The sequence below is a fragment of the Lutra lutra genome, chromosome 1 (genome assembly GCF_902655055.1).
Source record: "Lutra lutra chromosome 1, mLutLut1.2, whole genome shotgun sequence".
Classification (NCBI taxonomy): Eukaryota; Metazoa; Chordata; class Mammalia; order Carnivora; family Mustelidae; genus Lutra; species Lutra lutra.
This window is the reverse complement of record NC_062278.1, coordinates 175,859,194-176,003,372: the sequence shown is the minus strand read 5'-3', so window position 1 is coordinate 176,003,372 and position 144,179 is coordinate 175,859,194. Positions and strand designations below refer to the sequence as shown.

At 41.5% G+C, this 144,179-nt stretch overlaps 2 protein-coding genes across 4 annotated transcripts; both read left to right on the top strand.

Annotated features, from left to right (window-relative positions):
• The first annotated feature begins 45,653 nt into the window (after positions 1–45,653).
• ARL8B (ADP ribosylation factor like GTPase 8B) lies at positions 45,654–97,381 on the top strand. Its single transcript, XM_047746196.1, is given in 8 exon segments — positions 45,654–45,808; positions 45,810–45,968; positions 84,185–84,265; positions 85,559–85,632; positions 86,167–86,260; positions 89,413–89,480; positions 89,891–89,961; positions 95,274–97,381. Coding segments are annotated over 8 exon segments (732 nt in total). The 5' UTR covers positions 45,654–45,673; the 3' UTR covers positions 95,324–97,381.
• Positions 97,382–105,473: 8,092 nt separating this feature from the next.
• On the top strand, positions 105,474–131,813 carry EDEM1 (ER degradation enhancing alpha-mannosidase like protein 1). 3 transcript variants are annotated; one of them, XM_047746173.1, is made up of 12 exons: positions 105,480–106,144; positions 112,295–112,367; positions 115,274–115,377; positions 116,660–116,831; positions 117,822–118,005; positions 119,817–120,012; positions 121,641–121,761; positions 122,224–122,394; positions 124,222–124,295; positions 125,147–125,243; positions 127,298–127,501; positions 130,228–131,813. In XM_047746173.1, the coding sequence occupies exons 1-12, from the start codon at positions 105,615–105,617 to the stop codon at positions 130,315–130,317; spliced, it is 2,016 nt and encodes a 671-aa protein (XP_047602129.1). In that variant the 5' UTR covers positions 105,480–105,614; the 3' UTR covers positions 130,318–131,813. The 3 variants fall into 3 exon arrangements, with proteins under 3 accessions (XP_047602146.1, XP_047602129.1, XP_047602136.1); XM_047746180.1 differs by having other exon boundaries at positions 105,482–106,144; positions 119,817–119,991; XM_047746190.1 differs by lacking the exons at positions 124,222–124,295; positions 130,228–131,813 and having other exon boundaries at positions 105,474–106,144; positions 127,298–127,500.
• The last annotated feature ends 12,366 nt before the right edge of the window (positions 131,814–144,179 follow it).

The window sequence follows — 144,179 nt, the reverse complement described above, 5'->3', positions numbered from 1 at the left end:
GAAGAGGCCAGTTTTTGTTTTTTGGTTTGTTTTTTTTTTTTTTTTTTAACTGAAATCTCATCTCCTGTCATGAGGTTCCAAGGCCATATATCACACCAGTCTCCTTGAAGCTCTAGTTCCACATGGGGCCTGACGTGTGAGACTGAGACCGATCCTGGGCAGCCTGCTGCTGCTGCAGGTTCCTTCCTGAAAAGTGTGCAGCAAAGCCTGGTTTGTGATGACGTCCCAGGAAAGAGGGAAAGGTGCATCATTCTGTCCCAGCACAGGAGGATGCCGGACATCAGTCACAGCTGGCTGGTGCAGAGAGGAGAGATGTCTACTTCCCAGGACCTTGGCCAGAGGGAGATTTGGACCTGGGATGCTTCTCTGCTCAACTTTCTCAGGCGAGCACATCAGGCAAGGGGAGGAAGTGTGTGTGTGTGTGCGCGCGCGCGCGCGCGCGCGCGCACGCTCCCCTGGGATCGAGGAAGGTGTCTGGTTTCAGGTTTCATGTGCAAATGGATTCCTCTTAGCACTAATTTTCCTGATGGTCTTCAGGGTGCAGTAGGTGGACCCCTTGTCCCTGGCATCCTGGCTGTGTAAGAGCTCTGGTCACCTTTTCTCCTGGGGCTCTGGACTAGGAAATTGGAGGGAGTCAGTGGTGAAACCATCTGAGTAGGCCCCCATTTCTCCCTTGCTGAGATAGACTGGTGACTGTGATAACTGCTCTGGAAATAGAAATCAGGAGACGGTGCTCGTGCTGAAGGGGAGGTGGCGGTGGTGCTTGCTATTCAGATAGGGGCCAAGTGGGACGTCACTAGGAAGGTGATGCTTAAGTCAAGTTTTTTTTTTTTTCAGTGTTCCAAGATTCATTGTTTATACACCACACCCAGTGCTCCATGCAATATGTGTCGTCCTTAATATCCACCACCAGGCTCACCTAACCCACCACCCCCCCTCCCCTCCAAAACCCTCCGTTTGTTTCTCAGAGTCTACGGTCTCTCATGGTTTGTCTCCCCCTCCAATTTCCCCCAACTCAATTTTCCTCCCCATCTCCCAATGTCCCCCATGTTATTCCTTATGCTCTACAAGTAAGTGAAATCATATGATAATTGACTCTCTCTGCTTGACATATTTCACTCAGCATGATCTTCTCCAGTCCTATCCATGTTGATAAAAAAGTTGGGTATTCATCCTTTCTGATGGAAGCATAATAATCCATTGCATATATGGACCATATCTTCTTTATCCATTCGTCTGTTGAAGGGCACCTTGGCTCTTTCCAAAGTTTGGCGATTGTGGCCATTGCTGCTATGAACATTGGGGTACGGATGGCCCTTCTTTTCACTCCATCTGTTTCTTTGGGGTAAATACTCAGTAGTGCAATTGCAGGGCCATAGAGTGGCTCTGTTTTTAATTTCTTAAGGAATCTCCACGCTGTTTTCCAAAGTGGCTGCACCAACTTGCATTCCCACCAACAGTGTAAGAGGGTTCCCCTTTCTCCACATCCTCTCCAACACTATTTTGTTTACTGGCTTATTAATTTTGGCCATTCTTGCTGGTGTAAGGTGGTATCTCAGTGTGGTTTTGATTTGAATCTTCCTGATGGCTAATGATGATGAACATTTTTTCATGTGTCTGTTAGCCATTTGTATGTCTTCTTTGGAGAAGTGTCTGTTCATGTCTTCTGCCCATTTTTGACGTTATTATCTGTTTTTTGGGGTGTTGAGTTTGAGGAGTCTTTATAGATCTTGGATATCAGCCCTTGGTCTGTAGTGTCATTTACAAATATCTTCTCCCATTCCATGGGTTGCCTGTTTGTTTTGTTGACTGTTTCCTTTGCTGTGCAGAAACTTTTGATCTTGATGAAGTCCCAAAAGTTCATTTTTGCTTTTGTTTCCTTTGCTTTTGGAGACATGTCTTGAAAGAAGTTGCTGTGGCCCAGCAAAGGAATCAGTTAACAAAACCAAAAGACAACTGACAGAATGGGAGAAGATATTTGCAAACGACATATCAGATAAAGGGTTAGTGTCCAAAATCTATAAAGAACTTAGCAAACTCAACACCCAAAGAATAAATAATCCAATCAAGAAATGGGCAGAAGACATGAACAGACATTTCTGCAAAGAAGACATCCAGATGGCCAACAGACGCATGAAAAAGTACTCCATATCACTCGGCATCAGGGAAATACAAATCAAAACCACAATGAGATACCACCTCACACCAGTCAGAATGGCTAAAATTAACAAGTCAGGAAATGACAGATGCTGGCGAGGATGCGGAGAAAGGGGAACCCTCCTACACTGTTGGTGGGAATGCAAGATGGTGCAACCACTCTGGAAAACAGCATGGAGGTTCCTCAAAATGTTGAAAATAGAACTACCCTATGACCCAGCAATTGCACTGCTGGGTATTTACCCTAAAGATACAAACGTAGTGATCCAAAGGGGCACGTGCACCCGAATGTTTATAGCAGCAATGTCTACAATAGCCAAACTATGGAAAGAACCTAGATGTCCATCAACAGACGAATGGATAAAGAAGATGTGGTATATATACACAATGGAATACTATGCAGCTATCAAAAGAAATGAAATCTTGCCATTTGCAACGACATGGATGGAACTAGAGAGTATCATGCTTAGCGAAATAAGTCAATCGGAGAAAGACAACTATCATATGATCTCCCTGATATGAGGGAGAGGAGATGCAACATGGGGGATTAAGGGGGTAAGAGAAGAGTAAATGAAACAAGATGGGATTGGGAGGGAGACAAACCATAAGTGACTCTCAATATCACAAAACAAACTGAGGGTTGCTGGGGGGAGGGGGGTTGGGGGGGTGGGGTTATGGACATTGGGGAGGGTATGTGCTATCGTGAGTGCTGTGAAGTGTGTAAACCTGGTGATTCACAGACCTGTACCACTGGGGATAAAAATATATTATATGTTTATAAAAAAGAAAGAAAGAAAGAGAGAAAGAAAGAAAGAAGAGAGAAAGAAAGAAAGAAAGAAAGAAAGAAAGAAAGAAAGAAAGAAAGAAAGAAAGAAGTTGCTGTGGCCAATGTCAAAGAGGTTACTGCCTATGTTCTTCTCTAGGATTTTGATAGATTCTTTTATCCATTTCGAGGTCTTTTATCCATTTCCAGTTTATCTTTGTATATGGTGTAAGAGAATGGTCAAGTTTCATTCTTCTATACATAGCTGTCCAACTTTCCCAGCACCATTTATTGAAGACACTGTCTTTTTTCCACTGTATATTTTTTCCTGCTTTGTCAAAGATTGATTGACCATAGAGTTGAGGACCATTTCTGGGCTCTCTACTCTGTTTCACTGGTCTATGTGTCTGTTTTTGTGCCAGTACCATGCTGTCTTGTTGATCACAGCTTTATAGTAAAGCTTGATATCAGGCAACGTGATGCCCCTGGTTTTGTTTTTCTTCTTCAACATTTCCTTAGCAATTCGGGGTCTTTTCTGGTCCCATATAAAGTTTAGGATTGTTTGTTCCAGCACTTGAGAGGAGGGGCAAGATGGTGGAGAAGTAGGAGACCCTGTTTCAACCGGTCCCCTAAAGTGAGCCAAATACTTACCAGAACACTTTGAACACCATGAAAACAGCCTGAGATGTAGGATTATACATTTCTGGATCTCTATGGGGGCAGAAGACACCAGTGGAGAGGTAAACCATATTGAGAGCACTTGGACTGATATCGGAGGATAAACAGAAGGGGGAAGGAGCTACCAGAAGTGACCCATTAGAAAGTAATACCTCAATACAAAAGTCCCCTGTGATTGGGGACCAGCATTAACTTGGAGTCTGGCTAAAAGCACTCAAAAAGAACAAAAGATCTTAAGAGGCAACTGTTGGAATTGGGTGGTCACAGGCATGGGCCTAAGGCCATGTTCCCAGGACAGTCATCGCCAGAGACCATCCATTCCAGAGAGAATCTGGTGGGGCCCCCATTCCATAGTCCCTGAGCCCGTGGCTTTCCACTGCTTACACCACTGTTTGGCTAGGCACACTCCCACCCGTGCCTGAGAGAGCCTGGTGGGGGGTACCGGCTGGTGGTCTTTAGGACCACAGCCTTCTGTTACTGGCTATGCGGTCCGAGCACTCCCAACCTGTGCTTGAGAGAACCAGGCACAATCTCTGGTCGCGATCCCTCAGTGGGCCGCCTTCTGTGACCTGTGTGACTGCAGGGTCTGAGCGCACCCCACGTGGGCCTGGACTCCAGACAGCCATTTCGGCAAAGGTAGCCACAGGAAATGGGCTCCCCAGACCAATATCACTTGCAGTTTTAGTGGCATGGGGTGCAGAGACAAGCAGGGGCCTCGGGTGACCACTGGGATGGTGGCTGGGGGTGTCCACTGCCTGTGAGAGGTTGTGCTGTTCAGCGGAGTTTGCAGAGAGGGAGTCAGTGTGTTCCAGACCACCCAGAGGGGAACAGTCTGAGGCTTCTCTCTGAAGTGGAGATCTAGGTGCAGACAGATTCTTTCTTTGCTCTGACCTTCTGAAAACCCACAAAGCTGCCAAAGAACAAAAATCTCCAGAGAACAAAAGCCTGAAAAACCAGTTTTCACAGAGCCTAGCCCCTTGATAGTCTGCAGGGTGACTCAACCCAAGCAAGATCGACAGGAGAGCAATTCAGCAGCCTCCTCCCCCAGAAGACAAGCCAAAAGAATGAGAAGACTACCACCACAGGGTCCCCATAAAACTGTAAAACCCCAACATCAGGGGAAAACAATATATTAAGCTCCCAGTATTGCCCTAAAACCTGTATATTTCATAGATACAACTTTTTTTTAACTCATTCTCATGATTCTTGTATTTTTAATTTTTTTAACCTACTCACTGTTGAGTCAAGTTTTAAAGAAGGTGAGTGATATCACATCAAGAGCCTTCTAAATGAAAGGAAAGCATATGCAAAGACCCTGGGGCAAGAGCATACCAGGTATGTCCAAGAACAGAAAGAAGGCCCTGTGGCTACAGGAGACAGCTTAGGACATGACCTCAGGGAGGTGACAGTAGGGTGATAGAAAGCCATTGCAGGGCCGTGACCACATGGGACCCTGATTCACTGGGCCATCCTGGCTACAGTGTTGAGAACAGATGACACTGGGTTGAGGATGGGCAAGGGAGGTCAATGATGAAGCCTTTCCAGGAACTCAGGCAAGAGATGGGCTCCAGTGTGGACCAGACAGGTGGCCTTCGAAGGAGGGGTTAATCCTATCCTAGGTACCTATTGAAGATGGAGCTCACAGGATTTGCCAGTGGGCTCAATATTGGGAATGGGAGAAAGGAGGAACTGAGGTAACTCCCAGCTATTGTTGATTGTCCCAAGCAAGGTGAAAGAGGAGGTTTCTGGGGGTAGGAGGTAGACCATGTTCCATCTACTGAGGAAGCTGCCTTTCACAGTGGATTTGCTGATGTTTGTATCCGGGAGAACTTTTAACTTCTACCCCCTCAGCAACTTTCAAGTACAAGTCTCCTTCACTTTTCTCAAAGTTCATGGTAAGACACTTGGCTTTTTGGAAAGACCTACATTATTACTGAGCTCCAATAGCAGGAAGAAACCTGAAGAGGATTTCCCTCTTATGAGAACAGTCAAAAAGTGGGCATCGCATTCAGCATCTGTTTTGTTGGGAACCACTACAGAGGCAGTGTGCACCCCAACCAGCTCCTTCCTGGGCACTGCTCTCCGTATTCAGCCACCAGCCCTTTGAATTGTGTCTGTGAGTATCTGCTGTGCTTTAACTCCATTTATTTTGGGCATCTGCTAGGATGTTGTGTCCTGGGGCCTAAAAAGATCCAAAGAGAAGGACCTTTTGGTGTCTGAACATGCTTACTAATTTTTCTGTAGAAATGAATGGTAATTCCTTTTTCAGTTTACACCATTTCTGTTGTGAAAGGTTTCCTAGGAACACTGTACTTTCAAATAGTAGGGGAGCTTCTACCCCATCCTGCAGGGTTATGTTTAGTCTCCATGCTGCACAGAACATTCCATGACTTGCAGATTTTATCACTCCAACATGGCATCTTTGACCACCTTCACTCCTTTTGCCCCCTTCCCTGATCTGGTAACCACCAATCTGTTCTCAGTATGTATGCGTTCAGTCCTTTTTTTGATTCCATGTGGAATGTCCATGAGAACCTCTGGTGTTTGTCTTTCTGTGTCTGAGTTACTTAGTATAATGCTCTCAAGATCAATGTTTCCATGTCTGGATATTGTGAATAATGCTGCAGTGAACATGGGAGTGCATCTCTCCTTTTAAGGGAGTGTTTTTGTGTTCTCCAAAGAAATATTCAGTAGAGCAATTACTGGATCATGTGGTAGTTGTTTTAATTTATTCTGGAACCTCCATAGCATTTGTCACAGTAGCTGCACCAATTTCCATTCCCACCAACACCACACAGGGTTCCCTTGTGTACACACGCTTGACCACACCTGGTGTCTCTCTCTGGGATGATTGTTGTTCCAACAGTTGTGAGGTGATAGCTAATTGTGGTTTTGACCTATGTTTCCCCGATGACAATTAGTGATGTCGAACAACTTTTTCCTCTGCCTGTTGGCCATGTGTATGCCATCTTTGGAAAGTATCTATTCACATATTCTCCCCAGTTTTTATTCAGTTTTTGTTTGGATTTGAAGGAGTGCTTTGTCCATTTTGGATATTAGCCTCTTCTCACACATATGATTTGCAGATATTTTTTATAATTGCGTAGGTTGCCTTTAAGTGTTTGATCGTTTCTTTTGCCATGCAGAAATTTCAGTTTGATGTCATGCCACTTGTTTATTTTCACTTTGGTGCCTTTGCTTTTGGTGTCTGATGTAAAAAATCTTCACCAAAACCACTGTTGAGAATCTTCCTACCTGTGTTTTCTTTTCAGAGGTTTATGGATGCAGGTCTTGTATTCAAGTCATTCATCCATTTATAATTTTTGCATGTGGTGTAAGAAAGCAATCCAGTCACATTCTTCTGCATTTAGTGTCCAGTTTTCCCAGTACCATTCACTGAAGAGACATTCCTTTTCCCATTGTATATTTCTTGCTGTGGGGTCATAAGTTAAGACCATATGGGGCACCTAGATGGCTCAGTGTGTTAAGTCTCTGCCTTCAGCTCAGGTCATGATCTCAGGGTCCTGGGATCAAGCCCCGCATCGGGCTCTCTGATCAGCAGGGAGTCTGCTTCCCCCTCTCTCTCTGCCTGCCTCTCTGCCTCCTTGTGATCTCTGTCTGCCAAATAAATAAATAAATAAAATCTTAAAAAAAAAAAAAAGACCATATATGTGGGTTCTTTCCTTCTTTCCTTCCTTTCTTCTGGTCTTGCAGTTTATTTGTTGGGAAAATATTTTTCCTGTCAGAATATATGCAGTGTGGACTTTATTGATGATGTGTTAGGACATTTCTTGACATCTGTGTTTTTGTGTTTTCATAAATGAGTAAATGGATCTATAGCTTTCAACAGGTTGAACATTTGGGCAGATCTACCTAAGTAGTATTATAGTCTTCCATCAGATACCAGATTGTGTCTGATTGTCTTCTTTTGTGATGTTCTCAGTTGTGATGATGGATATCTATATTTCCTTTTCTGTGGTAGGTTTATTAAAGTGAATTTAATTTTTCTTAGAAATGTATATTCTAAATCAGCCTTATTTTATAATACATATTTACATAAAACAACATGTTTAAAGAAATGCATTTATTGGAAGCAACTGTTGGAACAGGACGAAAATATTATTAATTCCCATTCGGAGTTAAGTTTAAATATACCTTTAATATACTAATGAATAAACTCTGCCAAAAGTCCTACAATTATCAGTTTCTGAGCTTTCTGTCATGTTCCATTGACCTGTGTGTTTGTTTTTATACCAGTACCATACTGTTTTGATGACAACAGCTTTGTAATCTAGCTTGAAATTAGAGTATGGTGACCAGGTTGCTCAATTGCTTGCTTGCTCCCTTGCCTTCTTATCAGAGAGATTATTTATTAATTTATTGATTTATTGATTTATTCATTTTTACTTAGTTTACAGTTGTATTCTTAATGTTTTTCTTTCACTTCTTTGTTTTATTATGATCATATAAAATGTTATTTGTTTCAAGGGTACAGGTCTGTGTTCCATCAGTCATACACAACACACAGTGCTCACTACAACACTTACCCTCCCCAATGCCCATCTTCCAGTCACCTCATCCACCCACCCACCCCCTCCAGCAACTCTCAGTTTGATTTCTAGATTAAATGTGTCTTATGGTTTGTCTCACTCCCTGGTTTCATCTTGCTTCCTTTGTTCCTCTCTTCCCTTATGATCCTCTATCCTGTTTTTAAAATTCTGCATATCAGTGAGATTATATGATAACTGTCCTTCTCTGATTAACTTATTTCACTTAGCATAACACCCTCTAGGTCCACCCATGTCATTGCAAATGGCAAGATTTTATTTTCTGATGGCTGCGTATTATATATATATTATATATATATAATATATATATTCTCCTTTATCCATTCATGTGTCCTTGGAAGTCTGGGCTCTTTCTGTACTTTGGCTATTGTGGACATTGCTGGTATAGGCATTGGGGTGCAGGTGCCCTTTCAGATCATTACATTTATATCTTTGGGGTAAATGCCCAGTAGTGTAATTCCTGGGTTGTAGGTTAGCTCTATTTTCAACTTTTTGAGGAACCTCCATACAGTTTTCCAGGGTGGCTTCAACAGCTTGTACTCCTACCAACAGTGTAGGAGGATTCCCCTTTCTCTGCATCCTCGCCAACATCTGTCATTTCCTGACTTGTTAATTTTAGCCATTCTGACTGGTGTGAGGTGGTATCACACTGTGGTTTTGATTTGTAATTCTCTGATGCCAAGTGACATGGAGCACTTTTTCATGTGTTTGTTGGCCATCTGTTGGATGTCTTCTTTGCAGAAATGTCTGTTCATGTCCTCTGCCCATTTCTTGATTGGATTATTTGTTCTTTGGGTGTTGAGTTAGAGAAGTTCTTTTTAGATATTGGATACTAGCCCTTAATCTGATATGTCTTTTGAGAATATCTTCTCCCATTCTGTCAGTTGTCTTTTGGTTTTGTTGACCATCTCCTTTGCTGTGCAAAAGCTTTTGATCTTGATGAAGTCCCAATAGTTCATTTTTGCCCTTGCTTCCCTTGCCTTTGATGATGTTTCTAGGAAGAAGTTGCTGTGGCTGAGCTTGAAGAGATTGCTGCCTGTGTTCTCCTCAAGGATTTTGATGGATTCCTGTCTCCCCTTGAGGTCTTACATCCATTTGGAGTCTATTTTTGTGTGTGGTGTAAGGAAATGGTCCAGTTTCACTCTTCTGCATGTGGCTGTCCAATTTACCCAACCCCATTTGTTGAAGAGACTGTCTTTCTTCCATTGGACATTGTTTCCTGCTTTGTCAAAGATTAGCCGACCACAAAGTTGAGGGTCCATTTCTGGGCTTTATATCTGTTCCATTGATCTATGTGTCTGTTTTTGTGCCAGTACCACACTGTCTTGATGATCGTAGCTTTGTAATAGAGCTTGAAGTTTGCAATTGGGTTGCCATCAGCTTTGGTTTTCTTTCTCAACATCCCTTTGGCCACACAGGGTCTCTTCTCATTCATACAAATTTTAGGATTATATATTCCAGTTCTGTGAAAAATGTGGCTGGTATTTTGGTAGGGATTGCGTTGAATCTGTGGATTGTTCTAGGTAGCGTAGACATTTTCACAATATTTGTTCTTCCAACCCATGAGCATGGAACATTTTTCCATTTCTTGGTGTCTTCCTCCATTTCTTTCATGACTATTCTATAGTTTTCTGAGTACAGATCCTTTGCCTCTTTGGTTAGATGGATTCCTGAGGCTCTTATGGTTTGGGTGCAATTATTATTGGGATGGACTCCTTAATTTCTCTTTCTTCTGTCACATTGTTGCTGTAGACAAATGCAAGTGATTTTTGTGCTTTGATTTTATATCCTGCCACTTTACAGAATTCCTGGATGAGTTCTAGCAATTTTGGGGTGGAGTCTTTTGAGTTTTCCACATAACGTATCTTATTATCTGCAAAGAGTGAGAATTTGTTGATTCAGAAGCCTTTTATAACTTTTTGTTGTCTGATTGCTGAGACTAGGACTTCTAGTGGTATGTTGGACAGCAGTGGTGATAGTGGACATCCTGCCATGTTGCTGACCTTAGGAGAATGATATTCATTGTAGGATTTTCTTGGATGGCTTTTATGATATTGAGACATGTTCCCTCTATTCCTCCACAGTGAAGAGTTTTGATCAAGAAAGGATGTTGTAATTTGTTAAATGCTTTTTCTGCACCTATTGAGAGGATCTTATGGTTCTTGTTCTATCTTCTATTAAGGTAGTGTATTACATTGATTGATTTGTGGTTGTTGAACCACACTTGTAGCCCAGGAATAAATTTGATTTGGTTGTGGTGAATCATCCCTTTAATGTACTGTTGGATCCTTTTAGCTAGAATGTTGGTGAGAATATTTGCATCCTTATTCATCAGGGATATTGGTCTGTAACTCTTCAATTGGGTGCGGTCTTTGTCTGGTTTTGGGATCAAGGTAATGTTGGCCTCATCAAAAGGGTTTGGAAATTTTGCTTCCAGTTCTAATTTTTGGAAAAGTTTCAGAAGAATAGGTATTAAATCTTCTTTAAATGTTTGGTAGAATTCCCCTGGGAAACCATCTGGCTCTGGGCTCTTGTTTCCTGGGGGATTTTTGATGACTGCTTCCATTTCCTTGATGATTATGGGGATCTTCAGGTTTCCTTTTCTTCCTGGTTCAGTTTTGGTCATTTCTGTGTTTCTTGGACTGCATCCATTTCTTTGAGACTGCCTGATTTGTTGACATAGAGTTTCCATGTTATGTTCTTATAATTGTTTGTATTTCTTTGCTGTTGGGTGTGATCTCTCTTTCATTCATGATTTTATTGATTTGGGTCCTTTCTCTTTTCTTCTGGAGAAGTCCGGCCAGGTGTGTATCAATCTTATTAATTCTTTCAAAGAACAAGCTCCTAGTTTCATTGATCTGCTCTACTGTTATTTTGGTTTCTACTTCATTGATTTCTGCTCTGATCTTTATTATTTCTCTTCTCCTTCTGGGTTTAGGTTTTCTATGCTGCTCTTTCTCCAGCTCCTTTAGGTGTAGGGCTAGGTTGTGTATTTGAGACGTTTCTTGCTTCTTGAGAAAGGCTTATAGTGCTATATACTTCCTTCTTAGGACCACCTTTGCTGCATCCCAAAGATATTGAACAGTTGTGTTTTCATTCTCATTTGTTTCCATGAATTTTTAAAATTCTTCAATTGACTGGTTAATTCTTTAGTAGGATGCTCCATAGCCTCCATGTATTTGAGTTCTTTCCAACTTTCCTCTTGTGATTGAGTTCCATTTTCCAAAGCATTGTGGTCTGAAAACATGCAGGGAGTGATCCCCATCTATTGGTACTGGTTGAGATCTGATTTGTGACCCAGTATGTGATCTAATCTGGAGAATGTTCCATGTTCACTAGAGAAGAATGTGTGTTCTGTTGCTTTTGGATGGAATGTTCTCCATATATCTGTGACATCCATCTGGTCCAGTATGTCATTCAAAGCTTTTATTCCTTGTTGATCCTTTGCTTAGATGATCTGTCCATTGCAGTGAAGGGTGTGTTAAAGTCCCTACTGTTATTGTATTATTGTCCATGTGTTTAGTTTTTTTTTTTTTTTTTTTTTTTTTTTTTAGTTTGTTATTCATTGGCTTCTACAACTGGCTGCTCCCATGGTAGGGTCATAAATATTTACAATTGTTAGATCTTCTTGTTGGATAGACCCTTTAAGTATGATAGAGTGTCCTTCCTCATCTCTTATTACAGTCTTGGTTTAGAATCTAATTTGTCTGGGGACGCCTGGATGGCTCAGTGGGTTAAGCCGCTGCCTTCGGCTCAGGTCATGATCCCAGGGTCCTGGGATTGAGTCCCGCATCAGGCTCCTTGCTCAGTGGGGAGCCTGCTTCTCTCTCTCTGCCTCTACCTGCCACTCTGCCTGCTTGTGTTTTCCCGCTCTCTCTCTCTCTCTCTCTCTCTCTGACAAATAAATAAATAAATAAAATCTTTAAAAAAAATCTAATATGTTGGATAGAAGGATTGCCATCCCAGCTTCCTTTGGATGTCCATTAGCATGATCAATTATTTTCCACCCCCTCACTTTCAATCTGGAGGTATCTCTGGGTCTAAAACATGTCTCTTGCAGATAGCATATCCAATGGGTCTTACTTTTTGATCCAGTCTGATATCTTGTGTCTTTTTTTGGGTCATTTAGCCCATTTACATTCAGGACAACTGTGGAAAGGTATGAATTTAATGCCATTGTATTTGCCTGTAAGGTGACAATTACTGTATATGGTCTCTGTTCCTTTCTGGTCTATGTTCCTTTGGGCTCTCTCTTTGCTTAGAGGACCCCTTTCAATATTTCCTGGAGGGCTGATTTGGTGACCACAAGTTGTTTGAGCTTCTGTTTATCCTGGAAACTTTTGATCACTCCTTCTATTTTCAAGGACAGCCTAACTGCATAAAGTATTCTTGGTTGTATATTTTTCTTATTGAAGACCCTGAATAGATCATACCAGTCCTTTCTGGCCTGCCAGATCTCCGTGGCTAAGTCTCCTGCCAATCTAATATTTCTACTCTTGTAGGTTACCAACCTTGTGTCCCAACCTGCTTTGAGGATTTTCTCTTTGTCTCTGAGTTTTTTAAGTTTTCCTATTAGATATTGGGGTGTTGGCCCATTTTTATTGATTTTGAGGGGCATTCTCTGTGTATCCTGGATTTTTATGGCTGTTTCCATACCCAAAAAAGGGAAATTCTCTGCTATTATTTGCTCCAATATACCTTCTGCCCTTCTCTCTCTTTCTTCTTCTTCTGGGATCCTAATTATTCTACTATTGTTTCACTTTCTGGTATCACTTCTCTCTCAAATTAGACCCTCATGTTCCACTATTTGTTTATCTATCTTTCTCTCAGCTTCTTTACTCTCCATCATTGGGTCTTCTAGGTCACTAATTCTCTCTTCTGCCTCATCTGTCTTAGCAGTTAGAGCCTCTGGTGTTTTTTTTTTTTAATATTTTATTTATTTATTTGACAGAAAGAGAGAGAGAGTGTGTACAAGCAGAGGGAGCACCAGAGGGAGAAGCAGGCTCTCCGCTGAGCAGGGAGCCCAATTTGGGCTCAATCCCAGGACTCTGGGATCATGACTGGAGCTGAAGGAAGATGGTTAACTGACTGAGCCACCCAGGCACACCTAGAGACTCCATTTTGGATTGTTCCTCATTAATAGCCATTTTGATTTCAACTTGGTTAGGGTTTAGTTCTTTTATTTCTCTAGAAAGGGATTCTCTAGTGTTTTCAATGCTTTTTTCAAGCCCAGGTAGTGTCTTTATAGTTGTTATCCTGAACTTTCATTCTAACATCTTATAAATGTCCATATTGATTAGGTCCCTGGTAGGAAGTACTGCCTCTTGTTCTCTTTTTTGAGGTGAGTTTTTCCATCTTGTCATTCTGTCCAGAGAAGAATAGATAAGAGAACAAAAATACTCAAAGGGCAACAACAACCCCAGAGAAATACACAGTAAACAGGTGAGACCCAAAACCAAGGGGGCGGTGGTGGAGATGAGTATATGATCAGGCAGGTGATTGGAACAAAGCCATACACTAGATTTGGGGAGTATTTTGGTGTGTTAGAAGAAATAGCATCACAAAATTTTAAAGAAAGAAAGAAAGAAGAAAAAATATATGTATATATACATAAATATACATACACATATATGTATATATACAAAAATATATATGTATACATATATACAAAATATGTCTATTATACGAAAAATTATATGTATATATATACAAAAGTATATGTATATATATAAAAAATAAGGTTAAATACAATGAAGGGATAGAATATGACAGTAAAAATGAAAATTAAATGGGATTTGAAGAAAGGCATTGAGAAGTTGATTGAAAAAGGAAAGAAGAAAAAATTTTTTAAAAAGAAAATTTAAAAATTAAAGTTGAATCATCAAAGAATCATTGGAGGAAAAGCCATGAATTCTATGTGCTGTATTCCCTTAGTGCTGGCGTTTTGCAGTTCTCATTGATCGGTACACTTGGTCTTGTCTGGATATTCTTGCTGATCTTCTGGGGGAGGGCCTATTGCGTTGACTCTGAAATGTCTTTGCCCAAGTCAGAATTGCACCGCCCTTACCAGGGACCAGGCTAAGTACTCTGTTCAGGTTTGCTCTCTATACCTTTTGTTTCCCGAAGGCTTTCTGCACAGCTTTAGAGGAGGAGCATGAACATGGCAGCCTCCCAATCTCTGGCCCTGGAGCTGAGAGCTCAGGGCCCCACTCCTCAGTTCACTCTCAGAGAAAAGTGGTCAATCATTCGTGTCTCCCTGGTCTCTGTTCACACTCTATGCTCACCAGGCCTGAGCATTTCTACCTGTGGCACAAAACCCGGTTGGAGGGACACCTGGGTGGCTCAGTGGGTTAAGCCGCTGCCTTCGGCTCAGGTCATGATCTCAGGGTCCTGGGATCGAGTCCCACGTCCGGCTCTCTGCTCAGCAGGGAGCCTGCTTCCCTTCCTCTCTCTCTGCCTGCCTCTCTGCCTACTTGTGATCTCTATCAAATAAATAAATAAAATCTTTAAAAAAAAAAAAAAAACCCGGTTGGAGTCTCCAAACCCAGCAGACTTCTGCAGTGTGCTCCTGCACAGGTCCTCCTGGGGGAGGAAGGGGCTCTCCCCGGTTCTGCTGCTTCTCGGTTCCCTTCTCAAAGAGCAGTGGCCAGACTGTGCCATGGATCACACTTTATGGCAACTTCCAGCTTAGAGCCCACTCCTGGGCTCACTCTTTGCAGCCAGCTTCCCCACTCTGATACCTGGGAGCTCTGCTGCCCTCAAGCACCCTTGGTCTTCCTGGGACCCCAAGGATCCTGAGACCACACTGTCCCATCAAATGTTCCACCCCCTGCTTAGCTGCCAGAGTGATGTCCCTCACCAGAGCAGACTTCTAAAAGTTCTGATTTGGTGCTCCACTGCCACTAGCACTTGCCAGTAGCCGGCTGACAGAGGTTCCCTCCCCACACAGTCTATCTTCCCATGTATTACCTGGGATTCACTTCTTTGCACCTCCTACCTTGCAGAAAGTGGTCACTTTTCTGTTTGTAGAGATGCAGCTATTCTTTTCTTTGATCTCTGCTTGAGTTTGCAGGTGTTCAGAATGGTTTCATAGGTATCTAGCTGAATTCCTCAGACCAGACAAAATTAAGTTCTCCTACTCTGCCACCATCTTGGAATCTCTCTTTCTTCTTTTTTCTCCAGATTGCTTTGGGTATTTGGGGTCTTCCGCGATTCCATATGGCTTTTAGGATTGTTTTCTATTTCTTTGAATAATGTCATTGGGATTTGGATAGGGATTTCATCACACCTGTAGATTTGCTTTGGTTACAGTGGACATGTTAACAGTATTAACTCTTCCAGATAATGAGCATGGAGTATGCTTCCATTTATTTGTGTTTTTCCAAATCTTTGGCCCATACAGTCACCCCCTCCCCAACACAAACATGTTTTTCCTTTCTTTTACACCATGTGTTCATGCTACCAGGTATTTATCATTCTTGGTTACTTTTATTCCTAGATTTTTTTTCCTGATGCAATTGTCAATGGCATTGCTTTCTTAAATTTTCTTTGTGAAACTTGGTAATCAGTACATAGAAATACAACAAGTTGGACTGCTTGGGTGGCAGTCCAGTCAGTTAAGTGTCTGCCTTCAGGTCAGGTCATGATCCCAGGGTACGGGGATGGAGCCCAGCATTGGGCTCCTCGCTCAGCCTGGAGTCTGCATTTCTCCAACCCTCTGCCTCTCCCCCTGCTTGTGCTCTCTCTCTCTCTCTCTGTCAAATAAATAAATAAAATCTTCAAAAAACAGAAATGCAACAGTTCTCTGTTTATTGACTTTGTATCCTGCAGCTTTACTGAGATTTGTTTATTCTAACTGTTATTTGGTAGACTCTTATGGGATTTCTATACATAGTATCATGTCATCTGCAAAGAGGGACCATTTTCTTTTCCTATTCAGATATCATATCTTTTTGTTTGTTTGTTTGTTTTGTTTTGTTTTGTTTTTGTCTAAATGGCTTGACTGGGGCTTTCAATACTATGAGGAATGAAAGTGCTAAGAGTGGGCATCTTTGTCTTTTTCTTGATCATAGCAGAAATTTTTTCAGCATTTCACCCTTGAGTATGTCAGCTGAGGGCTTTTCATATAGGGTATTTGTTTGGTTGAGGTGTGTACCCCCAATACCCAGATGGTTTAAAGTCTTTATCATAAATGCATACTGAATCTTGTCAAGTGTTCTTTCTGCATCTATTGTAACAATCCTAGGATTTTTATCTTTTATTTTTTAAGGTGATGTATCCCATTGGTTGATGTGCAGATGTGAACTCATCCTTGCATCCCTGGAATAAATCCCACTGGATCCTGTTGTGTGAGTCTCCTGATATATTGTTGAATTAATTTTGCTGATAATTTGTTGAGGATTTTTGTATCTCTGTCCATGAGGTATATTGGGCTTTTCTTTTCTCGTAGCATCCTTGTCTTGTTTTGGTAGCAGGGTAATGCTGCCTTCATAAAATGAGTTCGGATGTATGCTTGTCTCTCCTTTCTTTTTTTTTTTTTTTAAAGATTTTTTTTTTAAATTTATTTGTCAGAGAGAGAGGGAGAGAGAGCGAGCACAGGCGGACAGAATGGCAGGCAGAGGCAGAGGGAGAAGCAGGCTCCCCGCCAAGCAAGGAGCCCGATGTGGGACTCGATCCCAGGACGCTGGGATCATGACCTGAGCCAAAGGCAGCTGCTTAACCAACTGAGCCACCCAGGCGTCCCTGTCTCTCCTTTCTTAAAAACAGTTTGAGAAGGGTTGGTATTAATTCTTCTTCTACCATCTTGTTGAACTCCTCAATGAAACTGTCTGGTCTTGGGCATTTGTTTGTTGGGAGGATTTGCTTATGGAATCAGTCTTTTCACTAATAATCAGTCTGTCCAGATTTTTTTTCACAGTTCAGTAATTCTAGGTTGTTGTTAGGAACTTACCCATTTCTTCTAGGTTGTCCAAGGTGTTGGCGTCTATTTGCTCTTACAACCCTTTCTATTTTTGTGGTATTCATTGTAATAGCTCATCTTTCTTTCTTTTTTTAAAGTTTTTCACATTTTTTTAATTTAAATTCAGTTAGCCAAGGTACAGTTTTGATGTAATGGTCAATGATTCATTAGTTTCATATAACATTCAGTGCTCATCACCACATGTCCCCTCCTTAATACCCATCACGCAGTTACCTCACTCTGCAACCTAACTCTCTCCAGTTTGTTTTCTATGAGTAAGAGTCTCTCATGGTTTTTCTCCCCCTCTGATTTCTTCCCATTCAGTTTTCCCTCCCTTCCTCTGTGGTACTCCACACTCTTCCTTGTGTTCCACTTATGAGTGAAACCATATGATTATTGCCATTCTCTGCTTGACTTATTTCATTTAGCATAACCCTCTCCAGTTCCACCCCTATAGATGCAAATGGTGGGCATTCATCACTTCTGAGTAATATTCTATGGTACATATGTACTACATCTTCTTTATCAATTCCACTGTTGAAGGACATCTCAACTTCTTCCACAGTTTGGCTCTCGTGGACATTGCTGCTATGAACACTGGGGAGCATTTGCCCCTTCTTTTCACTGCATCTGTATCTTTGGAGTAATATCCAAGAGTGCAATTTCTGGGTCATAGGGCAGCTCTATATTTAACTCTTTGAGGAACCTCCATGCTCTTTTCCATAATGACTGCAACAGCTTGCATTCCCACCAACAGTGTTAGAGAGTTCCCCTTTCTCCACATCCTCACCAACACTTGTTTTTTCCTATCTTGTTAATTTTAGCCATTCTAACTGCTGGAAGGTGGTATTTCATTGTGGTTTTGAATTCCCTGATGACAAATGATGTGGAGCATTTTTTTCATGGTCTGTTGGCCACTTGGATGTCTTCTTTGGAGAAGTGTCTCTTCCTGTCTTCTGCCCATTTCTTGAGTGGATTCTTTGTTTTTTGCGTGTTGAGTTTGAGAAGTTCTTTGTAGATCTTGGATACCAGACCTTTATCTGTAATGCCATTTGCAAATATCTTCTACCATTCTGTAGGTTGCCTTTTAGTTTTGTTAATTGTTTTCTTTGCTATGCAGAAGCTTTTTATCTTGATGAAGTTCCAATAGTTCACTTTTGCTTTTGTTTCCCTGGCCTTTAGAGACATGTCTTGCAAGAAGTTTCAGTGTCCAAGGTTGAAGAGGTTGCTGCCTGTGTTATCATCTAGGAACTTGCTGTGAGACAGGAATCAATTATCTTTCTTTCCCAATGTACTTGAGTCCTCTCTCTTTCTTGGTGAGTCTAGCTAAAGGTTCATCAGTTTTGTTTATCTTTCCAAAAAGGACAGATTGTATTTTCATTGATCTTTTGTCTTTTTTGTCTCCATTGGATTTATTTCCGCACTCCTTTTTGTTATTTCCTTATTTCTACTGTTATTGGGCTTTCTTTCCCACTTCTTTCCTATGTAAAATTAGGTTGGTTATTGGAGAACATATGTATGGTATGTATGCATGATATCTCAGGATATTTGGAATAAGTTCTCACAAGATTTGTTTAGTAATCTGGTATGAAGTCCCCAAGTTCTCACAAGACTTAGACTTATGTCTCAGGAGATTTTAACTAAGATCCCACAAGATTTGGAGTAAGATCTCAAGAGTTTTGGACAGAGATCTCTTGAGATTTGCACTGAGTTCTCACAGGATTGGGAATAATTTCTCATGAGATATGCGTAGAAATCTTGTGAGAAGAGCCTGACTTCTCACCCGATTTGGACTGAGATCTCAGAAGATTTAGATTGAGATCTCATGGGATTTGCCTGAAATCTCATGAGATTTGGAGTGAGTTCTCACAGGACTGGACTGACATCTCACAAGATTTGGAATTAGTTCTCAGAGGTTTTGGTAGAAATCTCATGAAAAGTGTCTGAGTAATCATGATATTTGGTCTGAGATCTCATGAGATTTGCACCAAGATCTCTTGATATTTGGACTGAGATCTCACAGGTTTTGACTGAGTTCTCATGAGGACAGAGATCTCATGAGATTTGGGAAGAAATCTTGTTAGATGTGAGATCTCAGGAGTTTTTGGACTGAGATATCATGAGATTTAGACAGAGATCTCATGGGATTTGACTTAGATCTCATGATATTTGGAATGATTTCTCATGAAATTTGTGTAGAAATCTTGTGGGATGTGCTCACATTTTCATGATATTTGGTCTGAGATCTCACAAGATTTTCACCAAAATCTCTGGAGATCTGGACTGAGATCTCATGGCATTTGACTGAAATCCATGAGATTTGGACATAGATCGTGAGATTTCCCTGAGATGTCACAATATTTGAAATGAGTTCTCATGATATTTGGAAATCCTACAAGTAGTTAATATTTATTTCAAATAGTAAACTCTCATCCTGTTTCATCAGCTGGAGGTGGAATCTGTTGCCTTCACACCAGGAGTTATGAAGAACTCAATGGGGCCTCTCTATCACCTATATATCCACCACTCTTTCTTCCCCTTAGGTATTATTTTTAATTCTTACAGTGGTGATATTTATGACCTAAAATAATATAATTTAATCTCAGTTTATTATCTTGATACTCCCTAGTGAACAAAATGGAAATTAGCCCATTAACATTTTCGTCCAATTCTTACCTCCACCATGCTCTCCAATTCTCATCTTTTTTATTTTTTTTTTTAACTGACAAGATTATGTCTTTTATTATTCCTCTAAAATTATAAACTGAAGAAAATTATTACAGTCTTACCATAAGTAATTACCATTTATCACAGAATGAATTAGTCTGATCAGACCCATAGAGAAGGAAATGTAATCCTGTGCCCTTCAACTTCAGCTACTTGGCAGGTGTCCTGAGCACCAGTGCTCAGGGCTATTTCCCTTCCTTGCTTTTTGGGTTTCTCTTTTTCTGAGACCTACTTAACCACCACTGCTTCTTTTTATCTTACCCTACCTTCTTTCCCAAATTTCTTTCTCACTGTGTTTGCATGTCTCACTTTCATTTATTTTGTTCTGTATTTTGGTTTATTTTATTGCATTGTAACCATCAAGGTGTCCTATAAACACGTGAGTACTTTAATCTCTCCAGCAGGTCACTTGGATAGAAACTATAGATGATTCACATTCCTATTTTGCTGGCTGAACTTCACCCCTTGATTTCCCATGAGAGATTATACACTGGAATGTAAGTATGTTAGAATGTTCTCATTATAGGAATAATCTAAAATTCACAATTGCTGACTTAAAGATACTAAAACATGCTATTTACAACTTTGGTAGCTAGTGGTGGTAAGGAATTACTTGCAATAGAATCCACCCTGCCACCCTGTGCTGTTGACTAAGAACTCCAGCTCTCAGACCCTTGCTTACGGTCCTTTCATCTCTGTCTCAACTGACAACACCAAAGATTCCTGAGAATCATCTTCAAGTGACAAACTCAGCTCTCCCATCTCTCTCCTTTTTTACATCCAGTCTTTAAAAGTAATGAATTTTTATCTCCTGATTTTTTTTCTTTTAACAGTTCTTTATGGAGGTATAGTGTACATACAGGAAAATGCACAAATCTTAAGTGTATATAGCTTGTTAACTTTTTACATATGTACAAAGCACCAAGATCAAGACATATAACATGCTCAGGGTGCCTGAGTGGCTGAGTTGGTTAAGTGTCTGACTCTCCATCTCCCCTCAGGTCTTGATCTCAGGGTTGTGAGTTCAAGCCCCCGTGTTGGGCTCCACCCTGGGCATGGACTCAACTTTATACACACACACACACACACACACACACACACACATGCATAACATTCTTATTGTTTTAGAGAACACCCTTGTGCTCCTTTCTAGTCAATTATGCTCCCTTCCCTTCCTGGTACCACTGTTTGTTTGTTTGTTTTTAAGATTTTATTTATTTATTCATTTATTTATTTATTTATTTATTTATTTGTCAGAGAGAGAGAGAGAGATAGTGAGAGTGCGCACGCACAGGCAGGCAGAGGGGCAGCAGAGGCAGAGGGAGAAGCAGGCTCCTGGCCGAGCAAGGAGCCTGATGCGGGACTTGATCCCAAGATGCTGGGATCATGACCTGAGCCAAAGGCAGCTGCTCAACCAACTGAACCACCCAGGCATCCCCTGGTATCACTGTTTTGACTTCGTTCACCACAGTTTATTTTTGCCTTCTCCATTTATTTATTTTTTTTTAAGATTTTATTTATTTATTTGAGAAAGAGAGAGAATAAGAGAGAGCAAGCATGAGAGGAGGAAGGTCAGAGGGAGAAGCAGACCCCCTGCTCAGCAGGGAGCCTGATGTGGGACTCCATCCTAGGACTCCAGGATCATGACCTGAGCTGAAGGCAGTCGCTCAACCAGTTGAGCCACCCAGGTGCCCTGCTTTCTCCATTTAAATGGAGCCAGAACTATGTACTGTATTGTCCGGCTTCTTTTGCTCAACATGTTTTAAAGACTTACTCATGTTGTTGTGAGTGTCCGTACTTCATTCTTTTCTAAAATTGAACTGTATTTCCTAAGTATATCAAAAATTTTTTTCTGTTCTTCTGTTGAGTTATTTATTTTTTAAATTTTTTCCTGGATTTTGACTATTAGGAATAAAGCTACTATAAACACTTGTGTACAAATCTTTTGGTGTACCTATGCTTTTATTTCTTTCTGTGTATGTACCTCGGAGTGCTGTTTGTTAGGTTATAGAGTAAGTGAGTGTTGGAGTTTAGAAAAAGGTGCCATAGAGTTTTTCTCTTGTGGTGTACCATTTTGTACCCTCATTAGCAGTGTATGAGATTTCCAACTGATCAATATCTTCACCAGCTCTGAGAGTTTGGTCTTTTTCATTGTAACCATTGTGGTATGTGTACAGTAGTATCTTATTGCAGATGAATACTTCTTTTATAATTTTACTTTTAAGTTGGGAGCACAAACATCTTCGCATATATGGATATATCTTCATGTTGTCTGATTCATGCGGGCTGTGTATAGAAATCTACGGTTGAAAACCTGTTCATTTATAGTTAGAAAACATTACTGACTTCTAGAATTCACATTTGCTGTACAGAAGTTTAATGCCAGTGTGGTTCTTTGTTTTGTAGGTCACCTATTTAACCTTACTGGTACAAAGAATATGGATGTTTCTTGAACAATTTTTTCTTTTTATTTTATCCTCCAACTTCTGAAAGTTCAACAGTATAAAGCCTGTGTTTATTCATCCAATTTAGCACTTAGGGATCTTCTGGACTCCCAAAGGGTCACACCTTTCTTCACATTGAAGATATGTTGAGGACATTTTCTTCTATGTCGGGAGATGATTTCCACCACCCTGCTGTCTCTGCTTTCTCTTTCTGATTCTTTTACTACACACAAGTTGGGACCCAGGGGACTTACCTTGTATGTTACCTTTTTTTGTTTGTTTGTTTGTTTGTTTGTTTCACAGCCTCCTTCATTATCAACATCACTTACCAGACTGTAACTTCCTTTTTTAGAGTGAAAGAGTATGGGGGGTGGGGCAGAGGGCCAGTGAGAAAGAAGATAATGTCTAGCAGGCTTCACACCCAGTATGGAGCCCAACCCAGGGCTCTACCTCTCAACCCTGAGATCACGACCTGAGCTGAAATTAAGAGTCAGATGCTCAGCCAACCAAGCCACCCAGTTGCCTCATGGATATAAGCTTTTAACTCCTTTGGGTACTTTAAGAAAGTATTTTTTACCTCTTTGTTTTTGCTCTACATCACAGGGGATTTATTCCAGCTTATATTTTAGACTAGTGTCTCAGCCTTCACCTCATCTGTTCTAGTATTCACTCAGTCCATTCAATATTTAACTTTGGCTATGTTGGTCAGATTCTTTTTTTTCGTTTTTGGTCCATTTCTTTTATTCTGCTTATTTCTTTTCCATATCAACTTAAATTATGGATATAAAATAGTCTCAAATATTTTTGATGACACTAATTAGTTCTTATTTAAAAATTGGATCTGTGTTCCTTGGACACTTTTTTCCCCTCAGGTCAATTGTATATCCATCTTGATCCTTCTCTTCACTGTTTTTTTTGTTTGTTTGTTTGTTTGTTTTCCTTAATTCCCAGTCCATCTGATCTAAATACAATTTGTGGCAGTTTGTGTTATTCAGAGATGGCCACATAAATATATCCCATCTCGTACTCTTCTCATCACATGATGCTGACACTATTCCATCAAGAGGTGAGATTTAGGGGTGCCTGAGTGGCATAGTCAATTAAGTGTCTACCTTCAGTTCAGGTCATGATCCCAGAGCCCTGGGATTGAGCCCAGCATTGGGCTTCCTGCTCAGTGGGGAGCCTGCTTCTCCCTCTCCCTCTGCCTCTCCCAGCCTGCCACCCCATTTGTATTCTCTCTCGCTCTCTGTCAAATAAATATATAAATAAAATCTTAAAAACAACAACAACAACAACAACAGGTGGGATCTATGTTCCCTCCACTTGAGTTGAGACGGGCCTGTCTACAACGGAAGTGATGCCACATGGCTTCCAAAGCTAAATCATAAAGGCAATACATTTTGTCTGGCTCTCTCTTAGGATATGCCCCCTTTGGAGCCCTAAGCTGTTGTGTAATAAGCCTTGCTGTCCTGAAGCCACCACACTGGAGAGACCATCTAGAGATGGAGATGCCCAGTAAAACCTTGGGGGTCCAGTCCCCACACTGAAACTTGTGTCTACTCCTCTCGGCTCTAGTGCCGAGAGGAGTATACACAAGCTGTCCCTGCTGAATTCTGACTAAATAAATAGTCAAATTTTAAGTTTTTGGTAGTTTGTAACAAGGAGTAGATAACCAGAACACTGTTCTTAATCCCTGTCATGGCCTTCAAACCATCTTTTTCTGCAGACTCCCACTCTCAAGCGTCTCTCCTTCTCCTTGGGAAGGATTGCTCTTTATTCAAGTACTTTCCTTCCACTCTTCTCTCCATTCATCAATTTCCATTTCCCTTCTATCTTTTAGACTTGCCCCCAAATTTTAGTTCTGTTCCTGGCTCCCTTATTTTGTTTTCTTTCATGGTTATAGTTTCAGTGGTATAAAATAAATATCTTTTGTCTTCTCAATAGAGCTTGGAAGACCAAATCCTATGCTCACTTGACTAGAAATCTTGAAAAAGTAACACACACACACAAACACACATTTTCAAAATGGAATAAAAAAAATTTTTTTTAATTTATCTACCTGTGTGGAAGAAGGGGTAATGAAATAATTTAATGAAGAGAATTTTTTGGTCAATCTCAAGTGATGAATTTTGAAGTTCTGGAGTGAGAATTGAGGGAACTGAACAATCAACATGATGGAATGCAATGTTCAGGTTTGAAAAACCTTCTTTATTTTGTTAAGAACACTTAACATGAGGGATGCCTGGGTGGCTCAGTTGGTTAAGCATCTGCCTTCAGATCAGGTCATGACCCCAGGGTCCTGGGATTGAGCCCTGTGTCAGGCTCCTTGATCAGAGGGGAGCCTTCTTCTCCCTCTCCTTCTGCCTGCTGGTCCCCCTGCTTGTTCTCTCTTTCTCTCTCTCTCTGACAAATAAATATATTAAATCTTAAAAAAAAAAGAACACTTAACATAAGATCTATTCTTTTAACAAATATTAAGTCAACAATGCATTATTGTTGATTATTGATAGAATGTTGTACTATAGATTTTTAGAGTTTATTCATCTTACTTAACTGAGACTTTATGACTATTTTTAAAAAGATTTTATTTATTTATTTGTCAGAGAGATAGAGAGAGTACAGGCAGGCAGAGTGGCAGGCAGAGGCAGAGGGAGAAGCAGGCTCCCTGAGGAGCAAGGAGCCCGATGTGACACTCGATCCCAGGACACTGGTATCATGACCTGAGCTGAAGGCAGCCGCTTAACTGACTGAGCCACCCAGGCATCCCAGACAGTATGACTATTTTTTTTTTTAAAGATTTTATTTATTTATTTATTTGACAGACAGAGATCACAAGTAGGCAGAGAGGCAGGCAGAGAGAGAGGAGGAAGCAGGCTCCCTGCGGAGCAGAGAGCCCGATGTGGGGCTCGATCTCAGGACCCTGGGATCATGACCTGAGCCTAGGCAGAGGCTTTAACCCACTGAGCCACCCAGGTGCCCCGACAGTATGACTATTGATAAATAACTCCCCATTTACCTGTCCCTCATCCCCTGGGAATCACTATTCCAGTCTCTGATTTTCTGAATTTGATTGTTCTAGATACCTCAAACGAGTGGGATCATGTGGTACTTGTCTGTGACTGGTTATTTCACTTAGTATAATGTCCTCCAGTTCATCCATGCTGTCACATATGGCAGAATTTCCTTCTCTTTAATGGTGAAATAGGGGACACCTGGCTGGCTCAGTTGGGAGAGCATGTGACTCTTTATCTTAGGGTCATGAGTTCAAGCCTCCATGTTGGGTGTAGAGATTACATACATACATAAAAATAAAGGTTGAATAACATTATTGCATATATATGCCATATGTCCCCAGTCAATGGGAGAATACATGGAGAAGTCAAGAGGCCTCCATGAACTTTCAAGAGACTGTCTCGTTTGTAGCTCTTTCTGAGGAAAATATCCCCATGAGAGGCTTTCTTCCAAGAGCTATGATGTTATTTGAAAAAATGTTCATCATCACTAGCCATCAGGGAGATTCAAATTAAAACCACATTGAGATATCACCTTACACCAGTTACACCTTACACCAGTTACACTAATTGCCAAAATTAGCAAGACAAGAAACAACATGTGTTGGAGGGGATGTGGAGAAAGGGGAACCTTCTTACACTGTTGGTGGGAATGCAAGTTGGTGCAGCCACTTTGGAGAACAGTGTGAAGATTCCTCAAGAAATTAAAAATAGGGGCACCTGGGTGGCTCAGTGGGTTAAGCCGCTGCCTTCGGCTCAGGTCATGATCTCAGGGTCCTGGGATCCAGTCCCGCATCGGGCTCTCTGCTCAGCAGGGAGCCTGCTTCCCTCTCTCTCTGCCTGCCTCTCTGTCTGCTTGTGATCTCTGTCTGTCAAATAAATAAATAAATAAAATCTTAAAAAAAAAAGAAATTAAAAATAGAGCTTCCCTGTGACCCTGCAATTGCACTACTGGGTATTTACCCCAAAGACACAGATGTAGTGAAAAGAAGGGCCATCTGTACCCCAATGTTTATAGCAGCAATGGCCACGGTCGCCAAACTGTGGAAAGAACCAAGATGCCCTTCAACGGACGAATGGATAAGGAAGATGTGGTCCATATACACTATGGAGTATTATGCCTCCATCAGAAAGGGTGAATACCCAACTTTTGTAGCAACATGGACAGGACTGGAAGAGTTTATGCTGAGTGAAATAAGTCAAGCAGAGAGAGTCAATTATCATATGGTTTCACTTATTTGTGGAGCATAACAAATAGCATGGAGGACAAGGGGAGTTAGAAAGGAGAAGGGAGTTGGGGGAAATTGGAAGGGGAGGTGAACCATAAGAGACTATGGACTCTGAAAAACAATCTGAGGGGTTTGAAGCAGCGGGGGGTGGGAGGTTGGGGGAACCAGGTGGTGGGTATTAGAGAGGGCACGGAGTGCATGGAGCACTGGGTGTGGTGCAAAAATAATGAATACTGTTATGCTGAAAATAAAAAAAAAAATTTAAAAAAAGAAAAATCAACTCACATCTCAGCCCATGTCTCATTGGATCAGAGATTGTGCCAAAACTGTCTGAAAATATGCAACTCAACCCTCCGAGGCTGTATGGGGCATGAAACCATTCAGAAGAAGCATTCCACTTTGTGTGGTGGAGGGTTGACCAATTATGACCTCTTTCATAAGAAATATATATACTAAATGAACAAACATAAGGATGGGTACTTGACTCAAGCTATCTCCTGAGCCTCTGGTCTCTATGGACATCCAACAAAGCAGCATGAGGTAGAGAGATTGTATGGCTGGGGAAATGTACCATGCTACTTCTAGTTCCATTGTACCCTTGCACTAACTTCCAATTTCAAAGTAAGTCTCTGGGCATATTTAGCACAGATGACTTAAAAGGAAACAGACTAATAGGATGAAACATAAGAACCAAAGATGGAGTTTGTCATTTCTCTGTTTAGCATTAGGGTTTTGGAAAGGGCAACACATCTATCCTTGCTTTGCAAAAAACAAAGTGATTTATAAATGGACCTAAAGTCCTTGCTAATGACCAACTGGTATTTGTTTCTGTCTGCTATCTGTATCAGATCTACCACTCAATACCTAATTAACTAGAAACTCTGGGGATGCGGGAGAGAAATCCCTGGAAATCTACATTTTAAGTTTCCTCAGGTGCCCCTGTGTGCACTGAAGTTTCAGAACCCCTGTAATACAGGTAGCTTTCTTTGAATGGTGTGTGTGTGTGTGTGTGTGTGTGTGTGTGTGTGTGTGTGGCATATGCACAACCTGTGTGTCAAGGGTATTTGTGGTGGGGCCAATGATATCGCCTAGAAAGGAGAGTAAAATCAGCAAATCCTTGCTGAGCCCACAGAGAAGCAGCCCTTTTGAGAAGGGATTACCTTTTGAGGAGAATGTTTGTAAGAATTGTGTTCAAATATTACAGAGTGTAGTGAAGGGCTCCTTGGGTAACGTAGGCATCAAAGGAAAAGAACAGGCATGATCTACCTTTCTTCAAAGGACCCACTGTCTAGGCCATGAAACTGGGCAAGGAAGAACCCAGTCCCACAGTAAGCAGCCGCACTTAACAGACAAGCTGTAGCAGATTATTGAACTATATGCAAAGGTACGGTTATATGAGAAGTCAACACATTGAAATAATTTTGTAATGGTTGTTGAGGAGCCATTGCCTCAATCCCCCACCCCTTGATTGTTCCCTCTATCTTACTGCTCTCAACAGCTCCCTCCAGTGTCCATGATCTAGTGATCAAAAGCCAAGGCCAGGGGGCACCAGGGTGGCTCAGTGGGTTGGCCCTCTGCCTTGGATTCAGGTCATGATCCCGGGGTGGAGCCCCACATCGGGCTCTCTGCTCTGTGGGGAGCCTGTTTCCCCCTCTCTCTCTGCCTGCCTCTCTGCAACTTGTGATCTCTCTCTCTCTCTCTCTGTCAAATAAATAAATACATCTTAAAAATAAAAAAGCGAATGCCAGGCATGGTGGGGTTCTGGCACCCTGCGTTGGCACTACAGCTGGCTTGTCTTCTGATTGGTTGGTGCCCATGTTCTATGGATGGTTTGATATTTTAGGTCACATCTGTAGTGGGTGACTTGTTTCTGACAATAAATATTAAATGGTAGTTCGGAATAGTAGCAGCCTGGGTAAACTCTGGACTGAGAATTCAGGATGCTTCTTATTGGAATTCCAGCAGACCCCTTTCTTAAATTTTGAGGTCCCTTCTGGAATCCTGACATGCCAAGGTAGAGAGAACACCCCAAGAGACAGATACCAGACTCCCTTTTAATCTTGACATACAAGGCCATGAGCTGGTCCTAATTCAATTTCAAAAATAAAGACATAAAATCGCTACTAACCCAGGGATCATGAGGCAATTCATGTTGGTTAAATAAGCATAAGAAATTACTTTTTTTATTTAATTACTGTGTAGGCCGCAGATGGATTGTTGTGTTAATGGAAACAGATCATCAAGAACTGCGATTTTCCTAGCCATTTGAAATTCAGACCACGAGAATGGATATTCCAAGAAGGTTTTCTTTTCTTTTTTTTTTTTTTTTCCGTTTTGTTCACTGATGGATGTCTCATTGCCCAGAACAGTGCCTAGAACACAGCAGATGCTCAAAAAATGTTTGTTGCATGAAACCACAATTTCAAAGGGTTCTTGATTCATCATTTTATCTCAGCAGAGGCAAGAAGAAATTAGCAGGAGATAACAAATATATTTCCTACATGGAAGCCACAGCATCCAGAATACCTACCCCTTGCAACAGTGGGAATCTCCATTGGAACTTAAAAATCAGTGATTGCGATTTGCAACCCCTGATCAAGGCCAGCTGCAATTTCCTATTTCATGAAGAAACAGTATACTACAGATTGGACAAAAACATAAGCATGTCCACATTACTCTAGATGGCATTTGAGCTCTGTTAGAGAGGCTCCAATTAAAGGTTCACTTGGTGATGGGCTCTGGGCAGAGTTCACCTAAACCCAAGAACTCATCTCAAGTGACCAGAGGGATTTATAGATGAAAGGAGACACTTTGGTCTTGATCTCCTGTTGTCAGAGTTTTTTCTCAGAATTTTGCTTGTTTTGCATTTTTTATTTGCTTCTCTGAGCCTAATTAGTTCCTCAAACATTCATTACCAGATGCTTATTTTTTCCGTCTTTTCTTTCTGAGTCCACAACAACAAAACCCTCAAAGCAAAACACTCAGAGGGAACTAGCAGGTCATTTAAATTAAGTAGATTTTAGTTGCATTAGGAAGATCACATTAAATTAAAACAAACAAAAAACACCTCCTTTAATGATGTCTGCCCGAACATTAACTAGTAATATGAATCATTGTATTTATAGCCGTAATTTCTTGTGCCAGCCAGGTGTTATACATACATAGGTTAACTTTTGGGTTGGTAATAACAGGGAAACTGAGATTTAGAGAGACTGTCTTGCTTAGTGGAAGGACGCAGTCATAAATCCTGATATAAAAGTGTCTATGAGGGTGCCTGGGTGGCTCAGTTTGTTAAGCATCTGCCTTCAGCTCAGGTCATGATCCCAAGGGCCTGGGATTGAGTCCCACATCAGGCTCCAGCTCAGTGGCTAAACTGCTTCTCCTTCTCCCTCCGTCTGCCAGTTCCCCTGCTTGTGCTCTCTCTCTCTCTCTCTGACAAATAAATAAATAGAATCTTTTAAAAAAGGGGGGAGTCTATATGTTCAGTGCAAAAAGGCAAGGTTCAAAAAAGTATGTTATACTTAATCTCATTAATAGAAAATATATATAATAAGCCCATATATATGCACTTACATAATAGATATTTGTAAACACATGCTAAAAATATGCAGAAAGCTGCACAATCTTGAGTAAGTTACCTATCTTCTCTAACCCTTTGTTCCTACATTTGTAAAGCAGGTGTACTAAGAGTATCTCTGACATAAAAAGGATGTGAAGATTAAATCCAACTGTCTATATGAAGCATTTGGCTTGTGTCTGACACAGAAATGAGTCCTTGATCCATTTTTGCTATTATTATTACTATTGATACTCTACCATTCCTAAAGAAAACTACTATTATTACTACTACAGATACTACTACTACTACCGTTACTAAAGAAAACTAACCAAACTGTCAGGAGCAATTACCTCTAGGAAGTGAAGCTGGAGGGTGAGGAAGGGGATGGTGAGTGTATTTTCTACTTCACATCACATACATCTGAGCTGTTGGAAGTATTTTACACCAATCAGCTAATACAAATTATGTAAATTATTTTCTAGAAAATACCTCTGGTGCCAAAATTTGTTTTCCCAAGTGCCTTTATCTCCCCCTACAAAATAACAACGGGGGCGCCTGGGTGGCTCAGTGGGTTAAGCCTCTGCCTTCAGCTCAGGTCATGATCTCAGGGTCTTGGGATGGAGCCCCGCTTCGGGCTCTCTGCTCAGCAGGGAGCCTGCTTCTCCCTCTCTCTGCCTGCCTCTCTGCCTACTTGTGATCTCTGTCTGTCAAATAAATAAATAAAATCTTTAAAACAAACAAAAACAAAACAAAATAACAATGAACTCTTAAAAACAACAGCAACAACAAAAAACTTAAACATCTCTTTAAATGCTTCTGTTTGGGGGGCCTGGGTGGCTCAGTCAGTTAAGCGGCTGCCTTTGGATCGGGTCGTGCTCCCAGGGTCCTAGGATAGAGTCCCCCATCCGGCTCTCTACTCAGCGGAAAGCCTGCTTCTCACTCTCCCTCTGCCTGCTTGTGCTATCTCTCTTTTAAATAAATAATCTTTTAAAATAAATAAATAAATGCTTCTGTTCCATAGCATATTTTTGGCCCCAGAGCAGTATGCAGAGCCAGATGTTATTAATAGAGTTTTCTTTGGATGCCCTGATTCAGTCCTCCCCCAGAACATCGGCAGAGCAGACCACCTGCCCAGGCCTGGTCAACGCCTGGGGTATTTTAGACCGACGTGTCCGTCCTGAAGGCTTGCAGGCCGCCTTTGAACTTGGTTTGGCAGCGGATGAAAACCTTCCCCAGCCTCCCAGACGATCCCACTGCGCGTCAGAACGCGGCTCCAGCCTCTCGCAGCGGAGGAGCCCCTGCAGTGCGCCCTGCAGCCGCCAGCTGGAGCTAAACGGCTGCGGCGCCGGCGCGCAGACCGTGGGAAGCCTCGCGGCGGGGGCACCTCCCTTCGGCCCGCTGGCTGCCGGCGCACGCCCTTCGGCCCCGGGGGCTGCCAGCGCACGCCAGCCCGCGGAAATGGGAGGGGTCCTTTCCGAAGCTGGGCAGAAGTGCACGTGTATCTCCGTGTTCTACCCCTGTCTCTTTATTCCATTATCAAAGGTTGATTTAGGAGTTCAATCAAACCAAATGGAAACACTGTCAAGGGAGAGACGGATCACGCTGTTGAGAGGACCGGAAACCGGCTGTTACTTCCCTCATTGGGAAACACTTGCAGACCTCCCTAACCAGATGTCAGACCCGGAGCTGGACGCTCGGGTGCCAGGTTGAGCAAGATAATCCCGGCCTCAGTCTGGTCCATAATAATTGGGTGCAAGATGGTTACGATGAAACCATTTTGTTCTACTTTTGGCTGAAGTGCCAAAATAATAATGTCATGTCTCAACGTGAAGCGTGAGGTCACCTTGCAGTACTTGCACAAGGAATGGCTTTGAGATGCCGAGCCCGTCGCCCCAGAGGGCGTGGGAAAGGGGCCCAGATAGGGAAATTAAAGGAAAGGACAGTGTTTGGAGACAGCTGTTGGTGAGTTGAGCCCTTCCCCCACCCTCACCTCCAGTGAGGGGGTTTGTGGGGGTAGCTAATTGTCAGCTTAAAGCTGGGGAAAGGGGCTTTAAATGAACCCCTCAGAGAGACTGAGCGATGAAGTGGACTCCTGCTTGTATAATCTAAAACATGTGGCATGGGGTTGGCTAGCTATTCTGAACGAGAAGATACTACCACACTAGGGACAGTCTTGTGCCCATGGTTTGTGAGGCCAGGTATGGTTGAGTGTGTCCAGGGGACCAGCTGTGGATCATCTGTGGAGGGAACTGGGGTGGGACTGTCTTCCGTTTCATCCTTGGAGGCTTCCTGGTAGTATGAGGAGACCTCAGCAGACCATGGACTCCTGGATCCTCCTATTCTAAAGAAAGGAATCCTCAAGTCACCTGCCTTAAATAGAGAGGCATTGGCCCCAATCCAGTGAACTGTTGAGATATTGCCAGTGGTCCATGAGAGTAAGAGTCAGCATGAAATACCTGCTGCACCCAGAAAGTGCCAGCATTTATCGGCAACGATGGTTGAGTCACCACTTTCTGTCTCACATACCGCACTCTCCACCTCTAAGGTGTGATACTTCGTGAGTGGGGAGAACCATGTGACCAAGTTTGACCAGGACAATTCTGATTTACATCTGAGGCCCTGGTATAAGTATCAACAGCACCTTCTTTCACTTCCAAAAGGGTCTCCTTTTGGATAATAAATTACATTTTTATACTACTTATGGAAGAATAGAGGTAGGCACTTAGGTAGGTGTTATGGGTTGAATTCTGTCTGTTACATCCCCCTTCCACCAAATGACAGGTTAACGCTCTAATCTCCAATGCTGCAGAATGTAACCATATTTGGAAATAAGATATTTACAGACGTAATCAAATTAAGATGCAGTCATTAGGGTGGGGTCCTTATAAAAAGGGGGAATTTGGACATAGAGACAGACACACACACAGGGAGAATAAAGCCATGGGAAGACGAAAGCAAAGATGGGGTAGTGCATATACAAGTCAAGCAACACCAAAAATGGCTAGCAAATCCCCCAGAAACTGGGGGAGGGGCCTGGCGCAGAGTATCTCTCACAGCCCTCAGAAGGAACCCGCCTGCCAACACTTCTGGCCTCCAGGCTGTGAAACTTTTCATTGCTTCACAGCCATGCAGTCTGTGGTCCTTGGTTATAGCCGTTCTAGGAAGCAAATACACCAGGAAATAGAAGTAGCCAATCTTGCCCTATGTCCCTTCTCAAAGGTCCAGTCTGCAGCTGGTGCAAACTGAAATAATTTTTTTTTTCGATTTCTTAAGACTTGACATACTGGATCATGTGCAGTGACTTAAAGGGACAGCAGGATGTTTTTTGTTACATAAGAGTCACAGGACCAGGGGAACACCAGGCTCATTGAACAACAGCATACCAAGGGGACACTGGGTACTGCAGTAAAGAGGGGCATTGTCTCTAAAGAAGGTAAACACAGTAGTAAACAATAGTTTATCTGCTTTTTATTATCCCCATGCTGGCAAAATTGAACACTGTTAGTGATAAAGCACTCCTTCTTTTGGGAGCTGGAGGACCACTCCCACCTCCCGGTATGCAGTTGCCTTGGGGTGGATTTAAAGGACAAGACTGCGAGAAATAGGGAAAATAAAACAATTTTTGAATTGTTGAATCCAGTGGTTTTCAGCTGGAGGGAACTTTGCCCCCCAGGATATCTGGTATCCTGGATATCTCCTGGATATCCCAGAGGAGACATTTTTAGTTGTCACAACTGGGGGCCAGTGTGCACTACTGGCCCCTAGTGGATGGAGGCCAGGGATGACCCAAGATCCTACAGAGCTCAGGATGGCTGCAGCAAACAGAATTTATGGGTCCCAAATGCCAGTAGTCCTAAAGGCTGAGAAACCCTGGTCTTAACACAGCGGCCGCAAGCTGTCTGTGAGAACAGCCCAGCAAGGACTCCCAGGGCATATTGTTACATAATGTGAATTCTTGGAAGAAGGGGATTATATCAGTCATTTTCTGGGTAGCGTGACTGGAACAGGAACACGCAGAAGGGAATTTCCACATGAGACATTGGAATCTTGAATGTGAGAAGCAAGAATAGTGGCACCCCACCCCTGGCAAAAGGAGCAAGCTATTGTGAACTGTTACACCAATATTCTTCAGATTGGCAAATTTATGAATAGTCTTTATAATTTCTAGAAGCATATGTTTCTTTCTTTTTTAAAGATTTGTTTGAGAGAGAGTGAGAGAGAGAGTGCATTGGGGAGGGGCAGAGGGAGAGAGAAACTCAAACCAACTCCGAGCTGAGCACAGAGCCCCACATGGAGCTCCATCTTTCAACCCTGGGATCAGAACCTAAGCCAAAATCAAGAGTCGAACACTTAACTCAACTGTGCCACCCAGGCACCCCTGGAAGCATATGCTTCTTCATCGTACAGTCTTTTTTTTTTTAATTTATTAAAAAAAAAGAGAGGTCACAAGTAGGCAGAGGGGCAGGCAGAGAGAGAGGGGGAAGCAGGCTCCCCGCTGAGCAGAGAGCCTGATGCGGGGCTCGATCCCAGGACCCTGGGATCATGACCTGAGCCTAGGCAGAGGCTTAACCCACTGAGCCACCCAGGCGTCCCTTCATCCTACAGTCTTAACACATGGCCTGAGACACATTCACTAATAGAGTCAAATTTATCTTTAGTGTTTGTGTAATAAAAGTAAGTACATCTATGTTTAGTAATTCGTGTTTGATTTGGAAATGATCTAGACATTCAATGAATGTACGTCATTCAACTTAGCAAAACTCAAAGGTTTCAAGTTCCCAGAATGTAGAGGAGGCCACTTTTAGACAACAGGCTTGAGCACTGAAAACTGGAGTAAGGAAGGTAAAAGGACCCGCGGTGGACACTGAGCTGAATGCAGGGTCAGTAAGTGACCTATCTCAAAATAGCCATAGGCCCTCACTGACCAATTACAACCAGGCACCTTAGGTGGCTCTGAGATTCCTAAGATTACCGAAAAAGGGACAATTCCGTAGGTTCCCGAACAGGCTCACTGCCCTGTGACCGCAGCCCCTCACCACCACCTGGCAGCAGTCTCTCCTTTGCTGCCTGTGAGGGCCTATTTAGCCAGAGCGGCCCCACCTCGGTGGAACAGCCATTTTGGTGTTTATGCAGTAAAACTTAAACTGACCCTGCCCCCCACCCACCCAGGGGAACTTACTTAAAAGCAAGTCCGGGAAACCAGTCCCAGATAACAAAGCCCAAATACAGAGGTGGGTCAGGTCAGGTGGAGACATCTAATCAGTAAAGCGCGCATACTGTCTCCCTAGCTACCAAGGAGTGTGGGCCCCGCCTTTTGGGCGCCAATTCTGACCAAGGTGATAGGCTAGTTCAAAAATGTCTACTATGGGGTGAACTGTAATTCAATTGGCCACCCGTGTGTGACCTAGCATGACTGTGTAGCTTTCTCTGTGTGTTGCAATCTCATAAGCCACCTGTGTGTGGCCAGGCTCAACCACATGGCCTTTGCTCTATAAAAGTTAGTCTGTGAGGAAGGGAGGGGTCATCCTCTCTGTAAGGGGTGGCCCCTATGGGTCTGTTTGATGGTCGGTTTGATTCTTGATGCTTGGTACAAAATAAAGCTTTGCTTGACCTTCACTTTGCATCAGTCTTGCTCCTTTGACCATGGACCCATTATTGGGGGACCCAACACTGCCCACCTTGCTCCCTTGTGGTGTAATCAACAAACTTCAGTCTCCTTTGTTCTGCCTTGAGTGAACTCTCACTGCCCATGCCATTGGCGTCTATTTTTACGGTTAACAGACTTTTAGTAAGCCTACATAGAATAAAAGTACTCTATTTAATGCTAACTCTAAAGACATGCCTGTTTGGGGGTGCCTGGCTGGCTCAGTTGAAAAAGGTATGACTCTTGATCTCAGGATCGTGAGTTTGAGCCTCACATTAAGTATAGTGATTATTTAAATAAATTTTTTTATTTTTCATTTTTCTTTTTTCTAAAGAAGATTTGATTTATTTATGAAAGAGAGAGAGAGCACAAGCAGGGGGAGTGGCAAGGAGAGGGAGAAGCAGGCTCCCCACTGAGCAAGGAGCACAATGCAGGTGGACCCCAGGGCCCTAGAATCATGACCTGAGCCAAAGGCAGACACTTAACCAACTGAGCCACCTAAGTGTTCCTAAATAAATAAATATTTTTTTAAAAAGACATACCTGTTTTAATTAAACCAATAAAACAGAACTAGCTTTAATATTGAATATTTTCCCAGATCACGTGAATCTGAAATTCATTAGGGTTAGTTTCTATCATATTTTTGACAATTTGATTTATATAAGCACTTAATTTTCTTTAAGCCAACTAAATACAGCTCTTTTACAAATTAATTTTGACATAACCATCTGGAGGTAGAAAATACCATATATCTATAACACATATATAGTAGATACCCACAAACAGATGTAAACAGAGGCCTTTTAGTTTCCATTGCAAAATTACTGCCTTGAATTAAGTACAATAATACAAAACTCACTAGTTAAAAAAGAAGTTGGGGGGGCGCCTGGTTAGGCCTCTGCCTTTGGCTCAGGTCATGATCCCAGGGGTCCTGGGATTGAGCCCCGCATCGGGCTCTCTGCTCAGCGGGGAACCTGCTTCCCTCTCTTTCTGCCTGCCTCTCTGCCTACTTGTGATCTCTGTCTGTCAAATAAATAAATAAATAAATAAATCTATCTTTTAAATAATAAATAAATAAATAAATAAATAAATAAGAAGTTGGATCTAAGTTGTTTTTCTGGTGGATAGATTAGATTAAGTTTATCTGCTCAGATGATTAAAGCTTTTTGTATTAATATTTGTGGAGAAGACACTTAACATTTGTCCTCAACAAGTTCAGTTCCGAATGACCTTTCTCCCTTTTGCTTTTTTCTTTTAGTAAGAATAACCTCCCAGAAGTTTAGGTATCAAAGAGATGGTCTAGATAAGAGTTCTGGATAAGCTCTCAGGGAAACATTTACATCACAAAAGCACAGAAAAAAAAAGTTCCTACACAACTTTTGAGATAAGTAGGGGAGTTTGGGGGATTGGTAAAAAGGACTGATAAACTTTGAATTGTTTCTAGAGCTGCTATCTATGATCCTGTAAAGACTAGATTTGTAAAAACAAAAAACAAACAAAAGACACCGGTATTTAATTCCTCAAAGAATTGTGTTGCCATGGGGTGCCTGGGTGGCTCATTGGGTTTGGGCCTCTGCCTTTGGCTCAGGTCATGATCCCGGGGTACTGGGATCGAGCCCCACTTCGGGCTCTCTGCTCGGTGGGGAGCTGTCCCCCTCCCCCCGCCTGCCTCTCTGCCTACTTGTGATCTCTGTCTGTCAAATAAATAAATAAAATCCTAAAAAAAAAAAAAAAAAAAAAGAATTGTGTTGGCACCTAAGGGATATCAAGGACTAACATACCCACTTACCAATGTTAGAATGTTTTCCTTGCCTGCTGGATGCACTTAACTTAGGGGAGAAGGCCTTAAAAAAATTCCTATCAGGTTCCGTTATTAGCTTCCAATTTGGCCACATTTGTGATCATACAGTTATTAAATCCCTCCAAATATCATCTCAGTTTTCAGCCAACACAGTCAATATTTCTGGCAGCATTGCACAGCCATTAATTTTAGTTTTTTTCCCCTTGGCTGTTTAAGGAAATAAGGTATCAGACCAGAAAAATCCCTCAGAGTCCCATCAACTTTGGGATGCACCCTCCTTCCAGCATAGACATGTGGGTATTGAAGTGGATGTTCAAGAATTTGCATAGGACCTTTGAAATAATCTCTGTTCCAGTGCCCCAGCTGATTACAACTGAGATATTGATCCTTGGACCAGCATTTTGATGGACCCCTAGGAGGGTGCAATGGGGGAGGACCAGGTGTTATTCTAAGTGCCTTGTGATGTGGGAAGCAATGGAAGAAGAAAAGTTATTAAAGTTCCTTACTATCTACAGTCCACTGACAAGCCCTTGAAACAGGCAGAGTGACATTTTTCTAGGGACCCAACTGCCGTGATGTTAAACTTTGCTAAGGGCAAAAGGCAATCCTTGCCCAACCCCTATGATCCTGTGTAAGTCTACTTTACATATAAAAAGTCTTAGGGAATCTTCTTTATCTCTACCCCACGAGACACATGTTGGCAAGCATCCTCCCAAGCATGTGACCCCTGATATACATCTGAAGGGTCTCATGACTCTGGCTTTATGAGGCAGTAATAAATGACCTTTTCCCAACAGTAGCTAGCCCCCTCCAGGTCCTGGAAACCTTGCTTCCAAAATTCCTTAGAGACTTACACTGTCCCTAACCCCCTCCCACCTTCAAAGTATACAAATGCCACTCCTCATGACCCCAGTGCGGTACTTTCTGCCCAAGGGTCCTGTACCTGCGCTTTAATAAAATGACTTTTTTTTTTTTTGCACCAAAGACGTCTCAGGAATTCTTGCTTGGCCCTCGGCTTCGAACTCTAACGTCTTCACTATGTCAACTTGGAGGTGGCGAACCCTAACGTCTTCACTATGTCAACTTGTTGGTGGCGTGGCTCTGAAGCAAATAGCTAGCAGACCTTTGTTTACATTGTTGTTCCAAAGTCCTTTCAAAGTATTCCACTGTGGCCATGAGTTGAGTCAGGCTGGTAGCCTCCCAACTCGTTTTCTGCCCATTTACTGATCCACTAATCTCAGGAGATAATCCATTTACAAGTCGGGCAGCCAGAGCAGGGTTGGGTGACCTCTTTGTTGTACGGAACCCAGAAGATTCATCTTTCTTTTGTTTGCAGGTGTAGATATTGGACTAATCAATGCAGTCAGGGAAGACCCTCTGAATGGCTTCTAAAAGATCAGTTGCTCCTTTGCCAGCTTTTGTGGGTCCATGAAGGAAACCTATTAAAGACCAAGGATCTCAAATATCATCCTGGTGGGTTTGCCATTTTTGGGCTTCACCAGGTCCTATCAACATGTACAAGTGCTGATAAAGATCCAGCAGCCTGGAAGCATCAGTCCTGAAAATGACTCAAAATTTCTTCCAAAAACTTCTGGGATCCTCCCTGGGTTTAGAAAAAGTTTTGCCTATAGCCCTAAGTTTCACCTTTGACCAAGGAGTGAAAGGTGCTAAGGAGGACCTCCTGCAACCTCAGGTGGTTTTATTTTAGAGGGTAACTTTAATAGCCTCTTGAGTGTGGAAAGGCAATTAGGAGGGAGGAGTAGGGGACTGGGAGCACTCTGGTAAAGGATAGAGGGAGTAGGAGGGGTCTCATGAGTCTCAGTCTTCTGTCTTAGGGATCTCGTGTCTTTAATTTTTCATTAGCCTTTGTAATGACTCTTTCAATGAAGCAATTTTGAAATCTGGAAGCCTGTTGGATGTTAAAAACAGGTATTCCAGGGGTGCCTGCGTGGCTCAGTGGGTTAAAGCCTCTGCCTTCCGCTCAGGTCATGATCCCAGTGTCCTGGGATCAAGCCCCGCATCGGGCTCTCTGCTCATCAGGGAGCCTGCTTCCCTTCCTCTCTCTTTGCCTGCCTCTCTGCCTGCTTGTGGTCTCTGTCTGTCAAATAAATAAATAAAATCTTAAAAAAAAAAAAAAAGAAATTCCAGATTGACCAGTTAAAGGTCTCATTCCTGCAGTTAAGCCTTGGTTTGCCAAAATGGAGGCAAGGGATTCGTTTTAGGGATTCTGTTTTAGGCCTATTGTCTCCCTCACCCCTGCCTTTTAAAAACAATCTTAATTACTCTATGGACTTGATAAAGTTTCAATATTTGTTCATCAATTGTTAACTACTGTAATAAATTTTACAAATGCAATTGGTGAAGGTATGAAGGGAAGAGGGTTATGGGAACTCTTCATACTATTTGCTCAATTCTCTGTAAGCCAAAAGCTTTTCCCTGCCAGAAGTAAAAGCTGTTAAAAAGAAAGAAAGAAAGAAAGAAAAGAAAAAAGAAAGAAAGAAGGAATTATTTCCTCTTTCATGTAGAATCCCTTCCTGAACATTTCAATTAGGCTGCTTTGAAATAGTAAGATTTTAGAGGTTAGAGGTTCTTAAGTTTTATTTTACCCCAAACCTTCACTTCATACATAAGGAAGCTGAAGCCCAGAAAGGAGAGGGGACTGGCTCGAGATCACATAGTTATTTATATTTAAAGCAAAAATAAGAACTTTTTATTCAACATAAGCCTTTTTCTTCCTAGCAGAGAGCTCTTTACACCATCCCACACTGCATTAAGTATGTTTTTTTACGTATGGAATTCTCATATAATTGGATTTTCTTAAACTGGGGTTGACTAGCTCAGTTTTAGAATAATGAAGACGTTCCTTTTGTAAGGATGAGGGCAGACTACCCCAAGATGCACCACTTTGGCATGGTGATTATTCTGAGCTGAAGACAGCTGTGATCCTACAGGCTCAAGAGAAACTTTTGCACCTCCTTTATCTACCTAGAAGAAACTAAATTGGGGGTCTTTCCCAGAATAAGTATTATTAGTAGAGATAAATTTTATTTGAGTGACCCATCTGTATCACAGGGCTAACATCTAATTACCAAACTTCTAGGATGCCTGATTGGCTCAGTAGGTGTTGGTCTTGGAGTTGTGAGGTTGAGCCCCAAGTTGGGTGTAGAGATTAGTTTAAAAAAAATAAAATCTTTGAAAAAAAATTAACAAACATCTGCTCTTCGTATCAACCTTGTGAAGTGCATTCCTTTACTCTGAAGTCCCAGACCCCTGTCCCCTTCTCCTTAGTTCAGGATGACATAAACACCTCACTCTGCCTGTCTTTGGAATTTCCATGTCTGTGTGGATTCCCTATATGTGCGCTATTAAATTTTCTTTTTCTCCTGTGAATCTGTCTCATGTCAATTTATTTCTGAGTACAGCTAGAAGGACTTGTGAGAGAATCGGAATTCTTCCTCCCTGACACCCCTAAAGAGAACTCCCCGTTTCTTTCTTCTTTTTACCTGAGGTCAACAGTCTCCTTTGAAAAGGCAGAGCTGACCTTCTGCCCCTTGCAGATTCGGGGGGCTATCTATATGACCTGAGGTGATATCCATGGGTAATGAAAAATCCTGGCTCCTTGACAGACTTGGCCGACATGCAGAAATGTCCCGTGGAGGAGGCCCAGCTGCCGTCATTTTAAGATGCTCTGAGGCTGATAATGAGGCCAGTGGGAACATATGGAATGTGTCACACCCATTTTATTCTTTGGCCAAAACTATTATCCTGTTAGACAAGTGTGAAGCTAATATAACAGATGCCTAAGTGACTGCCTCATTTGCTCAAAATGAATTTATTGATTTAAGTAGAAATGGTTCCCTGTCCTTAAGGAGATTACAGTTTAAAATCCTGTCCCTAACTGTGATATTACCTCATCTGTGCCTCGGTTTTCTGATAGCTAAAACAAGAATGGTCTTCAAGGATGCATCCCGAGTCTGTTGGCATAGAATTTTATGTTTTTTATTACAACAGCCATGAGGTAAACATATCAGTCCATCTTCCCTCTTACCCCACACAATCCACACTCACAGGACACTGGGATTCCTGATCTTTGCACATGACTTTTGAATGTGTCTGAACACGTGATCCTGCATTCCAATTCTTTTAACTTAATTGGAGACAAAGTTCAAAGGCAAGAGTGGACCCATGGGATTTAGTACAATGCTAGACTGAGTTCAGCAGAAAATGCCTCTTCAATTAAAACCACAAATAAGGGGATGCCTGGGTGGCTCAGTTGGTTGGACGACTGCCTTTGGTTCAGGTCATGATCCTGGAGTCCCAGAATCAAGTCCTGCATCGGGCTCCCAGCTCCACAGGGAGCCTCCTCTCTCTGACCTTCTCCTCGCTCATGCTCTCTCTCACTGTCTCTCTCTCAAATAAATAAATAAAATCTTCCAAAAAAAAACCCCCCACAAATAAGGGTGGTATCTTTATCCCTATTTTACAGATAAGAAAACTAGCCCCTGGATTCTTAACAAAATGTCCCAAGATACCATGTCCTAGAAATAATAACTATCATTTAGTGAATGTTAATAAGTAGAGGCACAGAGAGGTTAAACAGCTTTGACAGTTTACACAGATGATGGGAAAAGGAGCTGATAATCACAATCAGCCACTCTAACTACGTAGGCTATGTGTAATAAGCACATCATCCTGCCTTTAACCACCTTACTTAGTTTAACTTAATATTATTTTAATCCTCACTCTAATGCTATGATTTAGGTATTATCAACAGTGTGCTGGTAAATGTCTAACAACTGGTTTTGTTAGGAAAGGTGGAATCCTGATTTATCGTGTTTCCTAATTTTCATGGTGTGACTATTCCTACTATGGCTAATGTCAAGCTATCACTATAACATGAATGAACTCAGAATTGAAAAGACATGTTTAGTAACTTTCTACTATATGATATTTCCATTTATGGATAGAATACATGTAAATAGCTTCAGGAAATAGATAATAGAGGGGTACTTCTGTGCCTACTTGTGATCTCTCTCTCTCTCTCTGTCAAATAAATAAAATCTTAAATAAATAAATAAAAATAAAAATAAGAACCTATTAAATCTATTTTTAAAAAAACCTGGAGGGGCATCTGGGTGGCTCAGTGGGTTAAAGCCTCTGCCTTTGGCTCAGGTCATGATCCCAGGGTCCTGGGATGGAGCCCCACATGGGGCTCTCTGCTCAGCAGGGAGCCTGCTTCCTCCTCTCTCTCTGCCTGCCTCTCTGCCTACTTGTGATCTCTGTCTGTCAAATAAATAAATAAAATCTTAAAAAAAGAAGAAATAGATAATAGTAAACCATAGTAAAATCTAGGAAACATTTGAGTATTTATTGCCTTTATTTTTAATAAAATGAACTTAACTGTAAGCAAACAGAAGAAGCTATAGAGTAACATCTACATGTTTCCATTTTTGTATATAAAAGAAAATTATCACACATATGTGTATATGTGTTTATTTGATAAAAAGAGTAAACTGTTAAAATGGGTTACTTCAAAGATGAGGGAATTGAGGATGTCAAGATAGATTAACTTTTTCTTGTCATGTATCTGTGTTAGATATTTTACAACCATAATATTGTGCTTATAAGACAAAAAATATTCCAGTTTTTTAAAAAGATTTCATTTATTTATTTGACAGAAGGCTACCCAGGCACCCAATTATCCAGTTTTTTTTTTTTTTTTTAAGGAAAACTAGAATTAGAGGGTAAGAATGACTTTTTCATTGAATAGTATTAGAGGTGAAGAGAATTACAATTGTAAAGGTTGAAAAATGTTCAATTTCTCATTTTAAAATTAGTGTTTATTGGTTCATTGTCCTTCCCACCAGAATGAAAGCTCTGTGATGGCCAGCACTTAAGTACCTACTTGTAGTAAGTACCTACTACAACATCATGGTTCCAGCCACCATCATTGCTCCCTTACACTAATAGAAGAGCTTCCTAACCATCTCACTGCTTCTATTCTTTCTCTCTGCATTAGCTTGCTAGGGCTGCCATCCCTCCACACTGGATGCCTAAAAATCACAGTTTGTCTCACAGTTCTGGAGGCTACAAGTCCAAGACCAAGATGTTGGCCAGGTTGGTTCTTTCCAAAGCTGTAAGAGAGACTCTCTCCTGTGCCTCTCCACCTGTAATGTGGTTTTGGAATATAGGTGAGGTTTGGTGCAGTGAGGTCCGGAACCCACCACCAAGAAAGAATTGAAACATCTTTGGTGCAAAACGGTGGTTTTATTAAAGCACAGGACAGAATCCCTCAGCAGAAAGAGGGACTGCCCCAGGGGGCCTTGAGAAGTGGCTGATTATATACTCCGGACTTGGGGGAAGTAGGGAAAAGGGAGGTTTCAAAAGTAGTTTCATATGCTAAAGAGGCCCAACTTGCAAGATACCTACAAGATACCAGAGGTCTTGCCATTGTCAAGTTAAGGTTGTTTTCCCCTCTAGCGAGGTATATTAGCATTTAGTTGGGAGCTTCCTGGAAGAATATCATACAAGTCCCACCCAGGAGTGGGCGGGTGGGGGGAGGTTGCAGGTGTCAACTTGTGCTTTGCCTTCTGCTCCCTCATCATTAGCTCTCTGTGGCTTGCTGGCTAGTCCTTGGTGTTCCGTGGCTTGCAGCTGCAACACTTTAGTGTCTGCCTCTATCATCACATGGTCTTTTCTCCTGTGACTGTGTATCTTCTGCTACTCTTATAAGGACACCAGTTGTTTTGGATTAAAAGCCCACTCTACTCCAGTATGACTATCTTCACTGATTATGTCTGCAATGGCCTTATTTCCAAACAAGGTCACATTCGGAGGTATTGGGGGCTAGGATTCCAACATATCTTCTGGAGGGACAGAATTCAACCCATAATACCTTTCCATAGCTAATTTTCCATGGAACTACCAAAGTTCACTTAAAAAAAAAAACTTAAAAAAAAATTTATTTGCGGAGTGCCTGGGTGGCTCAGCGGTTTAAAGCCTCTGCCTTCGGCTCGGGTCTTGATCCTGGGGTCCTGGGACTGAGTCTGGCATTGGGCTCTCTGCGCAGCAGGGAGCCTACTTCCCTTCCTTTCTCTGCCTGCCTCTCTGCCGACTTGTGATCTCTGTCTGTCAAATAAATAAAATCTTTAAAAAACAAACAAACAAACAAACAAACAAAAAGATACCTAGAGAAGTCTCATTCCCATTCCTGTCTCTGGCCATCCAGTTTCTTCTAGCCTATAAGAAACCGTTTTCATTGGTCTTCTAGGATTTCTTTTTGCAAATACAATACATACTTGTATATATGTACAGAGCATTTACAGTCCTTGAAAACGTTTCCAAAAAAGAAAAAAAAAAAAAAAAAAAAAAAGAAAAAAAAAAGAAAAAAAAAGAAAAAAAAAAGAAAAAAAAAAGAAAAAAAAAGAAAAAAAAAAAGAAAAAAAAAAGAAAAAAAAAGAAAAAAAAAAAAAGAAAACGTTTCCAGGACATCATTTCGTATCAGTTCATACAGAATTTCCTCATTTGTTTTTATAGCTGCATAATATTCCCTTTTGGGGCCACACTGATTTTTTAAATCCGTTTCTGCTTGATAAACATTTGTGGCTCCCCTGCTTTTGCTATTACCAAAAATGTAGGAAGGGATTTTTTTTTTTTAAGATTTTTTATTTATTTATTTGACAGAGAGAAATCACAAGTAAGCAGAGAGGCAGGCAGAGAGAGAGGAGGAAGCAGGCTCCCTGCTGAGCAGAAAGCCCGATGTGGGGCTCGAACCCAGGACCTGGGATCATGACCTGAGCCGAAGGCAGTGGCTCAACCCACTGAGCCACCCAGGCGCCCCTAGGAAGGGATTTTTATTCCCTGCTCAATCTCCCAGAGTCTTGAAGATTTTCCGCGTAGAGCCGACTGTCAATAAACAATTGTAGAAAGAACGATGAGCTAGCTAATCTACGTTAATGAGTAAGGGAGGGGTGGTAGGGAGCCCAAGGGCAGCTCCCCGGCCCCGGTGCTGCAGGGAGGCTCCAGCAGGTGGCGCTGCAGGCGGCAGACGCGCCTGGCCGGGCAGGCCACGTCGCTCTTGCCGTGTGTGCCGGTGGTGGCGCGCGGACGAGCGTGTGGGGTAGGGCGAGTCATATGACCCGCTCGGCTTCCTGGCTTCGGCCGCCGCCGCCCGCCTGTGTCCGCCAGTGGTGCGCCGCGGCCCCGAGGAGCCGTTGAGGGGTCGGGGCTGAGGCCCGCTTGTGTGGGTGCCGTCGCTGCTGCTGTCCTCCCGCCCTCCCGTCCGTTCTCCCTCCCGGCCGCCATCATGTTGGCGCTCATCTCCCGCCTGCTGGACTGGTTTCGCTCGCTCTTCTGGAAGGAGGAGATGGAGCTGACGCTGGTGGGGCTGCAGTATTCCGGCAAGACCACCTTCGTCAATGTCATCGCGGTGAGTGCTGCCCGCTCACCCGCCCGGGGCGCCGCAGCCCGCGAGTCCCGCCCGGCTGTTGCCCGAAGGCCCGGGCCGGGGCTGCCCTCAGCGCGATGGGGCTAATGAGAGTGGGACGAGGGGAGGAGGCAAGCCGTTCCTGTCACCTCCGCGGGGGCCGAGGTTTGGAGTTCCCGCGTGTTGGTGACCGAGGGGTAGCGCTGGATCGGCAGTCAAAAGGTTAATTCTATTTAGTCACCTTCTACAGAAAGCTAGGTGCTCAGCGCGGCCGGAGCTTGGAAGGGGTAAAATCGGCCTGGTCGCGTTTTTAAGGATTGGGTTTCCTTCGGGTTTGGTCTGTGGGGGCACCTGCAGGGTTAACGCCTGTCAGTTCCCCGAAGGGTGGGATTTGGCAAGCTGTCCGTCGGTCCCGTGAGGACGCGTGAGACTCCAGAGCGTCCCTCAAGTAGCCACTCCGGACTGAGAGCCCCATCGTGAGGAAAGCAGGAGACCCGTGTGGGCTCCTTCCCGAATTCCGTGGGCAGTATGTTCCCTGTAATTTAGTGACTAGGTTTCAGTCGTTCCCCTGTGGGGGGCGGGGAATCAAGTTTATTGCTGCTGGTCTCGCTGGTAGAAACTGGGGAGAAACCCTTCCAGCCAGTCCAGTTCGCTGTAGCCCGCAGCATTTATTTAGCCAGGCAGTTAGGGGTTTCTGCTTTTTCAGAGCCAGTAGTCGGAAAAGATGGATCTGTAGTCACTCAGCTTCCTTGAAAAAGGAAGGGTTGATCTTTTATGAGGGTGATTCTTCCTTGAAAGGGAGGGTGGGCAAGAGACTGGGCAGGAACATAGTCTGTTCCAGGCCCAGGAAATGGGTGTCTAGCGGGGAAATTGTCCTGGGAACCTGTATACAATGTGGTGTTTATTCAGCAATGATTGAGTGGAAGGATGATTATTAAATTTTGCTTGGGTGGTTAGCTGGGGAAGGAATAAGAGAGGAAAAGATTCTCTTCAATCTTAATTTAGAGGCGGGGAGTTGATGTGACTCACTGTTAGCTGATAGGTGCTTGTACTTGTCAGGGATAAGCTTTAGAACTATTCTAAGAGAGATGGCAGCAGTTCTTCCATCTTTTAGGTAATGGTTGGAATCCTTATTTACTAGACTAGTTGCCCAACTGGTTTGGTTACAGGAATGATTCAAACATAGCTCCTTTGTGGGAGAAAATAGGTAACGTGTGACTCTTAGTCCTGCAGTAATGGAGCAGCAGAGTGAGTAAGACTTGAAGCAAAAGATTAGCAGAGATCCAGACTTCCTTTGAGGAACATTGCATATAAGTATAAAAGAAAATTTATCTACTTGTTTGGCTCCTTTTGTGATATGTTTTTGTTTGTTTTTGGCTCGAGATAACTATCTTTGCAACAGGTTGAGTGGAAAGTATATGATAGCACTAAAACTAATTTAAAAAATTTTAGCTAAATACCCATACTAGAGCTTTTATTTATTTTAAATATTTATTTGAGAGCATGTGAGAAAGAGCGAGCTTAAGCAGGGGGTAGAGGTAGAGGTAAGGGGAGAGGGAGAAGCAGACTCTGGATGGGCAGGGAGCCTGATGCAGGACTCAACCCCAAGACCCTTGGATCATGACCTGAGCCTAAGGCAGATGCTTAACTGTCTGAGCCACCCAGGTGCCCCTGTACTAGAGTTTTTATACCATACAGAAAAGATAAGATCTCAGTTAATTGTAAATTTTCTGGTTTTCCCTTCAGATAAGTATTGAAGTCTCCTGGGGCGCCTGGGTGGCTCAGTGGGTTAAAGCCTCTGCCTTCGGCTCAGGTCATGATCCCGGGGTCCTGGGATTGAGCCCCACATCGGGCTCTCTGCTCAGCGGGGAGCCTGCTTCCTCCTCTCTCTCTGCCTGCCTCTCTGCCTGCTTGTGCTCTGTCAAATAAATAAATAAAATCTTAAAAAAAAAAAAAGAATTGGAGTCTCCTTAGAACCCTATCCTTTTGACGACACTCAATTAATATACAGTGTACATGTAGGTGTATTACTACAATTAATTGTTGTATTTGTTGCAGAGTAGTTATGCTTGGGAAACCTGAAAAAGTTCAGTAAATCTTTGAAGAGCTTGTAAAGACATAAGCCTGAAAATCATGCTTACTGTATTTTTCATAGATGGTGTAGCTTAAATGTGAACAAGAACTTTCAAGTCAAGGAACTGTGGGTTTGCATTCTGGCTCTGCCACTTAGCAGCTTTGTATCCTCTTTCAGTCCTTGCTTTCTCATCTATTAAATAGAGATGATAATAGGTTTGTTAAAGAGTTGTTCTGGGGAGTAAATGAAATGATGGATGTTAAGTGACTGGCACCATGCTCCCTATAGAAGGGACTAGGTAAGTGGTGCTGTTATTTGTAGCAGATACACTTCTTTAATGCAGACGCAGTGTTTTGAACAATATTCAGAAGGTCATTAGCTGGGGTCATTTCCTTCCTTGAAACTGATTTATCTAAATGTGGCTTCCAGTAGTGGATTTGTGGATTGTAGCAAACAATCACATCATGCACACCCCCCCATTAAAAAATACTGTATTAGATTATTTTAACAGCAGAGCTTCTGGAAACCTTTTGACTTCAAAGTGAACTAACTGGTGATTCCATTATTTTTTTTTAATTAAACAGTTCATTTTGAATTACGATGTGGGTAGGTTTGGGTTAGAAAAAAATCTGGACTGTAGTTGGTTGTAGCATTTAAGATGCTGAAAAAAAAGAGAGACCTCCGTAAATTTCATACCTTTTTTTAAAAAGTATTTTATTTCTTTATTTGACAGGCAGAGATCACAAGTAGGTAGAGAGGCAGGCAGAGAGAGAGGAGGAAGCAGGCTCCCTGCTGAGCAGAGCCCGATGTGGGGGGCTCGATGATCCCAGGATACTGGGATCGAGACCTGAGCCGAAGGCAGAGGCTTTAACCCACTGAACCACCCAGGTGCCCCAATTTCATACCTTTAAAAAAAAAAAAAACAACAAAAAAACTCAGACTCTAACTTAAATCTGTGATTATTAAGAATATATTGAGGACAAGGAAAAGGTTAGTAATTTTTACAGACTTTTAGATAAAAACAATATTTCCAAAATAGTAAATTTAGCCTTATATTTGAAAAAATTAACTGAACTATTCTTTGTATTTTGTGTAAAATATTTGATTTGTAGACTCAAACACCAATGGTTTGAGTACTTTGTGTCACTTTAGAAAGTAGCTTGCCCAGTATGAAAAGCCTCGTGAATGCCAGTTTTCTTTTGGTAAAAGTTGACTTTTTGCATAAAATGCAGCTTTCTTTATCTTCTGCTTTAAAAGTTAAGAAAAATTTCAGAAATGTCATTTAACTCACTCAAAAGGTTTGTGAAGCTTTATTATTTTGTATGGTTTGGCTCATTCTGAAATTAGGCATTTTATTAACAGAGAGGTTCATTCCTAAAATTCATATTCTTGTTGTTTCAAAAATGGAATGATGCTTGATTTTATCTAATATTTTTACATAGACACCCTGAACATACAGAGAGTTGTCTTTGTTTTGAACATTAAAAAACTCTAGTCTTTAATTTTGTCATTAACGTTAGGGAATGAACTATTATTGCTTATTGCTAAGTATTATGGCAGTTATTGTGTAATAAATCATGTGTCCTATATGTGTAATGTATGTTGAGTAATCTTTAGCAGAGACTCTTACATGGGTTATAGGAATTACTAAGAAATGTTTAATAGGATTTACCAAAGTGTTATAGGCCAACTTTTATAGATATAGTGTGTTTTAGAAATGAATAGTATAAAAGTTTACATTTTTTGAAGTATTGATACAAAATTGGTTAATCCAAGGAAAAGTTTATTACTGCTGAGAATTAGGAAAAGGAAATATTTGGAACAGTTGTAGAAATTTGAACCTAGAATCTTTTTTTTTTTTTAAGATTATTTTAGAGAGAGGGAGGGAGAGCACAGGCTCTTTAGTGTGTGCGCGGGGGAGGGGCAAAGGAAGAGAATTTAAAATTTTATTTGACAGAGAGAGAGAGAGAGAGAGAGATCACAAGTAGGCAGAGAGGCAGGCAGAGAGAGAGAGGGGAGGAAGCAGGCTCCCTGCTGAGCAGAGAGCCCGATGCGGGGCTCGATCCCAGGACCTGGGATCATGACCTGAGCTGAAGGCAGAGGCCTTAACCCACTGAACCACCCAGGCACCCCAAAGGAAGAGAATTTAAAACTGACTCCCTGCTGAGCGTGAAGCTCCCCTGGGGCTGGGTCCCAGGACCCTGAGATTATGACTTTAGGCAAAACCAAGAGTCACATGCTCAACCGATTGAGCCACCTAGGAACCCCAGAATCAGTTTTTCAGAGTTTGTAGAAACTTTAATTAAAGTGGTCTAATTTTACTCCCTTTTAATAGGTGTAGCTGGAGAATCCCAAAAAGTAAGTGAAATTTGTAAGACAGCTAACTAGTAGCAGAGATAAAATTAGAACCTAGGGGCTAGTTCACTTTCTAATTTTCTGGTCTACCTCTGTGAAGTCTAGCTGAGATTAGGATCATAGAGCTGTGGATTAGAAGATTTTAGTCTTTTAAAAAAACTTTAAAAAATATGTTTGTTCATAAATATACTCTTGTTATGAATCTAGATAACATTTTAAACCCAGGCATCTTAAGCATGTTGATTAACATTTGACGACTATTTGTGTGTGTGTTTCTGTGTGTGTGTTTCTGTGTGTGTATCTTTCTATGTATATATGAGGACATGAATTAAGGGGAAAGAATGATTACATAAAGTATAAAGATGTATATATAAATTATATTATGTTTGGACATTTAAATAACTGGCTAACAGGCATTGTTGAGTTGCTGAGTTATGTTTATTTTCTTTAAAAAGCAGAAATAATTCTGGGTTTGATCAGAATGTTTATTACTTAATTACTCTGGAGTAAGAATGGGGAAAATAGTTTTTAAAGAAACTGTAATGTGTCTCAAGTCTACAGGTTAGTACATTTGTAATTTTATTGTAGAAACTAACCTTCCAGTGAGGTGGTCTTCAAATGCACGTTTGGAATTATAGCACATGAGGCATCCTGCCAAGGAGCCTCTCTTCCAAGTTCTTTACCCTCTTCCCTATTCCCATTATTTTTTCCATGCAGACCCAGAATATCAAAAGTCAAATGTTCTCATTAAGAAGTTGTTATAGTGCAATAATCCATTTTATATTACTGACTTAGCTACTCACAACTTAAAGCTCTTTTTAACCTTCTCAAAGATAAAGTGGATTATCACTGAACATGGATACAAAATGCATTGCTCCTATAAAAACTAGTTACTTAAATATTATTTTTAGATTTTTTTTCTGATTATCAAAATAAGACAGGGTCATTAGTAGAAATTTGAAAAGGATAGTATAAAGTAGAGGAAACTTTCTTTTTAAAAAGATTTTATTTATTTGACAGAGAGAGACACAGTGAGAGAGGGAACACAAGCAGGGGGAGTGAGAGAGGGAGAAGCAGGCTTCCTGCCAAGCAGGGAGCTGGATGCGGGGCTCATCCCAGGATCAGGGGATCATGCCCTGAGCTGAAGGTAGATGTTTAATGACTGAGCCACCCAGGCATCCCTAAAGTAGAAGAAACCTATCTTCACCATCCAGTGTTACCTATTGTCAATATTTCAGAGTGTTTCCTTTTTTGTCTTTATTATTATTTAAAAAAAATTTTTTATTTATATATTTATTTTGAGAGAGAGCAGGAGTGGCGGGGGGGGGGGGGGGGGGGGAGAAGCAGAGGCCAAGGGAGAAGCATACAGGAGGCTCAAGCCCAGGATCCTGATATCATGAGCTGAGCCAAAGGCAGACACTTAACCAACTGAGCCACCCAGGCGCCGCCCCTATCTATCTATCTATCTATCTATTTATTTATTCATTCATTCATTCATTCTTTTTTAATGGATATATCCAAACACCTTTTTAAAAGTTTTGAGATGATACCTAGTTTGTTTTAATTATGGTGTATATATTTTTCTGTGTGTAAAACCATTTTAATGCCTTTATAATTTATTGTTATGGCATATCTTGTGGCTGTACCATAATATATTTTTTTTATTATTTTTAAATTTTTTTTATAAGGCACTTTTTTTTTTTAAAGATTTTATTTATTTGACAGACAGAGATCACAAGTAGGCAGAGAGGCAGGCAGAGAGAGAGGAGGAAGCAGGCTCCCTGCTGAGCAGAGAGCCCGATGTGGGACTCGATCCCAGGACCCTGAGATCACGACCTGAGCCGAAGGCAGAGGCTTTAACCCACTGAGCCACCCAGGCGCCCCTGTACCATAATATATTTGATCATTTCCTCATTATTGGACATTTGAGTAACTTTGAGTTTTGCTATTTTACATCAGTGTGTTCTGTATTTCCTAAGGATGAGTTCCAGAGTTACATCACTAGGTCAGAAGATAGGAACAGCCAAACTGCTTTTCAGAAAGTAAAGTATGCACTTTTACCTGAGAATGTCCTCTTAACAGACTTCATATATAAGGTTGGACGTCAGCTAAGCACTTGCCCCTTGTTATTTTTTTTTTATTTTTTATTTTTTATTTATTTATTTTTTTTGACAGAGAGATCACAAGCAGGCAGAGAGGCAGGCAGAGAGAGAGGAGGAAACAGGCTCCCCGAGAGAGCAGAGAGCCCGATGCGGGGCTCGATCCCAGGACTCCGAGATCATGACCTGAGCCGAAGGCAGCGGCCCAACCCACTGAGCCACCCAGGCGCCCCCTTTTTTTAAAGATTTTATTTATTTATTTGACAGAGAGATCACAAGCAGGCAGAGAGGCAGACAGAGAGAGAGGAGGAAGCAGGCTCCCCGCTGAGCAGAGAGCCCAATGCGGGGCTCGATCCCAGGACTCTGAGATCATGACCTGAGCCGAAGGCAGCGGCTTAACCCACTGAGCCACCCAGGCGCCCCTTCCCCTTGTTATTTTTAGGGCAAAACATACTTAGTTTTGTTAATAAGTAAACCAACAGTATTTTTAAACTGTTCTATTAGGTAATTGCTCTGCCTCTGTTTAATGTTTAAAGACATATCTATGTTTCAGCAACTACTAAGACTGGGACTATAGAGAACATTTCTTAATTCTCTTTTTTATTGGATTTGCAGGCAAGTCATATAAATGCAGCTTATCCTCTTTAGCTCTCTGGATCTGATTTGTTTTAAACTTAATGGTGGATTGCATTAAGATTTGTATTCCAGGAATCTGGCATATTTCCATGCAGTCCTTACCTAATCTTGTCCTTTTATAGTGTGATGCTACTTTTCTTCCAGGGGTGGGGGTAGTGTATTAGAAAATGTTCTTTTCTATATCAGAATCTCAGAAAGTTTGCCAAGTAAGGATGCTTGGATAGCTCAGTTGGTTAAACATCTGACTTTTGATTTTGACTCAGGTCATGATCTCAGGGTCATGAGATCCAGTCCTTATTGGCTCTATCCCGGGTTTGGAGCCTGTTTAAGATTTTCTCTCTCTCCCCCTCTCTGCCCTTCCATTCTACCACCTGTCTCTCTTTAAAAAAAAAAAAAGAATGTTTGCCAGGTAGACCATTTTTGAGGCTATAGCATATGAATTTTTAAATTAATAACTTGAATATCATTTATAATTATAAAAGTTGATTCTTGTCTTTTGTGCTCATATAGGAAAGAACTAAGAAAAAATTATTAACCTATTTGCTGAATGTTCACAATTAAATGATAATTTAAGGCATTTAGTTTTTCTGGGATGTGACAAACCAAAATTGGAATCTCTAATGGGATAATTTGAGTTAATTTCTTTCTTCAAAGTCAAAACCACAAGGCTTACATTCTTTTGTGCTATTTTTTTTTTTTAAAGGTTACACTGTTTCTTAAATTAGACATTGGGTCTTGTATTTGGATCTGATTTCAGTTTGTCTAGTTTCATACAGTAGAATAATATTCTTATTTCATATTCCAAAAGGAAAGTTCTTTTATATTTAAAAAAATCACAGCTTTAGGGTTCATTTTAAAATCATCTTTAAGAATACTGTATTTTGTAAAAAAAAAAAAAAAATACTGTATTTTTAGGGCGCCTGGGTGGCTCAGTGGGTTAAGCCGCTGCCTTCGGCTCAGGTCATGATCTCAGGGTCCTGGGATCGAGGCCCGCATGGGGCTCTCTGCTCAGCAGGGAGCCTGCTTTCCTCTCTCTCTCTCTCTCTCTCTCTGCCTGCCTCTCTGTCTACTTGTGATCTCTCTCTGTCAAATAAATAAATAAAATCTTTAAAAAAAAAAAAGAATACTGTATTTTTAAAAAAATTGTAATACTGACAAAATAATTTTAGGTTTCAGGTATCTAAGTAGTGACATTTCTACTTGAAAATTGAAGCTTTTCCATCTAAGCTGAGTTAGAAAAAGAATCATTTGTTATTTAAAAAAAAAAAAACTTGGATGATGATTGGCAAAATGATCCTAAAAATGTCTTTTTACAAATTTACTTGATAATAATTACTTTAGCTCTATCTAAGTAGTATTACTCTAAGAATATATTTTGAGCCTAAATTTGTTGGCATATGAACATGGTATGAATGAGTTTATTTGGAATATGTTTAAGTGGCTGCATGAGGTAAATGGCATAGAGGTTAGGAACTGAGAGCCAGACTATTGAGGTTCAAGTCTTGACTCTTCTTCTTTGACTTGTCTTATTTTTGGCAAGTTTTTAACTCCTTAGTGTCTGTTTCCTTACATGTAAAATGGGAATAATAGTACTTTCTACCTCAAAGAGTTGTTTTGAGTTAATACTGGTAAAACATTCTGAACAGTGTTCAAAACAAGGCAAGTAATACGGAAGTGCTTCATAAATGTTAGCTGCTAGATCGATTACTGTAGTGTGCTCTTCTTGAGGGCAAGGTTTTTTGTTGCTTTGTTCACTGATATATTCCAGTACCCTGAAACAGTGCCTGACACATACTAGGTGTGCAAATATATTTTCGAATAGACTTATTTTCATAATATAACATTAAGAAAAATGTCTTTATGATCCCACATATCCATTTTCATGTTTCAGTATGCAAAGCGTACATAATGTTAAGAGTGAGAGTTAAGAACGTCGCTTCACAGTAAAAGGTAGAAAGGTAGACTGATCCCTCCAAAAAGAAAAGAGTGGCCCTTGGCAGCACTACCTGCCCTCTAGAATTCAGGTGACCTGTACAAGTGTGTGCTTAGATTGTAATTTTAAATTTGGATAAGACCCAAATTTTGGTGTCCATTTTCCTGTTTGTTTTAGTTTTTAAACCAAGATTTAAGATTAGAGTAGGTTTAATCATTGTTGACAGCCATAAATTTGCAAGCCCCCACAGGCTGTATACTGTGTTTGTAGTAGCCCATCCTCTCTGAGATGAGGAGTGGGCTCTTGAGACTGTATGCAGGCTAGACCAGAAAGAGCTTTTGTCAGAGTTTCCTCTGTGAAGGTGGGCTAAGGTCTGGTTTAGACATTGATTGCTAGACCTACTTTTTCTTGACAGCACGTTTTTCTATGGAGAAAGTTTGAATACAAGTATATGGACTTCATTATTTTTAAATAGTTCTTATCAGAGGAAAAACTAGGAAATGGAAGAAACCCAGTTTTTCTGCCTCCAAAATCTAGCTGTTTTCACTCTTGGCTTTTGGTTTCTTTATTTTGATCTTACTATTTTCTTCATTCAGTGGCTGAATTTAAAAACTTAAAACATTTGTTTCTTAGAAAGAGTAAGCATAATCCATATTGTTTTAAAAAAGAGTATATCTTCCCTGCCTGCCTCCCTGCCTACTTGTGATCTCAGTCGAATAAAAAAAAATAGATATTCAAACAAAAAATCATTTTTAATACCATTTGGATTTAATGACTATTAATATTAAGTTGTATATCCTTCCCATTTTCTCTCTGTCGTTTTAAATATACAAAAATATATGCTTTTTTTTTGTTAGTGAGATATAATTAACGTATGATACTAATTTTAGGTGTATACCATAATGACTGCATATTTGTATATATTGCAAAATGATCATCACAGTCTAATTAACATCCATCACCATGCATAGTTATAATTTTTTTAATCTCGTGATGAGAACTATTAAGATTTACTTCTTAGCAACTTTGAAATACACAGTATAGTATTATTAACTAAAGTCACCGTGCTGTACATTACCTCTTATTTATTTTGTAATTGGAAGTTGTACCTTTTGGTACCCTTTACCTATTTCTTCTGCCACCATCCTGTACGTCCTGCCTCTGGCAGCTATCCATCTGTTCTCTGAGTACTACTACTTCTTTTTTTTTTTTTTTTTTTTTTTAAAGATTTCACATGTAAGTGTTTTTCTCTCTCTGACTTTTTTTTTACTTAGCATAATGTACAGTATATGCAGTCATGACAGGATCATGTTGTACCTTCTGAGTGACTTCATGTAGTCTGACTTATCTACTTTGATGGCTAAAAGGCAACTCAAGTTCAGTAAGTTCAAGATGGAACTTTTATTTACTTTTTAAATTTTATTTATTAAGATTTTATTCATCTGAGAGAGAGAGTGAGCATGAGCCGGGAGCAGGGAGGAGCAGAGAAGGAGACTCTCTGCTGCGGATATGGGGCTTCAATCCCAGGACCCTGGGATTGTGACCCAAGCTGAAGGCAGATGCTTAACCTACTGAGCCATCCAGGAGCCCCAAGATGGAACTTTTGATCCCCTTCTTCTCAATCCAGGGAACCAACCTCTATCCTTTTCCAAAAAAAGTTAAATGAAATGGATGTTAATAGGCTTTAATTAATCAGCATATGTATATTTTGGTTGCAGGCATTATTTTCCATTACTGAGTGATTAAAATGTTTGTGCCCAAAACTTTGTTTTTGTAATTTTCTTCAGCGTATCTGAATGTGGGCCAGTTTGACCAGTTTTAACCTTTACATACTTCTTTCATCCTGTCTCTTGCATGTATCTTCCCAAGTTAGGATTGATCATACCACCTCCCCTGTAATTTTCACCGTACTTGCTACCTTAAGAAATTCGCTTGTTTATTACCTTTGTCTTTATTATGAATGTAAGTTCCATAGGGGCAGAGCTTTGTCCTTTTTTCAATACCGTATTTTAGTGCAAAGCACTATGCCCTGCATGTAATAAATTCTGTAAATAATGAGTGAATGAATGAATATAACAACAAAGTGTATTTATGTATACTTAAACTGTGTACAAGCTTTTGTGATAGATGGTTCATAAATGTACCAGACAAGGTTGTTTGTGGTAGAATATGTGCTTCATATTAGCCATGTATGTATAGGATACAAATACTAAGTGCCTTAAGATGGAACAAAATGCTACCCTCACTTGACTAAGTAAGACCTTGCAGGTATTTTAGAAAGGCGGTTTAGTGGGATCTTGGTGGGAATGGCCACTAAAGTGAACTACTTTTTTTTTTTTTTTAAGATTTTATTTATTTGAGAGAGAAAGAGAAAGCACAAAGGGAAAGTGAGAGGGAGAAACAGACTCCCAGCTGAGCAAAGACCCTATGAGCTTGATCCCAGGAACCTTAGATCATGACCCGAGCCAAAGGCAGACGGCTTAACCAACTGAGCCACCCAGGTGCCCTTAAGTGAACTTTGAGAGTAGAGTGGTTTTCATTTATTCAGTGAGTATTTGATATAGTGTTCTAGGTGGCATAGATATAGTGAGGAACAAAACAGACATGGTTCCTTCCCTAGTGCAGCTTCCAGTATTATGGAGGGAAGAAAAGATGTTCAAGAAGGAACAGTGGGAGTAGGAAGGACACAATTGAGGGAAAGAAATTTGTTGTATTACATGTAACTTGCATGAGGGAGAAAACAAAAGACTGCAAAAGTAAATCAGTATGCATGGGGAGCCATTGAAGATTTTTGTTTGAGGGAATGAAGTAAGACCTGTTTTTCAGAGGATGAATTTAGTTATCAATAAAGAGACCAGTGAAAAGGAGCTTGGTCACAAGGCTATTACAAAGATCTGATTGAGAGATACTAAGTTAAGGAGTAAGGAAAAGATAGCTTTATTATGGAAGTAGAATGGGTGCAATTAAAAATTTTTTTTTAAGATTTTATTTATTTTGTTTGATAGAGGGAGACACAGCGAGAGAGGGAGCACAAGCAGTGGGAGTGGGAGAGGGAGAAGCAAGCTTCCCACCGAGCCAGGAGCCCAATGCAGGGCTTCATCCCTCTACCCTGGGACTGTGACCTGAGCCCAAGGCAGACACTTAACTACTGAGCCACCCAGGGGCTGCCAGTGGGTGCAGTTTAGTGGTTGAACCAGATGTGTAGGGCAAAGGGGGATTTGTTGTCAGAGACTTTTTTAAGGAGTTCAGTGAATGTTGGGAAATATGGTTGTTTGATCAAGTAGTGAATATGGGGTAGAGGAGGGGGAATGAGTTTAGAAGAGATAGGTATGAGTTGAGTGATTATGATTATATGATTATGATATAAAGGGAATTTATATATGGGAAGTGCATTCATGCTATTATTTTTAGATATGGTGGGACTAAAACTGAGAATTAACATTTCAATTTGTATCTTTATCTTAGTAGTAGGAAATTTAGGAAGTAGTTGAGTTTCTCTTCAAAATAATCTTGTAGAATACTTTCTCCTGTGATTTGTGTCAGTTATCCTATCCTGCTGATGACTACTTTGCAAATGTTACAAAATGTTCTCCACTCCTCCAGAACTGCATTTGTTTATGGTGTCTGTGTACCTGAGTCTCTGCCCAGATTGCAGGCTGTCCAGAAGAGGGCCTAATCCACAGGCCCTCCAAGCAGCTGAATGAAGGCTGTATATTCAAAGTGGCTCAGGCTCTTGTAGGCTTGGAAGCCTTTACTATTTAATTTGGAGGGGAATGTTTCTATCCCTGGAAAATGTCTGGCTTAGTTTTGCGTATTGTCTTTCTACTGAAGAGAAAAGTTGGTATGTGTAATTTGTTGTGCTTTAAACATAAAGGATATCTGATCTCTTGGGATTTAAGTTGTGATTTTTTTTTAGGTACTGGGTAAACACGTGGATAGTATTAGAGTATTTTTCTCTCTTACTGGTTTCCATTACTGATTATTTTACTGTGTGATTGGAAAGAAATTGTGATCCCCAATCTCCTTATCCCACTTAGGTTTGATATTTGCTAAGAGATTCATTTAGGAGCAGAGGGAAAGGGACAGGCTGACTCCATGCCAAGTGCGTAGTCTGACATGGGCCTTGATCTCACAACACTGAGATCATAACCCAAGCTGAAATTAGCAGTCAGATGCTTAACCAACTGAACCATCCAGGAGCCTCTGTACTATGTTATACTTAAGGATAGTTATTATAATGTTGCTATACATCCTACTATTTCTTTTTTTTTTTTAAGATTTATTTATTCATTTGTCAGACAGAGTTCACAAGTAGGCAGAGAGGCAGGCAGAGAGAGAGCGGGAAGCAGGCTCCCCACTGAGTAGAGAGCCCAATGTGGGGCTCCATCCCAGGACTCTGAGACAATGACCTGAGCTGAAGGCAGAGACTTTAACCCACTAAGCCACCCAGGTGACCCCATCCTACTATTTCTTAGTCATCCTTTTCTACTATCTCCAACACACAACGGGTGTTCAATGAAAATCTTTTCATTTATTTTTTTTAGTGGAACAGTTAACTATTTTATGAAGTGCATTCATACACAAAGCATTATATGATTCTTTTAGCCCCCTTGTTAAGTAGATACTCACTGGCTTATAAAAAGAAAAAAGAGGTTAAGTGACATAGTTTTGAGATAGGGCTAGGATACAACTATAACTCGGCCTGAATGTTCTATTCCATTAAAAAGTGAACTATGATTGGGCGCCTGGGTGGCTCAGTGGGTTAAGCCGCTGCCTTCGGCTCGGGTCATGATCTCAGGGTCCTGGGATCGAGTCCCGTATCGGGCTCTCTGCTCAGCAGGGAGCCTGCTTCCCTTCCTCTCTCTCTGCCTGCCTCTCTGCCTACTTGTGATCTCTGTCTGTCAAAGAAATAAATAAAATCTTTAAAAAAAAAAAAAGTGAACTATGATGAATCCTTGTTTACAGACAAATCCTTTAGGACCTTGTTTTGCCACTTGATACAGTACAGCTCTTCCAAGTCTTGTGACTGAGACTAGTTTGGAAATGGGACATCACCTCTTGTGGTGTTCCTTAGCCATTTTTAGCTTTCTTTAGCAATTTATTGCCAAATACTTTAAGTCTCTTTTACTGAGTGTTTTAATATTTCTCTATATTATTCTTCCTAGGAACATTTGGAAATTTTAGTGTATGTGCGTGTGTATAGGTTTTTTTGTTTGTTTGTTTGTTTTTTGGCAGGCTTTGGAGTTGGGCTTAAATTTGCCAATGAAAATTAGCAAGATGGTTATGGGGAGAAGGAGAAATCAGGCTGTGAAATAAATGTTAGATTGTTAATGATGGAAGATACCCAAGATACCAAGCCATTTTTCTTTTGTCTACAATACATTATCTCCTGGTGCTCCTTTTCCCTTAGATGGCACTGCCTTACATATTGTTTAGATCTCAGATCTGTGGAGTCTTTTTTTTTTTTAAATTTTTTTTAAAGATTTTTATTTTTAAATCTATTTTTATTTTTATTTACTTATTTTTTTTAAGATTTTATTTATTTATTTGACAGACAGAGATCACAAGCAGGTAGAAAGGCAGGCAGAGAGAGAGGGGGAAGCAGGCTCCCTGCCGAGCAGAGAGCCTGATGCGGGGCTCGATCCCAGAACCCTGGGATCATGACCTGAGCCGAAGGCAGAGGCTTTAACCCACTGAGCCACCCAGGTGCCCCTAAAGATTTTTATTTATTTATTTGACAGATCACAAGTAGGCAGAGAGACAGACGGGGGTGGGAGGGGAGCAGGCTCCCTGCCGAGCAGAAAGCCCGATGCGGGGCTCGATCCCCGGACCCTGAGACCATGACCTGAGCCGAAGGCAGAGGCTTAACCCACTGAGCCACCTAGGCACCCCAGATCTGTGGAGTCTTGCCTTAACTCTTCTCTAAGGCAAAGTTAATTGCCCTCTGTTCTCTTCTCATAACACTTTGTTCATATTGTATATATTTGGGTCTGTTATCATCTTATCTGTCTTCACTTTCAGACTGCAAACTTTCTTATTTGTATTCCTTAAGCATAACTCTATGCCTGACTCAGGAGATGCTCGTTATTATTGACTTAATAGAGTGAAGCAGTGTAGGGTAATGTTTAAATATATTGGGTCAGACATGCCTAAATTTGAATTCTAGACCTGTTGAGCTTTGTGACCTCCTCAAAGTTTCAGTTTCTTCATTGGTGATTCGGGAGTGAGAATAGTTGTCCCGTGGGCTCATGGTGTGAGGTAAGATAAATCAGCAAAATAGTGCCTGGCATAAATGCTCCATAGTTGATAATTACCAGTGTGGTTGATGTAATATTTGGGGATTAGGGCAGGAGTATGTGTACCAGTTAGATGACAGATGAAATGGATCTTCTCTCAGCCCTCAAGTAAGTACTGAGTAGGGATTCAGTTTCAGAGGGGGTTGAAAGGTTTCTGAGTTCCAGGATGGAGGTATGCTGGCCATTAGGGACCAATTTCTTATTCTTGATGAAAGTTCTGTCATTGTGAGAGAGAAGCTGAAATTCTAGACTATCCTTTGCCATAATCTGTTATAGATGTGCTAGGATGTTTGGGGCAAATACTGAAAAATTTGCTGGTCTATTTGGTTTGTCTTCCTTTTGGTAACTTTGGTTGTAGTTACTAGTTTTGGTTTGGTGGAAGAGATTGTGATTGGCCTAAATTGGTATTTTACTATGTATGCTTAGTATAGTATCAATTTATAATCTTTCAGTTGATGATTGAGTTTGTATTTTGTTGTCCCTGTGGTTGAGCAACCTAACGTAGACTTGAAGCATTTATACGAGTAATGGCCTTGGCTTATTTATTGACAGATAACTTTCAAATACCTGAAGAGTTATGCTCAAGTAGAAAGTAACATTAGGGTTTTGAAATTCGGACCTGGGTTCAAATCCCAGTTTTGCTGCTCTGTGTGTGACCTTGTGATCTTGATATCAAGTTTCCTTTTCTGTAAAATGAGGCAGGTAAGGTGAATGGTATCATGTTGCTATTATCATCATTACTGTTGTTATTAATGGTGTTAAGTCAGTGACATATGGCTTAACTAAAAACAATGATGTATTCTTGATGCAGGAACCACATTATAGCTGGAGTATTGTATAAAAACATCCTTGTCACTCCAGCCTCTTCCTGTACTTCTTTTTTTTTTTTTTTAAAGATTTTATTTATTTATTTGACAGAGATCACAAGTAGGCAGAGAGGCAGGCAAAGAGAGAGGAGGAAGCAGGCTCCCTGCTGAGCAGAGAGCCAGATGTGGGGTTCGATCCCAGGACCCTGGGATCATGACCCGAGCTGAAGGCAGAGGCCTTAACCCACTGAGCCACCCAGGCACCCCTCTTCCTGTACTTCTAACTCCTTGTACTAACTTCTAACTTCCTGTACTTCTAACTCCTTGCCAAGCTCCCCACCTGATGGTAGTAAGTGGGTTTGTAGACAGCTACTGAATAAAAAATGATGGTAGCATTTAGAAGACAGAGCAATTTGGAACCTGAGCACTGTACAATGACTCAGTATTTCATGACTGCCCATCATTTAAGAGCTGTGTTTCAATATGAAGCAGTGCTGGTAACACTGACTGGGCTAATGGAGTAGCTTTACAGTGTTTGGTGTTTCTTCAGGGACACCCAGAGCGAGCCAGGGGGTGAAAAACAGATTCTGAAAGAGAAAATGTATTCAGACTATGCTGTACTGCCAAACTGATAACTGTAGAAGCAGAGATGTCTCTGTTGATACATAAGTAAACAGATAGCTAAAAGACTTGATGCATTCTGGTTTAAAATGTTTTTAGGGAATTAGTAACTTTAATATTTTAAAACATAAGCAGTGTTACTGAAGGTTTTACAGTGGGGAAAAGCACTAAGCAATCCACATGATGTTACTAGTGGAGGAGATAAGGTTGCAGATAAAGGAGAGGCAGGAAAAGGTTCCAAGTTGGAGATAAAGGACGAAGAAAGTAAAATCCAGATTTTAGTGTATTCTAATGATAGGTGCCAAAGTTAGTTTTCTCCAGAGTCTGATGTCAGAATTGTATTTATAAACATTTTCTTCCATTACTTCTCTCAGGGATGCCTGGGCTGGTCTTTTTTTTTAAAAGATAAGGAAGAGAGTATTGCTGTTTTATGATAGACCTATGGAGCAGGGTTTCAAGAACTTCATTTATCTTCTAGTTGGGAAAGAGATCTGATAAGAGGTCATGAATACACTGTAGTCTAGCATGATATGCTGTAATCCTTAGATATTACATTAATTACATTTGGAGGCTTTTTCATTCTAATATTTAAAAGTTCTTAGTAGCAGTAGAAGTTATGGGTTAAATTCTAAACTAGGAGACACTTTTCTGGTAACTTCTCAGTAATGTCTCTGACATTTATTTAATTGGAGATCTAAATAGCCACTAATGGCTCTTACAGTTTCAGTGAGCAATGAAGTTTATTGTCTCAGAAGTAGAATGAAGTAGACTGAGAAAATTATATAAAATGTTCATCACCAGTTAGATTTCTTTTTTTTTTTTTAAAGATTTTATTTATCTGACAGAGATCACAAGTGGGCAGACAGGCAAGCAGAGAGAGAGAGAGGAGGAAGCAGGCTCCCCGCAGAGCAGAGAGCCCGATGTGGGACTCGATCCCAGGACCCTGAGATCATGACCTGAGCTGAAGGCAGAGGCTTAACCACTGAGCCACCCAGGTGCCCCACCAGTTAGATTTCTTAATAACCCAGAAAAACCTCTGTATAAATTCTTTTAAAGAAATGGAGCTGTACGGGAAGCAAAAGTAGTTAATGGATGATGTTGTACCTGGGAATTCTGAATGAGTCAATTCAATTCCTGCAGGGTGTCCTGTGTCTCAAAGAAATTAGGGCAATATGTGATACAAAGCTTGCAGGGCTCCCAGTGGACCTCCTAGTTGTATTTTTTCAGAGGTAGCAGTGGTCATGGCATCTTCCTATACAATATGTGATTAGCTTGTTTTCTTCACTTTAGGGACTAGGCACAACAGTTTTAAAAATAATGTTCTCTGGTTGGTTCATCAGGAAGGAACTAAAAGTCATGGCTAAATTCCAACACAGACTGATCTTCTAATCTTGTCCTTAATTCTCTATTTAGTGAGTGTTAGAGCAGGTTTCCGGACTTCTTAAAACTAATCCAAGGGTACAGTAAGAAAAGACAGAGTGAGGGATGCACTGTATGTGTGGAACTGTAGTTCGTTGTATTCTGAAAATTTTAGGTTTGAATAAATGTTTACTGGGTTATGAGAGAACATTGGTGGGTTTACCACCAGTAATCTCCTGATGGGGGTGTGGGTTAGTATTCCACCACTCCCCTACCTTCTACACACCAGCATTTGGTTGAACAAAATTGATGAGCTAGATCATTCAGCAAATAATAGATCTCCCTTAGTCAAGGGTTATTGTCCCCAAATCACAAGCAAATCCATGAGTTTATAGAACTTATGTAGATTGGTATGTATTTTCTAGCTATCCATACTCTTGCTACCTGTTACTGTCCTATGTCATTATACTTGTTTAGGAGTGTATCCACATTTTTGAATATTGTAAACTACTTTTTGATATCAGGATAATACTAGACTCATAAAATTGGTTGGGAAATATTCTTGCCTCTTCTCTTGTATTTTTGGGAAAGAGATTATGTAGAACTGGTGTTATTTTTTTATTTAAATATTTGGTAGGGGACACCTGGGTGGCTCATTGGGTTAAATCATCTGCCTTCCGCTCAGGACCAAGTTTTGCATTGGGCTCCTTGCTCATCATCAGGGATCCTGCTTCTTCCCCTGTCTTTCACTTTCCCTGCTTGTGCTCACTCACTCTCTCTCTCTCTCTCTGACAAATAAATAAAATCTTTAAAAGTAAAATGTTTGGTAGAATTCACCAGTGACACCATCTGGGTCTGCAGTTTTTTTTTTTTTTTTTTAAAGATTTTATTTATTTATTTGACAGAGAGAGATCACAAGTAGATGGAGAGGCAGGCAGAGAGAGAGAGGGAAGCAGGATCTCCGCTGAGCAGAGAACCCGATGTGGGACTCGATTCCAGGACCCTGAGATCATGACCTGAGCCGAAGGCAGCGGCTTAACCCACTGAGCCACCCAGGCGCCCTGCAGTTTTTTTTTTTTTTTAGGATTTATTTACTTACTTGTTGGAGAGAGAGATCACAAGTAGACAGAGAGGCAGGTGTGTGGGGTGGGGAACACAGGCTCCCTGCTGAGCAGGGAGTCCTATGCAGGGCTTGATCCCAGGACCCTGAGATCATAACTTTGAACCGAAGGCAGAGGCTTAACCCACTGAGCCACCCAGGCACCCCTGGGTCTGGAGATTGTTTAAAGAGATATTAAAATCGTGGTGCCTGACTGGCTCAGTTGGTGGAGCATGTGACTGTTGATCTCAGGGTTGTGAGTGTGAGTCCCACATTGACGGTAGTGATTACATAAAAAATTAAAAAAACAAAACAAAAACAAAACACCCCCCCCCCCCGGAAAAGGGAATTTAAAAATCACTAATTACATTTCTTTAATTGACAGAGGACTGTTCAGTTTTTTTCTTCCTGCTTAGTTTTGATAGGTTGTGACTTTCAAGAAATTGGTCCATTTCAGTGGGGCTGTTGAATTTATGTGCATAGAGTTTATATTATTTCCTACAATACTTTTAATATGTGCAGAGTTTAGTGATATCCCTTCCTTCATTATTGATACTGGTAATTTTTGTATCCCCTGTTTTTTTCTGTCCATTTATCAGTTTTAGTTGTCTTTTGAGAATCAGCTCTTGGTTCCATTGATTCACTTCTGTGGATTTTGTGTTCGATATTAATGATATTAATGATTACTACTCTTACTATTTGCTTCTGTTTGTTTTGGATTTATTTTGTTCTCCCCCACCCAGTTTTATTGATGTAAAATTGAAATATGGCACTGTGTAGTTTAAGGTACATCACATAATGACTTGACTTTCATATATTGTGAAATGATTATCACAATAAGTTTAGTCAATGTCTATCATCTACAGATTACCAAGAAAAATACCTGATGGAACTCTTAAGATTTATTTTTTTTAACAGCTTTCAAAATAGCATATAACAGTGTTAATTATAGTAATACTGTTGTATATATTTGCTCTTTTGTAATTCTTTTATGTTTTTGAGAATTTTCTTTTCTAAGGTACACATTTGAGTGTCTTAGTTTCCTTCTAAGCACTACTTTAGCCACCTCTCACAAATTTAATGTGTTTTTCATTTAGTCTAAAATAATACCTAATTTTTCTTAAGACTTCTTTTTTTGGCCCATAGATTAATATATAACCAATTATTTGGTTATTTTCAGATAGTATGTATTATTTCTAGCTTAATTCCCTTAGAGTCAGAAAACACATTTGTATGACTCAGATCTTTATAAATTTCTTAAGCTTCGTTTTATGGTCAGGATATGGTTTATCTTGAATGAATGTTCCATGTTCACTTGAAGAAAATGTGTGTTCTCTTTTTGAATGAAGCGTTTTTAAAAATTTCTACAAATGTCAATTAGATCCACTTGATTGTTAGTGATGTTATTAAATTCTGTATGTTTGCTGGTTTTCTTGCTATTTTGTCAACATGAGAGGAATGCTGAGTCTGACTGTGGGTTTACTTCTCATTTCAACTTCATCAGTTTTAATTTTATGTATTTTGAAGCTGTTGTTAGGCCCATATACATTTAGGATGTTATATGCTCTTGGGAAATTGGTTCTGTCATTTTGTAGAGTACTTCTTTAGACTTGGAAAACTTTTTTGCTCTCAAGTCTAGTTTGTTTGATAGTATAGCTACTCCATCTTTCTTTCGGTTAGTTATTCTTGGCATCCTTTTAACTTTTAACCTTTCTCTGTCATTATACTTAAAGTAGGTGTCTTATAGATAGCATGTAGTTGGGTCTTTTTGTTAAAAAATATTTCTGACAATCTTTTAATCGGTGTTTATATAGCATTTACTTTTGCTATAATTGACATGTTTGGATTTAGTTCTACCATTTATTTGTTTTCTGTTTGTGTCCTTTGTTTTTTATTCCTTTGTTTCTTCCTTTTTGCTTTCTTTTCTTTTTTTTTTTTAATGTGAAAGCATTTTTTTTTTTAAAGATATTATTTATTTATTTGACAGAGATCACAAGTAGGCAGAGAGGCAGGCAGAGAGAGAGGGAGGGAAGCAGGCTCCCCACTGAGCAGAGAGCCTGATGTGGGGCTCCATCCCAGGACCCTGGGATAATGACCGGAGCCAAAGGCAGAAGCTTTAACCCACTGAGCCACACAGGTGCCCCTTGCTTTCTTTTCAGTTGGACTGTTTTTCTTATTGCAGTTTTGACTATTCTCTTTGTATGGCTTCTTTAGTGGTGCTGAGGATTACAGTATACATACTTAGAATTAATATGTTATCACTTTATGTGGAGTTTAGAAACCTTACTACCATATAGGTCCCTTTACCTTCTTCCCTATGTGGTGCTATTGTCATATACCTACATACATTGAAAACAGTACCAGCTAAGATACAATTTTTGCCTTTAACCATCAAACATTTTAATTATTCAAGAGGGAGACAGTAGTTACTTTACATTTACCCAAATGTTACCATTTTTATGGCTTTCCCTTAATTCCTGAAGTTCTAGGTTTCCCTATTAGTTTCCCTTATGCCTGCAGAATTCCTTTTAGAGTATATCTGCTAGTACAAATTATTTTAGTTTTCCTTCATTCAAGAATGTCTTTATCATCTTCATTCTTAAAGAACGTTTTGCTGGATATAGAATTCTAAGTTGATCGTCCTCCCTCCCTCCCCCCCAGCACTTTTGTAAAGGCTTTTATTGTTTTTGATGAGAAATTCATAGTCATTCAAGTTGTTATTCTTATAGGTCTTATATTGTTTCTGGCTGCTTTCAAGATTTTTTTTGTTTTTGTTTTTAGCAGTTTAATAATGATGTACCCAGGTGTGGATTTCTTTGAGCTTATACTGCTTGGGTTTATTTCTTTTCTTTTTTCTTTTTTTATTTTTTTTTAAAGATTTTCTTTATTTATTTGACAGAGAAATCACAAGTAGGCAAGAGGCAGGCAGAGAGAGAAGGGGAAGCAGGCTCGCCACTGAGCAGAGAGCCCAATGTGGGGCTCGATCCCAGGACCCTGGGATCACGACCCGAGCCAAAGGCAGAGGCTTTAACCCACTGAGCCACCCAGGCTCCCCTTGGGTTTATTTCTTGAATCTAAGTTTGTCTTTCACTAAATTTTGGACATTATGTTATTCTCTGTTTTTAAATTGAAGTATAATTCTCATATAACATTTTCAGGTGTACAATCTAATGTATGTATGATAGTTGCATAATGTATGACATTTGCATATATTACGAAATAATTACCACGATAAATCTAGTTAACAACATCTGTCACATGAGTACGTAGTTAACAGAAAATTTCTTTTTCTTGTAATGAGGTTTACTCCCTTAGCTTTCACTGATGAAATACAGTATTATTAGTTATAGTCACCATGCAGCAAATTATATCCAATGGCTTATTTTAAAACTTGAAAATTTGTACTTTTTGACTCCCTTTACCCATTTCTCTTAACTACCCTCCCACCGAATCCCCTGCCTCTGGAACCACTAGTCTGTTTTCTCTATGAGCTTGGTGTTTTTGTTCTGTTTCGTTTTTAGATTTCACATGTGAAAGCATATGGTTGTCTTTCTCTGACTTATTTTACTTAGTGTAATGCTGTTGAGGTCCATTCATATTGTTACAAATGGCAAGATTTTATTATCTTTTAAAAATTTTATTTATATATTTGTCTGAGAGAGCCAGCGCACACAAGCAGGGGAGTGGCAGGCAGAGGGAGAAGCAGGCTCCCCACCCAGCAAAGAGCTCAACGCAGGACTGGATCCCAGGACCAGATCATGACCTGAGCCAAAGGCAGAAGCTTAACTGACTGAACCACCCAGGTGTCCCAGTTTCATTACTTTTTATTGGTTGAATAATACATATATGAATGAATATACATGTGAACTGATATGAATATACATATAGATCACATTTTTTTATTCATCCATTTTTGGTCACTTAGGTGTTTTTTTTTCTTTTTCTTTTCTTTCTTTCTTTTTTTTTTTTTTAAAGATTTTATTTATTTATTTGACAGAGATCAAAAGCAGGCAGAGAGGCAGGCAGAGAGAGAGGAGGAAGCAGGCTCCCTGCTGAGCAGAGAGCCCGATGCAGGGCTCCATCCCAGGACACTGAGATCATGACCTGAGCCGAAGGCAGCGGCTTAACCCACAGAGCCACCCAGGCGCCCCTTAGGTGTTCTCTTACCTTGACTATTGTAAATAATGTTACAATGAAAGTGGGATGTGTATATTTTTAGTATTTTCAGTTTCTTCAGGTATACCCAGAAGTGGAATTGCTAGATCATTTAGTAGTTCTGTCTTTAATTCTGAGGAACTTCCGTACTGTTTTCCATAGAGGCCAGTAGTACCAATTTACATTCCAATCAATAAGGAAGAGTTCCCTTTTCTCCATATCTTTGCCCACATTTATTATGTCTTATCTTTTTGATAATAGCCATTCCAACAACTGTGAGGTTTTGATTTACACTTGGTTTTGCTTTACATTTCCCTGATGATTAGTGATGTTGAACTCCTTTTCATGTTTCTGATGGCCATCTGTATATTTTCTTTGGAAAAATATCTTTTCAGGTCTTTGGCCTTTTTAATAAAAAAGTAGATTGTTATTATATAAGTTCTTCATATTTTGGATACCAGCCCTTTATTGCATATATGATTTGCAAATATTTTCTTCCATTCAGTAAGTTGTCTTTTCATTTTGATGTTGGTTTCCTCTGCTGTGCAGCAGCTTTTTAGTTTCATGTACTCTCAATTTTTATTTTTGATTTTGTGTCAAGATTCAAAAAAAATTCTCAAGACCTGTATCAAGGAGCTTACCACCTGTATATTTTCTTCTAGGAGTTTTATGGTTATGGGTCTTAGTTCAAGTCTTTATTTTGAGTTAATTTTATATGTGATGTAAGATAGTGGCAGTTTCCCCAACATCATTTATTGAAGAAACTGTCATTTCCCCATTGTACATTCTAGGGTCCTTTATCATAAATTAATTGACCACATATGCATGGGTTTATTTCTGATTGCTCTTCTGTTTCATTGATTGGTGGGTCTTTTTTATGCCAATATCATACTGGGTTGACTATACTTTGTACTAGAATTTGAAGGCAGCGAGTGTAAAGCCTTTTTCCTCAAGATTGCTTTGACTTTTCCGGTATTTTGTGATTTCATTCTCTTTCTCTTATTCTGGGATTTCAATGACATGAATATTAGACCTTTTTAAATCTTTTTTTTTTTTTAAGCTTTATTTATTTATTTATTCATTTGACAGACAGATCACAAGTAGGCAGAGAGGCAGGCAGAGAGAGGGGAAAGCAGGCTCCCGGCCAAGCAGAGAGCCCGATGCGGGGCTCGATCCCAGGACCCTGGGATTGTGACCTGAGCCAGAGGCAGAAGCTTTAACCCACTGAGCCACCCAGACGCTCCATGGACCTTTTTAAATTGTCTTACAGATCCTTCAGGCTTGGCTCTTTCTTTTTCCTATTTTTTTTTCTCCCTTTTTTTCCGGTTGGATAATTCTTATTTCTTTATCTTCAGGTTCATTGACTTTTTCCTCTGTCATCTCCATTCTTCTGTTGAGCCCATCTGATGAGGTTTGTTTTGTTATTGTATTTTTTAGATCTAAGATTTTCATTTGGTTCTATGTTACAGCTTTTGTTTACCTGCTGAAACTTCCTATTATATTCATTTCATCCTTGGAGCATGAGGATGATAGTCTTTGTCTCATATTTCCAACATTGGGGTCATCTTGATGTTGGCATCTATTCAGTGACTTTTTCCTTTGGTAGTTGTTGAATTTTCTTGATTATTCATATGTTCAGTTACTTTGGACACTTCGAATATTACAGGCCTCTGAGTTTTGTTTACATCCTGTGTAAAATGACTTGTTTTGTTTTAGTGTGCGTTTGACCCAGTTAGGTTTAGGCCAAAAGATCCAGCCTGCCTTCTTCTGTGGGCTTTGTTTCTAATGTCATTCTGGTTTTCAGAACCTCAGTAGTACTGTTTGGATCATTCTTGGCTACATACTTTGTAGGGCGTTAACCAGAAATCTGGCAAGTTATCTACTTCGTAGCTTAATTCTCAAGGCCTTTGATATATTCTTTAGGATCAGATCCACATATCACAGTTTAGGGATGAGCCCAGGAATTCCCATACAACTTTGTGGGGTCTGTTTCTCTAGATGATTCCTTTGCAGATTTCCCCCTACTGTCGCTCACAGCCCTTTTCCCACTTTGCTGATCCTCTGTCTACAAACCTGGGGCTTTATCCCTCCTTTGCTGTGTCCTTCCCTCAACTGAATCTATCTCAGAGGCCTAGAGAATAGACAAAAAAATAACCAACAGAGATTCCTCTCTCTATCCATGGCCCTCCCACCCCCACCAAGCATTTTTGGACCAGGGTTACTACGGTTAGAGAGGATCCTGCCTGCTTATAGGTGCCATAGATGCTCATAGCTTGCAGGCTTGGTTTTGCCTGGAGGCTATGGCAGGAGAAAGGGGAAAAAAACCAGGGGACTTTTCCTACGCTCTTGTCTTTTCCTCCTGCCATTGTCCCCTTGCCCTTTCCCCCCAGTACACACACACACACACACACACACACACACACACTCCTCAGACTCAAAGGAGAAGGTGCTTCTTTTGGAGGCTTTTCTGTTCATGCTTGCTATATATTTCTGGCAATTGGGTTGCCTTTCATCCAGCCAGGGAGATTGGGAGGAAAGAAAACAACCAGGAAATAGCACCAGATTGCTTGTGCTTTGAGTTCTGATTTCCTTTTCTAATCTGCCTGCTTCAACTTACTTTTTAGAGCCCCAGCTGCTGCGTGCATGCTGTCCAGGGTTTTTTGTTGTTGTTGTTTTGTTTTTTAATTGTTTTGGTTTTTTTTTTAAGATTTTATTTTTTTATTTGAGAGAGAGCATGAGAAAGGGAGGGTCAGAGGGAGAAGCAGACTCCCTGCTGAGCAGAGCGCGCGCGGGATGCGGGACTCAGTCCCAGGAAGGACTCCAGGATCATGACCTGAGCCAAAGGCAGTCACCAATCAACTGAGGCCCCATGAGCCCTTGTCCAGGGTTTTTGGTTACATTCAGTGGATAGGGTAGAGTGTGCGTACCTAATCTTACCCAGAACCCTGTGCATTGGTTTTCAGCATTATATCACATTTAATGGTCTCTTTATAATGATGATGGTATCAGATATTAAATGCTTTCCCTGTACCTGTTTCTAAAGAAGGCATTTTTGTAAATGCTGTATGTGTTTTAATTGATTTAATTTTTAAAATTGATAGAATTTTTAAACAGCTCTGTGAGATAGAAACTGTTATCTCCATTTTATATTTGGGAAAAGTGAGTTATTGCAGAATTAAGGAATGTGTGAGGGGGATGTACAGCTAAGCAAGTGGTAAGACGAGAGTTAAAACCTAGTATAACTGTCTCCAGAGTCTCTTCATAACAACCAGACTAACAGTACTTCTATTTCATTGTGTTTTGACATCCGTTATATGAGAAAATGAATGGGACCTCTTAAAATAACTCGACTGAACTGTACTGAAATGATTACTAGCCATTTTACTTCTGTAGGATGGGCTTTATTAATTACATTAAAATTTTAATTTTTCTTCTGATTCTGGCTTTAATAGATTTTGATAAAGGGTTGGCCTGTTACTTTGTTTTAAAGAGTATGAAATTCAGTATACTGTTTGCAGGTTAAAATTTTGTTGCATATGATGAAGCCTTTCCCATAAGCAGTTTTTTTTTTAATGACTAAAGGACTTTTGTTAACATACAGCGTTGATTTATAGCATTTGGATAGTTCTAGGAATCCCCCTTTTAATTTAGTCATAGAAGCCTGTTTTGGGATTTGAAGGAAACTTTCTGTAATTTCTTTTTAAAAAAAGCTAAACATGCCCACAGAACAGGGCACATGAGTTCTCCTTCTCATTCTATTTCATAAATACCCAATTTTTCCCAGAAGGAGGTAAAGAAACTTTTAAATATAGAAAATCACTTTCTTTATGAAAAAGTATTTAAGAGAGAAAAGTTAAAAAAAAAAAAAAAGTAGTTGAAATGCCTAAGGACCAATCAGTAGAATAGTATTAGGGCCTGAAAATGTGACAGTATACTAATTTTTTCTGCTTTAGCTCATATGTGAAGATTAGTATTAGTTTTTTTATATGAAGACACAGATGTTTATTCAACATTTATGGTGGACCCTTGATGCTTATGGGAAATACATCCAGGCATATTAGTGACTTGACAAGTTAGCAAAACTATATTTGCTAAAGGTCTGTAGCACTGACTTCTTTTGGTCCATCTTCACATTATTACTACATTGTTATGATGTCTGTGTATCTTTGTGAAAATGCATTGTGATGTCTCTGAATTGTGGTCTATGTGTTTGATTAGGGATGTTCACTAGCAAATTGTTTTATAGACAAGCAAGTTGAGTTTTCCTTCAGCAGTTCTTTGGATATAGATTTAGTAAAACCATTATTAAAGTACTGTTAATGAAAAGGTATATTGAACATAGGAAATAGTCATTAGAGACCTTTTGAAATGAATTTTTTTCAGGAATAGAGGTTAGCAGAGATGAGAATTTTCAGACTCCTAATTGAAACTGTGGTTTTGAGAACATTTGAATCCTCAAGAGTTATCTTTGTGAAGGAGATTGCCTCAAAGTAGCCCTATTGGTATTAGCAAGAAGTAAGGATTAATTAGTTGTTTAAAATGAGTTGAAATGGAATGACAGGCATTTAATTAGTAGTTAGAGAGTTCCCTTTGCCATTATGCTTTTAAAAAGTTCTTATTTGGAGAATTTTTCTCCGTTATATTTAGTTTTCAAACCCTAGTGTCAGAGAAAACATGTCTTCCTCTCAGTTTTATTGTTGCCACCCAAAAAGAGCTATTTTAAAATCCATGTTGCTACTGTTTGGGATGTTATATATATATCCTAACAATGTAAAAACCTACCAGTAAATAAGCTATTCACCTCCAGTCCTCCCAAGGCAAACTTGAATGCTTGCCAAATTACCATAAATTTAACAACATTAATAAAGGACAAAACAAAACAAACCAGATACTGGCAATTTTAACAGGAAAACCTAGAGACTTGCCTTTCTGGACCCTTAGATTCAGGTATTGTTCCTTGGTGGAGAAGTCTATCAAGAGCGCCTCTGTGGGTACAGAGGCAATGCTTGAGTGGTTTGTGAGGACCAGGACAGCAGTTAGGAATTAAATATTACATCTTATGGGTCTGTTTGCCTCAGAGATGAAAGGAATGCCCTTGTTATTAAAGGCCTGCTATTTGGCAGCAGAAACTATCTACAGTAGCTTTTGAGACTCAGGAAAGAAGAAAGGCGAAGAGAAGGGAGTAGTTGGCACTTGAGGAAATGGAGGAAGTGAAGTAGCTATATATACACCCTTAGGAGAAGCAGCTATAAGGAGAGAGGAGGTAGAACCTTTGCATTCTGAGCAAGTCTTGTTCAAAGTTGTATGTATCTATATGCATTCAAAAGTGTAATAGCTGGAACTGAAATTTCGATTTCCTAACTGATACTCAAGAAGCACAGCAGGTAGGTTATCTGCAGAAGCTGGCCTATTATCCCATGTAGATTTTAAATGATCAAAAAAAAAATAAATTATCTTTGGATGCTTAAATGTCACTACTTCACACAGGTCTTCCTGGATACCCAATCATCCCATATTATCTCCTTTGTTTTAATTGACATATGTTTATCGTGGGATATTTTTATATTTGTTTCCTAGTTTCTTTTCTATCTGTTGTTTGAATAAGTGAATGAATAAATAAATGAATGAGAAAAGCGGAGGCAAAGTAGCTTTGTGTGTTTATGACCATAGAGGAAAGGGTGAACAGTAGAGGTGTTTGTAAATCGGTATAATACACATTCATTGTTGATGGATGCTGGCGATGATTGGTTCATGTGTGAAACAGGCTTTTATAATTGCCTTGCCTACTGCAGAACCTCTAGGCCAGAGTTCATAAATGCCAAGCCCGAGAGCTGTAACCACTTTTCCCTCATCAGTGTAGATAACACAGATGGAAGAGCACATCCTCACTGAGCCCAGGTGGAAACCCCTGCCAGTTGATCTGAATTGCCAGAGCAGATGAAAAACATTGGCATCCAGACCACTATCTACACAGGGGGCCTGTCTATGCAAGAGCCTAAGAATTAAAAGTTAAAAGTTTTTTTGGAGGGGCGCCTGGGTGGCTCAGTGGGTTAAAGCCACTGCCTTCGGCTCAGGTCATGAGCCCAGGGTCCTGGGATCGAGCCCCGCGTCGGGCTCTCTGCTCAGCAGGGAGCCTGCTTCCCTTCCTCTCTCTCTCTGCCTGCCTCTCTGCCTGCTTGTGATCTCTGTCTGTCAAGTAAATAAATAAAATCTTTAAAAAAAAAAAAAGTTTTTTTGGAGTCAGTGTTGAAAGTCGCATCATTTCTTTGAAGGATAATCTTGAAATTTTAGGATTTTGTGGAAAGTTATTATTTACTTCAGAAAAATAATTTCTAAGGTTAGTTTATTTAGAACAGTGGCCCATTTTGAGAATTTGGGCCATTTGAAGAAAAGAGGCCTTACTTGATTATGTCCCTGAGGAACCTGAAATTTAAAATTTTTAGGATGCTTCTTAATTCTCTTTGGTAAGTACTAAAGAGACTCTCTCTTTCCTGAGCAAACCAACCCACAGACAAGCCCACTGGAATTTTGAGAGAAGTTCTTTGCTTAATAAGATTGAATTGCCCAAACAATTTTTTAAAAGATTTATTTATTTATTTGTGTGTGAGAGAGAGAACGGGCAGGAGGAGTAGAGGGGAAGAGAGAGAAGCAGACTTCCTGTCAAGCAGGGAGCCCCATGTGGGATTCGATTTCAGGACCTGGAGATCATGACCTGAGCCAAAGGCAGTTGCCTAACTGAGCCAACAAATTTTTTAACCTGTGCTTTCAAACTGACTGTCTTTGGGAATGAGTTACGTCTGTAGTTGGAAGTAAGTCCAGATTTGCACATAAAACTGAGAACAGATTGTTGTCTTTTGAGAAATTATTAAAGATATTGTCCAGAGTTCTAAAATTGGGAGAAAATGGAACATTATATTCCTAATTCTTGAAGTGCTACTATAGTGAATGATAATCTTTTCTAGCCCCTTAAAAAGAGATTGCCTCAGATATAATGTTTGTCTTCACAGTGGTAATTCTGAAGTGGTTAGAAAGAAAAGGAAAATATGTTTGGTTCTAAAAACTAAGAGAAGCCTAGATGTAGAACACAGTATCTTAATTCATTTCCCAGGTTGTAAATAAATATTGAAACATTGGAGTAGATTTTAAAAAGCCAGTTTCAAAGCCCAGAGAATTTTATTTTATACAAAACTATGAAATATAAAACATGGATTTTTCTCTTAGAAGACATCTGTAAATGAGTGTCCTTTTAGAATATTAAAGGATAGAACAAGGTTACCAACGACTTGTTCCTGAACTTGTTGGAATTCCTGATGATTGAGTGTATTCATGAGTTTTACTGTTGTAGTAAATAGGTAATAGTGGCATGGCTGATTTATCTTCTAATTCCAGTTGTCATTGCTGTAATGTAGGAGATGGTGATATTTGATTATCTCAATTTAAAAACTGGCATTTTAAAAATGTATTGTTTGAAAATAATTTCAGATTTACAAAAAAGTTGTAGGAATAAAAGCATTTCAAAGAACATTGTGTAACCTTTGTACTGAGATCAGACTATTAACATTTACTTCATTTGCTTTATGATTTGTGTATTCTGTGTGTCACTTTACATAGGTAAGCTCTATGTACCATGGCCCTTTATTTCCAAATGTGTATTTTTCAAGATTGGGAATATTTTCTTACGTGACTATTTTTGTTACCAACTTTATGACATTAAAAAATGATTTTATCTCCCATCCAAGTACTAACCAGGCCTGACCCTGCTTAGCTTCCGAGATCAGACGAGATCGGGCGCGTTCAGGGTGGTATGGCCGTAGACTAAAGTAGTTACGCCACAAAATCCATGCATCACAGTTAAATATTTATTAAACGTATTTCTGTACTCAAGATGTTTTTGGATTAAAAAGCCAAGGACTGGGGCGCCTGGGTGGCTCAGTGGGTTAAGCCTCTGCCTTCGGCTAAGGTCATGATCTCAGGGTCCTGGGATCAAGCCCCGCATCTGGCTCTCTGCTCAGTAGGGAGCCTGCTTCCCCCCCCCCCCGCCTGCCTTTCTGCCTACTTGTGATCTCTGTCTATCAAATAAATAAATAAAATTTTCACACACACACACACACACACCCAAGGACTTGATTACCTAATTTTCAGCCATTGCAGATGAGTACTAGTAACAATTAGAGAAAGTTATAGTTAGCTTCTGCCACCAGTAAGAAGTATCGGTAAAGGAGATGAAGGAGTATCTAAGTTGAGGATCTGCAGGCCCCTACTTATTTTATCATGGGATGGCACTATAATTGATGTTTATAATCATTAAATTTTATTGCCAGAAGGGCCCTTAAGAATTCTTTATTTTCTTGTTTTACAATTGATGAAGTAACTTGAAATACCAAGAACACATTGAATTATGTCCCATAAATTATGTGTGAGAAGTTAGCTAAGTATGTATTGCATTTTACTATTTTTAAATTTATTTTAATGGTTTTATTTATTTGAGAAAGAGAGAGCCACCCAGATGCCCTAAGTATGTAATGCATTTTATTTTATTTTATTTTATTTTAAGATTTTATTTATTTATTTGACAGAGATCACAGGTAGGCAGAGGCAGGCAGAGAGAGAGAGGTGGGGAGAAGCAGGCTCCCCACTGAGCAGAGAGCCCGATATGGGGCCTGATCCCAGGACCCTGGGATCATGACCTGAGCCGAAGGCAGAGGCTTTAACCCACTGAGCCACCCAGGCGCCCCTGTAATGCATTTTAGAAAGCTTCTTGTGGAAGCTAGTTTAAAAGTTTTGGCATTTAAAAAGCTTAGCAACCATTTTGTAAAACACCTATTTCCTAATGATACCAAACAAATAAGGCATATCTCACATGGACCTCACTTCAGAAATAATTAAAACTTACTATAATAATACAATTACAGAGGAAATCTTTTTTTTTTTAAGATTTTATTTATTTGTCAGAGAGAGAGAGAGAGAGAGCGAGCTCTCAAGCAGGCAAGAGAGGCAGGCAGAGGCAGAAAGAGAAGCAGGCTCCCTGTCGAGCAAGGAGCCCGATGCAGGACTGGATCCCAGGATCCTGGGATCATGACCTGAGCCGAAGGCAGCGGCTTAACTGCCTGAGCCACCCAGGTGTCCCTACAGTGGAAATCTTTAAGAAAAACAGAATCAGCCTCTATTGAGCTATGTGACTTTGGGAATTTATTTCCTGTTCTCTAAAGGATAGTAATAATCACCTCTTACAGCATGTTAGTCTTTAAATTTGTGCTAGAGTACACAAAACGTAAAATTTAACATCTTAACTTTAATTTTTAATTTTTATTTATTTATTTTTAAGGATTTCATTCATTTATTTGACAGAGAGATAGTGTAAGTAGGCAGAGTAGCAGGGAGAGGGAGAAGCAGGCTCCCCGCCAAGCAGGGAGCTTAACACGGGACTCAGTACCAGGACCCTGGGATTACGACCAGAGCTGAAGGCAGATGTCCAACCAGCTGAGCCACCCAGTGCCCCAACTTTTTTTTAATTAATTAATTTTTATTTAAATTCAGTTAACATATATTGTAATATTGGTTTCAGGGTAGAGGTCAGTGATTGATCAGTCTTTTTTTTTTTTTTTAAGATTTTATTTATTTATTTGACACACAGTTCACAAGTAGGCAGAGAGGAAGGCAGAGAGAGAGGGAAGCAGGTTCCCTGCTGCGCAGAGAGCCCGATGCGGATCTCGATCCCAGGACCCTGAGATCATGACCTGAGCCAAAGGCAGAGGCTTAACCCACTGAACCACCCTGGCGCCCCCATCAGTCTTATATAATACCCAGTGCTCAGACATCATGTGCCCTCCTTAATATCCATCACCCAGTTATCCCATCCCCCACCCCTCTACCTTCCGGCAGTCGTTGGTTTGTTTCCTGTGCTTAAGAGTCTCTCATGGTTGTCTTCCTCTCTGATTTCAACTTGTTTTATTTTTTCCTTTCTTCTTCCATGATCCGCTGTTTTGTTTCTTAAATTCCACATATCAGCGAGATCATACAATAATTGTCTTTCTCTGATTGACTGACTACTTAGCATAACACCCTCCAGTTCCATCCACTTTGCTGCAAATGGCAAGATTTTTTTTTGATGGCTGATTAGTATTCCACGTATTAACTGTTCTTAAGTGTACAATTAGTTCAGTAGTATTAAGTACATCACCACCATACATCCATAGAACTTTTTTTTTTTAAAGATTTTATTTGTTTATTGGACAGAGAGAGATCACAAGTAGGCAGAGAGGCAGGCAGAGAGAGAGAGAGGAGGAAGCAGGCTCCCCACCAAGGAAAGAGCCCGATGTGGGGCTCGATCCCAGGACCCTGGGATCATGACCTGAGCCGAAGGCAGAGGCTTTAACCCTCTGAGCCACCCAGGCGCCCCAGAACTTTTTTTTTTTTTAAAGATTTTATTCATTCATCTAGAAAGAGAGCGAGCAGGAGGATGAACAGAGGGAGAGGGAGAGAATCTCAAGCAGACTCTACAGCAAGCATAGTGCAGAGCTGGACACAGTGCTGCATCCCACAAACCTGAGATCATGACCTGAGCCAAAACCAAAAGTTGAAGGCTTAACTGACAGCTACCCAGGCGCCCCTAGAACTTCTAATCATTTCAAACAGATTCCATACCCACTAAGCAGTTATTCCCTATTTCCCCCTTATCCCTAGCCTTTGGCAAACACCATTCTATTTCTGTCTTTATGAATTTAACTATTTTATTTTAGGTTTCTCATGTGAGTAGAATTATATAGTATTTGTTTTTTTGTATCTGGCTTATTTATATTATTAGAGTATAAGGTCTTCAAAAGGTTCATCTGTGTTTTAGCATAAGTAAGTTTTTTTTTTTTTTTTTAAGGCTGAATAGTATTACATTGCAGGAATAAACCACATCTTGTTTATCCATTCATCTGCCAGTTGCCTTTGGGTGTCTTCCACCTTTTGGCTGTTATGGATAAGGCTGCTGTGAACGTGATATATAGGTATCTCTTTGAGTCTTGTTTTCAGTGCTTTTGGGTTTATAATGGGATGTAGAATTGCTGGGTCATGTGGTAATTCTATTTTTAACCTTTTCAGGAACTTCTATACTGTTTTCCTTAGCAGCTGCACCATTTGACATTCCTGCAACAGTGCACCAGGGTTACAATTTCTCCATATCTTCACTATAACTTATTATTTTTGGCTTTTTTGTTTTGTTTTGGTTTTGATAATAGCCATCCTAATGGGTATGAGGGTAATATCTTTTGTAGTTTTGATTTTGTAGCATTTCCCTAATGATTAGTGATGTTGAGCATCTTTTCATGTTCTTATTAGCTATTTGTTTATTTCCTTTGGAGAAAAGTCTTTTCAAGTCCTTTGCCCATTTTAAAAAAAGTTATTGTTAAGATTTTTTTTTAGAGCAGGGCACCTGGGTGGCTGAGTTGGTTAATCAGCTGCCTTCGGCTCAGGTCATGATCCCAGTGTCCTGGGATCGAACCTTACATTCAGCTCCCTGTTCACTGGGGAGACTGCCTCTCTCTCTCTCTCTCTCTCTTTTTAAAAGAGCAGTTTTAGGTTCACAACATAATCAAGGAGGGGAAGGTATAAAGTTTACCAAATACCTCCTGACCCTACATTCACAGGTTCCTCCATTATCAGCATCCCACACCAGAGAGATACATTTGTTACAATCGATGCATGTAATATTGGCACATCATAATCACCCAAAGTCCATAGTTTACATTATTTTTTCCCTCTTTGTGTTGTACATTCTGTAGGTTTGGACAAATGTATAATGATATATATCCATCATTATGGTATCTTACAGATTTTTTTTTTCTGCCTAAAATTCCTCTGTGCTCTGCCTGTTCCATTTCCTCTCCGCCCCTTCAAGTCCTCTTGACCACTGATTTTCTTAACTGTTTCCCTAGTTTTGCCTTTGTCAGACTATTGCTGGAGTCATGTTTTCAGTCATTTTGTTGGAATCACAGAGTATGTAGTCCTTTCAGATTGAGTCTTTCATTTAGATATATTTTTAAGATTCCTTCATGGATCTTTGTGGTTTGGTAGCTTCATTTCTTTCTGGTATTGAATAATATTCCATTTCCTTGATATGACAGTCTATGTATTTACTTACGTTTTGGTTGCTTCCAAGTTTTAGCAGTTACGCATAAAGATGCTATAAGCATTAATGTTCAGTTTTTTGTGTGGACTTAAGTTTTCAACATCTTTGGATAAATATGAAGGAGCATGATTGCTGGATTGAATGGTAAGAGTATATTTGGTTTCGTAAGAAACCACCAAACTGTCTCTGATAGTGGCTATACCGTTTTGCATTCCCACCAGTAATGAGTGAGAATTGCTGTTGTTCCACATCCTTACCAGCATTTGGTATTATTGGTGTACCAGATTTTGGCTACTCTAATGTACCAGTGGTATCTCATTTTAATTTACATTTTCCTGATGACATATAATGTATAGTATCTTTTCGTATGCTTATTTGCCATCTCTGTATCTTCTTGGGTGAAGTATCAGTTGAGGTCTGTGCCTCATTTTTTAATTAGGTTTTTTTTTTTTCATATTGTTGAGGTTTCAAGAGTTCTTTGTATATTTTGGATAATAGTCCTTTACTGGATGTATATTTTTAGAAATATTTTCTCTTACTCTGTGCCTCTTTTCTAACTCTGTAACTCTTCTGAATCTTGTTCGTATAGCAGTTTTTAATTTAAGGAAGTCCACCTTATTGTTGCTTTCATCGATAGTGCCTTTGGTTGTTGCCTTTGCTTCCCTTTTAATCAGGTTATATTTTTCTTGTATCATTACTAGTTTTGATATATGTAGTTTTGATGTCATGACTAGATTTTCACATATAAATCATATTTGAAAGTTCTGAGAATGATAATGTTTAATACAAGTGAAAATAGTGATTGTGGTTAACATCTTTTTTCTGAAATCAGCCTGAATTCCACTGAATGCGGCGGGGTTGGGGAATGTAGAACTTTGGAGTTATTTAGAAGAAATTAATTTGTAAAATTGGAATTCATTGTGCTCAGGACTTGTAGACAGTTTTAGAATCATGTGTGGCTAGCATAAGGTCACAGCAAACAATCAGCCAGTGTTAGGGCCTTGAAAATAGTCCTGTTTGTTTAACCATTCCTTTGTTGAGAGATTTCCTAATCCTGGGCTGTTTACCTAAAAAGCAAGAGTCAGTCAGGTCAACTGAGAAATTAATATTTGGTAAATAAAATTTATAAATACGTAAAAGTATAAAGTCAGTATTAGCTGTGATTCATTAGATGTAGTTTGTAATTGTAGTCAAAATTAAGAATATGAGGGACATCTGGATGACTCAGCAGGTTGGGGATCTGGCTGAGGTTTCTGCTCAGGTCATGATCTCAGGGTGATGAGATTGAGCCCTGCACTGGATTCTGTGGTCAGTGTGGAGTCTTCTTGAGATTCTCTCCTTAGCCCCCCACTCCTCTCTCCCATACCTTCTACTTGTGTTCTCTTTCTCTCTCTCAAATAAATAAATAAAATCTTTAAAAAAACAAGAAATGTGAAAGCTATTATGAGAATTATGATGCTTTATAGTGAAGGATATAAAAGATTTGAATGTTTAAGTGAACAAACCATGTGCCTGGATGGAGAAACTTGATCCTGGTTAAATATCAAGAATCGATATAGGGCAATCCTCAGATTAATAGTTAATATACTTCTAGTCAATATTTTAACTGAAATATGAATTTCTAAAGTTTATTTGGAATGTGAGTGATGAACCAAGACAGTTTTGAAAGCATTCCAAATTTTTGATCCTCTATATAGAATCAAATTGTATAAGATGCAGTAATTCATTTAATCCTAATTTAGGAATAAACAGACTAATGGAAAAGTATTGACTCAGATATAGAAGTATCTCTGTATGACATTTGGCATATCACTTCAAATTAGGAATGTGGATTTTTAAATGAGGAGTGAGATGATTGAAAAAAGGAACTTTCTCCAGATGGATGGACATTTTAAATTTTAAAAGGGCATTTAAATACCATTAGAAAATATTTTAATCTTATGATAAGGTCATAAGCCAAAAAGAGAACAGAATTGATTACATAAAAGGAAAACCTATACAATGACAAAATATTTTATAAGCCTTGTTTAAAAGACAGACTTGGAAAAACTAGTTAGAAGTGAGTTGTAAATTGTCAAAATAATTTAAGTGCTAAAAATGGAGAACTTTGACGTTTTACTTCTGATTTCCTACTTTGTTAACACTTAGATATAGGTGGGAAATGAATAAATTTTCATTTATATTTGTAATATGTAATATTTCTTTTTTAAACTTAAGGAAATATGCAAGAAGTTATAATCTTCTTAAAAGTATCTTTTTTATTTAAAGGGAATATGCGTTTGTATGAATGAAATAATGTATCTCTTCAAGAATTGTGGTTAAAAGGAATGTTTTCTTTCTTTCTTTTTTGTTTTTTTAAAGGAGAGTGGGTAGGAGCAAGGGGAGAGGGAGAGAGAGAATCTTTAAGCAGGCTCCACGCCCACTGAAGAGGGGCTTGATCTCACAACCCTGAGATCATCACCTCAGCTGAAATCAAGAGTTGGACACTTAACTGACTGAGCCACCCAGGCATATGTATAAAGAATGTTTTCTTAAGACAGTTTGTTAACCACCACTAAAAAATCAGTTATATACTGAAATGGTTATAGAAGCATTGTTGATTCCTGAAGCTTATGCCATGTTATATGTCTTAATAAATGTTGATTAACTTCAGATGTTTTCTTTTGTTCAGTCAGGTCAGTTCAGTGAAGATATGATACCCACAGTGGGCTTTAACATGAGGAAAGTAACTAAAGGTAACGTCACAATAAAGGTACGTGACCTTCTTGCCATACTTGATTTAAATTGTCAGCATACACAGCTACAGATTTTTCTGTTCCTTTGTTTTTACATGCTTATTCGTACTTAACTCATGAATGGGTACATTCCAAACAAATGTAAATCAGTTGGTTTTTTCTTTCATATCAGAATGTGTAAGTTGAAATGTTAAGTGCCATAAAAAAACTTAACATATGGCTTGGCAGAATTATATTTGGCATGTAGATGTTCCTAGGAAATAAAAATCCCATGTTTGAGATCCTGTATTTGGAATTACATTTGTATTGGTATTATATTATTTCATGGACAGTATTTTATATTGAAAGATAATTTATTATTTATAATGGTAATTTAATATTATATTTGTGGTACATATATGGTAACCCAGCTTTCTCTTTCTTTGCTACTAAGCGCTGAAATTAAAACTGTGAAATAAGAAAAAAAAAACTGTGAAATAAGAAAGCTAACTAGGTAAACATAATTTTGTTTTGAGAATGAGTTTGACAGGTTTAATTAAATCCTGGACTGTTGAATTGTTTACCAGGGGCTATATTTTAGTTTTTTTGGGTGTGTTCTGTAGTTCATGGGAGTCTACTTGTAATTGTCTGAGCCCTTACAGTCCTTTCACCTAATTCCGATGGCTCACAGAAGCTTCTTACTAAATTCTTTCTGGAGCTCATCTAATGAAGCTTCTCATTTTTAATGTATAGGTTTTTTTATGCATATTTCAGGTGTCTGTACCTAAAGTGGAAGCCTAAAGTGGAAGCCTCTTGAAGACAAATATCATGGCTTAAGACGTTTAGGTAGCCCAGTGTTCAGAGTAGTACCTACAGAGTAGGCATAACTATGGAATTATTGTGGGTAGTAGCTTTCATATAGATACAGTAAATTTATAAATGATTAGGCATTAATGCATACCCAGTCAAACAATTAAATCTTAATAGATTGTGGTTGATGCCTGGTTCGGTACATGCTGAAAGTGTTCTCTTAGAGATATATTTTCAATACAGAAATTTTATTGGTTAGCAAGCAAAGAAGGTATTGCACAAAATTTTCTTTAGTAGAACTTATTGGATCCCGTGTAAACATATGAAATATGAACTTCAAATTTAGAGGTGGACCCAAGAGCTTCTAGATTAAGAACTTGTTTCAGCTTAAGTTTTTCAGGAGTAATTTGGCTCTGACATTGTGGAAATGGGCGTATCTGCCTGATTTTATTCTCCTGCTACTTTTTCTTTCAAAGTATTACTTAAAATATCTTTATTAAAAATTCTCTCTTGATTTAAAGATTTGGGACATAGGAGGACAACCCCGATTCCGAAGCATGTGGGAACGGTACTGCAGAGGAGTCAATGCCATTGTGTAAGCGCTTCTTAAAAAGGTCAATTTAGGTTTCCGAGAAAAAACTTGTTTTTTATACTTGCAAAGACTCAATTTTTATTTCATGCAGTAATAGTCTTTATTAGTGTAATCCCATTAATACGAAACTTTAACAGATTTAATCATAAATGAGAGTTGTAGGTGTTTTTTTTGTTTATGCTGCTAAGAGCTAAGGGTTATAAATGCTTTACTGTCATATATTAGCATCTAAATATAGTCTGTTTAAAAGTATTTTTGAGTACTGAGCTTTTCTTTATCTGGTCTTTATTAGTAACAGTGTCAGTGATGTAAATCTTTTTTTAAAGTAAGTTTGTTTATTTATTTATTTAAGTAATCTCTACACCCTGTATGGGGCCCAAACTCACAATCCCAAGATCAAAAGTTGCGTGCTATTCTGACTGAGCCAGCCAGGTGCCCCTTAGTAGTGTAAATTTGAAAATTAAAAATCTTCATCCCCAATTGTGACCATCAGAGAATTTGGAGACTAGAGATACTGAAGTCGCTTTTTCTTTTAAGTTATATGATAGATGCTGCTGATCGTGAAAAGATAGAAGCCTCTCGAAATGAACTACATAATCTTCTAGATAAGCCACAGTTACAAGGAATTCCAGTAAGTATGGAGTTTTTGTTATTTTATATGATTATAAGAGTTATTTTTAAAATTATGATTATTATGTTAAATGTCTTAAGATCTTAAAAGACTTTTTAACTAAATATTAGCCATATACTGGGTACTGTGCTTTTTATTAATTTCTTAACCAGCTAGTTATTAAACTATATACAATAGGAGCAGTGCTCAGTCCTGGGGATACAGTGATGAATAGAAGTGAACAGAAGCATGCTTCCTGTCATCATGGAGCTTATGGTTTAGTAGGAAAGGTAGATGCCATGAAATCACTTGAATAATACAGCTCTGATAAGTGCTCTGATAAGTGCTATGAGGGAGAGGTACCAGGGGCCATGAGAGTTATAAATTGGAGGGGATATTTGATCTAGATTGGGGGAAGAAAGAAGGATTCTCTGAGGAAGTGATGCTTGAGCTGAATGGTGAGGATATGTAGACATGTGAGGAAAAGAGAGTTGTAGCCAAAGCCTTTTGGTAGGAGGAAGCAAGGCATTGAGAAGGGGCCAGTCTCCCTAGAGCAAAAGCAGAGTGAGAGGGTGGGGAGAGTGTGGTGAGCCATGTGGCAGCTAGGGTACTAAAGGGAGGCTGGGCTGGACTATGTGGGAAACTGTTGCTAGTTTTAAAGCTTTTTTCTGAAGTGTTTCTTTTTTCTTTCCTTTTTTTTTTTTTTAAAGATTTAATTTATTAGAGAGCATATGTGGGTGGGGGGAGGGGGAGGAGTAGAGGGGAAAGGAGAAGTAGACTGCCCTGAGTACAGAGCTGGTGGGAGGGTGTCCGACCCCATGACCCTGAGCCAAAAATCAGGAATCAGATGCTCAACTGCTCGACCGACCGGCCGACCGAGCCACCCAGGCATTCACTGTTGTAGTATTTTAAATGTCAGATTTATTACTTAAGTCATTGTGATTTCATTTTAAGAATGGGTTAAAGTGGCAAGGGGGACTATAAGGAGGGCAGTTTTGGGAAGCTGTTGAAGTTGTCTTGGCAAATTACAGTACCATGGGTTAGGGTGGTAATAGACAAGATGATGAGAAGGATACAGATTTTAGGGATATTAAGGAATGCTGTCTACCCAACTTCGTAATGGATTGGAAGAGGAGATAGAATAATTCCTAGTTGTTTCTGGTTCATGAAGTTAGATGGAAGGTGGTGCCATTTGTTGAGCTGAAGAATGTTGGCAAAGGACCATGTGCTTTAGCCTCATTACAAGTTCATGAATGTCAAATACTTGAGGTGCATTATCTCAGATAATCCTAACAACATAATGAAGTTTGTGGTTATCCCTCCTTTAGAACAGTTGTTCTTCAGGGTTACATGGCAACATTACCTGTTGTGCAACCAGGTTTCGAATCCGTGTCTATCTGACTTTAAAGCCTATTCTTTTTCCTCCTGTGTTAAAACTTAGTTCTCTATGGGGCGCCTGGGTGGCTCGGTGGGGTGGGCCGCTGCCTTCGGCTCAGGTCGTGATCTCAGGGTCCTGGGATCGAGTCCCGCGTCGGGCTCTCTGCTCGGCGGGGAGCCTGCTTCCCTCTCTCTCTCTGCCTGCCTCTCTGTCTGCTTGTGATCTCTGCCTGTCGGATAAATAAATAAAATCTTAAAAAACAAAAACAAAAACAAAAAAAAACTTAGTTCTCTATACCTACCAGAAGTAAAAATCAGTCTTCCCTAAAGGTCATCATAAACCTTCTTAGTTGCAAGCAGTAAAAAGCTGACTTACGTGGGAAGGAATTCATTGAAAGGATATTGGGTAGCTCACAGAGTCTCTGAGAAGGCTACACATAAGCAGGTTCAGGAAATAAGCTGGAACAAGGAAGCTAACCAGCTGCCAGAATCACATCCCAAACTCACACCACAGAGTAAGTCTGTTGACCACATGCAGTTTCTGAACACTAGACACAATTGTTCTGATTGGAAAGTCATTTAGCTGTTTCCCTTTCCCTATCAGAATGGTTCTCTATCCCGCTTTCTTGCATCACTGCCTCTGCATGGAAAGGTTTGGTTCATCCTAGATTATGCATCCATGCTCTAGCAGAGAGGAAAGCTGGGGGAAAAAATTATCCATAGAAGCAAGTAGCTTTATCAGGAGGCAGATTCATAAGGTAGCAGGAGAGTTCTTAAATGTAGTAAGAGGGCCAAAATGCCAGGTAACCCCGAAACTGACAGCTGATCACAAATGGCCATGATATTATTTTTAGAAATTCAGTCAGGTCTAGCCTAAATAAGAGTATGGAGAGGGGTGAAAGTTGGGGAAGGGGAGACAGGCTATGGTTTAACATTGTCCTATGAGCTCCCAGTTTCCCCGACTCCCTCTGCCTTTGTTCTTGTCTCTTTGTCCTTTGTGCAGAGTAAGTATCTTGGTCTTATAAGTAGAAATGGTCAAAGTGTTTGGAGTACGGTGGGGATGGGGTGTATTAAGTGAAAGAAATAGTTATGGTAAGGTAGACATGGTATGTATATTGTTGAGAAGGGTCAAAGATTACATGTTCTTAGAGAACACTGATTTAGAGTATGGATATTCTCAAATATGTTATATGTACTGAAATTCTTTGTCTTCTCTAAGACAGAAAGGACTTATCTGAGACAGAGTGGTGGTTGGGAAGCCTCTCTGTTTTCCTTTCTTTTCAAAGCACATCTAGCAACCACATGATACCATTTATTCCTAGAGCTTATGACTGCTATATTTATCCTAATTTCCAGACTTAACCATTGTCTTAGAATATTGATACATAATATTCTGTAGGATGGATCGGGAATTTTAAGGATATTTATGTGTTTGTATGATTGATGGGTAACAAAAATGGTTAAAAAATTGTTCCCCCATTCTTGGTTGTGTTAAGATCATATTCACATTATGGTAGAGAGTTATGTAGAAATTGCAGAATTCATACCATAGAATTGTAACATTTTAGTAGAAGTTGGCAGCCATATATTGAATTAGGGGCATTGATGCAGTAGAAGTTGAAATGAATGCTAATTTGAATGACTAAGTAAATGAGATAGGCCACCAGTTAAACAAATATGCCTCAATATTATGGCATGTGGTAGCGTTCCAATTTTAATGTCTACAGATAGACTATCATATGTTTCTGTGACCTTTTCTTACATAAAGTTTATTGTTAATATCTTTTCTTTTAAAGGTGCTAGTACTTGGAAACAAGAGAGATCTTCCTAATGCCTTGGATGAGAAACAGCTAATTGAAAAAATGTATGTTTTAAGAATGAATGATAGTGTTTAAAAGAAATGGGTTCTAAATTACACTGTTTTGCCTACTACTTTGTTTAGCATCATTATATTATTAGTATTTTTAAAAGATTATATTTTTAAGTAATTTCTACATACAACATGGAGCTTGAACTTAAAACCCTGAGATCAAGAGTCATTCATATGCTCTTCTGAGCCAGCCAGGCCCTCCTGTTATTTAGTAGTTATTATAGCCATGTTTTTAGGCAAAGCAAACATGGTAAATTTGGCCTACTAGACGAGTGAATTTCTAAAATTTTCATAGTAGTAAAATAATTTCTTCAGTATAAAAAGATAAGAAAATTGAACAAAGAATGACAGGTACGATAGTTATTTTAAGTACAGACTTATTGTCTTAATTCTGCTTCTTATAGGAACCTGTCTGCTATTCAGGATAGAGAAATTTGCTGCTATTCAATTTCTTGCAAAGAAAAGGATAATATAGGTAAGAAATGACTGTGGAAGAAATGGATATCACGGGAAGGGATGTCTTAATGCTCCTTACTCTTTATTATTCCCAGTTCTGTTTAAGTGACTTCTTTTATAGAGGACTATTGTTTTTACCTAAGGAAAAGCAATAGACATTCTATCTTTTGACAGCAGATACAACATCCTGAATGTGCTCTATGCTATTTAAAGAAGTAAATGAAATGGACTTGACGTTAAACATTATGTGTTATCAATTTATTGTATTAATTTTGGCAGAGCTAGTATCCAGCTATGCTTTGTAACAAAATGTTTTTGAAATAAGACTATAAAAATTGGTCTGTAGGCACTAAAACAATTGTTCATTTATTGAACCAGTATATTACTGTAATGTTAGTACTCAGTTGGAAATATAAGCCAAAAGTACTCTTTATGTATTTAATGTCTGTATTAATTTCCTAGAACTATCATAGCAAAGTACCACAAACTGGGTGCTTTAAAACAGCAGAAATTTATTTTCTCAAGTTCAGGTGGTTAGGTGTCCAAAATCAAGGTGTCAGCAGGGCCATGAAGGCTGTTGGGGAATGTCCTTCCTTGCCTTTTCTTAGCTTGTGGTTGCTGGCTGCCTTTGACATTCTTTGACATATCGATGCGTCCCTCCATTTTCTGCCTCTGGCTTCATATAGCCTTCTTCTCTGTGCATGTCTGTGTGTGTGTATTTCCTCTTCTTATAAAGATAGATACCATTGGATTAAGGCCTACCTTCATTTAGTATGATCTCATGTATCTGTAAAGACAATTTTTGAATAAATTCTGAGGTTCTAGGTAAGTGAATTTTTAGGGGAACAGTATTCAATCCAATACAGGATCCTTAAAGAATTTAAGTATCTGGTTGAACTTAGTTTCTTAACTGATTTGTGAGAGGTTATTTAATAGAAGTGGATTGGAATGGGTAAGAAGGATCAAAAGGTAAAAAGGAAAGATGAAACATTTGACAAGATGAATGGCTATTCAACCTGTTTGTTAGCTGTTTGAGTGAAAAGACCTATAACGGTGCAGTAGAATATCCTCACAGGTAAAGTGTACCTTCATGACAAAAAGCTACTAAGGCTAAGTCACACAGTTCTTGTCTGGCATGACAGGTTCAACCAAAGTGAGAGAGTTTAATGCATGTACCTTGAAGCAGTTGGATAGGAGCCTAGAGATTTTCATGGCACCTTTACCTCTCCCAGTTTGGTGGTCACTGGTGAAAAAAATTGCTTTGTGGGCCACTACAGAAAAATGAGGCTGTCCATCATTGCCGCATAATTGGCTTAACAAACAGCATGGGCTTTGGAGTCAGGCAGCCTTAGGCCAGAACACTTGGTCCTAAGTTACTTTCTGACTGGTTTTGGATACAGCACTTAACCTCCCTGATCTCCAGTCTTTATTCATCTACAAAATGGTGACAGTGGCAGCGATTTAAACATTCTTTTGTGAGAGGGAATGTGAAAGTGCACGGCAGCATGACATATGGTGGATGTCATGTGGGTGTATTAGTTTTCTATTGCTACTCTTGGTTAGAAGCCTGTCATAGTTCTCACGGAGCTAGAAATCAAGGACTGAAATGACAGGTTGCGTTCTTTTTGGAGACTCTAGGAGAGCCTCCATTTCCTTGTCTTTTCCAGCTTTTAGATACTGCCTGCATTCTTGGCTCATGGCTCCTTCCTCTAACTTCGAAGTAAAAAATACAGTATCTCTGACCATTCTACCATAGTCACCCCTCCAATAAAAAAATTAAAAAAAAAAACCAGCAAAATCTTGTATTGGAGTAGAATGTAATACGTAGTGCCAACACATATGTTTAGAAGAAGGTATTGTTATTTTTTCCCCTTTAGCCTTCATTCAGTATGTATTGGTTCTCATCATAGTTAACTTTTTTCCAAGTCAGTTCCAGTCTATCAACTCTTCCTCACCCCTCCTCAGACATGTTCTGATAAGCTCAAAGTGTTGATAGTTTTCTGGCTAATTCTGGGCTTCCTTTATTTATTTATTTTTTTTATTTTTTTATTTTTTATTTATTTATTTTTTTTATTTATTTATTTATTTTTAAGTAGCGGTACACCCAGTGTGGGGCGTGAACTGAATAACCCTGAAATCAGGAGTCACACGCTCTACCCACTCAACCAGCCAGGCACCCATGGGCTTCCTTTAAAGAGCACCCAAAAGGAACTTGAACCTAATACTTTGCTGATGGACACAAACTGTCCTCTATTAAATGTGTAGAATAAGTGACTTGCTATTTTGAGCATTTAGTTAATTTGAGAACAGACTCTTCAAGCACTTAGGGTTACTTAGAGTTATTATTTAAAAAAAAAAAAAAATCCTTCCCCTCCCTCTGTGTTAGGAGGAATTCTTTTTTTTTTAAGTTTTAAGTTGTGTCCCTAAGAGAGCATTTACTTATACACTACTGGTTCTCACTGAAGGATTTTCCCCCAGGATACATTTGGCAGTGTTTGGAGACACTTGGTTGTCATAACGAAAGTGTGATGCTGGTACTTAGTGGGTAGAGACCAGGGATGTTATAAAGCTGCTACAGTCCCCACAGCTAATTGTCCAGTATAAAAGGTCAGTATTGGTGAGGTTGAAAAACCCTGTTTTGCATACGCTAACCATAATCTTAGGGTGTTGTGCTATTCTGTAAATCCATTTTACTCCTTTATACTCTCTCTAGTATTTTATAAAGTAGGGGAAAAAAGTTATTGAAAGGAGAAAAAAAAGTCCTTTGTTTTACTACCTTGACAAACCAGCCAGATACTTTCCTGAAAAAATCTTGTGAGCTTATTTAGGACGTAAATCAAAGAGAGTTGGTGAGAACTACTTTGTTATTTGAGGCTGACCTCATAGTCTGTCATAGAGCTCCATAGTCACCAGTTTGTGATTGTAGAACTCCTGCTTCACTTAGTAGTATCCGAACCCAAGGAAATGGATCCACTCTTACTGGATTCAGAACAAGTAGATTGTAAATCAGAATGCCTGTTTTATTTGGAGCAAGAAATATAAGGGCCAAGTAGATTAGACTTTTTGGATAGTCAAATCAGAACATCCTCCATATTTTCACCTTTTACAACGTATTTCAGAACCAAATTTATGAATTTACTAAATTTTTCCAGAAGTATCTCAGTGCACACAGGTGGCACAGGTGGTATATTCTCCTTCCAGCTTCCCAGTGTGTGGTGTATGAAATACTTAAGTAATGTGTCCTTAAACCACACATAGAACAGATTACTTCTGTGAACGTGATCTTTGCAAAGATGACTCCTTCATCTAAGTATCATCTTTCTTTTGTTCTTTTTTTTCTTTTTTAAAATTTTGTTTGTTTATTAGAGAGCCTGAGAAGGGGGAGGGGCAAAGTGAGGAGCAGACTCTGCTGAGCAAGGAACCCCATGTGGGACTTGATTATGGGACTTCGGGATCATGACCCGAGCAGAAGGTAGTTGCTTAACCAACTGAGCCACCCCGGCACCCTAAGTATTGTCTTTATTTTCTGCTTTTTTAATCTAGTCTTAAGGATCCATTTGTCTTTAGGATATAATTTTGTCTGGTGTCCACATGCTTTGTTTTAAGTGACTTTCTTAAATATTTAAACCTAGGCATTTCACCCTCAGATTTACTTTTTCTCCCCGTTCAATTCTAATGAATGTGGCTTTGCTCTTGACTACACACTGCAGTCTTCCTTTTAAAGTGCACATGATCTAGTTCAACAACCAGGTTAAATCATTGTTTCCACAGCTTGAACAGGTTGCATTTGTTCAGATCTCAGCTCTAGGGTATTCTTTACATGTGTGTGGCTTACAGTTTCTATAACACGTTATTAGCTTAGAAACTGAATTTGCATTCATCTTTCAGGTTTGGAGAATTGAGTACTGCTTCTGATAGATGCTCACATACCCTTTATATGGATGACATATTTTTAAAGAATTCAAGGACAGTAATTCACTGTTGTGACTTAGCTGCCTTCTCTTGTCAGTCTAAGTGCTTTTTTGGGGGGCTAATCTCAGCTGTGATAGCTGCAGGTGCCACCTCTGGTGACCTCTTACCAGTTCCCATCCCTTTCTGAGATCAGTATAGCTAAAACTATCTGCTGGACATCTCCATGCCTGTTACCTTCTGCACCTGAAATCTGATGTGCTCTCTTGCTAACTTATCTTTTATTTTTCTCAAGTCTGTTCTTTAACCACTGTGTTTGTCAACAGCTTCATGACAAACACAACTCACTGAGGCTGGAAGGTTCTTTCTCTGTTTGTATGTTGGTCAGCTCCACATTTTTCTTCTTCCATTCCTACAGTGTTTGTTTGCTTCAGGCCGTTGCAGTCACTACTCCTGTTGTGATAGTCACTGTCTATACTGACAACTCCAAGTTGTCCTCTTTTGCCATTGATCATTCTAAAATAAGCAAATATAATTTCCTTGCTTAAAATTCCCCAGTAATTTCCAGTTGACTTGAGAATAAAACCCAAACTTAGTAGCATCTTAGAGTGGTATACAAGGTTATCTAGCTCCCTCTAGCCCGTGGTTCTCAGTTGAGGACAGAAGACATTTTTGCTCCTCAGGGGACATTTGGCAATCCCTGGAGATATTATTGGTTGTCACAATTGCGGGTGTTTAGGGAGGTAGCTAATGGCATCTAGAGGTAGAGGTCATGGATGCTGCAAAATAGTTTGCGATGCGCTGGGAAGGCCTTCATCCCATCCCAGCAAAGAATTACCCAGCCCAGAAGGTCAAAAAGACGAAGTTGAGACCCCTGCTGTAGCCTTAGTGTTGAGTGGCAGCCTCTTCCCCTATACTATGCTTCATCCACATCTTATCACATATAATCCGTCTGGATCTCCACCCTGTTCATGCTTTTGTTTATTCTTTTGCTTTTATTGTTTCCTTTGCCTGGAATTCTGTGGGGCAGCCCTCCTCCCAGTCCCAAATGAGTTTGTCTATGTTTACCAACTTTGATACTTAAAGCTTCTTGAGGGGAGAGAGGGGTTCTCCCATATCTTTGCATTCCTGGCACTTCATATACAGTACTTACCTTATTAGGCAGTCAGTAAATTTTTGAAAGAATAAAAGATGGCACAAGCTGTCCTGAGCATAATTTAACTTTTAAATCAGAGACTGCTGAGTCTCTCATAATTCCTTAGAATGTCCTCTTGAAGTTTAGGTAATGGAGAATAGTATAGATGAAAAAGCAGACAGGGCCAGCATGTACTTTGAATTAGCTGCATTTTAAATACTGTCTCTCATGTTTAGTGTCTTAACTTTGATCTTAACACCTTCAATTTTTTTCCCCTCCATCTTTAGATATCACACTTCAGTGGCTTATTCAACATTCAAAATCTAGAAGAAGCTGAAGCATCTCCTGAAGTCTTCCAGTCCTTCCTGGCTATAATCCTAGAATTACTGTCCGTTCCTCTGAAGTACTTCCCAGAATACGGTCCTTCCTAAACCCAAGAAATTGCCTTTTTCAGAGTTTATTTCTCTTGTGCACTGCTGAAGATGTGTATCCCTAATCCTTCATAAAGAATCAGCTAGAGTTGTCATGATAAAGTCAGCACACACAGAAAAGCTTCTTATACATACTTGTCTTAAACAGTGTGTAGAGCCTTTTTTTTTTTTTTTTAAACAAAAACAAAAACACTTGACCATCTTAAATCAAGAAAATTGCATATTTCTGTTCTGGTCTTTCTGGGCCAGATTTTTATATTGGTTTTCAGTAAATGTCTATGATATTTCATTGTAGAATCCATTGGCTTAATACTGATACTGGCTTGATACAGCATGAAGTTTCTAGTGCCACACAGTATTTAGAAAACCTTTAGCTTGACTCATGTGGGATATATAAACATAATGTTTACATATCTCACAAATGCATGTGAAATGTATAATTACACCTTAGGAATTTGAAAAAATGGTCTGCAAAGAGTGAGCTGAGGCACCAGATCAGTGTTGTTATGGTTTTTTACACTGGTGAGATCGTATATGAATTTTAAAAACATCTGTTTTCTGAGAATTCTTCATCACAGATAGCAGTTGGGGACATGAGAGGAACTAAGGCATGCTGTTGTATATCTGTCCAGATCATTACTTCTCTATTTTTTCTTCTTTTTCTTTTTCTCTTTTTCGGGGTTGGGGGGGTGGGGGCTCAACACACTTTTTTAAAGGGTTGGGAATTGAAGATTTTCTCAAAGGCTTTCATGGATTTAGAGCATTCTAGCCAATGTAATAAAATGTGTTAAGATTGTCAGACTTTGTTCAAACATCTGTTTGTTCTTTCTATCTCTAGTCATTAAATCAGTGCTGCTGCATGACACTCTAACTCTCGACTTTTTATATCCAGTCATAGACTTTCAGCACAATAGATACTTAGAAACAAGTAAAAATTCTTATTTTTCTCTCTTATTGAGGTAAGGTTTGGCACTCTTTTGTCTGGTGCCATTAGACATCTTGATTATTGTGACAACTCTAGACCTGCCTGCTCTCTCTAATGTAATCATGCACAACGTCTACAGGTTGTTTAATAATCAGTCACACAGAGAACTGAGGAACTGATGCTGTGTATTGTTTGCTTCTACTATACAGAGATGTATAAAAACTTAAAACGAACATGTTTTGTAGTTTAGTGATGTCCATATATATACATAAAGGGACACATTAATACTGGTTCACTTGTAAATTGTTATTCACATAAACCACTGTAGTAGATAAAATTTTATGCTACACCTGCTTATGTGTTGCCTCACACTGTGTGTGATTTTGTTTCTTTTGTTAAGCAGCACTCGTGTAGACAGTGCATTTCCATAGATGTTGAGCACTCAGAAGTGCAGTCAACAGTTGTGTTAATGAATACCAGTTTTAATTTATAGACTGCCATGGCCTTAATATTCTGTACAAAATACTGTACTGTGTTGCACAGATACTACTTGTTTTTCTCCATTCACATTTTTATGAGTAGAATCTCAGCTTTAAAAATTCTGTTCTAATTCTTTGAAGCGTGTTGCATACTTCCCTGATGGAATGGATGGTTCTGTAAATGAAAGGATATTTAAACTTGCTACTGTAGCTCAACACCGTTAATGGTTACTATGAACCATTACAAAGAATGTGGCAATTTGCTTGTGCCTGAAGGGAGGAACTGGAACTAAAGTGAGTGACTGTGTGGGGACTGCATAGGTTCGTTAATTGACCTATAGCTAAAACTTAATGTTTATGTGTCTGTTCATTGCTTTCAGCATTTCAAGACATCCAAACTCTACTACCAACATTTTCCTGTGCATTAACTTCTGCATGTGAAAACTTAACAGTTACTGAACTTTGTAAATACGTGAATTTTTTTATTTAGGTGATGCATTTTTTTTGTCTGTTTACTGCTCTTCTTAGCTTTATTCAATAAACTTGCATTTTGAGGGTTGTATTGACAATTTTAACTTAAAATGTGCATCGTAATGGAAGGTGCTGATTTTTTTGGAAGGGGTTGGGAAGAAAGTTACGATGAGCAAGGTCCATAGTGTGCTAGAAAGAAATCAGCTCATTTCTCAAAGAATTGAGTCTGTGAGTTAGTTAAAATAGAAATAAACTTTTAAAATAACCACAGGGTTGATAGTGCGATTTTTTGGGCAGACATGGTGGAGGAGATGCTGTAACTTGTAAACCGTCCTGATACACCAAATTTAGGACTTCTGGAAGTGGCAAGAGCTAGTTGTTTAAACATTTTATAATTTATTTGTTTCAAAAATTATAATAAAAAGCTAATAAACTGAAATTGCAAGGCAGGCCTACTTACTTCTGTTCTAGAATGAAAAGATGTTAAATATCATACATGGTGGTTTTCCCACAGAAGCATATATTTTTTTTAAGATTTTATTTATTTATTTGACAGAGATCACAAGTAGGCAGAGAGGCAGGCAGAGAAGAGGGGGAAGCAGGCTCCCTGCCAAGCAGAGAGCCCAATGCGGGGCTAGATCCCAGGACCCTGAGATCATGACCTGAGCCAAAGGCAGAGGCTTTAACCCACTGAGCCACCCACGCACCCCGAGAAGCATATTTTTAAGGTAAAGCCATTTGGCCTACTTCCCTAGTGTATATGTTTTGCATTATAAAAGTGAACATTTATCTCATCAAAGCTATTGCAGAAATGATCTTAGGTAATTTTACTCAAGAAAAGTTAGCTTGGCTCTTCTCCATAGCCATACTGTTATTCTTTACAGCTAAACCTTGTTGGCCAGTTGGATGTGTGATTTAGCATGTCTGGACAGAAGTCCCTAGGATATCTATCTGGTTTCATTTCTTGTATGGCATTGGTGGAGGCATTTCATCAGCAGTTAACTTGGTCCTCTTCTCGTCACCCTCCTACCAAAGGGATTTTTTTTTTTTTTTTTTAAGATTTTATTCATTTGAGAGAGAGAGAGAGAGCGCGGGCGGATGAGCATGAGAAGGGGGAGGGTCAGAGGGAGAAGCAGACTCCCTGCTGAGCAGGGAGCCCAATTCGGGACTGAATACCTGGGACTCCAGGATCATGACCCGAGCGGAAGGCAGTTGCTTAACCAACTGAGCCACCCAGGCACCCCAAAGTGATTTTTGAAGGAGGAATGTGATATGTGGGGAAGGAGTGGGAAAGATAGAAGGTTAGTTTTATCCTTGATGTTAAGCTTTTAATTGCTTTCAAAAATTGAGACTTGATTCAGTCAAAGGAACAAAATTCTCTATGTGTTGGACTGTGGCTACTTTAGTATTCATTGTTTTGACTGAGGAACTAATTGCTTTGTGTAGTTCTAGACATACAGGATTCAGTTACACTGAAATCCTGTTGATTTGATAATTCTAGCCTCCTCATCTGGTAGATGGCAACTGGAGTGGAAGTCTGAATTTACTGTAGCCAGCATTATAAAGTAACATCCACTTGGCCAAATACTTTTAAAATGCCATCGTGGGGAAACCACCATATTGAGTGATGGAAAAATTTTGTTCTTACAAACTTTTTTTTTTTAAATTTTATTTTTAATAAACATATATTTTTATCCCCAGGGCTACAGGTCTGTGAATCGCCAGGTTTACATACTTCACAGCACTCACCGTAGCACATACCCTCCCCAATGTCCATAACCCCACCCCCGCTCTCCCAACCCCCCTCCCCCCATCAACCCTCAATTTGTTTTGTGAGATTAAGAGTCACTTATGGTTTGTCTCCCTCCCAATCCCATCTCTTACAAACTTTTAAGGGTTGTGCCCTCAACAATGTATATGCCTGTGAAAGTGATTGAAAAGAAAATGCAAACACTAGCCTTGCCAACTTCCTTAAGCTTGTAGTTCTACAATGTGCGGCTGCAGGTGTTTCCTGTTGATTAGTAAATAACCTCCGCACAATTTCTGTTTAAAACTCCACTGTTACTAAAAATGGGTGCTTTTGTAATTGCTGCTGCTTGACTGTCCTTAGGGAAACAAGCAGTTCATTGACATGCCAGATAGATTGCAATGGGAAGTTTCTTTAAGCAATCGCAGTAGTCATTCATTATTCCATTTCATTAACAAGCCCTCTCTTCAGTAAGGTAATTTCTATTTTAAAGCCCCAAGGCAGCTGGTAACTTAGGTAATGCAGATTTCCTAGCAGGAATCAGAGGGGAAAAAATACTTTAACTTCACTTTATTGGGGCTTGCAGGTCATGAATTTATAAGAGGAAAGGATGGGTAGGAAAATAATTTGTCAAGTTTAAAATGCTAATGTAGTTTGGCTCTGACAGGAGTGCTGGATTGACATCTGAGAAAATGGGTTCCTTTCTTTATTAACTGATTTGTGTGGTGAGTTGCTGAATTGCCTCTGGCTCTGTAGTTTTCCTATCTGTAAAATGAGAGGATTTCTAGTATAATTTCCCCTAACAGGCTACCACCGTTTTAGCAGCCAAGAGATGTGGATGATGGTAAAACAGCAGAGTAGATGAAAAGACCCACTTGGCCTAGTGAATATGTTAACTTCGCATGTTTTTCATCTTGGAAATAATCCAAAAGTACAAATATTTACATTTTATCACTTTAACACAGTTAAGAGCTGGAGATCACAGACATTTTACAGAATGAAACAATAACTTAGATTTTATTTGAAGGAAATGCTATAAAACATACAGGCTTCTAACTTGAAGACCATTTAAAAAATTTAAAGTATTTCTCCCAGACTGCAGAGAATTGTTTCTTCTAGTATACAATGTGGAAAACACGTACCTACTACCAATTTGGGGGCAAACTATTTTAGAGCTAATGTTTAACACTTTATAACTGCAGTGTTACTGGGTTCTGCTAGAATTGATTTGGAGCTTGGAGAAAACTGCAACAGTTAGAAAATACTTCTTTTCATAGTATTGAGAGGGGGGAAAATACCCTGGGGCCCCTGGGGGGCTCACTTGTTAAGTGTCTGCCTTCGGTTCAGGTCATGATCCTGGGGTTCTGGGATCAAGGCCCGCATCGGGCCCCCTGCTCAGCGGGAAGCCTGCTTCTCCTCTTCCACTCCCGCTGCTTGTTTTCCCTCTCTCGTTGTCTTTCTGTCAAAATAAATCTTAAACAAAAACCCAAAAAACCCCAAGAAAATCAGTATAATCCCTTTGGACATGGGAAATAGAACATTAATAGATCGCCAATTATGGTGTCTTCTCCAGCCAGCTTTTTATACACAGCTTTGGCCTACCCTCAGTTTTGTACCGTCTTTATCACACAATGTGCCATCTTGTTCCTATATATGAAAAGTCCACCATTTCTATCTGCCAGTTACCCAGTATTTTTCTAAGGGAAAAGAAATTCGTATTTATCATACCACTGACTGACTTTAATGAAAGCACAAGCTCTCCTCACCCTTCAAAGAAGGTTAAGAATTTTCATGATAACTACTTTCTCTGGAAACATCAGTGACCTAAAGGCTGGGGCAGGCCTATGAATGGTGAATATCAATTCTTGATGGATAACCACTGCATAGTGGTTTAGTAGTTAGAACAGGTGGGAAAAGGAAGGTAACCACTTATTTCCCTAGGTTCCATTTATATTTTGAATGATTTTTAATAGGTAGGTCACATGATTCAAAAATTGAAAATACCCTAAGAAACATGATGGTCTGACCCATGAATGAGTATCCACCCTTCCACCACCACTCTGGTCTTACAGGTAATCCTTGTATCACCTTCTATCGCTATTTATTTTTCTAGTGTTTTCTTTATACAAAATACAAAAAGCAAATAGGAATATATATATACATATATATATATATGTCTCACTTTCTTATATAGAAAGCATACTGATTTGAACATGAATTTATCCAATTCCTCTGTCCTAGCGATCTTTCTATATCAGTGTATAGAGTGTTCCTCATTCTCCTTCATAGCAGCATGGGTCCCATGTCATTGTCTATGTTTTTTTCACTGTTCCAGATTCCTAACTGGTCCCTTGTTGATAGATATTTGGGTTGTTACAACCTTTTGCTTTTGTGACCAGTACTGCAGTGAATCATGTATGTGTGCAGCAATTCACAGAAGCTTATTTGTGTCAAAGGGTAAATGGGTTTGTACTTTGGCTAGGAGTTGCCAAACTGCCCTTCACAGAGGATATGCCAGTTTTTATTTCTACCAGTTCCTGTTCCCCGTGTCTTGTCAGCAGAGTGTGTTGAGAGACTTCTGGATTTCTGCCCATCAAATAAAGTGGGAATGGTAATTATATACAGTACAATTTTAAGCACGTGAAATTTAGCTTTTCTTACCCAGCCGAGGAGACAATATTACCTTAATTCTGGTGTTGGATCTCTACCAAATTAATGTGATTATAGGTAATTTCCTCCTTGTCCCTACCCCTTTTTCTTAAGTCACCCCCCCCCCCACTTTGCCTTTTAGAAAGTATACATTGCTTCAGAAAGAAGCAGTACTCTTTTTTTTTTTTTGTTTTGTTTTAAGATTTTTATTTACTTGACAGATCACAAGTAGCCAGAGAGGCAGGCAGAGAGAGGAGAGGAAGCAGGCTCCCTGTGGAGCAGAGATCCCAGGACCCTGGAATCGACCTGAGCTGAAGGCTGAGGCTTTAACCCACTGAGCCACCCAGGTGTCCTGCAGTACTCTGTTTTAAAAGTTATTATACCACTTGTTTTATATTATTGCTTTGGATGATAAATCCCTTATAGTTTCTTAGAGCAGAGAAATCCTCCTTGTAAGAGACTATTTTAACGCTTATATTTAACATAGGCATCTCTGGAAGTATCCTTGTACCCTTTGAGGTTATTATAGGGCCGAGCTGTTTTCTGGCTTTGCAGTTTTAGGAACTTAGTGCGCTGATTGACTTAGACTCACAAGATTGATTCTGAAAACTGCTGATTTATTCTGCTGATTTATTTACAATGGAGGATATCTTTAAAGGCACCAAAATATACCTTCTAGGTCAGTTCCTTCACCTGTCAAAGTAAGAGGGAGATTGAATTTGGATCACCTTGTAGGATAGAATTCCAAATCACAGAGATTTAGGACCACGAGGTATAGAAGTTGGAACAGGTTAAGTAGAACTGGAATAAGAGATTTTTTTTTTAAATTTATTTGACAGAGATCACAAGTAGGCAGAGAGGCAGGCAAAGAGAGAGGAAGGGAAGCAGGCTCCCTGCTGAGCACAGAGCCCGATGTGGGGCTCGATCCCAGGACGCTGAGATCATGACCTGAGCCGAAGGCAGCGGCCCAACCCACTGAGCCACCCAGGCGCCCCAGAACTGGAATTAGATGTGAGGTTCCAAAGCTCTTTCTGCCCATGCTGCACTGGTAAGTTTTAGTCCTTGTCCAGTCTCATACTTGGTTTCCTTAGACACAGTTTTCTCCTAAAATAGTGCTTTGAAAATAGGAGGGGCTTACTTAATTCATCCAACAGACCAGATTCATATGCACCAGGTACTTTTACTAAATGAGTAGTAATAGTGCTCCCCATGGAGCACCGTCGTAGTACACTGTATACATTCGATACTTCAGTTCTTTCCACTGCCATATGCTCTGAGTACTGTTCTTATTACCCTCATTTTACAGATGGGAAAACTTTCCAGGGTCACTTGGAGGCCAAAGCTATGATTTGAACATCTGGCAATCAGGCTTCTGAGTCTGGATTTTTAGCTGTCATCTCTTCTGCATCCCCCAGAGTGAAGCCATTTTTACCATAGTACATTTCATTTTTTTTTTTTTAATCAGTCCCCTGATCATCTCGTGAGACTGTGCAGAAAAGCCTTTCATAAAGTTGATTTTTAAGGTTGAGGTTTTCTGATTACATGGGGGTGTTGTCCCAGACTTAACAACCACATTTACCTTGAGGGGAGACCTAGGCTAATCTAAAAGGCTAGCAGGAGATACTTCGTGTTCCTTTGGCTCAGTTTAATTCAAGACAAAACACTTTTTGAACCTGGCCCCCAAATCTTCGGCTGTGCCTTGCAGGGCGCTAATGTCAACAATGTTGCCAAGCCAATGGTGGCTTAGGAAGAATAGAAAAAGCAGTCTTCATTTGCTTTGAGGGCCAGCTAGTTTTGGTAATTTAAGTAAAGTTCAGGAAACCTGGGTGGTAGCTCTTTTTCTGCCCACAGTAAGTAGCTCATTGAACTTGAAACTTCCAACCTGATTTCTTCCCTTAGGGCTTGTGGAATAGGCCCAAACAACGCTTTCTGTGAAGATTAAACGGATCACATTTTGAAAACCATAAGATATATACCACTGGCAGCTAGCTACTGTCAGCTTTACCAGGACAATCATCTTTCAGAAGTTGGATGGTTTTCTCTTTGTTTTTATTAGAGCTTGTCTCCAAATGTGAGGGCAGGAGCTGTCATTAATGTGGACTGCACTTAACCAGGGAGCAAGAGCAAATTTAAAACTTTTAAAATTTGCAGTAAAATAATTACGAAGGGAACAACATATACCTTCATGTTCACATTCGGTTTTCAGGTTCTGGGAAGGCAGACCTGAAAGTCCAGGATCAAGCGCTAAGATTGGATTTCTAGCAAGCTTCCTAGCTGCCTTGCACAGAGGAGTAAAAGAATCTCCGTAGGCAAAAGACCTTGGTTCAATCTCTCTTTATACTCTTTGATGCTTGGGCAGGCCCATCTCTCAGAATTCGGAGGGAGGGATAAGGCTCAGCCAAAAAAAAAAAAAAAAACCCCAAAACCCACAAAAAGCCGGCCTTACTAGGTGACAGTTACTTTGTGTTGTAATAAAATGTTTCTTTGGGCTCCCTCTGAGTCTCCATTACTTACACCTCTGTGTTGCAAAAAGTCCCCTGAGAATGTGATGATTGTACCCCATAACTTTATCATCCTCTTAATCACTGCTTTGGTCACTCGGCCAATCCCTGATTTGGGCTATCCATCAGTCTTTGCTTCCTGTGCTTTTCAGAAACCTTGGTGTAACAGGCATATGGTCTAACTTTGAGGGAACATCTTAACAGGTATCTACAAATGTAGCAAACAAAACAAAACCAAACCCCTACACTGTTGAATCGTTACATGAGAGCCATAGTCCTTCAGAGCTGGTATTTGCAACCTTCTTAATTATAGGAAGTAGACACAGAATGGGTAAAGTGATTTGACCAGGATTCTATCCTACAACCGAAAGGTTAGGTCGCTACTGTGGTGCACAGGCGAGACGGTGGGAGTAACAGAGGTGGGAGGGGACTTGGTTAAATGGATTTGGCAAAAATAAGTCGGTGGTAGCTGCGGCCATGACTCTTCCCCTTTTTTCTAAAGCTCCTATTTCCGAGACAAAGGCAATATAGCCTAATTTAGCATTTCCTGAAATTGCCAGATGCTAAGAATTGTCCAAGAGCACTTGGTATACAGACATTTCCAGGACCCTCCATTGGTATTTGCTAGGTCTACAAGATCTGGGAATACGTGTTTTACAATCACAGTGAGCGGTTCTTACAAATTAGGGTGTTCTGATAAAAAGAGTAGAATTCAGGATACCTTTTTGTGCGGTCCGGGGCTACCAGGTAGTATCCCACCCCCCACCGTAAACGACGGTCCTGTTTAAAACCCTGCCCTTGCAATGCAAAAGTAGCTCCTTTTACGAGGAAATGCCCCCTTCCCTTCTTTTCCTTACGTCTTTTAACTGGCACCATCCCTAACCTAGAGCTGGAGTGGCTTTCTCCGGTCCCGGCTAGGAGGGAGACACGCTCTACCCGAAGACGGCTGGTTGGGGGCCACGTCTCCGTTAGGCGTCCCTGTGGTGCTCCCGTGCCGCGCTCCCATTGGCTGGAAGTTTCCTCGCCAGTAGCCCGAGCGGCCCTTACTCGCCACGCCAGCCCATCTGGACTCCGACCGCCCAGGGGGCGGGGCGAGATTATGGGGCGGGGCCCCGGGGATGGGGCGGGGCCTCGCGGCGCTGCGGAAGTCCGGGCGGCCTATGGCGCGGGAGGGAGTCCCCGGCCGCGCCCCCACGAGGTTGGGCCGGGCCGGGGCCAATCCCGGGCGACTGGGCGGGCGAACGCGGGGCCTGGCCGGGCGGCCCGAGGGACTGGGGGTGGGGGACAATGGGCTGGTTCCTGGTGCGTCACGGGGGAGTTCCTTAAAGGGGAAGTGAGCGGGGCTACGGGGCGGGTGTGGGGTGCGGTGGTCCGCGGGGGAGGTCCCCCGCGCTTTAAAATAATGCCCGCGGCGCCCGCGCGACCATGCAATGGCGAGCGCTCCTCCTGGGGCTGGTGCTCCTCCGGCTTGGCCTCCATGGAGTGCTGTGGCTCGTCTTCGGGCTGGGGCCCAGCATGGGTTTCTACCAGCGTTTTCCGCTCAGCTTCGGCTTCCAGCGCCTGAGGGCCCCCGACGGCCCCGAGTCTCCTGCCTTGGGGCCCGCCGGCCGGCCCGGACCACCCGGGGGGCCGTCGGGGCCGTCGTGGCTGCAGCCGCCCGTCCCTGGGGCGGCGGCGGCGGCGGCGGCGGGACGGCGGCGGGCTCCGCGGCGGCCGGAGCCGGGAGTGTGCGGGCCGGCCCACTGGGGCTACGTGCTGGGCGGCCGGGGCCGCGGCCGGGACGAGTACGAGAAGCGCTACAGCGGCGCCTTCCCGCCGCAGCTGCGCGCCCAGATGCGCGACCTGGCGCGGGGCATGTTCGTCTTCGGCTACGACAACTACATGGCGCACGCCTTTCCCCAGGACGAGCTCAACCCCATCCACTGCCGCGGCCGAGGGCCTGACCGCGGGGACCCGTGAGTAGTAGGCGCTGGCCCGACGCCCGGGCCGCGCGCCCCACGCGCTTCCTTCCGTCCTCCGGGTCAGGGTGCAGCCTTCTGACCTCCGGGTCCCCCAAGGGATGCCAAGGCATTTGGGGGCCTGGAGCCACACCTTCCCGCTCAGTGCTTTGGCCCTGACACTCCCCCCGGGGGGTCCCCCTGGGGTTGGGCGGGGGTTGTGGATGGGCCGGTGGCTGTCCTCTTTCTTGATTCTCTCGGGATTTCTGAGTTACGGGACAGCTGTCCAACGCAGTCTCTTTTACAGATGGGGAAACTGAGGCTCAGAGACCAGAAGGGACGGTAGCAGTACCAGGGGTTAGCTTCGGAGGCTTTAGATTCTCATCTTCAACAACCCCTTCTTCAGATGAACATGTATATAATCAAAACAAAATCCCTTGTAAACGCAGCTTTCAAAACAAGCCTTCCATCTCCCTTCCACCCATCCCCATATAAAAATTCAGGAGTTGGTTCCAGGAAAGGACTTCTCCAAAGCCAGCCAGTGATCGGGAGGCAGAGCAGGGTTACAATCTTTGTCCTTCATTTACAGGGGCTGCTACTTAGGCTAAGGGAACTTACAGGAAAGGGGGGCGGGGGGGTGGTGGAGATTGAGAGACAGAGGCTATCTAGCTCAGATTTGGGGTCTTGATACTCAGGGTTTGATTCTTTGGCCACTGATTTGCTTGTCACCTTTATCTGTTCCATAAATTCCTCCACTCTGGTGGTTAGACTGTCCAGTAAGGTCAGCCAGTCCTCCCCTCCCACCAGCCTTTGGAGGTCAAGCTTCCAGGGTCACCCCTGTTGACATCAGAGTCCAAGAGGACAGCATACCCAGCTGAGGACCTTCCAGCTGGAGGGAATGGGTGTGCTTTGCCATGGATCCTGTTAGACCAGATAGGTGACTACCTTCCTCTGGATGGTGGGAGTGGAGGAGTTGGGCTGCACATTGCCTTGACCCCACGTTCTGTGGGTGCCTTTGGACTTTTAGGGGGATGTATCTTCCTTCACCTGGTAAAAGGAAGAGTCCAGTCCTTAAATTCTGAAAAGGAAGCCCATATACTAAAGGGGCTTGAAGAATTTTAAAAAATGGTTTGGTTATCTACAGAGTCATATCTCAGATGACAATTTGAGGAGCATCAGTTTTAGTGAAGCGAGGGGCACAGTCCAAGCTATTTCAAAGGACTGGGCCTTTTAAAGATTGTAGGAAACTGATGAGTTACTTTTCTTGTGTCCCCTTATCAGGCTTTATGCATATAAACACTTTCTCAGTTTTGTTTTGTTTTTTGAGAAAAATTTTTATTAATTTTTGTTAAAAATTACTGGAGCCTTTCCAGATATTAGGAAATTAATGAGTTAATTGTTAGTCCTTAAATGTACCAGACTTTATACCTATGTATTTTCTTTGGATCTCATTTTTTGTTGTTTGTTGTTGGAGGAAAAAAAAAAAAAGATTAAAATTTGAAAAAATAAAAAAGCCTAAAACCCCGTCAGACAGTTATTTTTAATTTATTTTTCCTGCCAGCTCCCACCCATATGCCTACACATATTTTACATAGTTGAAACCAAGTGTGTGTACATATTTTGGATCTTACTTGTATTTTCCCCCTAATGCTCATGGTATTACAAGGCGGGAGAGGATACTTTGAATAAGTGCCCTTATTGTCTCTCACAGACTTCTTCAGATTTCCTTTTATGGTGTGGACCTAAGGAAAACAGTTTAATGAGGACTTGTGATAACGCTTTCAGTTGGGAATATCATGGTCAGGAGAGTGAGTTGATGACATTTTGATGCTTTTCTTAATGAACCGTAGAAACCTTTTGGAGAGTTGGAGCCCCTCTCCAGCAAGGTGACGTGGCAGTTGATTAACTTGCTGGTCCCTGTGGTAGTTCCGGGTGGCATAGGCTTTTGTTTCAGGATGAAGTGTGCTGAGGAGTGTCTTGGTTTGATTGTACAATGGCAGTGCAGGTAAACTAAGGTCAGCTTGCTTTGAGACAGCTGAATGGTTGTTGGAAAGATGGGAGTTTGAACTACTGAGGGGTGGCATTTGGGAGGGGTTGTGCCCAGAGGTTAATAAACCTTTCAGTTGGTAAACCTTTGATGTCTTTGAGGAGGTGAAAGAACTCTGGAGTTATGGTGACCCTGAGTAGACCCTCACACTGGCTGCTTCCAAAAGAGTGGAAAGGTTAATTTTTTTACTCTCCTTTCTTTAGCTTAACTTTTTTCAGACCAGTATTTTCAAGGAAAAGTTTAGAACCAGAGCTTTGTCATTCTGGCTCTGAAACAATAGGATACGTTTACATCCCCAAGATAGATCACTTACAGTAAAAACTTCTCAGATTTTATTTTATTTATTTTTTAAAATTTTTTGGGGGGGTAAAGATTTTATTTACTTAAGGGAGAGCAAGAGTGAGAGTGAGAGAGCACAGAAGGAGAAGGAGCTGAGCAGGGTGCCTGACGTGGGTTCCATCTCATGACCCCGAGATCATGACCTGAGCTGAAGACAGGTGCTTAACCGACTGAGCCACCCAAGTGCCCCCAGATTTTTCAGATTTAAAAAAAAATCAAATGTATCTAATGATAGTTCTCAAGTTTATTCTAATGATATATTTAAAATATAGAGTGACATAACCATTAGAATATTATGTAGGAAGTACAGAAACAAACCATGGGGGTTCTACCTGTGTCTCTTTTCTTTTTAGTCACATGTGCTTGAGGCTTGTCTTGCCTGTCTTCTTTGACTGTAGGTAGTGTGAGGAGTTACCGTGAAGTTACCGTGAAGTAAATGAAACCTGAACACTTTAAAATAGCAAATCTTTTGGCCCCAGTTATAGATTACTTTGCAAAGTCAGTTACTCTCATATCCCCAATTTGGGTTGGAGGGTCCAAGTTTCTTCAAATAAATTTGGATATTCTATTTTTTGTAATCTTGTGAATGCTAACAGTAGTTCAGGCCTTGGGCACGTGATCCTTCTTTGCTTCCTCCCCAGCCATATTGCTGTTCAAGTAAAAAAGCAAATCTGTGCACAGCTCCAACCGATATTGGCCCCCAAACTGACCCATTCCTAGGCACCCCTAGCATAAGATGGCTTCCTGTGCATTCTTCCTTCTTTCTAAACTCCTGTCCTACTTCAGAGTCAGACCTAAGTCGTTTTCTATGATGCCATTGAACTTTTGAAGACTATTTTTCTCGCTTTACACTTGGTTCTCCTTTCAGTTCCTTTCTTTGGTTCTTTGGGCTGCTGTTCCACATTTCAACATCACTTGAGAACTGAGTGCTGTTGTATATTCACCTTCCTTTCCCTTTGTCGTGTCTCCCCAGATTATCAATCCCTCGACACAGAGACCGTATCTTATATTATCTTTGTGCCTACCCAGCACTAGGTAGATTTCTGAACAGCTGGTACAGGTTAAGTATATGTGGGAGACTGTTTTTTTTTTTTTTAACCATATGTTTGATTTTCTTAGTTACATAAGAAAAAATTGCCCGTCAAAGGTTGTAGTTTCTTCCAGCTCTGTTTTGGAGTGATACGAACCTTACAGATGCACACTGGGGTGAATGTCATGAACAGTCACACATGGTAAAATTAAGTGGAGAGTTTAATTCTGGGTCATCGTAGTTCCGCCAGCTGGTGTTGTGGAAAGATGTGTACTTGTGGGCCTATCCTTATACTGAAAGATTGAGTTCTTGGCTTGAGGCACTTAGCAGGTAAGTCAGGCTAGCCATCGATCAAGAGTATCTTCAGAGAACAAGGCCACAGTTGTATACCCGCATTGTGGGCTGGCATAAATGGAATCACAGTAAAATGGTGCTGTTAGGCCAAGAGGGTTTTATGGAATCTGCATTTCCCTTCACACCCTCTTTTTTTTTCTTCTTTCTATTTTGGTACATTTTGAAAGACTGTATAGCAATTACTTGGTAGAAAATAATTAAAAGTGCTTTAATGCACACCTTAGATTTTTCAGGGGATTTGTCTTGAGTGGAGAGAAGGACCCCACCCACTTATTCCAAATTTTTTTTTTTTTTTTTTTTTTTTTTAACCATAGCATTGCATGTAACTGTTCATTGTGAGTGACTGCTTGGACACTGTATCGAGAAGTATTGTAAAATTGGGTCCTTTTTAGTTATAGCCTGCAGGAAAAGTACTATACATCATGTGAAGGAGTACAGCGATCAAAAGTCATACTACCTTCCATGGGCCTGTGGAGATGGAGAGGGTGACCTTGGCCCAGACGCGGGTACAGCTCAGGAGAGGGCAGTTGGGGTATTTTACACATCGTCCAGCTTGGATGCTAAGTGGCGAGATAGCCATTTTCTAATGAGGTGGGTCGTGGGAACCACTCCTTGTTTCTGAGCCGCGGAGCAAAGCAGTTAAATATTTAAACCCAACAGAATATTCTAGAGTTGGCAGAATCGAGCAGGAGGAGCTCCCTGTCTACTCTGACCTTCTCCAACTTTCAGCATTTCCTGTATCCTTTCTGGCTGGCACTGCCCTTGAAGTGCTTATTTTAACCCCCAGCTCTCCTCTTTAGGGGACCTTTTGCAATTATATAACTCCATTTAGGAAGAATCTACACATAGAAGAAGCCGGTGCAGTTTTCCGCCGTGCAGTGTGTTGGCCTCTGGAGATAATCCTGGTTCCCAGATAGTCCCTTCTCTATAGCTTGTTTCAAACAATGTATCTACCTTAGCTCTGAGTTCTTTGTCCTAGATTCAGTGGGGTACCATAGCACACAACAAAGCAACAGGAAGGCTCGTGTACTATCAGCTGTGACATGTGGCTGTCGGTTCACTGGGCCCAGGCACATGGGAGGGTGGACTTTCAGAGAGCAGAGCAGGCCATCCAGAACAGAGGGAGGGAGACCAGGCCCCATTCGAGTGACTCAAGGACTAGCTACCGTGGTCTGGGACTGTGCTGGGAGGTGCCATAATTTCAGTGAATCTGCTGTTGAAGATAGAGCTAGGGCTTTTCACTTTGGTCTTCAATAAAAGTAAACAGGTGTCCTATTTCTTTCCTTACTTACATCTTTTCAGGCTTTTGCCATTTCCTTCCTGGCCTTGTGGGAATGAGACAGTGGAATAACTGAAGTCCCGGGGATAGAGACAAGCTGCATCATGTCTCTATCCCCACCCTTCCCTGACCTATTTCTCATCCTCGTCATTGTTTTTTAGCATTATCAGGAGCTGTCCGAGTGACTGGGGAGCTTTACCCTCACTGTAGGCCTGAAGTTGGAGGCTTAAGATTGCTTTAGAAAGGGGAATCGGTATGGACTGTGGGGGCAGGAGGTATGGGCAGAAATGTGCGTGTAGCTCCAGTGCAGAGAAGTCCTGTCTTGGCTCAGCTCCTCAGAGTTGGTAGAGGTGATGGGGATTCTTGGATTGAGATGTGAATGAGAAAATGAGATCAAGAGGTTATTATACTCCCCTAGCCGAAGCACAGGGGAGTGGTAATCAGGCCATCATGGAAGGTATTTGGTTCTTTTTGTGTGGAACCTGCTGGAGGAGCTGGTTTCTGTATTAAAGTGTCGGGGTGGGGGCGTGCATCTGGGTGGCTCAGTTGGTTAAGTGTCTGCCTTTGGCTCTGGTCATGATCTCAGGGTCCTGAGATCGAGTACTGCTTAGTGGAGAGCCTGCTTCTCTCTCTTACCCTACCCCCTGCTTGTGCACGCTCTCTCAAACAAATAAATAAGTAAAATCTTAAAAAATAAAATAAAGGGTCGTGGGCAGGTCACATGACAGGGTTTTTCTTTTTTCATTCCTAATAATTTTGAAATAAGATCTCTTTGAAACTGGCCAGGGAGGTGACTTGTGGTGATAAAACGGTATGTCAGGGAGGGCACATGACTCTGGTTCACCATCTCCCAACTTCCTGTTGCATGTTCTTCCCACAATAGCATCATCAGTGTGTCTCTGTTGTTGTGTGACTTGAGTCTGTTTGCAGATGCTCTAGAAGTGGTCACTTAGGAGATAGTGATAGTGGCAGATAGGACCACTGCCATACTCACCCACATATAATTGTCCCCGAATCAATAAGAGTCCAACAGTTTTAGTTTCTGATGGGTGTTTAATTTTATTGTCCCTTTTCTCATTTGAAATAAAGCACCTTTCTTTAATTGTATTTCTTTTTCAGTTCAAATCTGAACATCAATGATGTCCTGGGGAATTACTCATTGACTCTTGTGGATGCACTGGATACACTTGCAGTAAGTTTTTAGCCTTATTTTTTTTTCTCACTAATTAAGGTATTTTGGAGTTGATTATCTCTTGTTCCCACCAGGGATGGGAATTCCAAGAAACCTGGTACTCAAAATGTATTCATAACTTTGATAGCCATTGTTTATTTTAATGACCTTAATGGTGAGGGCGAGAAAGGCATTCAAGGTCAAAGGAGTGGAGATGTGATTCCCCTAAAAAAAGTGGAGAAGAAAGTATGATTTTTGGGGGGAGCCTATGTTTCTCCCAGTTTCCCACTAATTTATTCCATAAAGGAATCAGTAGAGCATTCCATTCAAGTTGACAGCTACTGTAGTTAAGATCTAAGAAGTAAAAGACAAGCTCCATGTCAGTGGGTCCTTGGAATAGCATCTGACTAGTGCTCCCCAAGAGTGTGTCCGAGCCCTGGTCCCGGCCCCCACGCAGGGCCTTCTCTAGAAACACTCCTTTCTGCATGCCACTCTGTGTTTTGTCCACACTGGGGCTGCCAATTCGGGTGCTGCCTTTCCCCTCAGCGACCCGTGGTTTCCCTCGTGAAGGCTGGGGAGCTGGAGACCTCAGGACAGCCATGAAGGACCGAGTGTGGCATGGTACTTACCATCATACTGTGTGTGCCCTGTGCACCATCTGCCCCTTGCACTGTGCTTCCAAGGGACTGTATTTCAGCATAGCCTGTTAAATCCTCCTTTGTGAGGGTGACCGCACAATCTCTTTGCTCTGCTTCATTGTCCAGCACGCTTTTACTATGAGAGAATTCTTCCCGTCGTTGAGCCCGAATCCTGTATTTAATAATGTACCCTTATCTGTTTTAACTTCCCTGAGAAGAGTTTAGAGCTGTCAGGGCTTGCAAGCGGGTAGTGCTAGCTAAGTCAGTTTTAGAGCTGCCCCGGAGTTTGCTGGTGGAAGACTCACGAGGCCTTGGAAGGAGCTTGAGCGACCGATCTCCCTATGTGCTCTTGGCCCAGGTCTGCGGGGCCTCTGGGCTTTCATTTGGCCAGCCTGTGGTTGCACAGTGTTTTAGTGGCCCAGTTGCTCTTTCTGTGGTTCTTGCTGCCCCACTTCAGTCATTTGTCATCGGTGATCACAATGTGCCCAGGCAAGTCTGCTCAGCCTAATTAGAGTTAACTTGTTGAAGATCCCAGAGGCTGACTCAGCCTTATATGTGTTACTTAAACAGTCTTCTGGAACTCATATACATTATGAAGGAGCACCTCTCATCCGTGACCTCTGTTTCTGGCCCTCATTGTGTCTTTTTATCCCTCCGCCATGCTCATTAAGTACAGAGACCTCATCTCTATTATTCCCTGCACTCTCCACCTAATGGTGTCTGATGTATAGTAGGAGTGCAAATATGTGTTCAGAAAATGAATTTCTACAAATTCAACACTTCCCAACAACATTTCCAAGGGTATAGCCCCTAAAAGAAGAATTCTATTCCCAAACGAACCTTGAGAAGTTCTGTATGCCTCTCCCATTATTGGAGAGCTACAATGTACACCAGCATTTTAAAGGCTCTGAGAAGTCCTGCAATAAAGAAACCAATTTAACTCTTTTGTTCAGTCCAGGTTTTCTTAAGCCTGAGCGAATGATTTCACAGCCTGCTTGCTCTGTCTGTAGCTGTGTGACTATAGTGGGAAATTAGAATATGTAATTGAAAATTGCTAGCTTCCTTGACCATCCTCCACTTGATCTGAGATCATATCAGCCTCTGCAGCTGCTAACAGATATTGTTGCTGGTGAGCATCTGTAAGGAAACAAAGCCATTTTTTGTGGTTTTCATTGTAGAATATCCGGTCTTCATTGTGCTAGCACTTCAGGCTTATTTTTCAGGTGTTACCTCAGTTGAGGTTTTCTTGTTCTCTTGCTAACATTTTAAACAGGCTCTAACAGATGTGCTGTGGAAACATTCAGAAGATAGCAGTCCCCTGACCATTGGCGGCAACGTGTAGCACTATTGCATAATCTTTTAAAAAGAAAGAAGTAAAGGCCAGGAAAGAAACGTCTATAGTTGCTCTGCATGTTTATGGCAAAATAACAATGAAGAGAGGGATGAAATTATGGGCCAGACCAAGAAATACCAAGAAATAAGGCACACTTGAAAGAAATAGTTTCTGCTTGAAATTATTTGCTTTTCCTTTGTGTGTATCATTATGATGTCCTTAAAGTCCCCGGATCGTCCTAAATTTTTGAACAGAATGAAAGCATTCTGGTTCAGTTAATCTGTAAAATTTTGTTCCCAATTTGCACATCGTATTGGAGAGAGCGGCTTAGTATGAGATCATATTTATGTACCCAAAATAGGAATCATAATTTTAGATCAGTCTTTAAAAAGGACATGGAGCTGATTATTTGTATGTTTTATTTGTTTTGAATGCCACTGGTTTTATGCTGCGCTTCAAGAGATAATGCTACTATTTCTCAAAGTGTTTAGACATCTGGATAACCAACAACAAGTGGTTTTCCAGATGTTTTGGTCTCCTGGGAGCCAAGCACCCAAGCTGTCGATTTATTTGAGGAGCATAGGGGAAGTTATATTTTTGTTTCTTCGGTTTTTGGATTTATTTTTACTCTTTTCAAGAGTTTTAGGAACTCCAGTGCCTTGCATCCTAAATCAGATCAGACTGAAGTTTGAGGGAGAGTCTAGTGGGAAGGTGAGGGATACTAATGATTCATGAGGAATATTTCACAGTTTGACTATTTGGAGATAGGAGTCTTGAGTTGCAGGAAATGGGCTTGCCATCTGTCCTGGAATATATTCTAAGAGATAACTGTGCTTTTCTAACTTTTGTGTTTCCGCTCCTCCCAAGGGTGGCAAAACCGTGTACAGACATTTAGATAAGTGGTCCCTCTGTGTCATTTCAAGCTGTTGTAATGGTTTGTGTTCCTCTTTTTGAAGATAATGGGAAATTCATCTGAGTTCCAGAAAGCAGTCAAGTTAGTGATCGACACAGTTTCATTTGACAAAGATTCCACCGTCCAAGTCTTTGAGGCCACAATCAGGTAAAATAGTACATGAAATGGATTGAAGGCTTTTTTTGTGTGTGAGCAGCAAAATTCCTGTGAGGTTTTCCCAGCTGTGAGAGCCAGGTAGAGAGTCCATGGGGGACCTTCTGGGTGCTGTGTCCATTTTTCCTCTCCCTTTTGGGCTTTATTAACAGTGGAACAATGGACATTTCAAAGTAATTACATTGGGGGCTGAAAAAAAAGACTCAAGTGTTAATGAGGTGGGAGACGGGTGTCCTTTTAAGGCAGATTTTCACTGTCACTTGGCGTCAGGTCTCACTTCCTTCCTGTGTCCTAGGAAAACCCCTACACATTTCTGAAGGAAGTGAGAGTTTCCCATCTTAACCTACCACCCACAGAAGACCACTGCTTATCATTCGGGTGTATTTCCCCCTCGTGTGCCACTCTCTCTTCTCTCCACCCCCGCCTCCCCCCACCGCCCGCCGTCTTCTCTGTCCACCGCCCCTCTCCCCACCATTCCCCACCGAGGTATTGGGCATATGTTCCATACTCAGTTTTGTATCTTGCCTTTCTGGGTTGATATATTGTTGATATATTAAAATTTACTATTTAGACTTTTTGAAAATTGTGTTATTACATACCATTCCAGATGTATCATTTATTTGAAATTAAAGTTATGAAAACATTTGTACTGACAAACATCACAGTCAGCTTGCGATCATTGGAGTGGTGCATGATTCCCGGCTCTGTAGGGACATGGCCCTAGAGCTGGTGGCCTTCTGCCTTGGAGCGGGTCCTTCCCTCCTCCTCGCTTTCTCCTTTTCCACACCTTGCCTCCTCACCAGAGTGGAGAATTTCTCAGCTGTTTGGCAACCTGAACTAGGGAAGCTACTTACTATTTGTTGTCTTTCCCTTTCCCGTTTCCGATATGGTGAAGTGTTTTCCCCGTGTGAGAGAAACCGAGAGTCATTTACTAATACTGAAAGGTAATGCTTATTCTGAGAATGGTTAGTACCCTCCCGTCCGATGAGATGATTGAGACTACTGGTCATTGGTTATTACTTTAAGTGAGATTATTCTTGGTGGCCTCAGGTGAAGGGTCCCCCCCTCCCCCGCTTCAGTAATGTGGTTACTCAAGAATTGGTCATTTATCAGGGCTGGAAGGAACTTCAAGAAGCCATTGAGTTTAGTCTGTCCGATTCCAGGCAGCTGTGAGTTCAAGGGATTTGAGGCCGCTGCTTGCAGTGTGAACTGGATTGTATGCGTTGACAACAGCGTGATTGTATTGTTTTTGTGTTCTTGTCATCCTGTCTTTTAGGGTCCTAGGAAGCCTCCTTTCTGCCCACAGAATAATAACTGACTCCAAGCAGCCCTTTGGTGACATGACAATTAAGGATTATGATAACGAATTACTGCACATGGCCCATGACCTGGCTGTGCGCCTCCTGCCGGCCTTTGAGAACACCAAGACAGGGATCCCCTATCCTCGGGTAGGTAGACTAGTTGGACATCTCAGCATCTTCCTGAATTAAAATTCTTTTTTGATTAAGTTATTTGGGGGAAGGGGGGAGTGATGTGAAAGAGGAAAGCTGTGTCCTTGAGAGTGTCCCTAAATGTGATGTGTATGTTTTTTTAATTCATTCAACATTTACCAAGCACCTACTGAGTGCCAAGCATAAGGCTGACATACCTGATTCTTCCCTTTAAGGAACTTATGTTCCTGTGCTCAGTATTCTGAAGTTCTTCTGCATGTGCCATTTATATCCTCTGGTACCAAATAGGATGGGGAATTTGTCTTATTTCTGACTCGAGTACCTTCCCCCAAAGACCCTCATATGTGTACTGTCGGATCCTGGCGAATGTTCCTGGGAGTGCTTTACATGGATCTTTCAAATAAAAGCCTGCCCAGCCCAGGCAGTGAGCTGCTGATTTAAATGCAAGATCTGGAATGCAATTAAATCTTTGTGGCTTCAGATTTGCTGAGCTCAGAACTCCCTTGGGAATTGAGTCAGCCTTTTAGGTAACCAGCAGAGAGTTGCCAGCCCACAGAGCCTCAGTGATGAAACCGGCTGTCACCTTCTTCCTGTCTCCCTTGTCTGCCAGTCTGTGATTTGTTTATGTTCACTGAGCAGAGTTGAGTTCCTAGTAGCTCACTTAAAATTGATAGGGGAATTCCACAGCTGGCCTTTGTTTCTGATGCCAGAGCCTGGTGCTGGAACGAAGTGGGTTAGTGCATGGTATTGTAACCATTCCCCTAAGACTTGCTCTTATTAAAAGAAGGCTGTGGTGTTCTAATTGTCTTGTGTCTTTGAAGCTTAACTCCCATGTCTATCTCAGGTGTGACATGGAAGGCAGTGAGCTGAGTCACTCTGCAGTAAGTTTGGTTCAGTAGTTGAGGCTAGTGGCTGTGACTTGGCCTTCTAGCCCTGAGGGTTCCTCACAAGTGTTGCCCCAAATCCTTTGTCTCTTCCTGTCCCCAGGTGAATCTAAAGACAGGCGTTCCTCCTGACAGCAATAATGAAACGTGTACAGCGGGCGCCGGTTCCCTTCTGGTGGAATTTGGGATTCTGAGCCGACTCCTGGGGGATTCTACATTTGAATGGGTGGCCAGACGTGCTGTGAAAGCCCTTTGGAACCTGCGGAGCAATGATACAGGATTATTAGGTGTGGTGGCACCTTCTCAGGCCATTGGGACTGGGTACATCTGGCCCCCTTTCCTTTCCTCTTCTCTGGGGCTCTCCCCACTCTCCACTCCTTCTGTCTGTGCCTCTGAACCTGACAGTGGACACCTCAGAGAGAATGGCCCTTCATGTCTGCCATGTCCAATTTCTCTGTAGGACTTTCTCCTTAGAGTGAGGCTGTAATGTTTGATGGGAAAGAATAATGTTTTTGGTGTTTGAGGGTTCCCTTCTGATTTGAATCCCTGGGCATGTTCCACTTGAAAATAATTGTTAATGGAAATGCTATAAAAAGAATTGCCTCTGAAGCAGATTATATTGTTTCAATATAAGGCTCTAAATATAGGCATTTGGAGTTACTGGTAGAGTGGCTTTTTCCTTTAAAAAAGTCTAGGCATGTGGTGGTAGGTTGAAAGGCCAGATTAACCCTATATCAGGTAAGGATTTTTTTTTCCTCTTGAGAATGTTTGGTCAGGATGTTATTAAAAATTATTATGCAACATTTCAAATCTGCAGAAGTAGGGAGAAAGTATAATGAGTAATGATTCCCTGTGTACTCATCATCCATCTTTAATAAGTACTAGGTTTTTGCTCACTTAAGATACTATTTTAAATTGTCTCACACTGAGAAAAATTAAAAAAAAATTTTTTTAAAAAATTTATTCAGTTGAGAGAGAGCAAGAGCATGAGCAAGGGGGAGGGGCAGAGGGAGAGGGAGAAGCAGACTCCCTGTTGAGAAGGGAGCCCGATGTGGGGCTCCATCCCAGGACCCCAGGATCATGACCTGAACCAAAGGCAGATGCTTAACCAACTGAGCCACCCAGGTGCTCCTAGAAAACTTTTTGTTGTTGTTGAAAAGTACCTTGATTAGTTGTCCTAGAGTATCATTGCTTTTTAAAAGTAATTCTTTTTTTTTTTTTTTTTTAAGTAAACTCTGTGCCCAGCCTGTGGCTTGAACCTGAGCTCAAGAGTTGCACACTCTACCGACCGAGCCAGCCAGGCGTCGATAATGTGATTTTTGGTTATTCGTTAAGTTATTAAATGTATGTACATATTTGTTGTGTTTAGCAGCAATGGTAAAAATAAACAAGTTGCTCAAATTGCCACTCTACCACCAAATGGTTTGCCAGTATCACCATAAGTTATTACCTTTTAAATTTCCCATTGGCCCTTTCGGTCTGCATGTGCAATGTTTATATACTTTCAACTTATAAATAAGCATTTTTATTCTGCCTTACATTAGGCAGTTCAGGTTTTTCAAGTTGTTACCTTGTTTTCATAGCTACCATCTTTAAAATCTACATAGAGTCCATTAATTAAGTCTTCTAGTGTTGGATACTTGGATTATTTCTCCTCCCTCCCCTATTTTACAGATAATATAAATCATATAGTTCGTAATTCTTGATGAATGACACAATACTTTTTCTTAAAAAAACACTTTTTTCATTAAGGATAAGTTGCCAGGAATGGCATTACAAAGTCAAAGGTTTGAACACTCCTTTGGCATTTGAAATGCACTGTTAATCTAGAAAGGCAAAATGACAAATTTACTTTTCTCTTGCCGCAAGTGTTTTCCCCAGTTTTGTTCCCAGTGTTTAAACACCGTGTATTGAGAAAGATTTCCTGGCTGTTTGCCGCTGATGGGACTGATAATAATGTGAGGGCCAGATGTTCATTCCTTCTTTTCTGCCAAGGCCCAGGGTGCGGATTGAGCGGTGGGGCCAGACTTGAGGGCACCCTGGAGGAGGAGCTGTCCCCAGACACCTGGGGCCCCACGGGCTTTGTTTGTTTTTGCAGGCAATGTGGTGAACATTCAGACGGGCCGCTGGGTTGGAAAGCAGAGCGGCTTGGGCGCTGGCCTGGACTCCTTCTATGAATACCTCTTGAAATCTTACATTCTCTTTGGAGAAAAGGAAGACCTCGAGATGTTTAATGCTGCGTACAGGAGTATTCAGAACTACTTAAGAAGAGGGTGTGTCTCCTCTCTGGTCCCGTAAAACAAGTAGGGTGTGTTCTCAGCCTGAATCCACAGCGTCTTGTGGTGTCTGCACTCATCTTCCCACTTCCTAGTTCTAGGGCAGATACGTGGGGGTGAAGAGCTGTATTAGCCTTCTACTGCAGCACAGCAAATTACCCCAGCACTTAATGGCTTAAGACAACAAACAGTATCTCCCACAGTTTCTGAAGGTCAGGAAGCCAGGGGCCGCTGAGTGAACCTAGGGTCTCACAATGGTGTCACCAGGCTTTTGGCAGGGTCTACAGCCGTGTCAAGGCTTGGTTGGGGCCAGAGGACCCACTTCTTGGCTCACTCCTGTGGTGGTCGGCAGGCTTCAGTTGCTTGCCATGTGGCCATCTTTGTAGGCAAGTCATGGCAGCTGGCTTCCCCCAGAGTGACTGATACAAGAGGGATAGAAAGAGAGGCCAAAAGGGTGCTTTCATGACCGAAGTGTGGATTGACAAACACTTCTGCCCAGGTCTGCAGGTCCCACACACGGGCTGTGGTACGGTGTGGGAGTGGGCTGTACGTGTCACGCCCTCTGTGACTGCCCAGAGTCCAGGATCTCTGGCGGCCATGGGGGAGACTGGCTGCCATGAGGAGTGACATGTGCATGTGTTCCACTGTGGCTTTAATGGCAGATAGAACTGTAATACAGGACCGTTACTGAGATTATTTTGGTTCTTTTACTTGCCAAAGAATTGTTTGGATTGGTCTTTATACCTAATGAGAGAAAGGACAATTACCACATCTCCCCCCACCCGCATTGTTTAAAAGAGCATAATTTGCTACTACCCAGTTGTACAATCAGGAGGGCAGGAGAGAAGTGCCATTGAAAGCTACAGTGGCTTCTAACCCTGATGTCCCCTCATTTCCTTAGGTCTTTCTTTGTATGCTTTTGTATATTAAATATCTAATGTAGGTGGTAGCTACCGAGTTTCTGCTTGTTGGGATTTTCTTAGACCCATTTCTAGGTTAGCTGTTGTAGGAACCCCTTTTGTGAGTGCTGTGTTTCAGTAAGAGGCCATTTGGCTGGGGTTCAGTCATTTTTGCTTTTTATTTATTTATTTATTTTATTTTTAAGATTTATTTATTTATTTGACAGAGAGAGAGAGCTCAGGCATGGGAAGTGGCAGAGTGAGAGGGAGAAGCTGAGCAAGGAGCCCAGTGTGGGGCTGGATCCCAGGACCCCAGGATCATGACCCGAGCCAAAGGCAGACCCTTAACTGACAGAGCCATCCAGGCACCCCCATTTTTGCTTTTTAAAGTTCCAACCTATAATCCCCAAGCACCTTGATGGTCCTTCAGGTCCCTGGTGTAGAACCTTATTAGAGAAGAGACTCCTTTTTTTTTTTTTTTTAATGTAGAAGTAACAAGGATTTTCCACTCAGGTCAAATCCAGCAAAGACTCTGCTAGATACCCATATTCTCTTTTACCTTATGCTAGAGTCTGGTGTCCACAGGTAGAGGCAGTTTTTCTTCAAAGGTTGAAAAGAATGAGTCAGGAGAAAATGTTCATGTTGATGCCACTGAGGTTAAAACAGCAGGGGCTGCAGGAGGTGTAGGGCTGGAGGGCTGTCAGTGAGCTTCCTCCTCACCTCTGCCCGCTCTGCTTGGCCTGTTAGCCGGGAAGCCTGTAATGAAGGAGAAGGAGACCCGCCGCTGTATGTGAACGTGAACATGTTCAGCGGGCAGCTGATGAACACTTGGATCGACTCTCTGCAGGCCTTCTTCCCCGGACTGCAGGTACTCAGCACCCGTGTTTGCCGGGAGAACGCGGTCATTGCCAAGGGTTTCTGTGGTTATGTTCTGTTATGATACCAGAGCGTTCCCTGGCTCGTCCGGATTTGGGAGGGTAGACACGCAGTATGTCTTGATTATTCTCTTTGTGAGATGAGTCCTCCCGATCTTGAACAGAGCCAGACTAAATAAGTGCAAAACCGAGGCTGAAAGTAACCGTACGTGATTTTTGGATCATCTGTCTCTTATTGTTTATTCTTTGCTCCCAAGTACAGTTAACGTCTTGTCCTATGCAGTTTGCACAGGTTTGGCATGGATGATCTGTTAGGGAGGGCATCCTTTTTTCTGGGTTGCTACTTTTGGGTTGGTTTTGTCTCCAGCCAGGTTGGATAAGAACCGGGGGACAGAGGGAGAGCCCAGGGCCTTTGTGTCACGTGTTGCCACTTGAGAAAAGCATATTCTCCTTAGGTTCTGATAGGAGATGTGGAAGATGCCATCTGCCTCCATGCCTTTTACTATGCCATCTGGAAACGCTACGGGGCCCTCCCTGAGAGGTACAACTGGCAGCTCCAGGCCCCCGACGTGCTCTTCTACCCGCTGAGACCCGAGTTAGTGGAGTCCACGTATCTTCTCTACCAGGTACTGGATTCTGTGTTTAAATGCCAGCAGGACCTGTAGCGGTTGGTGTTTAGCGGACACTGGCCGATGGGTATAGAACTAGGCAGTTTCCTAGTGACTCCAATACGGGGGCCGCCTAACCATAGGCTGGTTGGTACTGAGTGTGATTCCTGGGTCCACAGGACAGAGAAGTGTCTGCGGTCACACACGGAGTTGTTGAACCTTACGTTCTGCAAAGCCCATTCTGCCTGGACCATAGGCCTTTCTCTCACACCCTTAAACATGAAAGAAGACTTAGTACTCCATGTTTTCTAGATTTATTTGGCTAAAGAACTCTTTTTTGAGATATGGCTCTCTCCTCATGCCCTGTGGAACCCTGATCTGTGTAATCATTATTCAGACCAAAGGAATTCCTTTTCTGGGTAAAGGAAATCATCTGGGATTCATCTGAATATCTGTTTTTGTTTAACGCCTTAAAAAAAATGTATAGTGTTAATTTTTGCATGGAATATAATGCCAGAGGGATTGCCACTCTAGCTGTGAAGCCTCCCCCGCCGTCGAAGGTAGATATTTGTGCCTCTGGGTGTGCCATCCATTCACACAGAGAGCCTGCGCCCGTTCACAGATACAGCAGCTTTGTGCAAAGCCGGCCTTCAGTGCACCTCGGTAGACCTGAGACAGACACCTGAAGGGGGTCGGCCCGCACAAGAAGATGCTCATTGTTAGGCGTCCTCATAGTAGGCTTAGTATTGTGGTTTTGATTTAGTAAAGAAAAAATTGACAGTGAATCATGCCATTTGCTTCTAGATGAAAAAGGGAGAAATCCCACGAAATGGGTCCTAGGCCTCACGTGTAAAGAGAGACCTCCTGAATTTGAGATAACCTCTCGGAAGAGGGCACAGATAGCCTCCGAGTTTGCTTCTTCGAGCTGGGTGGATAGCCCGGCTCCGTGCTCCGGCGACGCCATGGCTGGTGCTGCCTGAGCCCTCCTCTTAAGCTTAAGTCTGTTGCCTTTGCGTTTGTACCTTTTCATTTCTGTCACTTCTTCTTTCCTATTTTCAGCTTCTTCCTCCCACTGACTATTTTCGTAGAAGTGGGAGAACCCTTGGGCTTCCCATCTCCGCCTTCGGATGCCACGCCCTGTGCTCTCTGCCCACACAGCCTGCTAGCCTCAGACGCAGGAGCTGGCATTTGCTGCTGCAGGCGGGCACTAGGTGGGAATTCAGGATGACCCCCAGCTTTTAAACTGTTGGTGGGGTACCGGTCTCGTCTTCTCAGAGAATTGGTGTCCCAGTGAAACCATGCAAGAGCATGTGACAGCTGAGTAAGCAACCCTAAGGACTGAGTTCGTAGGGCAGTTGGAGAGCAAAGTGTGGGGGCCTCCTGTTTGAAAATCTTCCTGTTCCTCTTCGCTTTTCCTCAAAAGGCTGTAAGTGGAATGGGGGCCAAGTCCTGCATCCTTGGGTCTGCATCTTGAGTTTATAGAGAGTTCTGAGGCAAGAGAGAAACGAGATTTGTTCTCACATGTGGTACCATCAGTGAGGCATTATTTCATTTTGGATCATGGCGGAGATCAAGAGAGCCAGAGCACAATGTTGTTCTACCCTGGAGCGGATTGTCTCAGCCCTGGTCATGGTTAAACAGGTGGTATAGGTACTTTGACAGGAACCAACGGAACACCATTGTTCTTTACCATTTGTGACCCTTCAAGGTAACGTGAGCTGGGCGTTGTGCCTGCCTTTGGCCAGTGACTCACCTCCTCGGGAGAGTCCTGCAGTCACCGTGATGTTTGTTGATGGCATGTTTTCCAGGCCCTTGCTGGATCACATTCTCTCATGTTCTCTCTAGGCAACCAAGAATCCCTTCTACCTCCATGTAGGAATGGATATTCTGCAGAGTCTGGAAAAGTACACAAAAGTCAAGTTAGTTTTCTAAGTTCCTTCCTTTTTCTGTTGGCCACTTTTGATTTATTTTCAGTTGTTCCGGGGAAGTACTCTATTTTGCACTTTAATTTATAGAACAGATCATTAATGTTAATTCTGTAGGGAAATTGCTTACTTTTTGTGTAGCAGGACTGGTCCGTTACAGTGGGAATTGCTTTTTTTTTTCACCTTTTTTTTCTCTAAGGTTCCAGCAGACTGTGTATGTCCTTTTTAAGTAACTTATTCTTCCTAGTTGTACAAATAATACATGTACTAGAAAGTTTAGGGAGTACAGAAGAAGTATGGAGGTAGAGTCTTATCATTGTAATCTCCATGTGTAGAGAGCCACAATCAGTAGTCAACATTTAAGTTTATATACTTATGATCATTTTCATATATTTTTATATATAATATGTGTTTATACATATGTATTTCAATTTTGTGACTTTTTTTCGCCTAGCAGTATATCTTTTTTTCTTACAAAATAGTATTTTAGGCTAGCCAATGTTAAGTCAATTCTACAGATATTAGGACAGAAAATTTCAATTAGTTCTGAATTTGTTGCCAATCATTTTCTTGGTGTCATGTTAAGTACTTGGTAAATATCCTCCACCAGTGCCCCCTTCTTTCCCATATAATTAACCTGTTGATGTAGCAGCCAAACCACTTTTTCATAAATTTGCCAGTAGTCTAGGCTGAAAAAGGATAGCTCTTAAAACTAACCTAATTTGTTTTTCATATAGCATTTGATAATTTGGTGATTATTCTATTAATAGACTATTTCCACTTCTTAAATTAGTAAGCAGATAGGAAGGAGCAGAGACAGGACTAACTGGAAACTTGTTTTATAGGTGTGGTTATGCAACGTTGCATCACGTCATAGACAAATCCAAAGAGGACCGGATGGAGAGCTTCTTTCTCAGTGAGACGTGTAAATACTTGTATCTGGTATGTGTGTTAGAAGGTTAACCCAAGAAACGTTTATTAGTGCTCGGAGCATGCATTCATTTGGTCTTCCACCTAGTATGTATTCACCAGGCACGGCTCTGTGCTGGACATGTGCTGGCCCAGGGACACAGTACTCTCAAAACAAGAGCGCAGTGCACTCGTCTGCGGTGGTTTCTAACATTGTTGGGGAGGCATTGACAAGTCAACAAAGGAACTTCGGATTACAACTGGTATGAAGTCCTGGTCACGGTTCCTAGAGGAGCCACGCACATGAGTTGTGGTGGTCGGGGAAGGAGTCTCTGAGAAAGAGAGCAGTGTCTTCAACTCCTCCATCTTCTGATGCTTGTGAGTTGGGCTGAGATCCCAGCCCATTGGCTCTCAGGTGTGTGGAGAGAGACAGAGTCGTGGGCGCTGGAGGAAACCTTGAAGGGATCATTTGTCAACATTTGTTCTTCCCCTTCTGGGAGCTGCTGTCTACATGGAGATGTCAGGTGACTTGCCTGGATTTTCTGGGTGACTGTAGGGCAGAGCTGAAGCTTCAGTCCTGGTCTTGACTCCTGCAGTGCTCTTTCCACTCCCCTGCTCTGCAGCGTGCACACACGGTCTCTGTGGCTTGTGCACGCAGCTACTCTCCCACCCTCTCTGAGGCTGTACTCGGCATGGCTGTGTACAGCAGGATGCTTCCTCAAGGTGCAGAGGGGCAGGGCTTCCTGCTGGGAAAGCAGTGTGGAGGCTAAGACTCAAAGGGAGTAGAGCAGTAGTGACAGGCTGTTATTGAGGTCCCCAGTTCCCAGGTCCAGGGGCCAGCTGGATCAGAATCACCCTAGGGCCCTTGTTAAAATTACAGCCCTCTTGAAACAGATCTTCAGAAGTGGGCTCAAGAGTCTGTAATTCTGGCAAGTGGCTTGTGCTTCTGTCAAGCCAGGGTTTGGAATCACCAGTGTAAAGTGGTGTGACTTTTCACAGGAGACTGCAGGGGAGGCACTCCCACGGGAAGGTGGCCGGCCTGCCATCAGATCCCTGTGGGGGCCTAGGCCTCACTCTCAGTGCTTTGCTGGTGGGGAGGGGTGTGAGGCCGGTTGCTGCAGGCTGTCAAGAGTCCTGCATGCATCCCGTTCAGCAGCCTGTGGTGCCTGCGATGTTCGCAGGGTGAATTCTAGAGCAAATGAAGGACACCTTCTAGGCAGTTCTAGAGGAAAGAACATAGGGTCTGGGGCCAGAAAACGTAGGCCTACCACATTCTTCCCCTGTTAGCTGTGGAAACACAGACAAGGTGTGGCGAGTCTCATTTTGCCTCAATCTGTACAGTACTTCAGGTGACTGAGGTTTCTTCCATCACTGAGATTCTAAATGTTCTAAATGTTAACTCATTTAACATTTACTAGACACCTGCCTTTTCCCCCCGCTGACCTGTCCTGTATTCAGTTAAATGTTCTTTCTGGATGCCCCTGCCACATTCCTCCTATTGAAGGAAAGCACTGCCCTCTGTCCTCGGAGCCTGTCCTGTGTCCTGACAGGAATCAGTGGGATGGTGGCACAGGTGTCTGCTCTGTGCCAGGCCCTGGGATGTGGAGAAGGATGAAGGATCTGCTTCCTCCCTTCCAGCATTTTCTAGTATGGGACCTACGTGTGTGAAGTGGGGTGGTTCTACAACTCCAGTGCCAGAACTCTCAGGGGAGCACATGGGGGTCATCGAGAGAGCTTTTATAGACTATGCAAGTTTGGGTCTCAGCCCTGGGATTTCTGAATGTTTAGGTCTGAGCAGGGTGAGATGGGATCGGGGAAACTCAGGCATTTGGATTTAAACAAAACTGGTGATTCTGGTTTGTAGCCAGAGTTGGGAATCACCTTTTCACCCATTTGTCACTCAAAAGCTTGAGGACCTGGCAAATTCTACTCCCTGAGTAGTCTGGAATACATTTGACCGAGTTTGTTCCAAAATTCCTAGACCTACCGGTTGTATCTTTTTTCTTTTCTTTTTTTTTTTCCTTTAATTTTATTTCCTTTTTATTTCCTTTCCTTTTATGTTCTTCCCCCCCCCCCCCCCCCACTAGTTATTTGATGAGGAGAATCCAGTCCACAAGTCTGGAACCAAATACATGTTTACAACTGAGGGACACATTGTATCTGTGGATAAACATCTTCGGGAATCACCCTGGAAGGAATTCTTTTCTGAAGACGGAGGGCAGGACCAAGAAGGGAAGTCTGTGCACAGGCCTAAGTCACCCGAGTTAAAAGTCATCAACTCCAGCTCCAACGTAAGTTGCTTTCTCCAGGGGGTGGGGAGGTTGGCATGTGGAGGAGGAGAAAAATAATGCAAACTTTTCATCCAGAGTCCCTGCTAGAAAATCAGTGGCACACTTAGACTGCATCACTGGAGAAGAGTTTCACAAAAGACCATTGACATGGGTATCGTCAGGGTGTGGGGACCCACGGGAGCAGCACCACTGTCCATCCTCACTGCAGCAGTTCGTGGTCACAGGAACATGGGTGGGCAGAGGCATGCAGGAGTGGGGGGTTCCTGGCAGAAGCCTTGCTCTGAGCTGGCTCCAGTGAGCTTGCAAGAAGGGAGCCAGCAGAGTAAAGACTTAACCATCCTTCTGCCCTCTTCTTTGTGGGAGCTTCTCATTGGTGATGCTTTCCAGAAGTCAGGGGTCACAGAGACCCTTTTGGTGTAATCTATTAAGTTGACCCCTGGGGCCAGAGAAGGATGGGGGAGGGCAGAGAGTGGATCTGGACAGACAGATGGAAGAGATCCAGCCAAATCACCCACCAGCAGGAGAGGGAGAAAGAGCAGTCATCAGTCATTGAGATTTTTAATGAAATGCTCTTGGAAGTATGGAAGAACTCAGTTTCATTTAAAGCAGGGTTTCACTGAGCATGTCTCAACCATCCTAATAATCCCTGATAATCTGGGAAAGATTTGGAAACAAGTCCTGGAGTTTCTGGTAGGAGTCCTAGGTAGTTGTATTGATTTGAGTCAGGATGGTTTGGAAGTGAGGATGGGGAAGGAGACCCTGTGTCAATTGAAATACCAAACCGGGTTATCCCACATGCATTGGATGGCGCCTCTCTGCTCAGAAAAAGCCTCTGTTGTCAAGATTCCTACCACCTCCTTCCAAACTGCCTTGGTTAGGGGACACCCCTTGGTCCCGGGCTGTGCTTCAGTACTTGGTCTTCAGTCCCATTGACAGTCTTTACCATCAAGTCTGCGAACTACGTTGACCAGAGCAGAATCGGTCCCCCAAATCTCCATAAGGCCATGCAGTGTAGACTAGGTGAACACAGCCTAACTGAGAAGGAAAGGGAAGGGAGAGAGGAGGAAAGAAAGAGTAATAACAGTTTTGTATAACGCCTTCCATAGCCCAGGCCCCTTTTCCAACCGGTCATATGCGTCAGTGTCTCACAGAGGCCCGGGGAGGGTAGGTGCCTTTGGTCTCATTTTACATGTGGAGAAAGGGAGGCACAGAGAGCCTCTGGTCATATGTTGGAGCCAGGAGCCGGACTGCAAGGAGACACTCCTCTTAAACCTGATCCTGTGCCTGGCTCTGGCGATGTGGGTCCATCCGAGGGGTCTCATGGGGAGACCGGCTCCTTCCCGGGTGTTCGGCAGTGAGGCGCTGCCTGAAGAGCTGCCTAAGCATGGAGGAGGGCGTAGCTGATCTGCCCTGGAGAGTACCGAGGGCTTCATTGCAGAGGTTGCTTTTCAGAAGATCTGTGAGCAATGGGGGGAGCTTCCAGGAAGGGCTGTTCAGGCAGCAGGACCTGACCTCCAAGTGCATGGCTGTGCAACGTTTGGGATGAGCTGAAGGACCTGTTGGACTTGATCTCATGAGGAGGAGGAGCGGGGCCTAGTGAGTTCAGTAGTGGGGCCGAGCAGTGGGAACCTGTGTCTTTGGGGGCAAGCGTGTCATGAGTGTATGTGGAAACTGTTGGCATATAAACACTTTTGGTTCTCAAACTTGCATCTCCTTTGAGCGGGGGAAAGGGGCTTTTCCTTAAAACAAGAAAGCTCTGTGAAGCATTTAGGTTTTAGCTGTGGATGGGAAGAACTCTAAACTCAGGAAAAACCACAGTGCAGTTGACGCTTGAGCAATGCAGGTCTGATGTGCATGCAGGTGTTTTTTGATAAATACATTGGAGTCCTGTAAATGCATTTTCTCTTCCTTATGATTTTCTTAATAACACTATTCTCTCTAACCGACTCTATTGTAAGAATATATTGTCTAATACATGCAGCATACAAAATTCAAGTTAACCGACTGTTGATGTCCTTGGTACGGCTTCCAGTCAGCAGTAGGCCGTCAGTAGTTCTGAGGGAGTCACAAGCAGTATGTAGGCTTTCAACTGCACCAACCCCTCCATTGTTCAAAGTCCAGCTATATTTTCATTCTTTTTTTTTTTTTAAGATTTTTCTTTATTTATTTGAGTGAGAGAGAGAGAGAGAGGCACAAGTGGGGGAAGGGCAGAGGCAGAGGGAGAAGAGGCTGAGCGGGGAGCCTGACGTGGGGCTTGATCCCAGACTCTGGAAATCACTACCTGGGCCGAAGGCAGAAGCTTAACCGACTGAGCCACCCAGGTGCCCCAGCCAGCTGTATTTTCAAATAGCTCAGGTGTTTCTGAAATTCTGGGGGGACTAGGATAAGGACCCAAGGGATGAGTTTTTCGTCCTGGTCACTCTCCCCTTGGGTGAATATCTTTTAGTCTCCCTGGGTCTCCGTTTCTTCCCCTGAAGTGAAGGTATTGAATGACGTCTGTGGCCCCCAGCTGGGGGTGCTCAAAGAACATTGAGCAATGTGAGGAGGCAATCTTGCTTGTCACGACTGGGGGAGTGGGGGTGAGGGGGCACCTATGGGAGAGGCCAGGGATGCTGCTGAGCCTCCTGCAGTGCCCGGTGGAGAAACCGCAGTTTATTCTCTTAGCAAGTAATACTTGGATTTTTAACTCAGAGTACATTTTCCCCCCTGGCTTTTTTTCTTCCTAGTGCAATCGTGTTCCTGACGAGAGGAGATACTCGCTGCCCTTAAAGAGCGTCTACATGCGGCAGATCGACCAGATGGTTGGCTTGATTTGACCCTCCTCTGTGTGGCCTCCGCTGAGACTGGCTGGAGACAGCTGAGACCGTGCTGTGCAGAGGTTCGGTCTGAAGTAGAGGACGGTGGACGTCGGGCCATCCGTGATGGTGTGGGGATTTCTGTCCAGCTCCTCACGCACGTCTAGCAGAGTCTTGCATACAGTAGTGTTTCTCTTCTGTTCAATAAAATGTCCTGTTTTTCTTAATGGTAAAATTTGAAGTAAGAAGGTGCGTAGACGTTGGCCTCCTAGGACATGCTGATTTTATAAGCACAGTGTGGATGGGGCATCTTCGGATGGACTTTCATGGCTTCCCACTTTGGAATCCAACAAGTGTGTTCCAGTCTCCAGCACTTGCTGTGACTGCAGTATTGCTACCTCTCTGTTAGAGGACTGTGAACGAAATTTCTGTGCAAAGGGCCTGAGGTTCATCCCTATTTATTGCATTTTGTTATCTTTCTCTCTTATTAGATGATTGGCTCTCCTTCCACCCATTATTTTGGATCACAGTGGGGGAAATGATACTGTTTTTCATTTGCACCCCACATAATTGTCACAGTGTTACAAGTTAATTGCTTATGAATAACTTTTACCTGAATTTCAAAAGGCAGTCTTTTAGGTTGTCACACAGCTAGATCTTTTAGATGGTATATTACATTTAATTTGAACTTACCTGAGGAACTCCCATAGTGCCAGAACCAGGTGCCTTTTAGGGAGAGAAAAATACCTAAGAATGTCTGAGCTTCCATCTTTCTCATACCTACTAACCAAGGATTCTCAATTCTGACCGTGTTTGAGTTAGAATTTTGTTTTGTTTTTGTTTTCTCTATCCAGTGCCAATTAGCTAAGTCAGGGAGAAAGAAATGATCAGATGACTCTCTGGCATCCCCAAGCTGTTTTTCTGTACTACCGGCTTTAGCTTAGTGCCTTATGGGATTTTGGTTGGGGCTGCTGCTTGTCACAGCTGCGGCTCTGGTTTTAGCAGCCTTATTTTGTGTTGTCACAGGGTGGGACCACAGTGAAAAAGGGGAAGGGATGAGTATCAGTAAAATTCTGGAAAATTCTTGGCCAGTCCTTGCCTTTCAGCCTGATACTTTAAGCAAACCTACATTAGGAGGAAGTTGCGCCACATTGCCTTCTTTCTTTGTTGTTATTTTCTTAGCCAGAACAGAGCATCTCTGTTTGAACTTAGACTGAATGCTCCTACAGAGCAGAGGTGGACGTGAACCCTTAGCCTGGCTTCCATAGAACGTCTGAGGTTGAAATGAGTCCTGGTACAAAGGGTAGAAGTCTTAAGAACCTCCGATCTCACCTGTCATTACTTGCACAGCCTTACCGTGCTTACCTGTCTCTCCTTGCACACTAAAAATGATTTCCTCTTCATCTTCTTAAAACCAGAAATGTGGTCTGAGCCATTGTATACCAATCAAAGGGAGAAGTTTTATTCCTTCTTGAAAATTTCAGTGTTACTGTGTTTTTTTTTTTCTTTCTTTTTTTCAAATAGATACAGAATTCAGTTCTTGGAGAGTTTTGAAAAAGGGATTTTCACCTCTGTCTTTTCAAATTTTTACTATGCAAATTGTTATAAACAAGGTCATATGCTCTGTTTTACCTTTTCTCTTCATTTCAGAAGCATTCTCTTTATCAACCTTGTGTCATCTCCTGAACAGAACCCTTTTCTTTGAGAACCTACTCTCAAAGAACCTATTCTTTGAGAACACTACATATTTTAGGTGTTCTTGTTGTCTTGGTTAAATCAGAATGTTCCATTTGACATACCCACGTGCACACAGGCACAGCATCCCTGGATCTTTTCTCCAGGCAAACTGAGTTGGGACTATAAGTGTCCCTTTTGGGGGGGGGGGGGATAGGGTATGTCAGGGAAGAAATTGGGTCCTCAGGGCAACAGTTCTCTCTCTCGTGGCCCTGCTGGGTTCCCTCTCCAGCTTCTGGGATAACATCGATGTGTAGCATTCCAACACCATCTTCTCATCTGGGACCTTAACATGTCTCCCACTCTGGCATTCCATCCCTCTTATGCTCAGGAGTAGGGACCTGTGCCTCAGGGCCACTAACGTACGCCAGGGGCCATAGGCTGGCGTAAGATCTGTTTTGTATGAAGTCTCAAACCCCCTTGATTGCTGGGCATTGACGTGTACCAGTTGGTGAGACCGAGAGTGAAGGCATTACTGCACGCTAGTCCTGGTGGTTGACCTTCCAGACTACCCCGTCTAAAGTTGGAGGCTGCCCGGGATCTGTAGGGCTAGAGGCAGAATACTGTCTAGTGCCAGTCATGAAACGAGGGATCTTTGAGCCAAGTTCAAAGCTTGCTTGTTTTCTTTTTGGAAATCAGAATGTCAACAACTGTGTTATATCTTACGGGGCTTTTGCTGTTTTCTTTTGTTCTGTGTTGCAGGATACCCGGTGGGGGAGGGCCACGGAAGGGAGTGCTAAAGAGATTCCCAGGCTCCGTGCTTTGCCCCAGTTCTGCCCTGATTGTGAACAGACGTCATCCTTTGGAACAGCTGTGAGCCCGCACCGTCCTCAAGTTCCCCTAGGTAGTTAGTTAGTGTCTGGAGTCTGGTCGACACGAGGAATACAGTTTTGCAAAACTCTTCCAGAAAGCTGCCCTGTTAGGCCAGGCCGTCTTCATCTCCTGCCACGGGATTCTCTGTTGGTACGGGGCGGGCTTTGCTGCTTTCAGTGATGTGACTCAGGGGCTCCATTTCCAGAATAGTAGGTGATAGAGGAAGTGTTGGCTGGCTTCCAGCTCTGCTGGCCTTTGTGAGGAACCAGCTTCCATGTTCATGTGCTTTCCTGCAGTTTGTTCTAGCTCTTCTACCTGAATTTAGTCTGTGTCTCCTCATCCCAGGTTCTTTGTCCTGGATCGGGGGGGCAGGCACATGTCACTAAAGTCATTGTGTGTTTCTGCACCAGGGTGGTGTCTGTGCAGGTGAATTTTAGAGGAGGCTCTGTGTGCAACCCGAGGGCTTGAATGTGGCTCCCCTTCCGTCCCTCCCCTCCCCCACCAAAGAAAAATACCCTCTTAGCCATTTCCTTAGCTCAGTTTATTGAATGATTGCAGACTGTGATTCTTTGCTTTGGATCTTGTGGACCGCACATCAGACATCCTTTTCTTCTCTCTGTAGGGCTCCAGAGGTCTTTCTCTTTTGACACTTTCAAATTTAATGCTGGTGAAAAGGTAGGGCTGAATGATTGCTCTAACCAGAGTACCTGAGCAGGGACTTCTGAAGAAAACCTTGGTCTTTTCTTTTCCATTCCCAGACATCCAGCTCCTTCTCTAGTGCCTCTTCCCTGCAGGGCAGGGACCCTTGTGAAAGAGGGAAGGTGGGCTGGCTGGGTGTGTCCCAGGTTTTGCAGGGCTCAGGGTTCTGTTCCTGCTGGAGTTTGGATGTGAATCCGGGAAAAAGTACCTGTGGACCTTCCTGATTCATTATACCCCCTTTCCCTCTTTCTGAGAGGCAGAGAAATAATATTTTTAAAAGGTATTTTGTTTTAGTTTTAAATAGCAAAACACAAGCTGCATTTTTATTTATTATGCACAAGAAAGGTAAATCTGTTTTTACAAAAAAATCTGGAGTTGGAAACTCTGGGAAAACCTATTGAGATACACACATGCTTCTCTCTCTGTAATGTGCAATATGCTTTGCAACTATAGATGATATTTTATGTTTAATCTGTAAATAAGAAATGTATTTAAATTAAGAGGGAGCTTTTTGTAAAAGGACCAAATGTTCTTTTATAAATGTACTAAGAAATATCTTGTTCTTTGAAATTTATTAGGATTTTTATGAGTAATTTTTATTAAAAGATTTTTTTTTGAATTGTCATTTTGTTTCTCCTTTATATACTCATATATATATATATATATATAAACAAGGGGGAAAACCCTTTAAAGGAAATTATAAAACTAGACAAATAAAAACTTTATTTTGTGGGTTTGGTTTTTTGGTTTTTGTTTTTTGTTTTTTACAGCTGAGCCCTGAGTAATACTACCCCATTTTTGTCTGTCACACCTCCCGTTGAACTGTCCTTGCCATGTGGCTGAGAGTAACGATTTTCATCTTGTCCCTCCCCTCCTCCCTGCAGCAGCCTCCTTTCTCCCAGGCACTGACTTGTTCATTCACAGTTCTTGTTGCCATTTATCTGAGTCTCTCTAGGTTCTGGAACCCATTCTCCGTTATCTTAGCAAGGCGGTTCATTTCTCCTGACCTCTTGCAGGCTAAGTGGGGGTAATAGTTCATGAGGTCCGCGTGGGGTGCACTGGTCTGGGGGAGGCATGAGCCAGGAGGGTTTGAAGTGGGATGGCTTCCATCCCTACTGCTACCTGAGTTGTGATGGAACGTGGAAGAAGATGGCTGATTCTGCCCCTGTGACACCTTGGTGTCCCACCTTTGTGTTCCAGGCAGTTCTAACGGGGCTTTTAAAAAACTGAATTGCAGCAAGGAGAGGGAGGGAACCCTGCGATCAGAAGTACCTTGCTGGTTGTAAAGCACACTGGCCTGGGGTGCTGGGGTGAAGGGTCTAACCCTTGATCTCAGCTCAGGTCTTAACCTCAGGGTGTGAGTTCAAGTCCCATATTGGGCTCCACACTGGGTGTGGAGCCTACTTAAAAAAAAAAGGAAAAAGTACACTGCCCCTTTGTAAGGGTTGTTGGTGGTTGTGTTTATGAAGCCTTACGGGTTTGTAACCCTCCTGACAAGATCAGGCAGGGTCCCTATGCCACAGGGTCAGCTGAAGAGCCTCAAGACGGGGAGCACCAGGGTCCTCAGTCAGCCGTGGTGAGTGTCCTAGAGCTTCCTTCCAGACATTGCAGGGGAGCACGAGGGCTGAGAGGGGGCCTCTGGACCCACACTGTGTGAGGTACAGTCCTAACTCTACCGATGAGCCTTGCACCAAGTTATTACAAGGTACACAATCTTGTGGGGCCTCAGCTTCCCCATCTCTTATATAGAATGACAGCTGCAGTCCATATGCATAAGGTGGATGGAATGGATTAAAAGGCATACCGTGCTGAAAATGGCACCTGGCGCGTAGTAGCCCTGTGTGTGCATTTCCTGTAATTAGGGCCAAGTTGGCTTTGATTCCCAGAATAAGCTGTAGGATTTTTACATGGACCCTGAGGAGGGATAAGAACTTGGACTGGCACGAAGAGGCTTGGGCCAGAGCCCAGGCTGGTTCTTCTGGATCGGCAGCTTGGATCAGGGTCTCACATTGTTTGTAAAGCCAGATACTAGCACCTTAACTCGCAGGGTTCTTGTGAGAGCAGAATGAGCTCCATTTTACCAGAGCCTTGTGGGTGCCAGCAGCTGACAGCTTCACATCAAAATTTAATCGGAAATACACAGCTGTTTTTTTTTTAATAGTATGTTCTTTTTAGTTTTTTCATTTTTTTAAAATTTACAATCAATTAATTAACGTAATATTAGTTTCAGAGGGAGAGATCAGTGATTCATCAGTCTTATATAATACCCAGTGCTCATTACATGATGTGCCCTCCTTAATGCTCAGATACCCCAGCACCCCCCCTCCACTAGCAACCCTGTTTGTTTCCTATGGTTAAGAGTCTCTTATGGCTTATCTCCCTCCTGGTTTTATCTTATTTATATTTTCCTCTCTTCCCTTATGATATTCTTTTTTGTTTCTTAAATTCCACATCTGAGTGAAATCATGTGATGATTGTCTTTCTCTGATTGACTTAGTTTGCTTAGCATAATACCCTCTAGTTCCATCCATGTTGTTGGAAATGGCAAGATTTCATTTTTTTGATGGCTGAGTAGTAGTCCATTATATATATGTATATATACCACATCGTTATCTATTCATCTGTCAATGGGAATCTGGACTCTTTCCACAGTTTGGCAATTGTGGACATTGCTGCTATAAACATTGGGGTGCAGGTGCCCCTTCAGATCACATTTGTATCTTTAGGGTAAATACCCAGTAGTGCCATTGCTGAGCTGTAGGGTAGCTCTATTTTCAACTTTTTTGAGGACCCTCCATGCTGTTTTCCAGAGTGGCTACACCAGCTTACATTCCCACCAACAGAATACTTTGCTGTTCTGTCCATCTTAGGATGTCAGAATGTGAGGTGCAGGGTGGTTAGGGGTGAGGCCTGTGCCCCACACTCCCCAGGGAGTTGTGGGCAAGTGCCTGGCACAGTCTGCTCCTCACACAAACAGGCCTCCAAATGTGTGTGTGTGCACATGTGTGTGCATACACATGTGGCCTAAAGCCTACCGTATTCAAGCCTCATCAAAATTCTGGGAGGTCAGTTTTGTTATTCCATTTCTACAGCTGAGAACACTGGAAGGTAAGCATCTCTGCCCTAGGTCACAGCTGAACCACTCTGAACCCATGACCTCAAGTTCTCCTAAGTACCAAAATGAATAGTTTGGCTCTAGTTCCAGGATGGAGAGAAGGGGTTCTTTGCTGTAGGGAATATCCTGGGCCATTCCAGAGGGATATTGCTCAATCCTTGGTCTGAGACCTCAGTGGACCCTTCCACAGTGGGGGAGGCTGAAGGTCGGGACGGGGCAGCAAACCTGCTTCTGGATTCCTGGGACCCCAGCCTAAGGCACCTTGGCCCTCCCGGCTTCTGAGATTTAAGAACTCCAGAAGCTGCACCTCATTCCACAAATCAGAATATTTTCTGTGCCAGGGTGGGGGCTGGGGGGGAAGAGGCAGTGAGCCTGCCCTCCCTCCAGCCAATAGAAAGCCGCTTTGCAAAAAAGGATTTGTTATCCAATTGCTAGAGTCATTTATCAAATGATTATTCATTGTACCTATTATTTTAAATTTAGAAGCACCTTATAGAAACTGACTCAGAAAGTGATCGAAAATTAATACCAACTTTGACATATATCTGATGCTACCTTTAAAGAATAAATGCCTTCGTCTTGTCACCTCCCTTAAGTATATTTACTGCAAGACCCCGGAGCTGTAGTGTTAACACAATTCGGAGGAAATAACTACCACGTAACCTAATAGGCTAAGCTGGTCCTTGTTTTCAAGCTCTTTGGCCCTTGTAGGCTTATTGCTGATGGGAAAAGCCTAATTTCATTTTTCAGTCCTAATAAATGTGGTCATTAACACAAGAGCCCTCTCCCTTCTGCATCCCAGCATGGAATGAGGCTGTACAAAGTTTTGCTGTGTTTGCTACAGGAGCAGAAGGAGGCCTGTGAGCTCCTGATCCGGGCTCTGTTGCCAACAAGCAACAGTTGGGAAGGGAAGAGGCAGTTTGTTTCCCGAGAAGTAGTTCTCGCAGAACCTTTGGTGCTCCAGAAGTTTCTACACTCCAGGGCTGTGCACACAGAGCGGTGAGATTCTGGGTGCATGAGACATAGGCCCTCCCTTCACTTTGGAGAGGGATCGCGGGGGCTGAGAACCGGCAGGTCACAGGTCAAGCCTCAAGCAGAGCCATTTTCAGTGAAAGTACATACGTGTACTTTTATGCTGTGTGTGGTGAGGATTTGGAATTTCCTTTAAAGACAGGGGTTGTCAGACTCTGAAGTTCCTTGGAGTCACGTGGAGTGTTTGTAGAAATGCAAATTCCTGGGCTCTACCCTAGAGCTTCTGACTTAGTAGGTCTGGGGCAGGGCCTGAGAATCTGCATTGCTAACCAGTGTCTGGGTGAGCCTCACTTTTTTAGAGCATGTTTTTTTAAAAAACAAATTCAATTAACATATAGTGTATTATTAATTTCAGAGTTGGTGTTCAGTGACTCATCAGTCTTACATAATACCCAGTGCTCATTACCTCATGTGTCCTCCTTAATCCCCATCACCCAGTTACCCTCCTCCCCTGCAGCAACTCTCTGTTTGTTCCCTATGATTAAGGGTCTCTTATGGTTTGACTCCCTCTCTAATTTTGTCTTGTTTTATTTTTAAATTTTTAAAATTTTTTTTCCTCTTTTTTCCTTTCTCAAAGATTCCATTTATTTGACAGAGAGAGAGATCACAAGTAGAGAAAGAGAGAGAGAGAGGAGGAGGCAGGCTCCCTGCCTAGCAGAGAGCCCGATGTGGGACTCGATCCCAGAACCCTGAGATCAGGACCCAAGCCAAAGGCAGAGGCTCAACCCACTGAGCCACCCAGGTAGCCCCTGTCTTGTTTTATTTTTATTTTATTTCCTTCCCTTCCCCTATGATCCTCTGTATTGTTTCTCAAATTCCTCATATTAGTGAGATCATATGATAATTGTCTTTCTCTGATTGACTAATTTTGCTTAGCATAATACCCTCTAGTTCCATCCGTGTTGTTGCAAACGGCAAGATGTTGGCAAGGAAGTGGAGAAAGGGGAACCCTCTCACACTGTTGGTGGGAATGCAAGCTGGTGCAGCCACCCTGGAAAACAGTGTGGAGGTTCCTCAAAAGTTGAAAATAGAGCTACCTTACGACCCAGCAATTGGACTACTGGGTATTTACCCTAAAGATACAAATGTAGTGATCCGAAGGGACATGTGCACCCCAATGTTTATAGCAGCAATGTCCACAATAGCCAAACTGTGCAAAAAGCCCAGATGTCCATCGACAGATGAATGGATAAAGAAGATGTAATATATGTGTGTGTGTGTATTTTATTATATATATATATATATATATATATATATATATATATATATATTATTTAGCCATCAAAAATCAATGAGCCTGGTTGCTGCCCATCTGGGGACCACAGTTTGAGAATCCTGCTTAAAGCTTTCCCCTTGGAGCATCTTCCAGAATAAAGGACACTCTTAACTTTTCCATGTTTTGTAGGGGGTGATCTGGGTTTTGGAGAGATGTCTTTCATGAAAAATGATATAAAATTATGAACACAAAATTGGAAATGCAAAAGTAAATATGTATATAGGATGAGAAAAAAATCACAACAAATCACAAATATTAAAAAGCTGACAAATACCACAACACACATCCCATAAAAATTATAATGGTTTGATGAAAATTACCCAAGGTACCTCTTTTCCTACACTTTTTGCTTATATACACTTTGATTAGTCTCTATATTTATACTTATATGAATCCGTATATTTTGTGCCTCACATTTCTGTGCCCCTTCCCTGACATAAACACTTAACCCTCTGCTTACAGAACCTCAGCTTCCTGGTAGTTAGAGCAAAGAAAGAAAGTAGTTGGGTTCTTGGCCTCTCATTGTCTAGCCAAACCTACTTCTTCAGTAGAAGACAAGTGGTTCTGAGCCTGAAGAGTTTGTGGAGAGTTGGAGAAGGGACATTCCACTACATTCTTCATTACCTTTTTTAAAAACTAAGATCACCATAGCTAGCATTCAATTCTTAAATTTCATGTCTAACACTTGGACTAAGCTGAGGTGGGAGTCATTACTTCCATTTTGCGCACTCCACACGAGGAAACAGATTCAGAGAAGCGTAGCATCAGCCCAGCGTCACCCAGCCAGTAACTGGTAGAGTCAGAATCGGAACGCAGGATTTGAACATCTGGCTGCAGCAGATAAATCATATCAGTATCTTATAGGCGCCATGTGGGGCAGTTTTCGTTTTGGCTCTCTGTAAGTTCATTAGCATTGAACAGTGGCTTGTAGCCTTTTTAAAGAGCTTATAAAATTCTTCAAATAAACTATTATGCAATGGCTGAATTTTTAAAACAGATGGAAAAACAAACAAAATAACAACGCTGCAAACTTGTACCTCCAGTTAAATATGGGAGAGAATGGGGAACTCTGAACTCTCCCACCTCCACCAGCCAGCTCTGCTTTACAAGAAAATGTCCCCAAGAAACTCACTGAGATAGCCATTCACTGTTTCCTTTACTAGTAGGGTTTTTATTTTTCAGGTTTTAATATGGTCTGCGGTCTTCCACAAAAAATGGCCTCAGCCTCAACCACCAGTCTTTGTTGCCTGTCTTTTATTAGTAGGAGGATATTCTCAAGTTCAAAGGCATGATTTGAATGACCCAAACAGTTGCCTCAGCAGTGGATTAGCATGGATCTGGGGGAAGGGGCAAGAGGGAGGTACAAACCCAGTGCTTCTGCCACTTAGGTGCTCAAGGAGAAATGTCTTCTCTTCAATTTATAAGAAAGCAGTAATCATGTCAGAAATAAGTGAACTCAGGAAGGGGGAAAAGCAAGATGGTGGAGAAGTAGGAGACCTAAATTTGGTCCCAGGAATTCAGCTAGTTACTAAACCATTCTGAACACCTACCAACTTGACAGGAGATGGAAGAAAAGAATAGCGGCAACTCTATGAACAGAAAAGCAACCACTTTCTGGAAGGTAGGATGTGGGGAGAAGTGATTCTGAGGTGGTATTTGGGAAGATAGACCATGGCGGGAGGAGACCTCCGTCAGCTGGCTCTCAGCAAGTGATAGAAAAGCACAGCACAAAATCAGAACTTTTAGAAGTCTTCTCCACTGAGAGACGTTGTCCCAGTGGCTAAGTGGGGGGTGGAGCCCTTGTAGGGACAGTGTGGTCTCAGGACCCTTGGGGTCACAAAAAGACGGGTGCCTGAGTGCAGCAGACCTCCCAGGTATCAGAGCAGGGAAGCAAAGATGGAGACAAGGAGGGCGCTCTCAGCTCAGGGTTGCCATAAACTGTGATTCATGGTACAGTCAGGCCACTGCTCTGGGAACAGGGACCCACCAAACAGCAGATCCTATGAGACTCATCTTACTCCCTGGGAGGAGTGGTGTGGGAATGCACCGCAGGAATCTGCTGGGTTTAGAGACTCTAAATGTGCCCGTGCACCAGAGATAGAAACACTTGGTCACAGGCTGGGTGAGCTTGTAGTGCGACCAGGGACCAGGGAGACAGGAGGGATTAACTGCTTTTCTCTGAGGGTGCACTGAGGAGTGGGGACCTGAGTGCTTGGCTCCTCTGCCAGAGATTGGGAGGCTGCCATTTTCATTCTCGTTCTCCAAAGCTGTATGGAAAGCATTCAGGGAACAAAAGCTTCCAGAAGAATTTTACCAAACATTTAAAGAATGTTTGTTTAAAAACTGTTCCAAAAAATAGAAATGGAAGGAAAACTTCAAACTCATTTATGAGGCCAGCATTACCTTGATCCCAAAACCAGACAAAGACCCCATCAAAAAGGAGAATTACAGACCAATATCCTTGATGAACATGGATGTAAATATTCTCACCAAAACAGTAGTAGCCAATAGGATCCAACAGTACACTAAAAGGATTATTCACCACGACCAAGTGGGATTTATTCCTGGCCTGCAAGTTTGGTTCAACATCTGCAAATCAATCAATGTGATACAATACATTAATAAAAGAAAGAACAAAACCATATGATACTCTTAATAGATGCAGAAAAAGTGTTTGACCAAGTACAGCATCCTCCCTTCACAGTGTAGGGATAGAGGGTACATACCCCTCAGTATCACAAAAGCCATCTATGAAAAACCCACAGCAAATACCATTCACAGTGGGGAAAAATACAGCTTTCCCTCTAAGGTCGGGAACATGGCAGCGCTGTCCATTATCACCACTGCTATTCAACATAGTACTAGAAGTCCTAGCCTCAGCAATCAGACAACCAAAAGAATAGGCATCCGAATAGGCAAAGAAGTCAAATTTCACTCTTTGCAGATGATATGATACTTTATGTGGAAAGTCCAAAAGACTCCACTCCAAAACTGCTAGAACTCTTACAGGAATTCAGGAAAGTGTCAGGATATAAAATCAATGCACAGAAATCAGTTGCATTTCTATACACCAACAAGAAGACAGAAGAAAGAGAAATTAAGGAGTCAAACCCATTTACAATTGCACTCCAAACCATAAGATACCTAGGAGTAAACCTAACCAAAGCGGCAAAGAATCTGTACTCAGAAAACTATTAAAGTACTCATGAAAGAAATTGAGGAAGACACAAAGAAATGGAAAAACATTCCATGCTTATGGATTGGAAGAACAAATATTGTGAAAATGTCTATGATACCTAGTGCAATCTACACATTTAATGCAATCCCTATCAAAATACCATCAGATTTTTTTTAAGGAAATGGAACAAATAATCCTAAAATTTATATGGAACCAGAAAAGACCCCGAATAGCCAGAGGAATGTTGAAAAAGAAAGCCAAGTTGGTGACATCACAATTCCAGACTTCAAGCTCTATTACAAAGCTGTGATAGTCAAGACAGTATGGTACTGGCACAAAAACAGACATATTGATCAATAGACATAATAGAGAGCCCAGAAATGGACCCTCCACTCTATGGTCAACTAATCTTCGACAAAACAGGAAAGAATGTCCATGGAAAAAAGACAGTCTCTTCAACAAATGGTGGTGGGAAAATTGGACAGCCACATGCAGAAGAATGAAACTGGACCATTTCCTTAAACCGCACACAAAAATAGACTCAAAATGCATGGAAGACCTCAATGGGACACAGGAATCCATCAAAATCCTTCAAGAGAACATAGGCAGCAACCTCTTCAACTTCAGACACAGCATTTTCTTCCTAGAAATAGCATCAAAGGCAAGGGAAGCAAGGGCAAAAATGAGCTATTGGGACTTCATCAAGATCAAAAGCTTTTTCACAGCAAAGGAAACTGTCAACAAAACCAAAAGACAACTGACAGACTGGGAGAAAATATTCACAAATGACATATCAGATAAAGGGCTAGTATCCAAAATCTATATGAACTCAACACCCAAAGGACAAATAATCTAACCAAGAAATGGACAGAAGACACGAACAGACATTTCTGCAAGAAGACATCCAGATGGTCAACAGACACATGAAAAAATGCTCCACATCACTGGGCATCAGGAAATACAAATAAAAACCACAGTGAGATACCATCTGACACCAGTCAGAATGGCTAAACTTACAAGTCAGGAAACGACAGGTGTTAGCAAGGATGCAGAGAAAGGGGACCCTCCTACACTATTGGTGGGAATGCAAGCTGATGAACCCATCCTGGAAAACAGTATGGAGGTTCCTCAAACAGTTGAAAATAGAGCTACCTTATTATGATCCAGCAATCGCACAACTGATATTTTTGCCAAAGATACATATAGTGATCCTAATGTTTATAGCAGCATTGTCCTCAGTACCCAAACTATGGAAAGAACCTAGATGTTCATCGACAGATGAATGGATAAGGAAGATGTGGTATTATCTACAATGGAGTATGATACGGCCATCAAAAGGGTAACAAAATCTTGCCATTTGCAGAGACCTGGATGGAACTAGAGGGTATTGTGCTAAGCGAAATAAGTCAGTCAGAGAAAGACAATTATCATATGATCTCACTCATATGAGGAATTTGAGAAATAAGACAGAGGATCATAGGGGAAGAGAAGGAAAAATGAAACAAGAAGAAACTAGAGAAGAAGACAACCATAAGAGACTCTCAATCTCAGGAAACAAACTGAAGGTTGCTGGAGTGGAGGGGGTGGGAGGGATGAGGTGGTGTGTGATGGACACTGGGGAGGGTATGTGCTATGGTGAGCGCTGTGAATTGTGTAAGACTGATAGAATATCGACCTGTATCCTTGAAACAAATAATACATTACAGGTTAATTAACAAATAAAAGATAAATGAACTCAAGACTCAGCTATGTTTCAGTGAACTGCAATGCAAAATTCTTGCATACCCAGGGGTTTGGGCAGAAATTAATGATACCAGGTACTGGTAGGATCTTAGTGATGGGGACACTGCCACATTGTTCGTGGAATGCAAACTTGTGCATCCACTCAGGGGAGGAGCTTGGTGTTACCCAGTAAAGTTGCCCTATGGCCCAACTTCCAGTGGTGCCAGGCTGTGTATCACATCACGTGGGGCTGCCATGGACTTGTGTGATGGTGTGGCTCTGGCAAGTTCATGCCTAAAGAAGTCATCTTTAAC

Coding starts and splice junctions, on each gene's coding strand:
- EDEM1 (XM_047746173.1), top strand. CDS start 105,615: ATGCAATGGCGAGCGCTCCTCCTGGGGCTGGTGCTCCTCCGGCTTGGC. Junction 118,006..119,816: donor CAATGATACAGGATTATTAG/GTGTGGTGGCAC, acceptor TTGTTTTTGCAG/GCAATGTGGTGAACATTCAG. Junction 121,762..122,223: donor CCTTCTTCCCCGGACTGCAG/GTACTCAGCACC, acceptor TATTCTCCTTAG/GTTCTGATAGGAGATGTGGA.